This window comes from Triticum urartu, chromosome 2, assembly GCF_003073215.2.
Source record: "Triticum urartu cultivar G1812 chromosome 2, Tu2.1, whole genome shotgun sequence".
NCBI classification, from domain to species: Eukaryota; Viridiplantae; Streptophyta; class Magnoliopsida; order Poales; family Poaceae; genus Triticum; species Triticum urartu.
In genome coordinates this window covers 241,288,741-241,432,919 of record NC_053023.1, presented here as the reverse complement: position 1 = coordinate 241,432,919, position 144,179 = coordinate 241,288,741, and positions in this window count along the sequence as shown.

Below are 144,179 nucleotides of genomic sequence, written 5' to 3'. Positions count from 1 at the left end.
TTAACATTATCACTAGTTTCAGGTTCATTACCAGATTGTGTTTCAGCATCAGAAATAGAAATATCATTTGGATTCTCAGGTGTATCAATAATAGGTTCACTCGAAGCATGCAAAGTCCTATCATTTTTCTTTTTCTTCCTTTTAGAAGGACTAGGTGCATCTATATTATTTCTCTGAGAATATTGCTCAATTTTCTTAGGATGGCCTTCAGGATACAAAGGTTCCTGAGTCATTTTACCACCTATAGTCAGAACTCTAACAACATTATCATTATTCTTACTATTTAGTTCATTGAGCAAATCATTTTGAGCTTTAAGTACTTGTTCTACTTGAGTGGTAACCATAGAAGCATGTTTACTAATAAGTTTAAGTTCACCTTTGACATTAGCCATATAATCACCCAAGTGTTCAAGCATACCAGCACTGCTTTTTAATTCTCTACCAAAATAAGCATTGAAGTCTTCTTGCTTAACCATAAATATATCAAACTCATCTAAGCATGGGCTAGCAAACTTAGTAAATGGGATTTCAGCTTTATCATATCTATAGAGAGAAATTACCTTTACTACCTGTGTCGGGTTATCAAGACAATGTATTTGTTCAATAGGAGATGGATTAAAATTATGCATTTCTTCGACAGGCGGTGAATTAAGACCATGTATTTCTTCAATAGGAGGTAAATTCTTAACATCTTCAGCTTTAATACCCTTTTCTTTCATGGATTTCTTTGCCTCTTGCATATCTTCAGGACTAAGAATTAGAACACCTCTCTTCTTCGGAGTTGGTTTAGGAATAGGCTTAGGAAGTGTCCAATTATTTTCATTAGTCAACATATTATTTAATAGAATTTCAGCTTCATCCGGTGTTCTTTCCCTGAAAACAGAACCAGCACAACTATCCAGGTAATCTCTGGAAGCATCGGTTAGTCCATTATAAAAGATATCAAGTATTTCATTTTTCTTAAGAGGATGATCAGCAAAAGCATTAAGTAATTGGAGAAGCCTCCCCCAAGATTGTGGGAGACTCACTTCTTCAATTTGCACAAAAATATATATATCCCTTAAGGCAGCTTGTTTCTTATGAGCAGGGAAATATTTAGCAGAGAAGTAATAAATCATATCCTGGGGACTACGCACACAACCAGGATCAAGAGAATTAAACCATATCTTACCATCACCCTTTAATGAGAATGGAAATATTTTAAGGATATAAAAGTAGCGAGTTCTATCATCATTAGTGAACATGGTGGCTATATCATTTAATTTAGTAAGATGTGCCACAACAGTTTCAGATTCATAGCCATAAAAAGGATCAGATTCAACCAAAGTAATTATATCAGGATCAACAGAGAATTCGTAATCCTTATCAGTAACATAGATAGGTGAAGTAGCAAAAGTAGGGTCAGGTTTAATTCTAGCATTAAGGGATTGCTGCTTCCATTTAGCTAATAACCTCTTTAGATCATATCTATCATTGCAAGCTAAAATAGCTCTAGCATATTCTTCATCCAGAACATAACCCTCAGGAACAACAGGAAATTCATATTTATTAGGGGGAGAGTCTTCATCATCACTTTCATCAATATTATCAGTTTCAATAATTTCATTCACTCTAACCCTAGCAAGTTGTTCATCAAGAAATTTACCATGTGGCATACTAGTATCAAGCGTAGAAGTAGTTTCATCATAAGTATCATCCATAGCAGAAGTGGCATCATCAATAACATAGCAGAATGAATAGCAGAAGCAGGTTTCGGTGTCGCAAGCTTACTCAAAACAGAAGGTGAATCAAGTCTAGAGCTAGATGGCAGTTCCTTACTTCCCCTCGTAGTTGAGGGATAAATCTTGGTTTTTGGATCTCTCAAGTTCTTCATAATGATAAGCAGATATAAATCCCAAGTGACTCAAAGAATAGAGCTATGCTCCCCGGCAACGGCGCCAGAAAATAGTCTTGATAACCCACAAGTATAGGGGATCACAACAGTTTTCGAGGGTAGAGTATTCAACCCAAATTTATTGATTCGACACAAGGAGAGCCAAAGAATATTATCAAGTATTAGCAGCTGAGTTGTCAATTCAACCACACCTGGAAACTTAATATCTGTAACGAAGTATTTAGTAGCAAAGTAATGTGATAGTAGTGGTAACGATAGCAAAAGGTAACAGTAACAAACGTAGTGTTTTTGGTATTTTGTAGTGATGATAGCAATAGCAATGGAAAAGTAAATAAGCAAAGAACAATATATGGAAAGCTCGTAGGCAATGGATTGGTGCTAGAGAATTATGCCGATGCGGTTCATCATGTAACAGTCATAACCTAGGGTGACACAGAGCTAGCTCCAATTCATCAATGTAATGTAGGCATGTATTCCGAATATAGTCATACGTGCTTTTGGAAAAGAACTTGCATGACATCTTTTGTCCTACCCTCCCGTGGCAGCGGGGTCCTAGCGGAAACTAAGGGATATTAAGGCCTCCTTTTAATAGAGTATCGGACCAAAGCATTAACACATAGTGAATACATGAACTCCTCAAACTACGGTCATCACCGAGAGTGGTCCCGATTATTGTAACTTCGGGGTTGCCGGATCATAACACATAGTAGGTGACTATAGACATGCAAGATAGGATCAAGAACTCTCATATATTGATGAAAACATAATAGGTTCAGATCTGAAATCATGGCACTCGGGCCCTAGTGACAAGCATTAAGGATAGCAAAGTCATAGCAACATCAATCTCAGAACATAGTGGATACTAGGGATCAAACCCTAACAAAACTAACTCGATTACATTATAAATCTCATCCAACCCATCATCGTCCAGCAAGCCTACGATGAAATTACTCACGCACGGCAGTGAGCATCATGAAATTGGTGATGGAGGAAGGTTGATGATGATGATGGCGACGGATTCCCCTCTCCAGAGCCCCGAACGGACTCCAGATCAGCCCTCCCGAACGGTTTTAGGGCTTGGCGGCGGCTCCGTATCATAAAACGTGATGAATCGTTTTTCTCTTTTTTTCTCCGAAAGCAAATATATGGAGTTGGAGTTGAGGTCAGAGGAGCTCCAGGGGGCCCACGAGGTAGGGGGCGCGCCCCCCACCCTCGTGGCTAGGGTGTGGGCCCCCTGGTCTTCATCTTTTGCAAGGATTTTTTATTATTTCCAAAAAGATGTTCCGTGAAGTTTCAGGTCATTCCGAGAACTTTTGTTTCTGCACATAAATAACACCATGGTAATTCTGCTGAAAAGAGCATCAGTCCAGGTTAGTTCCATTCAAATCATGCAAGTTAGAGTCCAAAACAAGGGCAAAAGTGTTTGGAAAACTAGATACGTCGGAGACGTATCAAGGTCCTTCATCGACCCTGCAAAGTGTCTGTCGGACATGAGGAAGACAAAGGGATCCGCGGGCGGCCATTTAGATTATGTACTCCCTCTCCAGCTGGTGGGAAATTTTTGTTCTAAGAATGGATAAATTGTATGTATCTATAACTAAAATAAGTCTAGATACATCCATTTCTAGGACAAGTATTTCCGGACGGAGGAAGTATTAATTATACCAAGATAGCCGGATTGGCACCGCTTAGTTCATGTAAATGTAATGAAATCCATCATGTTTATATGAAGATCCGGATTTTTTATACGAAATCCTTCATGCTTATATGAAATCAGTCCGTGTTTGCACGAATTTCATCTAGTTGGTTAGAGTTGTGAAAATGTATGTCGCTGGCGTTTGATGTCGTCCTCCGCAGAAGGAAACAGTAGGAAATTTGTTGGCTGCCGTTGGAGATGCTCTTATGCTGGAAATAATAGAGTGACATCCAATCCATTTGAGTTAATTGCGTGTATGATTGTCCCTATATAAAAAGTGAATTGCATGTACAGTGTACACGTGACTTGCAGGGTGGCTACAGCTTCGTACAGAAAGTTAAAAAGCAACAAGTCCGTTCTTAATCTTGTATTCTAAGTACTCTGTGGGTTCCACTATCAGTACAGTAGCGAAAGAAGTATATATTAAATAAGTAATATATAATATAAAAATCTAAAGTTAAAGACAGAATTCAAACTCATGTCATCGCGTTGCGAGTATCCGGTGTTGGGGATACATATAACAGGTAGGCCCGTGAAGGGTCGAAATATCATAAAGCATGGGGTCCACACAGCATGTGGGTCCAGATAAATTTCATACATACATACTATCCACTCGGATGACCATCATGTCACTCGGACGGCAACAACCACTCGGATCATAGCACTCCACTCGACCAACTCATTCCACTCAGAGCACCTGATCTCACTCAGATATGCAAAGACCAGCAGTCGACAAGGCACTCGGAGCATCATCTTAGTAGTAGGCTGAGTTATGGCATTAACGCCCCCACTTTGTAACATAGGAGGTGAGGGGGTGGCGCACTCTATATAAGCCACCCCCCACCACTAGATTAGGGGGATTTTTTCTGCTACCTCTCTCTCTTTATCACCATTTAGCTTGAGGCATGGAGATCCGTTCTCCCCTCTTTCTCTCTCTCAAATACACCATGTAATCTCCGGATATACACGAAGATAAAACAAAGCCTCTTCGAAGCACGAGACGTAGGGCTGTTATCTCCACCGTGAGAGGCCCGAACTCGCTAAAACCACCGTGTCACCCATTTGCATCTCGATAGATCATGCTCCATTACCCTATACCTTATTATTGTCGGAATCGTTCCCACGACAGTTGGCGCCCACCGTGGGGCATGGCGTATATCAAGCCATGGTGCAAATGGTTTTTCCATCTATTTTCGGCAGCAGTTCAACGATTGGCTTGCTAGAATTATGGCCATCGCGCCATTAGTACAAACACAAGTATCAGGGAAGTATCCATTTGATTTAGTCTTTCTTTGAATTAATTATCTAACACTGGGTTGGTATTTTTCTCCTGTAGGATCAGACATCACCAAAGCATGATCAATCATTAAACTGAAAAAGAGGAGAGACAATTCATCCTTATTCAGCGCCGTAAGGCTCCTCCGCCCGTTCACTTGCCCAACGACGGCTTCCATGCTGAGGAGGCGCCTGCCTCGCAGGCAGCGCAAGGCTCCTCTGCCCGGTCGACTGCCCGCCGGTGGCCTCCACATCGCGGGGCTTCCCCAGCCGATCACCAGCTTGACAGCGGTGTCCGCGCCGTGCAGGCATAGGCTCGACCGGCGATGCGAGACTCCTCCCTTTCCGCTCCGTAGAGGCACGAACCTGACCGGCAGTGCGAAGCTTCTCCGCCCGGTCAACTGTCCGCCGATGGCCTCCACGCTGCAGGTCTTCCCCAGCCGATCGCCTGCTCGATGACGGTGTCCGCACCGTGGAGGCGTAGGACCGACCGGGGACGGGAGACTCCTCCCTTTTTGTTGGCAGAGATACACGAACCTGCCCGGCAGCGTGGAGGTCCTCCAACCGGTCGCCTGCCCGCTGGCGGCCTCCATGACGCGGGGCTCTCCTCCTGGCTGACTCTGCTTGTAGTGGGAAATAAATCCGTGGGAAAGGGAAACTCCCATTGCATGCAGAATTGTCTTTAATCCTTGCTTAATTAGCACTGATTAATGCCTCTTGCATGCAGGTTCCATCTATGGACTCTGGACATGGGCAACTCCTTCCATGCGTTGGCTTGTCAAGCAATTACATCTAATTACTAGGCATTAATTGCTAATATTGATACGTTTTGGAGCAGGAAGGCATCCCTCTGCTCGGCCCTGATCTGCAGGTCAACGCTAGCTAAATCCTGTCCGCCGGCAAGCCGGATAGACTCGTCCACCTCCAGCGAAGGGAGCAGCACTCGGATGCTCCTCGGCACGTCCACGCCGAACCTCACCAGCACCTCTGAGCCCGGCCCTCCACGTCGGCCTGCCTAGCCAGGTCCACAACGATTGGATCCCAACCTAGCTGCGGTTCACTCGGATGGGTGGGAGCACTCAGATGAGGCGTCCGCTCGGACAGGGCTCACTCGGCCGTAAGGTTGCTGGGTTCACTCAGCCGGTCCTCCATGGCAACGACCATGATCGCTGCATTCGGCCGTGAACACGGCAACAGGTCAGGGCGGCCCTCGGCTACGACAACTGCTTTCTCTGGCTCAACCTTCCCATGGAGGTTCACTCAACCACCACATGTTTCATCATTGGTTGAACACGTCTACATCATCCGGATGCCCCGCGCGTTGCTACTCTACAGGACATGTCTATGTTACTCGGACGCCCTGCTTGTCCGCGGGACGCGTCTACATCACTCGGACACCCCGCACACTCAGTGATGAAGCTATGTATCTAGGGTAGGGTCATGGACCTGTCCTACCTACCCTACCCAAGGACATCTCTAGAAGAAATGACCTTTCAATCGACTTGAAGATGTCCCACTCGACAGACTAGAAGACACTCGACCAAGAAGTGTCACTCGACCGAGACCCAATCACTCGACGGCTAGGAGACCTAAAGTCACTCCGCACGCTAACGGTCGATCATTAAATAGATTTTATGGTCATCATAGCACTTTATTACCAGCGTTACCAGTAACGCCCCGCCTTAATGTACATTGAACCCTTGGTAATGTGGGCTGGCCGGGGTCCTGGCGCACTCTATATAAGCCACCCCCCTCCTCCGAGACAAGGGTTCGCACCTCTGTAACTCATACACACATAATCCAGTCGACCGCCTCCGGGCTCCGAAACGTAGGGCTATTACTTCCTCCGAGAAGGGCCTGAACTCGTAAACCTTGTGTGTTTACAACTTCTCCATAGCTAGGATCTAGCCTCTCCATACGTACCCCCCTACACTACTGTCAGACTTAGAACCACGACAGTTGGCGCCCACCTTGGGGCAAGTGTTTTAGCGCTTGTTGGAGAAGTTGCGACTTTTTTCCGACCCGAATCATCATGGTTTTCGGTGGAGTTTCGGTGGAGAGACACGAGATCCGTCTCGGCGCACTCATGTTCATCGTCGACGACTCTGCTTGGCTCCGGGAGGCTCCGCTCGACGTGGACGCACTCCCTGCTCGCGGGGCAACGCACTTTAGCGCGTGCGTCCGCGGCGTTCTCCTGTGGCAACCGTCGACCCCCTACCAGTCGGCTCCTGTGTCGTCCTCCCTTCCTGTTTCCCGCCGGCGCAAGCGCTCCGGTCGGTCGAGACTTCAGCGGTGGGTGAGGCACGCGGTGGCACGTCAGTCGGCCACCCCTCAAGTCGCGGCGATCGAGCCCGACGAATCCCTCTACAGCATGTTCGATCTGTCGACTGGCTCCGCAGAGATCGCATCCGAGTGTGACAGTAGCGGTTCAGCGGCGGAGGTTCTGATGGCCGATGGACCACCCAGTCCTCCCGGTTTTCCCCGCACCGACGGAGCCACGGGTGGAGGCGACCCGTCGCGTCCCCATGAGGAGTATCTTCCCGAGCCTCTCACGTTGCTGCAGAGAGAAGAACTTCGCCGCCGGAACATGGACGCACTGCACACTCCTATCATTGGAGAAACCCCCGAGGCTCGTGCCTTGGAGGACGCGCGCCTGGCGAACTTAGCCAAGCGCACTCGATTGGAAAACCTCCAGCGAGCACTCGACGAGCGTGCGCGACAACAGGTTCCCGAATCCAGTCAAGTCAGCTCTTCCCGCCCCCGCAGGTATATCGAACTCCAATTCAGAATTTAGCAGCTGCGGCCCGTATAGCGGAGTCGATTCAGCCTTCCCAGTCAGAGGCTGGCAGAGGCTTGCTGTAGATCAGAGCGTTACTCTGGGCAGCAGGAGACCAGAATTCCGCTGTTTCTCAGTCGCGGAACAGGATTCACAGCAGATCCATTGCCGCGGACACGGTCCAGTCGGCTCATAGCCCGAGATCACCCCCGAGGCGTGAGGGACGTGGGGACCGGCGTGACCAGTATGGGAACCATGAGCAGTATGAACACCGAGTCGATCGTGACGGTCGACGTCGAGTGCCCACGCCTCCCCCGAGGAGCGGGTCGTATGTGCCTCGCTAGCAGGATGACAGGCGCCCTCATAGTGGTGAGCGAAGGATTGCAGTCGACCCCAGAGGGCCAGGCATTGACGCGAGATCCATTCTCGTCCAAGGTTTGGTCGACAGGAACATGCCTCACCGAGAAGGTCACGACAAAGATGCACCTACCAGCAGCAGAGTACATGTTTCGGGGCCAGAGTGCTTTAGTAGAGACATTAGGGCCGCTGTGATTCCTCCCAACTTCAGGTTGGCGACTGGAATCAGTAAGTTCACTGGCGAGTCCAAGCCTCATACTTGGCTTGAAGATCACCGAGTGGCCGTCCAGATCGGCGGCGGCAATGATGAAGTGGCCATGAAGCACCTGCCTCTCATGTTGGAGGGCTCGTCTAGAGCGTGGCTGAACCAGTTAGCGCCTAGCAGCATTTACACTTGGGAGGATCTCTGTAACGCCCTCGATGCGGCTATATCTCCCACGTGTCGAAGCACGACTTAGAGGCATAACCGCATTGAAAGCAATGTTGCAAGTGAGGTAATCTTCACACAACCCATGTAATACATAAGGGACAGAGATACATAGTTGGCTTACAATCGCCACTTCACACAATACATGAATAAAGCATTACATCATTCAAATACAATCAAGGCCCGACTACGGAGCCAAAATAAGAGAAGACTACCCCAAATGCTACACAGATCCCCGATCGACCCCAACCGGACTCCACTACTTATCAACTAGAACGAAACAACACAAAGGACAAGATCTTCATTGGGCTCCTCCTTGAGCTTGGTTGTGTCACCTACTCGGTAACATCGACACCTGCAAACTGGTTTTGGAAGTATCCGTGAGTCACGGGGACTCAGCAATCTCACACCCTCGCGATCAAGACTATTTAAGCTTATGGGTAAGGTAAAGGTATGAGGTGGAGCTGCAGCAAGCGACTAGCATATTTGGTGGCTAACATATACGCAAAAGAGAGCGAGAAGAGAAGGCAAAGCACGATCGAGAAACTATGATCAAGAAGTGATCCTAGAGCAACCTACGTCAAGCATAACTCCAACACCGTGTTCACTTCCCGGACTCCGCCAGAAAGAGACCATCACGGTTAAACACGCGGTTGGTGCATTTTAATTAAGGTCAACTTCAGGTTTTCTACAACCGGACATTAACAAATTCCCATCTGCCCATAACCGCGGGCACGGGTTTTGAAAGTTCAATCCCTGCAGGGGTGTCCCAACTTAGCCCATCACAAGCTCTCACGGTCAACGAAGGATATTCCTTCTAGCGGGAAGACCCGATCAGGCTCGGAATCCCAGTTACAAGACATTTCGACAATGGTAAAACAAGACCAGCAAAGCCACATAGATGTGCCGACAAATCCCGATAGGAGCTGCACATATCTCGTTCTCAGGGCGCACCAGATGAGCCAGACGTCGGGTAAGCTAGCCCAGAGTTGCCCCTGGTAGCCTCAGACATTGCTCAGTTGGACCAACACTTAGAGAAGCACTAGCCCGGGGGGGTTAAAATAAGATGACCCTTGAGCCGGCCGACTCAAGGGAAAGAAAAGGCTAGGTGGCAAATGGTAAAACCAATGTTGGGCCTTGCTGGATGAGTTTGATTCAAGGCGAACTGTCAAGGGGTTCCCATTATAACCCAACCGCGTAAGGAATGCAAAATCCGGGAACATAACACCCATATGACGGAAACTAGGGCGGCAAGAGTGGAACAAAACACCAGGCATAAGGCCGAGCCTTCCACCCTTTACCAAGTATATAGATGCATTAATTAGAAAAATATTGTGATATCCCAACAAAATATCCATGTTCCAACATGGGACAAGCTCCAATCTTCACCTGCAACTAACAACGCTATAAGAGGGGCTGAGCAAAGCGGTAACATAGCCAAACAAAGGTTTGCTAGGACAAGGTGGGTTAGAGGCTTGGTTTAACAACATGGGAGGCATGATAAGCAAGTGGTAGGTATCGCAGCATAGGCATAGCAATAGAGCGAGCATTGTGACACTCCCAAAAATTTTAACTGGTTTTCATCAAAAAACTTTGTTGAATTCTTTTTGAGGGCTTTTAAAAATTTCTTTTCCAGAAATCCTTCATCTTAGAAACTTCCTTTTCTTTGGCAAGGATTTTATTTTTTCTTCAAAACTATGGTGTTTGATCTTTTGAAATTTCTTCTCTGTTGGTTTCCCCTCAAATTATTTTGGGAGTTTTAATATTTTTCTTTTGAAAAGAAACTCTATGAAAATTTGGGATTTTCATATCTTGTTAACCACCCATGACTTGGTATTTTTGCCCATGTGATAAAACCCCTCCAAAACCTCCCCTCCTCCTTGAAATCAACCTAAGATCTCTGTCCCAACTCATCCAAGCAAGTTTTGGATTTTATTCTAATTATTTTTCCCCTCAAATCATTTCTGAAAATTATTTGGAGCCTGAGTGATTTTCAAAGCAAGTACCCTTTTGCTTTTGAGTTTTTACCTCAAACCAACTCTCCTGGATAGTTCTTTGAACCCACAACCCAGAACCATATTGATCCACTCCTCCCCTTTTCAAAATTTTCAAAATTCAGTCTCTGCAAGTTTGGACCAGATTTGCCAAATTTGGTGAAATTCATATCTACACTTCTCCAAAAATTCCACCAAAATTCAGGCAGCCTACTGGAGCAATGAGTAGTCACTCCACCAAAAATCAGCTCAAGGAAAAATCCCCAGAGGCCAAAAACATTCTGTCGAACACCTGAGCTGCACTGTTCCTTTGCAAATTCAGTAAATTCAGATTTCAGTGTTGTTTTTCGTCCGTCAGCTTCACTCACGCGTCGACAGTGCGCTTGGCGCGTTGCGCGCGGCCTCTACTCCCTGGCCAGCACCCCCGCACGCGCGCTTGGCATCTTCCCGGTGTCGGTGGCGCCCCTGGCCGCCCGCGCCGGCGTGTCTTGCGGCAACCGAAACCCCCGTTACAGCCGACAGGGGACAAGAACGGCGGCTCAATGCCGTTCCGCGCCGCCCATCGCCCCTCTGCTCTCTGCGTGGCCTCATGCGTGCCAGCGCACGCCCGTGGCACCGCCACCGTGGCCGGCAAGCACGGGACGCGCTCCCTGCCGCCGACAGGCCCATGCCGCCCCGTTCTGTCGAACTCACCCCCAAAGCACCAAACTCCAGCTCGATTAGCACCAAAACGGAACCGTGGACCTCCACGATGACGCACAACGTCCTAATTATCCCGACCAAGCCCTGCGCCGCCGTAATCGTCACCGGAGACCCCCGTTCACGGCCACCGCCTCGGACCGCCTATATAAAGGGCCCCCGAGCTCACCCTAATGCACGCATCATCTCTACACCTCACCAACGCCCCGCCAGGCCACCAGGAGGACCTCGAGGAGGTCTCCTCCCCCAACTCCGGCCGCCCCGATCCGCCTCGGCCTCCACCACGATTCGCTCCGGTGAGGCCGTCTCCGGCGCCCTAACCCCATCAGTTACTCCCTCTAGCTACCAGGAGCCTAACCCCCTCCTCAATTCGATTACTGTAGCTCTCTCTGACGAGCCCCTCGATCACCCGAGCCGCCGTCCGCCGGAGCAAGGCTCGCCGCCGACGTGGTACTCGCCGGCGACCACCACCACCACCAACCGACGCGGGAGGGTGCACTGAACACGGAGGTACCCTCCGATCCCCCTGCCTCGCCGTGGATCGCCGCCGGCGACCACCGCGGCTCTCGGACGCCGACGAGCTTCGTCCCCCCCATTTGAAAGTTTAAACCTGACGAGTGGGACCCCACCGTCAGCCTCTCTGTCATCTCTATGTGAAACGTTTTCTGGTAGCGCCTTCGGGCAAAATGCGTTTTCCCCTCTGGGCTGGCGTAGTCAATACTGGAACGTCTTCTGTTTTTATAAGCTAGCCCCTGGGAACTTTCTGTTTCATTACAGATGAGTCCCTGGACAAAAACCTTTATAACTTTTAAACAGAATAATATTTTTTATTGATTCTTTTTCTGTTCTCTTCAGATTTTTGTCTAGTTTTTTATCATATTTATTTGAAAAAAAATTTGGAATACTTTTTGTGCACCTCGTGGTATTTACGATAGCGCATATATTTTCTTTATACCGTAGAAACCGAAGGAGGTGACGGGACCGCAAACTTCACCGAGCTAGGCTCCGACTACTCTGAACCAGGCAAGCATGTTTGAACTTTTGATATGATGAGTGTCTTGGCATGTTTTGCATTTTAGTTAGTCTCATGGCATGTTGAAGAGCATACCGATGAAGTTATTTCCATGCATTGATGAGGTAAGTGAGTTTGATGATCCATACGTGGATGGATGTGAGTATGAATAGCCATGTGTTGGCATGAGGATGGGTAAGATGGCAGTGTTGTAGCATGCCAGTCTTATGCCAGGCCATATGACTACAGTATCAAACCGTATCAGTCCAGTTCCTCCCATTTCCTTCCCTGTACTACCACATGTTTTCCGCAAGGAATACGGCTTAGTAAGTTGCAAACCGCTTTCCTGGTACACACCAAAAAGGAGAGGCCGGGATGACGGTTCCATGGCCCTGGATTAAAGCCAGTCATCCGGTCAGGGGGCATGGGTGTTTCCGATTGGGACCGAGAGGGGGGCACCCCTTAGAGCGCGCGTATATAAATTTGATCCCATGCTATTCGAGATTGTGATCTCCCCGTCTCAAAAGTTTTTCTTGGACGATGTCTAGGGTGATTCCTAGCATCGAGAGGTAGGATGGGTGTGTACTGGTTAGCTGTGTTTTCTTCCGAAATACCGTAAACGGAACTAGTCCTTCGTGACTACGGAAATCCGTTGGCGGTGGGAAATTTTTGTACAACCTCTGCAGAGTCATATATTCCTTGAATCATCTATTCCATGTCCAAGTTCAACATTATCTTATCCTGACAAGTGCCAGTTTTGATGACAGAAACTCCGGTGAATCGTATGAGTGCTAATTCCGGTTAAATGATTATTCCTATGGATGGACTAACCCGTTTATTTTCATGAATTGAATGTTGATTATGAGTATTATTTACTTGTGAATAAAAGCCCTTTCTGTGATGTCGCTCAGACGTCCGACTGTGGCATTTCTTTAAAGCCCTTTCTGTGATGTCGCTCAGACGTCCGACTGTGGCATTTCTTTTAAAGCCCTTTCTGTGATGTCGCTCAGACGTCCGCTGTGGCATTTCTTTTAAAGCCCTTTATGTGATGTCGCTCAGACGTCCGACTGTGGCATTTCTTTTAAAAGCCCTTTCTGCGATGTCGCTCAGACGTCTGACTGTGGCATCATTTCCTTCTATTTATTTGTTCACCTTTCGAGGCGTCGCTTCAGACACCCGATCGGTTTTTCATTTATGTTTTGTTGGGATTTCAGGCGGACTACCGCCGTTTCCCTTTTTACTTACTTCGTTATGCTAATTTTTGAATATACGTTGGTGAATTAATCATCACGCATTCATGCATGCATTTGTTATATCTTACGTCCGAACTGTCTTGCGAGTACTTTCAAAGTACTCACTGGCTTGTTGATTTGGCCAGATGCTGACGAAGGCGATCTCATGGATGAAGAGTTCGATAGCGAGTCCGACGCCTAGAGGAATCCCAGTCAGTCTCGTGCGACCCTGGATTTGGTCACTGTATTATATCTGCTTCCGCTACCAAATAAATTCATCGAGCCTCACCTCGACGCTCGATGAGATGCCAGTTTTAGAGTCATGTATCCCACTCCCCGCTGTGTTTTTCCACCACCGCCCTATCCTCGAGTCAGTAGTATGCCTCCACACCACTGTGTCATGTCCGCCATTATGTATAATTATTGGCGTGCTTGTAATAATTTGGTTGAGCTGCCGTGGCTCGACCCTGTAATATATTTTATGCTACTGGCTTATTGTATCAAGAATTTGTCTACCGGTAAGGAGAATTTTTCTCATACCGGACTCAAAAGATTGGTTTCTCAATAAATATTTTTATTGGAAAACCGGTCGTGAAAAGCATCTAGCAAGCAAAGATAGAAGTGATTTCGAGGGTATGGTCATCTTGCCTGAAATCCCGCAAGGAAGAAGAACGAGTCCATGAAGGAGACAAACGGGCGTAGTCAAACGGTTCCTCACAAACACGACGTTATCGGAACCAACCCGAAGAAGCAACGCCGGAAAGAAGCAAACAACATAGTAAACAACCACCAGATATACATGGCATGATGCACAACTAAATATGATGCATGTCCAGTTTAAAGATACATGGCATGGCAAAGTGCACAAGCAATCCTACAAATTAAGTGGAGCTCAATATGCAACTCTGTTGCATATTGACGAAACACCACATCAATTATTTAGTTCTCTCTTGTTTAGGTACCCAATAAGATTAAATGTTGTTAGCATGGCAAGAGGTGTCACATGATGAAACTATCTAATCTAGGCAAGTTTAAATGAGGCCGGAACAACAAAACAATAAGTCCGGAAACTCCTCATATGCATATATTAGGTTTGTTATTGTTCTGCCCTAAACATAATTTTAGAGTTGTTAAACATGCTAGGTGAGTGCATCATGTTAAACTAGGCATTTTTCTACCCCATTTACATATAAGGTTTATTAAAATCTGAGTTACGGTTATTTAGTTATGAAATAAATCATTTTAACATGGCAATTAAGCAAAACTTAAACAAACAGCAATTTAAACATTTTTAACATGGATGAAAGTTGCATATTATTAATCTAGATGAAATTCTAAGCAAGTTTCATATTAAGTTTGTTTTAATCCGATGCACGGTTAGTGAGTTATTAAATGCATGAACTAGGGGGACTTTTCTGTAAAACTGGCACTCTCTGGAAAATTGCTAAAATTGCAGATCTGGAAAAAAATCCTTATAGGTCGAAACTTGTTGGCCCAACAGTGGAAGGGTGGTGCTCACGCTGGGGCTTGGCCCGGTTGGTGGAAGAAGCAGGCCGGGTGCTGCTGGGCCTCGAGATCTAGCTGGAGAGGCATGGAAGTAGTTGGGCCACGGCGCGTACGGTGTAGAGGCCCACAAAGAGGAGGCAGGTCCAGGCGACGTGAACTAGGGGGCGTCTTCCTCCGCTCGAACGAAGCAGAGCCGCGCCCCTTAGGCTTGAGCATTGGGCAGGGCTCGCTCTCGAGCAGCGCCAGGAAGTAAACACAACGGCATCACCGGCAGCAGGACTTGGCATGGCGATGGGGGTCCGGCGCATCTAGTGGAGGACGTGGGTGGAGGCCGGCGGAGAGTTGAGGCCATGGTGGCGGCGTCCTAGTATAGAGAGAGGGATGTGAGAGGGAGCAGCAGGGTGAGATGGAGGGTAGGGGCGTCGCGACTTGGTAGGGATCGCCAGATCTCGAAGTGGGAGGGGGGTTCAGTTCAGGGCAGCGATGGATGGATCCAGCTAACGGAGCGAAAATTCCATGCCTTGGGTGCCATGGACGAGCTCCCTGCATCCTTCCTATTAAACCAAGATAGAGAGAGGGCTGGAGAGATTAGGGAGAGCGAGGAATAAAAGAGAGAGGCGAGGAAGAAAGAGAGTGGAACAGCCCAGGTTCATGCTAGTGCTCACTGGCGACGAGGTTCGTTTGCGGCGGCGGGATCGCTAGGTGGAGGAGCGCTTAGGCCGAGGGGTTCGGGATTGCGAGGTCTGGCCAGGATGGACGAACAGGAGGCACGGGACCTCGATCCAGATCGAGGCAGGGAGGAGGATTTGGAGGAGACTGGTTGGTGGATCGGGAGGAGGCTGCGGGATTGGAGGAGGTGGACGAGGGGATCAGGGAGGATCCTGATGTGGATTCGGTGGAGTGTGGCGGCGGCTGAGGGGGGACAAAAGACCTAGATTTTAGGGTTGCTGCCTAGAGATTGGTCTATATATATAGTACTGGATTTAGTTAGGGGCTAATCCGTCCCTCCGGTCGTAATCGAACGCTCAGGAAAAATAGGCTAGGGAGCCCAAATAAGAAAACGGAGACGTTTTGTAGATGTTTGGGGATGATCCCGACACAACGGTGGCGACAGTCCGGTCGGGTTCGGGACAACTTTCGGACGCGCACGAGGGGGGCCACGGTCTGACGAGAGAGATTAGGTTGGGCCTGGCGGTAGGTATTGGACTGTGCGGAAGGCCTCCGACTGAGAAAAGAGAAGAGAGAAGGCCCGGCGACTGTTTCCGGAGACCGAAAACATCCGACGAAAAGACCGGCTATACTGCCGCTATAGTTATCCATTGGGGCATCAAACAGATTCCGAATGCGATGAAACTTGGTAGGAGGTCTACTGACAACAAAACAACACCGCACGCCAACTTTCATCCCATTCTGAGAACATTTTCCGGCCACTTATAAAATAATATTTCGGACGTGCCGCGGGTGCGTGCAAGTGTGTCTGGACTCAGAACAGACAACGGAAGGAACAGGGAGACCGGGACAGATGCATGTTTTGAAAACACGATGATGCAATGCACATGATGACATGATCAAATGCAACACGCATGCAAAAGACATGGCAACGACGGCGAATAACTGGAAGACACCTGGCGCATTGGTCTCGGGGCGTCACAACACTCCACCACTACGAGAGGATCTCTTCCCGAGATCTAGAATTTGACCGGAGAGAAAACAGAAGAGAAAGAGAAGAGGTAAAACTAAGTTGCTTCTTTGACAAACGAATGAAACCAAAGAACCTTGAGAGGTTGAACAAATTGAAACAAAGAATACAACAAAGATGAACGAGGTTGAAAACACTTCGTTAGAAAGGAGGAACATTACGGGAACCTTGTGGGTTGAAAGACATTAGAAAAGGTTACAATGGACAAGAAGTAGATGCAAGCACTCCGATGAAACAAGATGCAAGACTTTATAAGACGAAAAGAACTTGAGCAGACGACACAACACTCCGGTTAAAACAAGACAGAGAAGGCATAATAATGATATAATTTGCAGAGCACTCAAGTAGAAAAGAGAAGAAAGCTTGATAAGATGAAAAGAAATTGAAGGGATGACACAACACTCCGGTTGAATGAATTAGCAAAGGAAAGAACATGATCTTGAAAAAACAAGATGATGGGTCGAGGAGAGCAACATCACAATGCCTCCAGAAGAAAGAAATAGATGATAGATAAATGAAAAAGAAGGAATTGAGAAGAAAATGACAACTTCTGCCACAAATGACCTTGGAAGGCACCCTTCCAAGAAGGTTAAAACAGAGTTGTTGGGAAAGACGACCAACGACAAAACGAATAAGTTTGTAGTGGCATTATGGAAAAACATCTCAAAACTATGAGGTGATATTTTGCCACTAACGGAAACGATATATTGGATTGATATGAACAAGGAGACGAGAAGATTATTTCACCGGGAGGATAAACGAAGAACTTGGGTCATTTATGAGCACCATAATAGCAACAATCCTTAGGGAAAGCTTTAGGTGAAATATAACCCAAGATAACTCCAACGAAGAGGTTGATGGATTTAAAATATCTCATTCTTAACAACATGTGAATCATGAAACATGAACTCAGATTATCAAGACTGACATAATACCACCTCTAGTGATATGGTAGAAAGAATTGCAGTCTGGATTGCAAAATGAAGAATGATTGAGCTCCTCTGAAAATAATATTGATGAACTCCTGGAGAAGGAATTAAATCCCTGGTGAACCATCATGTAGAGCCTCCATGAAGAACTCCGGTAACAAAAGAATGATCAACAAAAAAAGGAGAAGTTGAAAACACAAGGTGAAGACTTGCAATGATTTGGATGAAGTTTTGCGACGAGATAAAGTGGAAACTTGGAACTCCGGAAAACAAAAAAATGAAACAAATGAAACTGAGAATTTTATGAGCCTCCATAATAAGGAATTAATCACTTGGATGAAGCAAGAATAAGAATCATGTTAAGCGTATCCTTCACCAATTTAAATTGATGACAAGCAGCAGATTTGGTATACTACTTATTCTCGTAGAAAGGATTAAGATAGATATAGAGCAAACTTGAGAAGGTCTTCAACAATCCACCGGAAGGATTGAAAGAAACGAATGAAATTATATGATAAACAAAGGAAGAAGAATCTTGGAAGAAGCACCGTAAGAATTGAAAATGAACGAAGAAAAAGATGAATCACCGGTAAGAATTATTAAATGAACGAAGATACTTGAGAGAATTTAGAAACAACTGAAACGAAGAGATCACGCGCTGATTAAAGAATATTGAATGATGCACCAGTGAGATTTGGGGAACGAGAGCTGAAAGCTGAGAATGAACAAGTCTTCTGAAATGATTGGCTCCGGATAATCGAACTGAAAAATACCCTTGAATATCTCCTGATGGGAGAAAAGGATTCTCACAATCGAAAATAATTATGAGAGGATGGCAACAAACTAGCACCATGAATATTGAAGAGCATGGAGCAAGATTAAAGAGAAACCCTTCTTCGGTCTTCAAAATCCGAGAATGACGACGAGAAACACCACCATGGATTATTTAGACACCCCGGAATGAAGAATGCAAAGGTTGAGCCAACGATGAAAAGAATTTGAAAGATCTTGGAGAAAACATTAGACTGATGATAATTCATTCTTACATCAAACTTTAAAAAGAAATTTGAGGATAACTCCGGGAAAATAAGAAAAGTCAGGTAAGATCCTGGGAAAAGACTTGTGGGTTAGGGCCCACTCAAAAGAAACAACGTTGAACAATTTAAGAGAGAAAGCACCGGTAAGATTTAAATGGCTAGAATGAGATAACATCCTCGAAAGAGCTTGAACGAAAGCAGAGTGGAAAACACGAATCATCGAGATATCTTGAGCACTCCGGAAAAATAGAATAAAGAGCGTGGAATGACTGAATATAAGGTGCACCGGCATGAGAAAACATTTCAAAAACGGAAAAGAATATGAACAACACCAAAAGCTTGAATTGGATCCACCGGAGAAGAAAACGAGTGAAGAGTGACAAACTTGAAGCTTCGTTAGAATCTTCATGAGAATCACCGGGTAAGAACATGAAGGAAAAGAATGGAGAGACTTCACATGAATAAAAGGATACTTGATAAAGAAATCTTAGTCCTTGAAGAAAAAGGGTGGGTGGGCGGGAAAAACAAAGGCAACTTGGAGATGGATGAGAAAAACAACATTGAGAAAACTTGAGTTGATCTTGCGGATGTTGATCGGATCCACTTGAAGAGAAAAACGCCGGTTGAAAAGGATTGTCATGACAATCTCAATGATCAATCAGGATTAGTATTCCCATATAAATATGAGAACACCATTTAGAGAAGGTATGGAATCAACATTTGACTTCGAAGCAACTCGAATACCACAACTCAAAACAAAACAAAGGATTGGCTTGCAGAATAAGCCGGAACAAATATATGATAGAGATTTCGCCCGAAGTTTTTGTGGTGAGGCCTACACGGGCTCGATCGTACAGCACCATCATGTACAAGGCAGTGCACATGACATACGAAGCGTCCCTGAGTCGGCATAGCCAAGGACTCTTTAAGACACGACGAGACCACTGTAAAACCAACCGTGGATAGGCGGACCACTAGATGTCAAACCCCAATTTCATATCATACATCTGTCGGAAAGATATCCTAAGAGCTACTTGAATTCCCACTTATAAACTCCCGAAACTTTCCGGTTATGCAATCAGGTGTTGGGGATACAGGGGAAGCATAATATCTCACCCAAAACTAACAAATCCTACATCCAGCTGTATCCATCCTTCAACACATAACCAAGAAACCTTTGGAAATCGTCTACCTCAACCTTTGAAAAGCTTCCGTTATATGAGTTATGGCAATACTCCCGAACTCCCGCCCCAGTACTAGGTGGCATCGAGGTTATCTCACCAACAACTGCATAAAAGAGATTTTCGATGTCGGCGAAACTAAACTCAGGTATTCCAGAACTGCAACGATAAAATTGTGACGACAACACCTCGGAGCTCAACTCCCCGGGACACTGCCACAACCCCTAAATGATAGGAGGCACCAAGAACAATGTTCTCGTCACAAAACCATCAAAACGATTCCAAGATACCTGTGTGATCCTAAATTTTTTTAGTGAAATTTGAGAAGAGAAGAGTCAAAACTCTACGTCAGGATGCCTCACCAGAGCGATGAAGGGACTGAGGAGTAAAAAGAAGTCCTAACTCTCCGATATATATAATTCCTAAATGACTCAACACATTTTTTCTAGACTGAACAACACCAGCTATTCGATCAAGCAGGGGGCTCCTAAGGTCGAGGAAGGCTCTGATACCAACTTGTAACGCCCTCGATGCGGCTATATCTCCCACATGTCGAAGCACGACTTAGAGGCATAATCGCATTGAAAGCAATGTCGCAAGTGAGGTAATCTTCACACAACCCATGTAATACATAAGGGACAGAGATACATAGTTGGCTTACAATCGCCGCTTCACACAATACATGAATAAAGAATTACATCATTCAAATACAATCAAGGCCCGACTACGGAGCCAAAATAAAACAAGACTACCCCAAATGCTACACAAATCCCCGATCGACCCCAACTGGGCTCCACTACTGATCAACTAGAACGAAACAACACAAAGGACAAGATCTTCATCGGGCTCCTCCTTGAGCTTGGTTGTGTCACCTGCTCGATAACATCGACACCTGCAAACTGGTTTTGGAAGTATCCGTGAGTCACGGGGACTCAGCAATCTCACACCCTCGCGATCAAGACTATTTAAGCTTATGGGTAAGGTAAAGGTATGAGGTGGAGCAAGAAGAGAAGGCAAAGTACGATCGAGAAACTATGATCAAGAAGTGATCCTAGAGCAACCTACGTCAAGCATAACTCCAACACCGTGTTCACTTCCCAGACTCCGCCAGAAAGAGACCATCATGGTTAAACACGCGGTTGGTGCATTTTAATTAAGGTCAACTTCAGGTTTTCTACAACCGGACATTAACAAATTCCCATATGCCCATAACCGCGGGCACGACTTTCGAAAGTTCAATCCCGGCAGGGGTGTCCCAACTTAGCCCATCACAAGCTCTCACGGTCAACGAAGGATATTCCTTCTAGTGGGAAGACCCGATCAGGCTCGGAATCCCGGTTACAAGACATTTCGACAATGGTAAAACAAGACCAGCAAAGCCACCCAGATGTGCCGACAAATCCCGATAGGAGCTGCACATATCTCATTCTCAGGGCACACGTCGGGTAAGCCAGCCCAGACGTCGGGTAAGCCAGCCCAGAGTTGCCCCTAGTAGCCTCGGACATCGCTCAGTTGGACCAACACTTAGAGAAGCACTGGCCCGGGGGGGTTAAAATAAGATGACCCTTGAGCCGGCCGACTCAAAGGAAAGAAAAGGCTAAGTGGCAAATGGTAAAACCAATGTTGGGCCTTGCTGGAGGAGTTTTATTCAAGGCGAACTGTCAAGGGTTCCCATTATAACCCAACCGCGTAAGGAACGCAAAATCCGGGAACATAACACCCATATGATGGAAACTAGGGCGGCAAGAGTGGAACAAAACACCAGGCATAAGGCCGAGCCTTCCACCCTTTACCAAGTATATAGATGCATTAAACTAAAAAATATTGTGATATCCCAACAAAATATCCATGTTCCAACATGGGACAAGCTCCAATCTTCACCTGCAACTAACAACGCTATAAGAGGGGCTGAGCAAAGCGGTAACATAGCCAAACAAAGGTTTGCTAGGACAAGGTGGGTTAGAGGCTTGGTTTAACAACATGGGAGGCATGATAAGCAAGTGGTAGGTATCGCAGCATAGGCATAGCAATAGAGCGAGCATCTAGCAAGCAAAGATAGAAGTGATTTCGAGGGTATGGTCATCTTGCCTGAAATCCCGCAAGGAAGAAGAAAGAGTCCATGAAGGAGACAAATGGGTGTAGTCAAACGGTTCCTCACAAACACGACGTTATCGGAACAAACCCAAAGAAGCAACACCGGAAAGAAGCAAACAGCATAGTAAACAACCACCACATAAACATGGCATGATGCACAACTAAATATGATGCATGTCCAGTTTAAAGATACATGGCATGGCAAAGTGGACAAGCAATCCTACAAATTTAGTGGAGCTCAATATGCAACTCCGTTGCATATTGACGAAACAACACATCAATTATTTAGTTCTCTCTCGTTTAGGTACCCAACAAGATTAAATGTTGTTAGCATGGCAAGAGGTGTCACATGATGAAACTATCTAATCTAGGCAAGTTTAAATGAGGCCGGAACAACAAAACAATAAGTCCGGAAACTCCTCATATGCATATATTAGGTTTGTTACTGTTCTGCCCTAAACATAATTTTAGAGTTGTTAGACATGCTAGGTGAGTGCTTCATGTTAAACTAGGCATTTTTCTACCCCATTTACATATAAGGTTTATTAAAATCCGAGTTACGGTTATTTAGTTATGAAATAAATCATTTTAACATGGCAATTAAGAAAACCTTAAACAAACAGCAATTTAAACATTTTTAACATGGATGAAAGTTGCATATTATTAAGCTAGATGAAATTCTAAGCAAGTTTCATATTAAGTTTGTTTTAATCCGATGCACGGTTAGTGAGTTATTAAATGCATGAACTAGGGGGACTTTTCTGTAAAACTGGCACTCTCTGGAAAATTGCTAAAATCGCAGATCTGGAAAAAAAACCTTATATGTCGAAACTGGTTGGCCCAACAGTGGAAGGGTGGTGCTCACGCTGGGGCTTGGCCCGGTTGGTGGAATAAGCAGGTCGGGCGCTGCTGGGCCTCGGGATCTAGCTGGAGAGGCATGGAAGTAGTTGGGCCGCGGCGCGTACGGTGTAGAGGCCCACAAAGAGGAGGCAGGTCCAGGCGACGTGAACCAGGAGGCGTCTTCCTCCGCTCGAACGAAGCAGAGCCGCGCCCCGTAGGCTTGAGCGTTGGGCAGGGCTCGCTCTCAAGCAGCGCCAGGAAGTAAACTCAACGACATCACCGGCAGCAGGACTTGGTGTGGCGATGGGGGTCCAGCGCATCCAGTGGAGGACGTGGGTGGAGGCGGGCGGAGAGTTGAGGCCATGGTGGCGGCGTCCTAGTATAGAGAGAGGGATGTGAGAGGGAGCAGCAGGGTGAGATGGAGGGTAGGGGTGCCGCGAGCTGGTAGGGATCGCCAGATCTCGAAGTGGGAGGGGGGTTCAGTTCAAGGCAGCGGTGGATGGATCCAGCTAACGGAGCGAAAATTCCATTCCTCGGGCGCCATGGACGAGCTCCCTGCATCCTTCCTGTTAAACCAAGACAGAAAGAGGGCTGGAGAGATTAGGGAGAGCGAGGAATAAAAGAGAGAGGGGAGGAAGAAAGAGAGTGGAACAGCCCGGGTTCATGCTGGTGCTCACCGGCGGCGAGGTTCGTTTGCGGCGGCGGGATCGCTAGGTGGAGGAGCGCTTAGGCCGAGGGGTTTAGGATCGCGAGGTACGGCGGGGATGGACGAACAGGAGGCATGGGACCTCGGTCCAGATCGAGGCAGGGAGGAGGATTTGGAGGAGACTGGTTGGTGGATCGGGAGGAGGCTGCGGGATTGGAGGAGGTGGACGACGGGATCAGGGAGGATCCCGATGTGGATTCGGTGGAGTGTGGCGGTGGCTGAGGGGGGACAAAAGACCTAGATTTTAGTGTTGCTGCCTATGGATTGGTCTATATATATAGTACTGGATTTAGTTAGGGGCTAATCCGTCCCTCCGATCGTAATCGGACGCTCGGGAAAAATAGGCTAGGGAGCCCAATAAGAAAACAGAGACGTTTTGTAGATGTTTGGGGATGATCCGGACACAACGGTGGCGACAGTCCGGGTCGGGTTCGGGACAACTTTCGGACGCGCGTGAGGGGGGCCACGGTCTGACGAGAGAGATTAGGTTGGGCCTGGCGGTAGGTAGTGGACTGTGCGGAAGGCCTCCGACTGAGAAAAGAGAAGAGAGAAGGCCCGACGACTGTTTCCAGAGACCTAAAACATCCCACGAAAAGACCGGCTATACTGCCGCTATAGTTATCCGTTGGGGCATCAAACAGATTCCGAATGCGATGAAACTTGGCAGGCGGTCTACTGACAACAAAACAACACCGCACGCCAACTTTCATCCCATTCCGAGAACATTTTCCAGCCACTTATAAAATAATATTTCGGACGTGCCGCGGGCGCGTGCAAGTGTGTCTGGACTCAGAAGAGACAACGGAAGTAACAGGGAGACCAGGACAGATGCAAGTTTTGAAAACACGATGATGCAATGCACATGATGACATGATGAAATGCAACACGCATGCAAAAGACATGGCAACGACGGCGAATAACTGGAAGACACCTGGTGCATCGGTCTCGGGGCGTCACAATCTCTCCCGAGTGTTCGTCACCACATTCGAAGGCACGTGCAAGCGACCGGCAGGGCTGACGGAACTGCGGTCTTGTGTACAGAAGTCAAACAAAACTTTGAGGGATTACATCCAGAGGTGGATCACGTTACATCACTCGGTGGAGAATGTGCCTGACCACCAAGCAGTTTGTGCCTTCAAGGAAGGCATCAAGTACAAAGAACTGAGTTTGAAATTCGGTCAAACCGGAGAGATGTCCCTGAATCGGATGATGGACATTGCCACCAAGTACGCTAATGGTGAAGATGAGGATCGACTCCGGAGTGGCAAGCTGAAGTCAGTCGCCCAAGAAACCGGAGGAAATTCCAATCGGAAACAGAAGCGGAAAGCCGAGCCAGCTGCTCCCGGGGAAGCCTTGGCTGTAACTCAGGGTAAGTTTAAAGGGAAACCTAAAGTGCCTTGGAACCCCAAAAAGGTTAAAGACCAGGACAAAAATGATGTGCTGGACTTGCCATGTCTCGTCCACACGAAGAAAGATGAAGAGAGTAATTTCATTTACCCGAAACATACCACTCGACAGTGTCGACTCTTGATCCAGCAGTTCCAGGGCAAGCAACTCAAAGGTAAGGAAAAGGAGTCGGACAAAGTCGAGGACAAAGAGGACAGTGACGACGGATACCCTCAAGTCAATTCCACCTTGATGATTTTTGCTGATGTTGAGAGCAAAAGTCGACTGAAAGTCATCAACCGAGAGGTGAATATGGTTGCTCCGGCGACACCAAGTTATTTGAAATGGTCCCAGACTGCCATCACGTTCGACCGGTCCGATCACCCAATGCATATTGCCACCCCTGGGAGACAAGCCCTGGTGGTCGACCCAGTGGTTGAAGGCACTCGACTGACCAAAGTCCTGATGGATGGTGGCAGTGGTTTGAACATATTGTATGCTGAGACATTGAAAGGGATGGGCATTCCGATGTACAGACTCAGTGCCAGCAACATGAGTTTCCATGGAGTCATTCCTAGGAAGAAGGCTGAATCACTCGGCCAGATTGCTCTTGATGTGGTTTTCAGTGATTCCAAGAATTACCACAAGGAGAAGTTGACATTTGAAGTTGTAGACTTCCAGAGTGCCTATCACGCTATTTTGGGCAGGCCGGCTTATGCACGCTTCATGGCCCGACCGTGTTATGCGTATCTCAAATTGAAGATGCCTGGTCCCAAAGGTGTGATTAATGTCACGGGCAATCGGAAGAAAGCGGAAGAATGTTTTCAGAAAGGTTCGAAGATCGCCGACGCTCAGATGGCAGTGGTGGAGTTGCAGGAATACGAGAAGACCGCAGACCCGGGTGATTTGTTATGAGCCAAGAAGCCCGCCACGGAGTCAGCTTTTCAGTCGACTGGCGATACAAAGACAGCTCATATCCACCCGAGCAACCCCAGCGCTGCTCCAACTCATATCTCGACAACACTCGACTCCAAATAGGAAGAAGCGCTCATCCAGTTCCTCCGTGAGAACTGGGACATCTTCGCATGGAAGCCCTCTGACATGTCGGGTGTTCCCAGGGAGCTGGCTGAGCACCACCTAAGAGTCGACTCAAAAGTAAAACCTGTCAAGGAACATGTCCGACGGTCCGCCGTCCAGAAGAGAAAGGCCATTGGCGAAGAGGTAGCTCGGCTCTTAGCGGCAGAGTTTATCCGAGAAATCTACCACTCCGAGTGGCTCACCAATGTTGTCATGGTCCCCAAGAAGGACAAGTCACTTCGCATGTGCATTGACTTTAAACATATCAATCAGGCCTGCCCGAAAGATCATTTTCCTCTCCCCCGCACCGACCAGATAGTCGACTCGACTGCGGGATGTGAGCGACTGTCTTTTCTAGACGCCTATTCCGGGTACCATTAGATCCTTCTGTATGGACCTGACGAGATCAAAATAGCTTTTATCACCCCATTCGGGTGCTTCTGTTATGTTACCATGCCATTCGGCCTCAAGAATGCCGGAGCCACATTCATGAGGATGATTCAGAAGTGTCTACTCACCCAAATCAGTCAGAATGTGGAGGCCTACATGGATGATATTGTGGTCAAGTCACGGAAGGGTTCTGACCTGCTGACTGACCTTGCTGAAACCTTTGCCAACCTCAGAAGGTTTGATATCAAGCTTAATCCATCAAAATGCACATTCGGAGTTCCTGGCGGAAAGTTACTCGGTTTTCTCGTTTCTGAACGGGGAATCGATGCCAATCCAGAAAAAGTCGGTACTATACTCCGAATGAAAAGTCCTGTGTGAGTGCACGATGTTCAAAAGCTTACTGGTTGCTTGGCCGCCCTAAGTCGATTCATATCTCGCCTCGGTGAAAAGGCATTGCCTCTTTACCAATTGATGAAGAAGTCTGACAAGTTCGAGTGGACTCCTGAAGCTGAAGGAGCGTTCGCAGAACTCAAAGCTCTGCTCTCCACCCAGCCGGTGCTTGCTGCCCCAATCAGCAAGGAGCCTTTGCTGTTTTACATTGCAGCCACAGGACAAGTCGTCAGTACGGTACTTACACTCGAGCGGGAAGAAGAAGGGAAAACCTTCAAAGTTCAGCGCCCTGTGTATTATATTTCTGAAGTCTTGACCCCGTTGAAGCAAAGATACCCTCATTATCAGAAGCTCGTATATGGGATTTACATGACTACAATGAAAGTTGCCCACTACTTCTCTGATCATTCCATTACAGTCGTCAGCGACGCTCCGTTGTCAGAGATCTTGCATAACAGAGACGCAACTGGTCGAGTGGCAAAATGGGCGATTGAACTTCTTCCTCTAGATATCAATTTTGAAGCAAAGAAAGCTATCAAGTCCCAGGCAATCGCGGATTTCGTCAGCGAGTGGATCGAACAGCAACTGCTGACTCAAGTTCACTCGGAGCATTGGACCATGTTCTTTGACGGTTCCAAGATGCTAAATGGTTCCGGAGCCGGAGTGGTGTTGGTCTCCCCCAGAGGAGATAAACTCAGATATGTTCTCCAAATCCACTTTGATGCCTCTAACAACGAGGCAGAATACGAAGCACTTTTATATGGGGTGCGCATGGCCATTTCACTCGGCGTCCGTCGCCTCATGGTCTATGGCGACTCAAATTTGGTGGTCAATCAAGTGATGAAGGAATGGGATGTTAGAAGTCCAGCCATGACTGGTTATTGCAATGCAGTGAGAAAGCTGGAGACGAAATTCGAGGGGTTAGAGCTTCATCACATACCCCGACTGAAAAATCAAGCAGCTGATGATCTGGCAAAAATAGGTTCCAAAAGAGAAGCCATTCCCAGTGATGTGTTTTTGGAGCACATACACACACCATCGGTTCAGGAGGATCCCTTCACTGAAGAGGCCCCGCAGCCAAAAAGTGCCACGGATCCGACTGAAGTTGAAGTTCCGGCTGTGGTCAACCTGATCATGGAAGTCTTGGTTATCACTCCCGTCTGGACAGAACCGTACATTGCGTACATCCTAAGGAAAGAACTCCCAGAAGACGAAGAAGAGGCTCGACAGATCGTCCGTCGATCCAAGGCCTTTACAGTCATAAAGGGACAGTTATATAGAGAAAGCGCGACTGGGGTCGGCCAGAGGTGTATTACACCAGAAGAAGTTCAGATGATCCTTAACGATATCCACTCGGGGACCTGTGGTCATCATGCGTCCTCTCGGACCATTGTGGCTAAAGCATACCGAGCGGGGTTCTACTGGCCAAGAGCCAATGAGATGGCCAAAGAGATAGTCGACAAATGTGAAGGATGTCAGTATTACTCCAATATACGGCACAAGCCCACGTCAGCCCTGAAAACCATTCCACTCGTCTGGCCTTCCGCTGTTTGGGGGTTGGACATGGTTGGAACATTGAGAACAGGCAGGAGTGGCTTCACTCATGTGCTGGTAGCAGTCGACAAGTTCACCAAATGGATTGAAGCCAAGCCTATCAAGAATCTTGATGCTTGCACCGCTATTAGTTTCATCAAATAGTTGATATTCAGATATGGAGTTCCACACAGCATCATCACCGACAATAGGTCAAACTTCGATTACGACAAATTCAGGGCCTTTTGCGCCTCTCAGGGCACTCGGGTCGACTATGCTTCGGTCGCTCAACCCCAGTCGAATGGGCAAGCAGAAAGGGCAAACGGCCTAATTCTCAAAGGACTGGAACCCCGATTGATGCGCGATCTCAAGCACGCAGCAGGTGCATGGGTCGACGAGCTTCCATCAGTCCTTTGGGGATTGAGGACAACCCCAAATCGATCGACCGGAAGAACCCCATTCTTTCTGGTCTATGGAGCCGAGGCAGTCTTACCGAGCGACCTGCTTCACAACGCTCCCAGAGTTGAGCTCTACTCAGAAGATGAAGCAGAACAAGCCCGGCAAGACGCAGTCGACCTCCTAGAAGAAGAAAGAGAAATGGCCTTGATTCGATCGACCATCTATCAGCAAGACTTGCGTCGATTCCATGCCAGAAACGTGAAGAGTCGAGCCTTCCAAGAAGGAGACTTAGTCCTCCGAGTGGATCAGCAGAAACCACACAGGCTCGCTCCTACTTGGGAAGGCCCCTTTATAGTCACCAGAGTCCTCCACAATGGAGCATACCACCTTTACAATGTCGATCGCCAGATTGACGAGCCACGAGCCTGGAATGCAGAGCTACTCCACCCCTTTTATACTTGAATTCTCACTTAGATGAGATGTAATAAGAAAAACTCCTGTAGTTTATTTATCAAAGACAAGAGCGTTATAATTTTCCAGTGATTATTATTGTTTTTTTTTTGCGTACGAAATCCCCCAGTGGATGGCTTAGCTGCGAATCCGCTTCGCCTAAGTTTGTAAAAACAGTTTCCTACCGAGTGGCGAGCCAGCCTCCCACTCGGGGGCTTAGCTGCAGTCCAGTACTCGCCTAAGTTCTCCCACTTAGAGACTTAGCTGCAGTCCGGCACTCGCCTAAGTTTGAAAAAATCCTACCGAGTGGAGAGAAATCCTCCCACTCGGGGGCTTAGCTGCAGTCCAGTACTCGCCTAAGTTCTCTCACTTAGAGACTTAGCTGCAGTCCGGCACTCGCCTAAGTTTGAAAAAATCCTACCGAGTGGAGAGCAATCCTCCCACTCGGGGGCTTAGCTGCAGTCCAGTACTCGCCTAAGTTCTCTCACTTAGAGACTTAGCTGCAGTCCGGCACTCGCCTAAGTTTGAAAAAATCCTACCGAGTGGAGAGCAATCCTCCCACTCGGGGGCTTAGCTGCAGTCCAGTACTCGCCTAAGTTCTCTCACTTAGAGACTTAGCTGCAGTTCGGCACTCGCCTAAGTTTGAAAAAATCCCACCGAGTGGAGAGCAATCCTCCCACTCGGGGGCTTAGCTGCAGTCCAGTACTCGCCTAAGTTCTCCCACTTAGAGACTTAGCTGCAGTCCGGCACTCTCCTAAGTTTGAAAAAAATCCTACCGAGTGGAGAGCAATCCTCCCACTCGGGGGCTTAGCTGCAGTCCAGTACTTGCCTAAGTTTTCTCACTTAGAGACTTAGCTGCAGTCCGGCACTCGCCTAAGTTTGAAAAAATCCAACTGAGTGGAGAGCAATCCTCCCACTCGGGGGCTTAGCTGCAGTCCAGTACTCGCCTAAGTTCTCTCACTTAGAGACTTAGCTGCAGTCCGGCACTCGCCTAAGTTTGAAAAAATCCTATCGAGTGGAGAGCAATCCTCCCACTCGGGGGCTTAGCTGTAGTCCAGTACTCACCTAAGTTCTCTCACTTAGAGACTTAGCTGCAGTCCGGCACTCGCCTAAGTTTGAAAAAATCCTATCGAGTGGAGAGCAATCCTCCCACTCGGGGGCTTAGCTGTAGTCCAGTACTCACCTAAGTTCTCTCACTTAGAGACATAGCTACAGTCCCGCACTCGCCTAAGTTTGAAAAAATCCTACCGAGTGGAGAGCAATCCTCCCACTCGGGTGCTTAGCTGCAGTCCCGTACTCACCTAAGTTCTCTCACTTAGAGATTTAGCTGTAGTCCGGCACTCGCCTAAGTTTGAAAAAATCCTACCGAGTGGAGAGCAATCCTCCCACTCGGGGGCTTAGCTGCAGTCCAGTACTCGCCTAAGTACGAAACACATCTCAATCCTCAAGGACGACGAGGGGCAGGTCGACTGCCACCTTCTCCTGGGGAGCTTTGCCACAAATACAATGTGCGATTCATCCCGCTCTACAGCAACGAAGTGCGGGTCGACTGCCACCTTCTCCTGGAGAGCTTCACCACAAATACAATGTGCGCTCCGTCCCACTCTGCAGTAACAGGGTGTGGGTCAGCCGCCACCTTCTCCTGGAGAGCTTCGCCACAAATACAAGACATGCGTCGACTGCTTCGCTCTCCTTCGGAGCTGCGCTGCGAATACAAAAGTTGTCTTGAATGAAGAATGGGTTCAATCAGCAGGAGATTCATAAACATATTCAACTGTAAACCAAGTTCAGGAAAATTCTAAAGGTTCCAGATCATAGATCAAAGTACTCGGGCACGCAGCCCGAAAAAGTTTAACGGTTACAAAAACCACACGGCATTCCGAGGAAAATTTAAGGTGGGACATAAGAGTTTGTTCACCCCGCAGGAGGAGGGCTGGCAGGCTCGACGAACTCATCCAGGTCGACGCCGTCGGCTATCCGAGTGGCTGCAGCGATGAAAGTCTCCATGCAGTTTCGGAAGTCATGTTTCTTGGTGTTGGCGACCTTGATTGCTGCCAGTTTATCCTATCGCACCTCCTTGCAGTGGACACGGACCAAAGACAGAGCCACGTCAGCGCCACACCGAGCAGCAGACTTCTTCCACTCCTACACTCGGTCTAGGATTTCATTGAGTCGAGTCATCAGGGACTCAAGATCATTTTGGAGCACGGCCTCTGGCCAAAGTGCCGGGTCAATCCGTGACATGGCGACCTTCAGTCGAGCCAAGTAGTCCACGGCACTGTCGATCCGAGATTCCAGACGGAGCAGATTCATGGCAGTTTCATCTTTCACAGGAGAGTTGATTGGATCCAAACTTGGTTCGATCCGCCCAGTCTCCTCTTCAAAGTTCTGGCAAAACTCTGCATTCACGATCCAAGGATAAGTCAATTTTCATACACTGAGTCGACACAAAAAAATCAGTCGGAACAGAATGTGCACCTTCAAGCTTGATGAACAACTTCTTGGCAAGACTTCTCAGATAGCTCTCCAAATCATCCCTCGTGCGAGCAATGCCTTCCATTTTCTCGCCCTGGTCAAGATTCGCCTTCTTCTAGCGCGAGCTCTCCCTGTTGGAGTCATTCAAAGCGGTCTTCAGCCTGGTGTTCTCTTCTTCCAACTGGCCGACCGAAGCCAGCTTCTGTTCGGCCAGAGCGGTCCGGTCGTCGGCCTCCTTACGGGCAGCAGCCAAATCCTCATCCCTCTTCGCCAGAGCTTCTCTCAGTTTTTCTACAAAGAAGTAACAATTGACTCAGAAATAGCAGAAGAGTACTCGAGCCTAAAATTGACCAGTCGACAAACTCGTCTTACCAGCGCCGCCGTGTCTGACCTTTTGTAGTTCTGTCCTGGCCAGCTCCAAGTCAAGGTTCAGTTGAATCTGCTGCCTCTCCAAGTCAGCAAAGCGAGCTCCAAGATCACAAGATTTCTGAAGTCAAAGGGGAGAAGTTATTTTACAGCGAAAAACAACAAAGGCAATAAATACTAAGACTACGGTCGACTGCCCGCAGTCCACCATAGTCTCGGGGACTACACCCAGTGGGTGCACTTTGCGTGCCCCCACCGGTTCTGATCGCACTCGACCGGCCCGCCGAAGTTGAGTTCAAAAAAAAGGGCAGGCAGGAAGAGAGAAAGTAGAACCTAGACTACAGTCGACTGCCAGCAGTCCATCGTAGTCTCGGGGACTACACCCCGTGGGTGCACTCAGCGTGCCCCCACCGGTTCTGATCCCACTCGACCCGACCGAGTGGAAGAGACAAACTATACATTCGGCAAAATACAAAGACTACAGTCGACTGCCAGCAGTCCACTGTAGTCTTGGGGACTACACCCAGCGGGTGCACTCAGCGTGCCCCCACTAGTCCAAAAATTCAATCGACGCACCCAGTGGGTGTACAGATGCAAAGATCTTCGGAAAGAATCTTCAGGCAGCATATCCTAACAGAACAAGTAGCGACCAACTAACCTGAACGTTGCTCTGGAGAGCCGAGCTGGCATCATAGGCGGCTTGGCTGGCGTCCCGCACCGTCTTCATCTTCTCCATCATAATGCCCGCCTGGCGTATGGCTTCCCTAGCAGCATTCACCTTGTCCTCTATGACATGATGGGTCACAAAAACTGAAGGCGGGTCGACAAGGGCCTAAGCAGTCGACGAAGAAGGCAAGACACTCGACAGTGGCTCAGCGAAGGTAACAGAACCCCGATTGACGTTGCCAGTGTCCTGAACAACTGGTTCCGCCCTCGGTGTTGCCTGTAGCGCCTCGCCTGCAAGAGCTCGCCTGTTCTTCCTCGTCAAAGGCCTCTCGGGCTCTTCTTCGTCATCAGGGAGGTCAATAATGTGGGGAGCTATACAAAGTTCAATTGCCAGAATCACGTCAGCCAATAATGCACGTTGCAGTTGAATCGACCGAATAAAGATAGTATGGCAGAAATCATACCCGGATTACAAGTGACCGCATCCTCCATCACCTCATCATCATCCTTGTAAGCTGAGGTCCCGGAAGTGGCAGCGCTAACAATTCCAAAGTTCGTCCAGTTAAAACAAGAAAACCAAACAGTGCGGAGCGTCGAGTGAATACAAAGAGAGACACTCACGCGGAAGCAACGGGGATATCAATCTTGATCTTCGGCAACGCCTTCCGAGTCTTAGGCTCTTCAACTTTGGGGTGCTTTGATGCCTTCTCCGTCGGGGTTGGCGAAGAGATCCGAGGACGCTTCGAAGACTAACCAACCGGAGCAGTCGCCTTGTCATGGGCACTCGGCCGCTCTTGGTCGAGCTTGGATCGCCTCTCCCTGCGAGGAGGCGACTCGACTTCTTCTCCATCACTTGAGTCGTCGCTTCCTCCATCCCCTTCACCATCGGAAGTCCACTCGCCACTATCGCCGCCACTCGCCTCGCCTTCCAGAACATGCTCTTGCTCCCCATTAGGCATTGAATACATCTCAATAATGGCCTGAAAGAAAGCAGGTAGATCAAAGTCAGTCGACGCGATAAAGGTAGCCACGCGAGTGAATTCAGATTACAAGTAAAACTCAGAATCAGACCTGCTCTGGTGCGTGAGACTTGTCGAATGGAGGGACTCTCCTGGCTCCCCTGGGGTTGTCCTTGTTTCCGGTCATGCCCGACAGACACTTCTCCAGTGTGTCGTCATCGACCTCCTCCGGAAGAATCTGAGTGGAGTCTTCAAGACCCGAATACATCCACACCGGATGGTCTCGAGCTTGAAGGGGCTGGATGCGCCGCTGAAGGAAGACCTCCAAGAGATCCATACCAGTGACCCCGTCACGGATAAGCCGGACCACTCGCTCTACCAGCACCTTCACCTGCGCCTTCTCCTCCGGGAGCACCTTCAAAGGGGCGGGGTTTTCCACTCGGTCCATGGTAAAGGGAGGGAGCCCAGTCGATTGCCCTGGCGTCGACTGGTCTTTACAGTAAAACCAAGTCGACTGCCATCCGTGAACTGAATGGGGAAGAATCATGGCCGGAAAGGAGCTTTTCCCTCTCGTCTGGATGCCAAGACCCCCACACATCTAGATCACTCGGGTCCTCTCGTCACTCGGATTAGCCTTTTTCACTGTCTGGGAGCGACAAGTGAAAATATACTTGAAGAGACCCCAGTGAGGCCGACAACCCAGGAAGTTCTCACACAAAGAAATGAAAGCGGTGAGATAAACGATTGAGTTGGGGGTAAAATGGTGGAGTTGTGCCCCAAAGAAGTTCAGAAACCCTCGGAAGAAGGGGTGAGGGGGAAGAGAAAATCCACGGTCAACGTGGGTGGCAATAAGAACACGCTCACCCTCCCGAGGCTGCGGCTCAGATTCCTTCCCCGGAAGCTGCGCCGAGTCATAGGGGATCAGCCCCTTCGGCTAAGTCGTCGAGGTCTTCTTGGGAGATCCTCGAGTGGATCCAGTCGCCCTGGATCCAGCCCCTCCGCAGGCCAGACCGCGAGGAAGATCCGCCCTGGCTGGTCGCCTTCCCCTTCGACCTCGCCGTCGCCTTCTTGGCCCGCTCCAGAGCCGCTGTCTTCTCCTTCCCCATTGTCGCCGGCGAAACGCGTGCGGTGCGGTGGCGCTAGGGCGAGAGCGAGCGCAGCGGAGGGGCGTGAGGAAGAGAAGAGGTAATGAGGTGCGCTGTTCAAGAGAATCCGGTCCGGCGCTTTATATCAGGCCGCTCCCGAGTGGCTGACGGGTAGGCCTAGGTGGCTTTGTGAAATCCCGCAACGACCGCGCGGGTGATACTTGGCGAAAAAGGTGGCGCGGGGATCGAGGCGGCTCCGCTCTATCTCATCCGATTACTATGGCCTTCCCCGTCCCGCGCGCTTCCCCAAAATTCGAATCCCACGAAATCTATGCGCAGCAAACAACTTGTCAGACCAAAGATCTCCTCCACACCATCACTCGGAGCCTTACAAGTAAAGCAACCCACTCGACGAGGAATTAAGAATGGATCAAGGCGACTGAAAAGGAAATTGCTGTCATCATTCTGGTCCGTTGGTCTGAAACTAAATATGCTCACGGCATGAAAAAAGAGTCGGAGAGGTTCTCAACTCCTTCCCCACTCAAACCTCGATCCATTCGGGGGCTAATGATGAAGCTATGTACCTAGGGTAGGGTCATGGACCTGTCCTACCTACCCTACCCAAGGACATCTCTAGAAGAAATGACCTTTCAATCGACTTGAAGGAGTCCCACTCGACAGACTCGAAGACACTCGACCGAGAAGCATCACTCGACCGAGACCCAATCACTCGACGGCTAGGAGACCTAAAGTCACTCCGCACGCTAACGGTCGGTCATTAAATAGATTTTATGGTCATCATAGCACTTTATTACTAGCGTTACCAGTAACGCCCCGCCTTAATGTACATTGAACCCTTGGTAATGTGGGCTGGCCAGGGTCCTGGCGCACTCTATATAAGCCACCCCCCTCCTCCGAGACAAGGGTTCGCGCCTCTCTAACTCATACACACATAATCCAGTCAACTGCCTCCGGGTTCCGAGACGTAGGGCTATTACTTCCTCCGAGAAGGGCCTGAACTCGTAAACCTTGTGTGTTTACAACTTCTCCATAGCTAGGATCTAGCCTCTCCATACGTACCCCCCTACACTACTGTCAGACTTAGAACCACGACACTCAGCAGGATGCATCTACTTCAGTCGAACGCCCCGCGCTTTGCCACTCCGCGGGACGCGTCTACTTCACTCGGACGCCCCGCACATCGTCACCCCGCGAGATTCGCCTATTTCACTCAGACGCCCCGTCCATCGTCACTACTCCGTGAGACGCGTCTACTTCACTCGGACACCCCGCGCATCGCCACTCCGCGGGACGCGTCTTCTTCACTCGAACGCCCCGCGCCTCGCCACTCCGCGGGACGCGTCTACTTCACTCGGACGCTCCGCGCATCGTCACTCTGCGGGACTCGTCTATTTCACTCGGACGCCCCGTCCATCGTCACTACTCCGCGGGACGCGTCAACTTCACTCGGACGCCCCGCGCATCGCCACTCCGCGAGACGCGTCTATTTCACTCGGACGCCCCACGCCTCGCCACTCCGCGGGATGCGTCTACTTCACTCGAACGCCCCGCGCATCGTCACTCCGCGGGACGCATCAACATCACTCGGACACCCCGTGCATCGTCACTCCGCGGGACGCGTCTACATCACTCGGACGTCCTGCACATCGTCACTCCGCGGGACGCATCTATATCACGCGGATGCCCCGCACCTCGCCACTCTACGGGACGCGTATACCGTGCGTCGCCATCGGTTGGTCACCTCATAACCATTCGGCCGCTCCGTGAGTCACCATCGGTTGGTCACCTCATCAGAACTTGGCTGCCCCGCGCGTCGCTACTCGGTTGGTCACCTCATAACCATTCAGCCGCTCCGTGCGTCGCCATCGGTTGATCACCTCATCACCACTCGGCCGCCCCGCGCGTCGCCATCGGTTGGTCACCTCATCACCACTCGACCGCCCCGCGCGTCGCCACTCGGTTGGTCACCTCATAACCATTCGTCCGCTCCGTGCGTCGCCATCGGTTGGTCACCTCATCACCACTCGGCCATCCCGCGCGTCGCCATCGGTTGGTCAGCTCATCACCACTCGGCCGCCCCGTGCGTCGCCATTGGTTGGTCGCCTCATCAGCACTCGGCCGCTCCGCACGTCGCCACTCGGTTGGTCGCCTCATAAACATTCGGCTGCTCCGTGCGTCACCACTCGGTTGATCACCTCATATCCATTCGGCCGCTCCGTGTGTCGCCATCGGTTGGTTACCTCATCACCACTCGGCTGCCCACGCGTTTCCATCGGTTGGTCACCTCATCACCACTGGGCCGCCCCGCGCGTCGCCACTCAGTTGGTCACCTCATAACCATTCGGCAGCTCCGTGCGTCGCCATCGGTTGGTCACCTCATCACCACTCGGCCGCCCCGCGCGTCGCCATGGGTTGGTCACCTCATTACCACTCGGCCGCCCCGCGCGTCGCCACTCGGTTGGTCACCTCATAACCATTCGGTCGCTCCGTGCATCTGTGACGCCCTGAGACCGATGTGCCAGGTGTCCTCCAGTTATTCGTTGTTGTTGCCTTGTCATTTGCTTGCGGGTTGCATCTTGCCATGTCATCATCCGCATTGCATCTGCATGTTTTCGAAAACTTGCATCCGTCCCGGTCTCCTCGTTCTGTTCGTGGTCCGTTCTGAGCCCAGACACACTTGTAGGCGCCCGCGGCATGTCCAAAATATTATTCTATAAGTGGCAGAAAAATGTTCTCGGAATGGGTTGAAAGTTGGCATGCGGTGTTGTTTTGTTGTAGGTAGGCCGCCTGCCAAGTTTCATCGCATTCGGAGTTCGTTTGATGCCCCAACGGATAACTATAGCAACATTATAGTCGGTCAGAACGTCGGACGTTTTCGGTCTCCGGAAAGAGATGTCGGGCCCTCTCTCTCTCTCTTCTCCCCCTCACAGTCTCGCCACAACCCACCTAGTCCATCCTCCTTCCCCTCTTCGCTTCTGGAGTTGTCCGATGCGACCGCACGGTCCGAAACCCTCTCTGCTCAGTGCATGAAACCCCCTCGTGCGCGCGTCCAAAAAGTTGTCCCGGACCCGACCCGAGCAGTCGCCACCGTTGTGTCCGGATCATCCCCAAACATCTACAAAACGTCACTGTTTCCTTATTTGGACTCCCTAACCCATTCATCTCCGACCGTCCGATTTTGATCGGATGATCCAAAATACTCCTCCTATCTATATTCTGGTATTTATAGAACACCCCTAACCCTAAATCCTAGGACATTTGTCCCCCTAGCCGCCGCCACCCACTCAACATTTTCCCCACCTATCAGCATCTAACCCCTGATCCCCTCCTCTTGATCTCGTTTGGATTGAGGCCACCACCGCCTCCGCCTGAGAGCCACCAGCAGGACCCCGTCAAGCCCCCGCCTCGTCGAGTTCTCCTCGCTGCCCGGATCCTTTCCCCTACCGTCGGACCTCCCTGCAAGCGTCGCCGTCGGCGGCCACAGGCCCATCACCCTGCCTTGCCTCCTTCCCTCGCTCTTCTTCCTTCCTTGCCTCTCTCTCACAACGCACTCCCTCTCTCTCCCATGTCTCTGCAGGAATCGAGCGGCGCTGCTGTCCCGAACCTGTCTGCCGCCATCCCCGTCGGCAGTCCGCCTCGCCCTGCCTTGGAGCAAGCTCCTGCTCGCGTTGACTACCTGCAGCTCATCTCGCCGACCAGCGCCAAGTCGCCCGCGTGAGGCCTCCTCCTCTGCTTCCGTCGCAGCCCAGCTCCGTCGCCTAACCTTGGAATGGCCAGGTCCGTCTGGCCTCCGTCAGCCTCCCCTTACGCCAAGTCCACCACCATCGTCCTGCTTCACGAGGCCCTGTGTTCCCTGCCTCCTCCCCGCCAAGTTCGCTATCGCCGTCCTGTATCTTCTCGGCGAGCGCCTCGCCTCTGCTTCGAGGACGAGCTAGGTGCGCCTCGGGTTGACCCTCTATATGGACCGCACCACTGCTTCCTCTCCATCCTGCTCGTCCGAGACCCCTGCGCCCGTCCCGTCCGCCCTCGACCTTCCCTTGCCCGTCGCCTGCTTCCGTAGGAGTCCATGGCCGCCGCTAGCTCCTGCTTCAAGCACGAGTTCAAGGACGAAGACGCACCTGCTCCCGTTGACCGTGCGCTCTCCCATCGCCTCGCTGGGCCACTGCCTAGATCCACCCTACTTCCCCAGATCCGGCCTGCTGCAGCCTCTTCCCAACTGGGCCTCAGCCCAATGTGAGCCACCCCAGCATTTCCCCTTTTTTTTTACCTGTTGGGCCGGCCTGCCAGTTTTGGCCCGAATAGATTTTTTTAGGCTCTGCGTTTTTCTGTTTATTTCCTGAGACTGCAGTTTTTCAGAAGAGCCCCTAAACTTCATGCATTTAATATCTCCACAACTGTGCATCGGTTTAAAACAATTTATATATGAAAAATGCTTAAAATTGTGTCTAGTTTCATAATATGGCACTTTCACTCATGTTTAAAATGTTTAAACTCCTGTTTGGTTAAATTTGCTCCTATGACATGATCAAATGGTTTATTTCATAACTTAATAACCGTAGCTCGGTTTTAAATAAACTTTATATGCATTTGGGGTAGAAAATTCTAGTTTATCATGGTGACCTTACTTTGCATGTTTAATAACTCTAAAATTATGTTTAGGGCAGAATAGTACCAAACCTAATATATGCATATGAGGTTTTCTAGAATTGTTGTTCGTTGCTTATGGCCTCATTTAGGCTTGACTAGATAGGTAGTTTTACTTTGCTTCACCCTCTTGCCATGTTAATCAACATTTAATATTGTTGGGTACATAAACAAGATCGAACCAAATAAGTCATGTGGTGTTTCGTCAATATGCAACGGAGCTCCACTTAATTTGTAGGATTGTTTGTGCACTTTAAACCGGTCATGCATCATACTTGGTTGTGCATTATGCCATGTCCATGTGTTGTTTGTTTACTATGTTGTGTGCTTCTTTCCGGTGTTACTTCTTTGGGTTGGTTCCGATAACGTCGCGTTTGTGAGGACTCGTTCGACTACGCCCGTTTATCTTCTTCATGGACTCGTTCTTCTTCCTTGCGAGATTTCAGGCAAGATGACCATACCCTCGAAATCACTTCTATCTTTGCTTGCTAGTTGCTCGCTCTTTTGCTATGCCTATGCCGCGATACCAACCACTTGCTTATCATGCCTCCCATATTCTTGAACCAAGCCTCTAACCCACCTTGCCCTAGCAAACCGTTGTTTGGCTATGTTACCGCTTTCCTCAACCCTTCTTATAGCGTTGTTAGTTGCAGGTGAAGATGAAGTTTGTTCCTTGTTGGAACATCGAGATGTTGTTCCTTGTTGGAACATGTTTACTTGTAGGGATATCACAATATCTCTTATTTAATTAATGCATCTATATACTTGGTAAAGGATGGAAGGCTCGGCCTTATGCCTGGTGTTTTGTTCCACTCTTGCCGCCATAGTTTCCGTCATATCGGTGTTATGTTCCCGGATTTTGCGTTCCTTACGCGGTTGGGTTATAATGGGAACCCCTTGACAGTTCGCCTTGAATAAAACACCTCCAGCAAGGCCCAACATTGGTTTTACCATTCGCCACCTAGCCTTTTCTTTCCCTTGGGTTCTGCAGACTCAAGGGTCATCTTTATTTTAAGCCCCCGGGCCAGTGCTCCTCTGAGTGTTGGTCCAACCTGTCAGCTGCCGGTGGCCACCAGGGGCAACTCTGGGCTGGCCTACCGGAACCTTGGACAATCCAGTGTGCCCTGAGAAAGAGATATGTGCAGCTCCTATTAGGATTTGTCGGCACATTTGGGTGGCTATGTTGGTCTTGTTTTACCATTGTCAAAATGTCCTATAACCGGGATTCCGAGTCTGATCGGGTCTTCCCGCTAGAAGGAATATCCTTCGTTGACCGTGAGAGCGTGTGATGGGCTAAGTTGGGACACCCCTGCAGGGATTTGAACTTTCAAAAGTTGTGCCCGCGGTTATGGGCAGATGGGAATTTGTTATTATCCGGTTGTAGAAAACCTAAAGTTGACCTTAACTAAAATACATCAACCGCGTGTGTAACCGTGATGGTCTCTTTCCGGCGGAGTCCGGGAAGTGAACACGGTGTTGGAGTTATGCTTGACGTAGGTTGTTCTAGGATCACTTCTTGATCATAGTTTTATCGAACGTGCTTTGCCTTCTCTTCTCGCTCTCATTTGCGTATGTTAGCCACCAAACATGCTAGTCGCTTGCTGCAGCTCCACCTCGTACCTTTTACCTTACCCATAAGCTTAAATAGTCTTGATCGCGAGGGTGCAAGATTGCCGAGTCCCCGTGACTCACAGATTACTTCCAAAACTAGTTTGCAGGTGCCGATGTTACCGAGCAGGTGACGCAACCAAGCTCAAGGAGGAGCTCGATGAAGATCTTGTCCATTGTGTTGCTTCGTTCTAGTTGATCAGTAGTGGAGCCCAGTTGGTGTCGATCGGGGATCTGTGTAGCATTTGGGGTAGTCTTCTTTTATTTTGGTTCCGTAGTCAGACCTTGATTGCATCTGGTTTATGTAATGCTTTATTCGTGTAATTGTGTGAAGTGGCGATTGTAAGCCAACTATGTATCTTTTTCCCTTATGTATTACATGGGTTGTGTGAAGATTACCTCACTTGCGACATTGCTTTCAATGCGGTTATGCCTCTAAGTCGTGCTTCGACACGTGGGAGATATAGCCGCATTGAGGGCGTTACAAGTTGTTAATCAGAGCCTTCCCCGACCTTAGGAGCCCCTGCTTGATCGAATCGCTGGCGTTATTGAGTCTAGAAATGTTTTGAGTCATTTAGGAATTATATATATAGGAGAGTTAGGACTTCTTTTTATTCCTCAGTCCCTTCGTCGCTCTGGTGTCAGGAGGCACCAAGAACAATGTTCTCGTCACAAATTGATCGGAACGATTCCAAGATACCCGCGTGATCCTAAATTTTTTATAGTGAAATTTGAGAAGAGAAGAGTCAAAACTCTACGTCAGGATGCCTCACCAGAGCGACGAAGGGACTGAGGAATAAAAATAAGTCCTAACTCTCCTATATATAGGGTTGTGGGAGTGTCCCGGGGAGTTGAGCTCCGAGGTGTTGTCGTCACAATTTTATCGTTGCAGTTCTGGAATACCTGAGATTAGTTTCGCCGACATCGAAAATCTCTTTTAACCTTGACGCCACCCAGTACTGGGGCGGGAGTTCGGGAGTATTGCCATAACTCGTATAACGGATGCTTTTCGAAGGTTGAGGTAGATGATTTCCGAAGGTTTCTTGGTTATGTTTGAAGGATGGATACAGCTAGATGTAGGATTTGTTAGTTTTGGGTGAGATATTATGCTTCCCCTGTATCCCCAACACCTGATTGCATAACCGGAAAGTTTTGGGAGTTTATAAGTGGCAAATCAAGTAGCCCTTAGGATATCTATCCGACCGATGTATGATATGAAATTTGGGTTCGACGTCTAGTGGTCCGCCTATTCACGGTTGGTTTTACAGTGGTCTCATTGTGTCTTAAAGAGTCCTTGGCTATACCGACTCGGGGACGCTTCGTATGTCATGTGCACTGCCTTGTACATGATGGTGTTGTACGATCGAGCCCGTGTAGGCCCCACCACGAAAACTTCGGACGAAATCTCTATCATATGTTTGTTCTGTCTTATTCTGCAAGCCAATCCTTTGTTTTTGTTTTGAGTTGTGGTATTCGAGTTGCTTCGAAGTCAAATGTTGATTCCATACCTTTCCAAAATGGTGTTCTCATATTTCTATGTGGATGCTAATCCTTCATGATAATCGAGATTGCCATGTTAATCCTTTTCAACCAGTGTGTCTCTCGTCAAGCGGATCCGTTCTTTTTCAACATCCGCAAGATTCCATCTCAGCTTCCTCAACGGTGTTCGTTTCATCCATCCCAAGTTGTCTTTGTTGTCCCTCCCTCCCACCCTTGTTTCTTCAAGAACTCATATGCTTAATCGAGTATCCTTTTATTCTTGTGAAGTCTCTCCATCCTTTTCCGTCAATGTTCTTATCTGGTGATTCTCATGAAGATACTAACGGAGCCTCAAGTTCATCATTATTTGCTCTTTTTCTTCTCCGGTGGAACCAATTCAAGCTTTTGGTGTTGATCATATCCCTTTTCCCCTCGTTTCTAATGCTTTCTCATGCCGGTGCACCTCGTAATCATCCACTTCTCACTATTCAATTGTTCCGGAGTGCTCATGATATCCCGAAGATTCGTGTTTCCACTCTACATTCGTTCAAGATCTTTCGAGGATGTTACCTCATTCAAGCCATTTAAGTTCAACCGTTGGAATCTCTCTTTTCAAGCAATCGTTCAACGGTGTTTCTTTTGAGTGGGCCCTAACCCACAGGTCTTTTTCCAGGATCTTACCTGACTCTTCTTATTTTCCCGGAGCTATCCAAATTTCTTTTCGAAGTGTGACATAAGAATGAATTTTCATCAGTCAGAGGGTTTCTCCAAGATCTTTCAAATTCTTTTCATCGTTGGCTCAACCTTTACATTCTTCATTCCGGAGTTCCTCAAAAATACATGGTGGTGTTTCTCGTCGTCATTCTCAGAATTGGAAACCGAAGAAGATTTTTCCTATGAATCTTGCTCCTTTCTCTACAAGATTCATGGCTCTAGCTTCGTGCCATCCTCTCATAATTGTTTTCGATTGTGGGAATTCTTTCACCTATCCGGTGTAATTCAAGAGTCTTCTCAGTTTGATTATCTGGAGTCCATCAAATTCAGGTTTATTCATTCTCAGCTTTCAATTATCATTCTCCAATCTTACCGGTGCATCGTTCAAGTGATCTTTAATCAGTTCATGATTTCTTCGTTCTCATGTATCTAGATTGTCTCAAGTATGTTCGTTCATTTGCTTATTCTTACCGGTGATTCATCCTGTTACTTCATTCGCTGTTCAATTCTTACGGTGGTTCGTTCAAGATTTCTCTTCCTTGTTTATCATATCAATTCATTCGTTGTTTCAATTCTACCGGTGGTTCATTGAAGACCTTTCCAAGTTTATGTTATATCTCTCTTAATCTTTTACGAGAATAAGTAATATGTCAAATCCGTTGATTGTCATCAATTTAATTGGTGAAGGATAAGCATAATGTAAGCTCTTATTCTTGTTTCATTGAGTAAATTCAATTCCTTCCAGAGGTTCGTCTAAATCTTTGCAAGTCTTCACCTTGTGTTTTCAACCTCTTTTTCCTTTCGTTTGATCATTCTTTGTTACCGGAGTTATTCATGGAGGCACTACATGATGGTTTATCAAGGATTTATTTCCTTTTCGAAGTTTTCATCGAGATTCTTTTAAGGAGCTCAATTATTCTTCTTCTTGCATTCTGGAGTGCAATTCTTTTTAACTTTTCTTTTGAGATGGTGTTATGTCTTTCTTGACAATTTCCCTTCATGTTTCATGATTCAAAAGTTGTCAGGAATGAGATATTTAAACCCATCAATTTCTTCTTTGGATTTATCTTCGGTTATATTTCACCTAAAGCTTTCCCTAAGGACTGTTGCTATTTATGGTGCTTATAAATGACACAAGTTCTTCATTTATCCTTCCGGTGAAATAAGTTTCTCATCTCCTTGTTGATATCAATCCAATCTATTATTTTTCGTTAGTGGCAGAATTTCACCTCATACCGTTGAGATGTTTTCTATAAGTCCACTACAACATTGTTCTTTTCGTTGTTGGTTTTCCAACAACTCTGTTCAACCCTTCTCCTAAATATGCCTTTTTCAAGCTCTTTTGTAGCAGAAGTTGGCATTGTCTTCTACATTCTTTTGTCTCAATTATCTTTATTCTATTCTTTCTCCTGGAGGTCTATTGATGTTGCTCTTTTCACTCCTCATCTCGGTTTGTCAAGATCATGTTCAATTTCTTCCATTTACAGTCAAAGTGCTTTCCAAATTATATCAGTCTTTTTCCTTCTCTATCTTGTTTAACCGGAGTGTTGTGCCCCTTTGCCCAAATCCTTTTCATCCTATCAAGTCTTGTATCTCTTTTCAACCGGAGTGCTATAAGAAATTGTTCTTCCTTGTTCCTCTTTTCTAATGGGGTGTTTTCAACTTCATTCATCTCCATTGTATTCTTTCTTTCAATTTGTTCAAATTTTCAAGGTTTCTTGGTTTCACTCGTTTGTCAAAAAAGCAACTTAGTTTTACCTCTTCTCTTTCTCTTTCATTTTCCCTCCGGTGCCATTCTAGATCTCAGGACGAGATCCTCTTGTAGTGGTGGAGTGTTGTGACGCCCCGAGACCAATGTGCCAGGTGTCCTCCAGTTATTCGTTGTTGTTGCCTTGTCATTCGCTTGCGCGTTGCATCTTGCCATGTCATCATCCGCATTGCATCTGCATATTTTCGAAAACTTGCATCCGTCCCGGTCTCCTCGTTCCGTCCGTGGTCCGTTCTGAGCACAGACACACTTGCACGCGCCCGCGGCATGTCCGAAATATTATTTTATAAGTGGCCGAAATATGTTCTCGGAATGGGTTGAAAGTTGGCATGCGGTGTTGTTTTGTTGTAGGTAGGCCGCCTGCCAAGTTTCATCGCATTCGGAGTTTGTTTGATGCCCCAACGGATAACTATGTTAACATTATATTCGGTCAGAACGTCGGACGTTTTCGGTCTCCGGAAACAGATGTCGGGCCCTCTCTCTCTCTCTTCTCCCCCTCGTAGTCTCGCCACAACCCACCTAGTCCATCCTCCTTCCTCTCTTCGCTTCCGGAGTTGTCCGATGCGACCGCACAGTCCGAAACCCTCTCTGCTCAGTGCATGAAACCCCCTCGCGCGCGCGTCCGAAAAGTTGTCCCGGACCCGACCCGAGCAGTCGCCACCGTTGTGTCCGGATCATCCCCAAACATCTATGAAACGTCACTATTTCCTTGTTTGGACTCCCTAACCCATTCATCTCCGACCGTCCGATTTTGATCGGATGATCCAAAATACTCCTCCTATCTATATTCTGGTATTTATAGACCACCCCTAACCCTAAATCCTAGGACATTTGTCCCCCTAGCCGCCGCCAACCACTCACCATTTTCCCCTCGGGATCCATCCCCACCTATCAGCATCTAACCCCTGATCCCCTCCTCTCAACCTCGTTTGGATTGAGGCCACCACCGCCTCTGCCCGAGAGCCACCAGCAGGACCCCGGCAAGCCCCCGCCTCGTCGAGTTCTCCTCGCCGCCCGGATCCTTTCCCCTATCGTCGGACCTCCCTCCAAGCGTCGCCGCCGTCGGCCACAGGCCCATCACCCTGCCTTGCCTCCTTCCCTCGCTCTTCTTCCTTCCTTGCCTCTCTCTCACAGCGGGCTCCCTCTCTCTCCCATGTCTCTGCAGGAATCGAGCGGCGCTGCTGTCCCGAACCTGTCTGCCGCCATTCCCGTCGGCAGTCCGCCTCGCCCTGCCTTGGAGCGAGCTCCTGCTCGCATTGACTACCTGCAGCTCGTCTCGACAACCAGCGCCAAGTCACCTGCGCGAGGCCTCCTCCTCTGCTTCCGTCGCAGCCTAGCTCCGTCGCCTGACCTTGGAACGGCCAGGTCCGTCCGGCCTCCGTCAGCCTCGCCGTACGCCAAGTCCACCGCCGTCGTCGTGCTTCACGAGGCCTTGTGTTCCCTGCCTCCTCCCCGCCAAGTTCGTTGTCACCGTCCTGTCTCTTCTCGACAAGCGCCTCGCCTCCGCTTCGAGGACGAGCCAGGCGCGCCCCGGGTTGACCCTCTGTATGGACCGCGCCACTGCTTCCTCTCCATCCTGCTCGTCCGCGACCCCTGCGCCCGTCCCGTCCGCCCTCGACCTTCCCTTGCCCGTCGCCTGCTTCCGTAGGAGTCCAGAGCTGCCGCTAGCTCCTGCTTCGAGCATGAGTTCAAGGACGAAGACGCACCTGCTCCCGTTGACCGTGCGCTCTCCCATCGCCTCGCTGGGCCACTGCATAGATCCACCCTACTTCCCCAGATCCGGCCTGCTGCAGCCTCTTCCCAACTGGGCCTCAGCCCAATGTGAGCCACCCCAGCATTTCCTGTTTTGTTTTTTTACCTGTTGGGCCGGCCTGCCAGTTTTGGCCCGAATAGATTTTTTTAGGCTCTGCGTTTTTCTGTTTATTTCCTGAGACTGCAGTTTTTCAGAAGAGCCCCTAAACTTCATGCATTTAATATCTCCACAACTGTGCATCGGTTTAAAACAATTTATATATGAAAAATGCTTAAAATTGTGTCTAGTTTCATAATATGGCACTTTCACTCATGTTTAAAATGTTTAAACTCCTGTTTGGTTAAATTTGCTCCTATGACATGATCAAATGGTTTATTTCATAACTTAATAACCGTAGCTCGGTTTTAAATAAACTTTATATGCATTTGGGGTAGAAAGTTGCCTAGTTTATCATGGTGACCTTACTTTGCATGTTTAATAACTCTAAAATTATGTTTAGGGCAGAACAGTACCAAACCTAATACATGCATATGAGGTTTTCCGGAATTGTTGTTCGTTGCTTCCGGCCTCATTTAAGCTTGACTAGATAGGTAGTTTTACTTTGCTTCACCCTCTCCATGTTAATCAACATTTAATATTGTTGGGTACATAAACAAGATCGAACTAAATAAGTCACGTGGTGTTTCGTCAATATGCAACGGAGCTCCACTTAATTTGTAGGATTGTTTGTGCACTTTGCCATGCCATGCTTCATTAAACCGGTCATGCATCATACTTGGTTGTGTATCATGCCATGTACATGTGTTGTTTGTTTACTATGTTGTGTGCTTCTTTCCGGTGTTGCTTCTTCGGGTTGGTTCCGATAACGTCGCGTTTGTGAGGACCCGTTCGACTACGCCCGTTTGTCTTCTTCATGGACTCGTTCTTCTTCCTTGCGGGATTTCAGGCAAGATGACCATACCCTCGAAATCACTTCTATCTTTGCTTGCTAGTTGCTCGCTCTTTTGCTATGCTTATGCCGCGATACCTACCACTTGCTTATCATGCCTCCCATATTGTTGAACCAAGCCTCTAACCCACCTTGTCCTAGCAAACCGTTGTTTGGCTATGTTACCGCTTTGCTCAGCCCCTCTTATAGCGTTGTTAGTTGCAGGTGAAGATGAAGCTTGTTCCTTGTTGGAACATCGAGATGTTGTTCCTTGTTGGAACATGTTTACTTGTTGGGATATCACAATATCTCTTATTTAATTAATGCATCTATATACTTGGTAAAGGGTGGAAGGCTCGGCCTTATGCCTGGTGTTTTGTTCCACTCTTGCCGCCCTAGTTTCCATCATATCGGTGTTATGCTCCCGGATTTTACGTTCCTTACGCGGTTGGGTTATAATGGGAACCCCTTGATAGTTCGCCTTGAATAAAACTCCTCCAGCAAGGCCCAACATTGGTTTTACCATTCGCCACCTAGCCTTTTCTTTCCCTTGGGTTCTGCAGACTCAAGGGTCATCTTTATTTTAAACCCCCAGGCCAGTGCTCCTCTGAGTGTTGGTCCAACCTGTCAGCTGCCGGTGGCCACTAGGGGCAACTCTGGGCTGGCCTACCGGAACCTTGGACAATCCGGTGTGCCCTGAGAAAGAGGTATGTGCAGCTCCTATTGGGATTTGTCGGCACATTCGGGTGGCTTTGCTGGTCTTGTTTTACCATTGTCGAAATATCCTGTAACCGGGATTCCGAGTCTGATCGGGTCTTCCTGCTAGAAGGAATATCCTTCATTGACCGTGAGAGCTTGTGATGGGCTAAGTTGGGACACCCCTGCAGGGATTTGAACTTTCGAAAGTTGTGCCCGCGGTTATGGGCAGATGGGAATTTGTTAATATCCGGTTGTAGAAAACCTGAAGTTGACCTTAACTAAAATACATCAACCGCGTGTGTAACCGTGATGGTCTCTTTCCGGCGGAGTCTGGGAAGTGAACACGGTGTTGGAGTTATGCTTGACGTAGGTTGTTCTAGGATCCCGGGTACCGAGCTCGAATTCGCCCTATAGTGAGTCGAACATGCACTGCCGTCGTTTTACACTCATGTGCGAACCCTAGCCACCAAACTTAATCGCTTGCAGCAGCTCCACCTCATACCTTTTACCTTACCCATAAGCTTAAATAGTCTTGATCGCGAGGATGCGAGATTGCTGAGTCCCCGTGACTCACAGATTACTTCCAAAACCAGTTTTTAGGTGCCGATGTTACCGAGCAGGTGACGCAACCAAGCTCAAGGAGGAGCTTGATGAAGATCTTGTCCATTGTGTTGCTTCGTTCTAGTTGATCAGTAGTGGAGCCCAGTTGGGATCGATCGGGGATCTGTGTAGCATTTGGGGTAGTCTTCTTTTATTTTGGTTCCGTAGTCGGACCTTGATTGCATCTGGTTGATGTAATGCTTTATTCATGTAATTGTGTGAAGTGGCGATTGCAATACAACTATGTATCTTTTTCCCTTATGTATTACATGGGTTGTGTGAAGATTACCTCACTTGTGACATTGCTTTGAATGCGGTTATGCCTCTAAGTCGTGCTTCGACACGTGGGAGATGTAGCCGCATCGAGGGCGTTACAGCGTCGCCATCGGTTGGTCACCTCATCACCACTCGGCCGTCCCGCGCGTCGCCATCGGTTGGTCCCCTCATAACCATTCGGCCGCTCTGTGCATCGCCATCGGTTGGTCACCTCATCACCACTTGGCCGTCCCGCGCATCGCCATCGGTTAGTCACCTCATAACCATTCGGCCGCTCCGTGCGTCGCCATCGGTTGGTCACCTCATCACCACTCGGCCGCCCCACGGGTCGCCATTGGTTGGTCACCTCATCACCACTTGGCCGCCCCGCGCGTCGCCACTCGGTTGGTCACCTCATAACCATTCGGCCGCTCCGTGCGTCGCCATCGGTTGGTCACCTCATAACCATTCGGCCGCTCCGTGCGTCATCTCTGGGTTGGTCACCTCATCACCACTCGGCCGCCCCGCGCGTCGCCACTCAGTTGGTCACCTCATCATCGCTCAGCTGCTCCGCACGTCGCCAGTCGGTTGGTCACCTCATCACCACTCGGCAGCCCCGTGCGTCGGCACTCGGTTGGACACATCTACATTAATCGGTCGCCCCTCGCATCGCCATCGGTTGAACACATCTTCACCACTCGGCCACTCGCGCGCCTTCAGACAGCTATGTAATTCTACATGCACTACATTCTATTATTTTCACATTCCCAAGTATCCTGTTATTCACACATCACATTCACTCGGAGGCCATGCCACCAAGTGTACCTCTACGCTTGGCTGCTTATTTTCACCCGAGTCCAACTTCCATTTTTTCGCATACATCATTCACGAACACCATGTGTTCTTCATTTCGAGTTTGCATCAGTCCTCCGGGGCTGCAACTCAGTCAAAACACTACACTTCCGTTTTATTTGAGCCAGTACTTTGACAAGTTTGAATGGATCCTTCGCTCTTTTAGACTCTTGCTGGTTAACTAGCAAGCCCCTTGCACTCCCAGCGGGTGTCTATGGTTGTTATTCACACAAATCATTTCAACAGACATCAAATTTCCTCGAGAAATTATTTCGTTGGCTTGTGCCATTTTTTACACAAGTTATGCGATCACTCGACGACCCTATGAGCCAACTTCATCGCTGCCCGGTCTCGGTCACCGTACCGGTTCTAGCACACCACAACACTGAAATTTTCGCTTTGTTGACTTCAAACACATCCGACCAACCCCTCTGTGGAATCCTCTTCATCGTATAAATGATATAGACCTCGTCAGGCATGAGACAGATAAGTCCCTTTTATAATTAAACTTCACACTTCACTCCTTTGCGAGTTTGCCTCTTTCGAGCATCACTCGGAAGCTTCTCCTCATCTTTACCCGAGTCCGACTCGATGAATTGCAAATCATCCATTCAAAAATATATTTGTCATATTCGGACATATCCGTTGTCGAAGCCTGTAGTACGCTCGGGGGCTACGCCGCACTCGGGGGCTGCATCTCATTTGGAATGACACTCTCCTGAGTATTCGAGTACTTCATCACCAGTCAGATCCTTCACTTCAACAAGTGCATTCGATCCGCCACTTTGACAAGTTTTATAATCACCCAGACGCTCTGCACGCCACCTTCATTCCTACTCAGACTCAGTTGTCATGCTGGTCTTGCTGCGTCGCAACCACACAACACCGACCTCGTCGCTACATTAGCTTCGAAAGCATCTTGCTAACTCATTCGAATACCATTTCAGCCACTTGGTTGGACACCCAATCTTTCACTCGGCTGCCCCGCGTGTCGTCACTTGGCCACGCCGCACGTCGTCACTCGGCCGCCCCGCGCGTCACCACTTGGTTGTGCATGTCTTCACCACTCGATCGCTCCACGCGTCGCCTCTCGGTTGTGCATGCCTTCACCACACGACCGCCCCATGCGTCACCACTCGGTTGTGCACGTGTTCACCACTCGGCCGCTCCGCGCGTCGTCTCTCGGTTGTGCATGCCTTCACCACACGGCCGCCCCACGCGTCACCACTCGATTGTGCACGTCTTCACCACTCGGTCGCCCTGCACGGCGTCACTCTGTTGTACACATCCTTACCCCTTGGGCGCCCCGCGCATTGCCACTCAGTTATCCACGTCTTCATCATTCGACCACCTCGCAAATCATGAATTGGCCGCCCCGCGCGTCGCCACTCGGTTGGGCACGTCTTCACCACTCGGCCGCTCTGCGCGTCGCCACTCGGTTGTGCACTTCTTCACCACTCCGTCACCCCACGCGTCGCCACTCGGTTGTACACATCATCGCCCTTCGGCTGCCTCGCGCGTCACCATCAATTGGACATGTCTTCACCTCTACACCCCCAACACGGGAACAACTAAGTTACTCATATGATCAAACCTCATATCACACTCTGTAGCAAGCTTACCTCTGTCGAGCATCACTCGGGGGCTACGTACAGCCGTTGGCCATGCAGCCCTCAGGGGTTATGCCCATTCGATCAACCCATTGATCACATCAGGAATATCTTTCTGATCATACATGGTTGTTCTGCCGAAAATCTATAAGGGTAGTACTGTCCACTCGGGCGATCGCCCAAATCATTTCTTGAAGTCGTCTTCAGGACTGCAAAAAGGGTGAAAACGACGCTCCTCTACGGATACACATGGCCCTTATCCTAAGCTCCAAGGCATCAGTTTTACAAACTTGGACTCAGAGATGGCATGTCCTGGTGTTCCCCTGGTGAAACTCATAAGTTAGGATCTAGAACTGACTCGTATTGACGTTCCTCCGGGATGAGTTAACCTCTTCCGAGAGATGATCGAAGGTCACCAAGTTGCTCCTTGCGGGCACTTACCCCAGATTAGTCGGGAAACATAGTACCACAATCCATTGAGATTTTGTTCAAACCTTGGTTGTCTGAAAGCATGATGACGGGTACCGAGTATTTTCGTAATCACTCGGGCCAAATTGTGTCTTTCACAAACTCGTTCTGCAAAGTCGCAATTGATTCGGGGGCTAATGTTGGGGATACACATAACAGGTAGGCCCATGAAGGGTCGAAGTATCATAAAGCATGGGGTCCACACAGCATGTGGGTCCAGATAAATTTCATACATACATACATACTATCCACTCGGATGACCATCAAGTCACTCGGACGGCAACAACCACTCGGATCATAGCACTCCACTCGACCAACTCATTCCACTCAGAGCACCTGATCTCACTCAGATATGCAAAGACCAGCAGTCGACAAGGCACTCGGAGCATCATCTTAGTAGTAGGCTGAGTTATGGCATTAACGCCCCCACTTTGTAACATAGGAGGTGAGGGGGTGGCGCACTCTATATAAGCCACCCCCAGCACTAGATTAGGGGGCTTTTTTCTGCTACCTCTCTCTCTTTCTCACCATTTAGCTTGAGGCACGGAGATACGTTCTCCCCTCTTTCTCTCTCTCAAATACAACATGTAATCCCCGGATATACACGAAGATAAAACAAAGCCTCTCCGGAGCACGAGACATAGGGCTGTTATCTCCACAGTGAGATGCCCGAACTCGCTAAAACCACTGTGTCACCCATTTGCATCTCGATAGATCATGCTCCATTACCCTATACCTTATTATTGTCGGAATCGTTCCCACGACATCCGGTGCTAACCAATCCAGCACATTTTTGTTATAGACCATGCTGCTGATATATCTCCATGTCTACTCTTATACTCCATCCGTTCCTAAATGTTTGTCTTTTTCAGATTTAAAATGGACTACCACATACGGATGTGTATGTAGACATATTTTAGAGTGTAGATTCACTAATTTTGCTCCCTAAGTAGTCACTTGTTGAAATCTCAAAAGACAAATATTTAGGAACGGAGGGAGTAGAAAACAGAGTTGGTGATGATGGTGTGCGTGCCATCCTACAATATGGGCCGTCGGATTGATATCTAACGGATAGGAAGAAAACTATGGCAATTTTGCAAAAATATTCGCACACCCCTCTCCACGTTCGCAAATACGGCCTTCCCTCGTTCATCCTTTTCTCTCACAACATAAACTACTCATACAAATGCATCTTGATGTTTCGTGCAACGCACGGGCATCTAGCTAGTTTCTTAAAAAATAGTTGTTGCGATAATTGGGTTGAAGTGATATATTTTATGTCTGCCCCGAATGATTTCGGATTCACTAGTAGTAACAAAGAAAAGGTTGCCTTGTTAATTAACAGAAAACAGGGTGAAAACTATCACATGAGGCCGGTAAAAACGAGGCACACTGGGTTCAGCGTCATCGTCACTACAGCTGTGCGCGCGCGAGAAGTCTACATATCGAGGGGGCTACTGAGCGAGGCACAGAGACACAATATTCGAGAGAGAAACCAATTGACAGATTACGATCATATTGAGTTGTCACCTTTCTGCTGTCATTGTTGGGGTGGGGGAGGGAGAGAAAGACGTATCGAGAGTGTGAGCGGTAGGCATAGAGGCACAACTAGCGAGTGTGTGTGTATGTGTGTGTGTTTGAAAGAGGAGTAGATATATTACTATCAAGATCGAGGTGCCGCCCTACTCCTTCGCTATCGGGTAGTGTGTGTGCGTGTGTGTGTGTGTTTGAGAGAGAAGCCAGTCGATAGATTAGTATCAAGATCAAGGTGTCACCCTACTCCTTCGGTGTTGGGATGTGTGTGGGTGTGGGTGTGTGTGTCGGGGGGAGGGGCTGTGACACTTACATATCCCTACTCTTATAAAAAATAGAGTTGGGGATGATGGTGTTCCTGCCATCCTACAACATAGGCCATCTGATTTATACCCGATGGATAGGAAGGAAACTGTGGCAATTTTGCACAAAAAAACCCACACCCCTCTCCGCATTTGCAAATAAGGCATTCCCTCGTTCATCATTTTCTCCCACAAGATAAACTACTCATACAAATGCATCTTGATGTTCGGTGAAACGCATGGGCATCTTGCTAGTAGGGAGAAGGAGTTTGTGTGACACATATCTAGCTATATCCAGGGATAGGTAGATAGCATTTGTGCGAGGCATACTTAAAACATCACGAAGATAAACAAAATTGTGTGCATGCAAGTGCCGGAAAAATGAAGCGGGAAACAATGTGTGGGAGAGAGAGGGCGAAATCTCAATACAAAAGGTGCTCTGTTGGAATCCCATTGCATGTATTCATATGGTTCCGGAACTAAAGTTAACCTTAGGCATATGTGTGAGAGACCTTATTATACTTTGAGACATTAGTAGTTGTGGGTGGGCGGAATTAAAGGGGTGGGCGTGTTCGACAGAGAGAGCGTGTGTGTTTCTGTGTGAGAGACTTGTAGGACGGGGTAGAAAGACGAATTCTAACCTTGACGGAGGGAGAGAAATACACGAAGTGCGCGTGTGTGATTCCGATGACCACAGTGAAATGAGATATGTATGCGTGTGAGAGAGATTGCACAATCCATTCACATATCACTATCTAGCGATCATGGACATGCATTGCTTGAACATAAATCAATATCTACTTCGTATCGTGGCCAAAGGTACAATATCGATTCAACTCTATAAAGATTGGACACTCAGATATCACATTTTTTCTATTTAAATAAACCTTTTCAGTTGTGCATGCCAAAGTTACAGTCATGTTTTTTCAAACAACCAATGTAGTTATCACGTACATGTACCATTGTTACTCTTGCATTCAAAATCATTAGTCTTGGATGATTTAAGGTTCTATTATGAAGTAATATATGTAATATTCATATATTAATTCAATGGGTATGCAATTTATGAAATGGAGGCTATGTAATCATATGAGGTAACACTTTTAAGTAGCAGACTACAATATCCATTTCTTTTTGTGCGCCTCTACACTAACACGTCAATGCATTATGTTTAAAGTAAATAACCAATTGCACTAAATTATCTATTTACACGAGAAATACATAGGCTGAGCATTTGATCCCTTTTTGTGAACGCGCCACTACAACCGTACGTTTGGCCGAGCCCGTGTCAACGTCCAAATTATCGGCGCATCATCCCGAGTTATTGTCTTTTTTCTGGGTGGACACACCAGTTATTAACTGCTGACACATGCCCCTATACACAGTCTCGCATGACCTGCCCGCTAGCACGGTCCAAAATTACTTGAAACAGGATACGAATGATTCCGCAGGCGGCAAAATCTCCCGCCTCCTTCTAAAATTTCTGCCACCTTAGTCTTTAGCATGCGAAATTCCCCTTTTGTCCTTGGTGCACAAAGACCAATAGTTACAATACCGCCCTCATCTACATAATAGGTCGGGGCTGCTTTGGTAACTTCCGGTTCCCCCCACTACACGACACCCCATTTCCTCTCCCCTCCCGCAAAAATGACTAACTCCACAGCACCAGAGAATCTCACATCACGCCGTCTGTACTTCATCGGCCTTTCTCCCCTCCCCGCTCGAAACCCTAGTCTGCTCATCCAATCGGCGTACCAGAGCCCGTTCGCTGCCAGCGGCGTCCACCTCGTCGTATCTGCTTCTGCGACCGCATCTACCCATCCCACCTCCCCTAGAAACATGTAGACTGCTCATCCACCACTGTACCACAGCCCATTCAGTGTCGGCCTTGTCCACGGCGCCGGATTTGCTTCGGCGGTACTCTCGTCAACCGCAGCGCATCTGCAGCGGCTCATTCGTACTCCCCACCGGAGACGCTTCGTCCACACCCCCCGGAGCCGCCCCACCGACGCCCCCGTCGACGGCCTCTGATCCTCTTCGCCGACACCTTCCTCAAACCTACCGGAGCCGCTTCATCGACAACATCGTCAACCCCATCGGAGTAGCTTCGCCTATACCATTTTCAACTCTACCGGGGCCGCTTTGCCAACTCACAAGTCCACGGCCTCAGATCCGCTTCCTCGCACCCTCATCCAACCTAACAGAGCAGCTTCTGACGCCCCGTCCACGATCGCAGATCCGCATCGTCGACACCATCCTTAACCCAACCACCGAAGCAGCTTCACCTATGCCCTCGTCCACGGCCATAGATCCGCTTCGCGCACACCATAGTCCACCCTACCGGAGCCGCTCCATAAACACCCTACACAACGGTTCTAGATCTCCTTATCGGACCCCGACATCCAGCGCAGCGTCATCACCCTTGACGTTTCTAACCTGATTCCCACCATCTGGCAAGATGCCAAGCACCCGCCACGGCCTAGGTAGTTGTCACCTTTAAACTCGTCCAGCATCACCTGCCCGATGTACTTCAAATATACTAACAGGTCGTTGTTACCTGTTATGCAGCTGGCAAAAACTACAAGGACGATGTTTCTTCTGGATCTAACAGCTTGGCCAACCAAGATCCTGGACCGAGGCATTGCTATGATCTTGTAAGCGTGTCTCTCTCTTGTATTGCTTTGTAACTGCCAGCGTGCTTTGCTAGGATTTTCGACCGATAATACCTTTGTGCAGACAATGATTTCTACTACTGGCTGCTAAATTAGATTTGTAGATGTCATACATGATACTACCTCGCACCTCCGTTCCTAAATATAAGTCTTTCTAGAGATTCCACTATAGGCTACATACGGAGCAAAATGAGTGAATCTACACTCGAAAATGCATCTATATACATCTGTATGTGGTCCATACTGGAATCTCTACATAGACATATATTTAGGAACATAGGCAGTACATTACACAAAATCGTAGGTTGCATGTAGGAATTCCAGTACACTACATTAGGCTCCCTTAGAGTGCCTGCTAGTCCAACACACAGAGTCATGGCTAGTTTATGCTACACGCACAATCATTAATTGGTGGTTTAAATATGCGCAAGGGATATGCAATGTATTATCATGTAGAGATGTCTGAAATTAGCCGTGCGAACTTGCAGATTGGATTACACAATGAAAAAGTACAAGATGTATGTGGCAATTTCATGGAACATCGCAAAAAAAGGAGAGCTAGCAGTGAGCCTATACAGTGTGCTATGGTACGTCACTCCTCCATTGCAGTCATCGTGACATGTTATTTGCATGTCAGTTCTATTGGCCAAGTTTCTTAGGGACAGTTATTACGAGTTATCCTAAGAAAATAAGCACCTGTGAATATAAGCTCCATGTAATAAGCCAACCAGTTCTTTTCACTGCATTTTTAGCTTATCTTTGGTATGATAAGTGAAAAGTCTAGATTGCATTATATTTTTTCATTTTTCTGCCCATATGAAAATTAATTTGACTTGCAAACACCACAAATTGAACCCAGCATAGTAATTAATACGATAGGAAAACAGACGATCACTATTTGCACAAAATGCAAATACAAAGATACCATCTACTTGGCACAATCTACTTTGGTCAATGTTTTCCATAGAGATCCCATTGCCTAATTTAAATGAAAAACGCATGACCCACATTTAAATGAAGAACAATTATTTATTGAAATTTGATGGTCCAAGTGGCTGGTTATTATCATATAGCAGCAACACCTGAAAGCATCATATAGCAGTAGCAACTCATAGCAACTCATCATACAGCAGTAGCAGGAGTGTGCAATTCATCATATAGCATCAGCAGGAGCAGCTCATAGCAATTCATCATACAACAGCAGGAGCAGCTCATAGCAATTCATCATAGCAGGAGCAGCAGTATGCAATTCATCATAGCAACTCATCATACAGCAGTAGCAGCAGTGTGCAATTCATCATATAGCATCAGCAGGAGCAGCTCATAGCCATTGATCATACAACAGCAGGAGCAGCTCATAGCAATTCATCATAGCAGGAGCAGCTCATAGCAATTCACCATATAGCATCAACAGGAGCAGCTCATAGCAATTCATCATACAACAGCAGCAACAGCTTATAGCAACTCATCATATAGCTGCAGCAGCAGCTCATAGCAATTCATCATATAGCTGCAGCAGCAGCTCATAGCAATTCATCATATAGCAGCAGCAGCAGCTCATAGCAACTCATAGCAACTCATCATACAGTAGTAGCAGCAGTGTGCAATTCATCATATAGCATCAGCAGGAGCAGCTCATAGCAATTCATCATACAGTAGGAGTAGCTCATAGCAATTCATCATAGCAGGAGCAGCTCATAGCAATTCACCATATAGCAGTTGTAGCAGCAGTAGCAGGAGCAGCTCATAGCAACTCATTGCAACTCATCATACAGCAGTAGCAGAAGTGTGCAATTCATCATATAGCATCAGCAGGAGCAGCTCATAGCAATTCATCATACAACAGCAGGAGCATCTCATAGCAATTCATCATAGCAGGAGCAGCAGTGTGCAATTCATCATAGCAATTCACCATATAGCAATTCATCATATAGAATTAGCAGGAGCAGCTCATAGCAACTCATAGCAACTCATCATACAGTAGTAGCAGCAGTGTGCAATTCATCATATAACATCAGCAGGAGCAGCTCATAGCAATTCATCATACAACAGCAGGAGCAGCTCATAGCAATTCATCATAGCAGGAGCAGCAGTGTGCAATTCATCATAGCAACTCATCATACAGCAGTAGCAGCAGTGTGCAATTCATCATACAGCATCAGCAGGAGTAGCTCATAGAAATTCATCATACAACAGCAGCAGTAGCTTATAGCAACTCATCATATAGCTGCAGCAGCAGCTCATAGCAATTCATCATATAGCAGCAGCAGCTCATAGCAATTCACCATATAGCATCAGCAGGAGCAGCTCATAGCAATTCATCATACAACAGCAGCAGCAGCTTATAGCAACTCATCATATAGCTGCAGCAGCAGCTCATAGCAATTCATCATATAGCAGCAGCAGCAGCTCATAGCAATTCATCATATAGGAGCAGCAGCTCATAGCAATTCATCATAACGCAGTAGCTGGATCAACTCATAGCAATGCATCATATAGCAGCAGCAGAAGCAGCTCATAGCAATTCATCGTATAGTGGACCAGAATGAAAATTTGGCAAAAAATCAGAGGAGATCCTCACCTTGTTGGATGAGCTCATCCTTCAACAGCACCTCAAGGCCATGGCCTGGGAGGTGTGGAGGGGGAATAAGGTGCCTTCTGCCACAGTCTGGCATCAGCTGTAGTTGTGCAACAACTACCAGAGAAGTGTGTTGGATGAACCACAGTGGAGCAGCTGCTAGAGACCATGAGAATGAGGGGCGGCACCAGAGGGAGGAGCAGCCAGGGAGATCTGCCCCTACCCGCCGGCCACGTAGCCTAGGTGGACAGAGCATCATCGAGGACTAGGCCAGATGGGACCAGTGGCGACGGCTTGCTGGAGGAACCCTAGTGCTGCAAGCAGGGGATCGAGGAAGAGGGAAAGGGGAGAGGAGATACAAGCGGGCAGGGCAATGAACACTTGCATGTTTGTTTTTACTTGAGGGTGAGGTGTGACGCGGGCGTCACCAGTTGCATTTTGAGTGTAATATAGGCAGACAACAGAGTCATTTCACTATTCCCTTCCCTTCAATTTTTAGTGAGGTTCTACCCGAAACACCCCCCCTCTAAAGCGAAATTAGTTAAGCCCAAGCCCATAACTCAAAAATGACTTCTTTACATCTTTTATGGCTTATTTTGACAATAAGCCCTGAAAAGGAGGAATAGAATTGGCCCTTAACTTGCAATTCAATTGTGTGTGCAATGATGAATCAGTCCGGCCTGCTATAGTGTACATTTAGGCATCATCATACATGGCATAACCTAATACATGTGCATTCCATTGTAGAATCTAGAATATGCAATTTTTATGTTAGTTCATACGTTGCACATGATGTTCAAATGCCCCTTAAATCTGGTCAGTCAAGTGATGGTCTTTAAGCCTCCTTCTTTGCTTCTTTTCTTGGTATGTAAGATTTGCTCACACATCTGTTGAATTGCTTGTTTGCATCAGCCAGCCATACTAGGACTGTTTGCTTTGATTACTTGTTGCTCTTGACCTAAAACTCTAACAGAGCTTGTCAACGACTTAAACACTAAGGGCTGCTGTAGTGGGGCCTTTTCTAACTCATAGGTGACATAAAGGTTTGGCTGTACACTAAAGTAGGCTCTCCAAGAGTACCTAGAGATCCAGTTCAAATGTATGCCTAGTTTTTACATAGTGCAGACATAGTAAATGATAATTTCATTGTGTGCTAGTGCAAGAGATGCGGCATGTTTCATTATGTGGTGTTGTTTTGTTATAATCTCATCCTTTTGGATTCACAGACTGGAAAGTATGCATATTTATCTCGCAAGGAGACGAGTAACTAGTTTGTGTCACCTTGCAGAGTGGGTGCACTGAAGATAAGATTGAGGATTTCCAAGTACAAGATGTTAGGAAGGAGCCTTGCAAGAGAAGTAGGAGCTGCGCTGAGCCTCTTCAACCCGTTAAGGTAAGTCACGGTTTCCAACTCAACAGTTCAATTCCTTGTTTGTTTCAGGCATAGTTAATTTGCTCTTTTCAATTTCTTTATTTGTCCTCAGTTAATGAGATGCCCAAAGAATGATGTCTGATGTTGGGTACTTGTATAACTATTAGTTGACATAATTAAAGGCCTTACCATTTAATTACTCTGTCGAAGTGTGCCTAAAGCTTTGAAGTCTATTAACCAACTATTATTGAATGAGGCTTACAATCTAGTTTATACTAGGCTAATGATTGCATAGTTTTGCTTGCTATAGTATGTTTGTATGAAATCCTCCGCTGTTCATCATGCTCCCTAAGACTTTAATTGAGCTACAAAATGGCCAACTGCTTGCTTACTTCTATGCAACGTGCTGTCTAAATTTGTAACTTGTCTGTGTTTTGGATTTGGCCACAACATCATGCTCCTCTAGTGAGCTAAGAGAGATTTTTGTACGCAGGCTGCACAAACTACCTTTTTTATAATTTTTAAAATATCACCTACTTATGCTTCATGACATGTAACATTATTGTTAGTCCTGTTTTGCCATGTACAAAATAGTCTGTCTTCCTCTCTTCACTGTTGTAACTATATTTTTGCCCTAGTCATGTGTACTTACAAAAACATTTCAGGATGAAGTGACATCAACACAAAGATCTGTGAGCAGTGCGGAATGGCCGTTACCAAATGATTATGGATTGGAATTGGAATGTGATGATGTTCTCGAGCATCAACTAGAGGTGGCAAGACAACGTGTACATGATTCTGAACGTACAATCAACAAGTTGAGACTGGACATGCAGGTATTAGATGCAGGAGTCAAAAAAATGAAACAAGACACTGAGGTAATAACGAAGGAATTGGAGATTTTGCAGACTAAAATTTGTGCTATCTAAATCCGGCCAATCCTATTTTCTGAAGAGATTATAGTTCAAATGGTAAGTTATGTTGATGCGCGTCCATGATGTATGAGCTGTATTTGCCCAGTGTATGTAATTTGCTGTTTGTGTATGCTTTATTATCACTGGTGCCGAACCATAATGCCTAGTGGGTATAATCGGCTGTAATTTCTTTATTGTATGGTGTAGGATTATTCTACGTTTCTATGCCTTAGTCTCTTTATTGTATAGTGTATGTTTTTTAGAGGTGATAGTATAGAGTAGGATAATTCTTTAAATATGCTATATCATTCAAACGGGGGCCAACTCGCCCAAACGTTGTAGTGACCATGGCCCTCCACAGGTCGTACGTTCCATGGGCCATCTACGGGACGGAAGATCCCTTGCCTTCTGTGGCCGTCGGATTCGTGGGCCTTCGATGGGCTGTTGGATCCTTGGGCCTTCTATTGGCTGTCGGATCCATGGGCCAGCGGATCCATGGGCCTTCTATGGGCCGTCGGATCAATGGGCCTTCTACGGGCCGTCGGGTCAATGGGCCTTCTATGGGCCGTGAGGAAGTCCTGGATTAGGGGGTGTTCGGGTAGCCGGACTATACCTTCAGCCGGACTCCTGGACTATGAAGATACAAGATTGAAGACTCCGTCCCGTGTCCGAATGGGACTTTCCATGGCGTGGAAGGCAAGCTTGGCGATGCGGATATTCAAGATCTCCTACCATTGTAACCAACTTTATGTAACCCTAACCCTATCCGGTGTCTATATAAACCGGAGGGTTGTAGTCCGTAGGCAATCAACTCCATACACAACAATCATACCATAGGCTAGCTTCTAGGGTTTAGCCTCCTTGATCTCGTGGTAGATCTACTCTTGTACTACCCTTATCATCAATATTAATCAAGCAGGACGTAGGGTTTTACCTCCATCAAGAGGGCCCGAACCTGGGTAAAACATCGTGTTCCCTGCCTCCTGTTACCATCCGGCCTAGATGCACAGTTCGGGACCCCCAACCCGAGATCTGCCGGTTTTGACACCGACATTGGTGCTTTCATTGAGAGTTCCTCTGTGTCGTCGCCTTTAGGACCAATGGCTCCTTTGATCATCAACAACGATACGGTCCAGGGTGAGACTTTTCTCCCTGGACAGATCTTCATCTTCGGCGGCTTCGCTCTGCGGGCCAATTCGCTCGGCCACCTGGAGCAGATCGAAAGCTACGCCCCTGGCCATCAAGTCAGGTTTGGAAGCTTAAACTACATGGCTGACATCCGCGGAGACTTGATCTTCGATGGGTTCGAGCCACAGCCAAGCGCGCGCCGCACTATCTCGAGGGGCATGATCTAGCTCTGCCCCCGGACAGTGTCTTGGAGGCCGCACACATATCGGTTCCGACCCCTAACTCGGTGCCTATTGCGCCAATCGAGGATGAGCGGTTGGACGTCACCTCGGGGGATGCGATCCCAAAAGCGATTGAGCCGAATGCTAGCCCCGCACTCTGCACGACCCGTGACTCTGAGGATCCGGACTCCTCTCCGGACTCCGAACCCCCCGCGCCCCTGCCGATCGAATCTGATTGGGCGCCGATAATGGAGTTCACCGCCGCAGACATCTTTCAGCATTCGCCTTTTGGCGACATCCTGAATTCTGTTAAGTCTCTCTCTTTATCAGGACAGCTTCAGCGAGGCTGGGATACGGACGATAAGGAAATTCAAAGCCCACCCACCACCCACTTTGTAGCCACTGTCGACGATCTAACCGACATGCTTGACTTCAGCTCCGAAGACATCGACGGCATGGATGACGATGTAGGAGACGAACAGGAACCAACACATGTAGGGCGCTGGAAGGCCACCTCGTCATATGACATATATATGGTGGATACTCCAAAAGATGGAGATGGCGATGGAACAGTGGGGGATGACGCCCCCAAGAAACAGCCAAGCGCCGGTGTCAGCGGCGCCGCTCTAAATCCCGCCAAAGCAAAAATGGTTATTCCGGCACGGGAGACAATACTACCCCGGATAGCGCCGAAGAACACCCACCTCAGCAAGATTCGGCACAGGAAGATGGAGAAGCCAGCCCTCATGAGAGAGCGGCAGACCGAGAGGTCGAGGATGATAACCATACGCCTCCCTCCGAAGACGAGGCAAGCCTCGATGATGACGAATTCGTCATACCATCAGACCCCACCGAACAAGAGCGTTTTAAACGCAGGCTTTTAGCCATGGCAAGAAGCCTCAAGAAAAAGTAGAAACAGCTTAAAGCTGCCCAAGATTTGCTAGCTGACAGATGGACTGAAGTCCTTGCGGCCGAATGGTATGAACTCGAACGCCCCTCCAAGAGTTACCCGAAGCGCAGGCCGCTACCCCAATCAGAGGAGGAAGCACCTACATCACCAGCGCATGACATGGCAGTCTGGCCACCTCGCGGCCACGACAGAGAGGCCTCTCGGCCCTCCACCCAAGCCATGCCCCGACGTCGCTCTACTAAGGCATGGGAAAATGTGCCCGACCTGCGAGACATACTGGAGGATAAGGCAAGACAAACAAGATCGATCTATGGATCGCGCGAGCGCCCTACGGCATGTGACAATGATCTTCACTCCGGATACAACAAATCCAGCCGGGCCGAACACAACAGACATAGCTCTTTCGAGCTGCGTCGTGATATAGCCCAGTACAGAGGCGCCGCACACCCGCTATGCTTCACGAATGAAGTAATGGATCATAAAATCCCAGAGGGTTTCAAACCCGTAAACATCGAATCATACGATGGCACAACAGATCCGGTGGTATGGATCGAGGATTATCTCCTCCACATCCACATGGCACGCGGTGATGATCTACATGCCATCAAATACCTCCAGCTCAAACTTAAAGGACCGGCCCGACATTGGCTTAACAGCTTGCCAGCAGACTCAATCGGTTCTTGGGAGGACCTGGAAGCCGCATTCCTCGACAACTTCCAGGGCACTTACGTGCTACCGCCGGATGCCGACGACTTAAGCCACATAATTCAGCAGCCAGAGGAATCGGCCAGACAATTCTGGACACGGTTCCTAACAAACAAAAACCAGATAGTCGACTGTACGGACGCAGAGGCCCTAGCAGCCTTCAAGCATAACATCCGCGACGAGTGCCTTGCCCGGCACCTGGGATAGGAAAAGCCGAAATCCATGGCAACCCTCACGACACTCATGACCCGCTTTTGCGCGGGAGAAGATAGCTGGCTAGCTCGCAGTAACAACTTATCAAAGAACCCTGGTAATTCAGATACCAAGGACAAAAGTGGCAGGACACGTCAGAATAAGCAAAAACGCCGCATTAACAGCGACTGCAATGAAGACAGGGCAGTCAATGCCGGATTCAAAGGCTATAAATCCGGTTAGCGGAAAAAGGCATTCAAAAAGAATACTCAGGGCCCGTCTAGTTTGGACCGAATACTCGATCGCTTGTGCCAGATACATGGCACCCCCGAAAGGCCAGCCAATCACACTAACAGGGATTGTTGGGTGTTCAAGCAGGCAGGCAAGTTAAGGGCCGAAAATAGAGACAAGGGGCTGCACAGCGACGACGAGGAGCCCAAGCCGCCGAACAACAATGGACAGAAGGGCTTTCCCCCACAAGTGCAGACGGTGAACATGATATACGCAACCCACATTCCAAAGCGGGAGCGGAAGCGTGTGCTACGGGACGTATACGCGATAGAGCCAGTCGCCCCAAAGTTCAACCCATGGTCCTCCTTCCTGATCACTTTTGATCGAAGGGACCATCCCACTAGCATCCGTCATGGTGGCTTCGCCGCATTGGTTCTCGACCCAATCATCAACGGATTTCACCTCACAAGAGTCCTCATGGACGGCGGCAGTAGCCTGAACCTGCTTTATCAGGATACAGTGCGGAAAATGGGCATAGATCCCTCAAGGATTAAGCCCACAAGAACGACCTTTAAAGGCATTATACCAGGTGTAGAAGCCAACTGTACAGGCTCAGTAACACTTGACGTGGTCTTCGGATCCCCGGACAATTTCTGAAGCAAAGAGTTAATCTTCGATATAGTCCCGTTTCGCAGTGGCTATCACGCCCTGCTCGGACGAACCACATTCGCAAAGTTCAATGCGGTGCCGCACTATGCATATCTCAAGCTCAAGATGCCAGGCCCTCGAGGAGTAATTACGGCCAACGGAAACACCGAACGCTCCCTCCGTACGGAGGAGCATACGGCGGCTCTCGCAGCGGAGGTACAAAGTAGCCTTCTCAGGCAATTCTCCAGTTCGGCCATTAAAAAGCCAGACACTGCCAAGCGCGCCCGGAGTAACCCAGAGCAGGACCGGCTGGCACACTCTGAGCAAGCGTAGCAATGCGGCCCCAACCCCAGCTTTCGCGACATAGCGAAACCGGTACCTGGCGTACATAACTACGCCCTTGAAATACCATGGGCACAGGGGAAGGGGCACAATAATGGCACGCCCAGAATATGGCTTAAAACGTACTAGGGGCTGCCGGATTCTTTTTTTAATTTTTTCTTACTTTCAGGACTCCATACTTCGGACGACCTGTTCGGCAATTCGACTGCCGCACAAATGATGCAAGATCCAGGGAGGCAGACAAGCCATGCCGCATTATGGAACTCCCAGGTGGTCTTTATTACGAGCGGTATACCTGTTTTAAATACAATTCCACGGCCTGCCCCTGGTCAGGACATACTGAATAGTCCAATATCTTTTGCTTACCGCACTATTTGTATCGTTCGGCTTTGATAAATAGCCTCTCGATAAACAATGCTTAGCTTCTTGTCTATTTTCTGCATTACTCTCTTTTATATATGTTCATTAATGACATGTTGCACCCGTACACTGTGGTACGGCAAGTACGCCAGGGGCTTCAGTACCCTTTAATATGGTGTGAGAAGTCCGTACACTTTCACAAGTGCGGCACCCCGAACTTATAGCACTATATGCATCGGCTCTGAATCATGATTTGGGTCAATAGTTGGGTTTGCCCGGCTCCTATGTTTTGGTGCCTTACGTTCCGCTATATCAGCTAAGGTAGCACTAGGAGAACCACTGCGATTGTGCCCCGGTTGAGCTGGGTTAAGCACCTCAGTGCAGAAAGCTAAAACTGACTGTCATGATGAGGCGAGAGACCGGTCGTTGTTCAAGAGGTTTTTCGAGTCCCTAAAGACTTATGCCGCTTCGAGCGAGGAGCCGGATTTGTCCGACCAAGGCGTGGATAGCGCCCCGAACTCGGTCTTCCGAACTAGGGGCTTCGCCGAAATTTAAAATTATAAAGTTCTATGGCTAAGTGAGAGTGTTCAAGCATTATAGTCCGATTGCCTGGTTCGTTGTGCTGAGCGCCTCCCTTGAAGGACCCAACTATGGGAAAAAGAGCGCTTAGGTTTATCCCGAACACCCCAGCACTAGTGGCATGGGGGCAGAAGCCGACGACTGGCCATCTCTCAATTTTTTGATAAATGGCCGCACAGAAAATAATATTTTAAATTCAACAAGCATTGCTTAAGCGCCTATGAACAAGTTTTCAGCCAAGCATTGTAATAGTTCTCGGGCTTGCGATGCTCCTTCCCCGGCGGCGGCCCGTCCTTCACAAGCTTCTCACCGTCCAGCTTACTCGAGTGCACCTTTGCACAGGCAAGGGCCCGACGGGCACCTTCGATGCAGACAGAGCGCTTGATGACCTCGAGCCTTGGACAGGCCTCCACCAGCCGCTGCACCAGCCCGAAGTAGCTCCCAGGCAGGGCCTCTCCGGGCCACAGCCGAACTATGAAGCCCTTCATGGCCTGTTCGGCCGCCTTGTGGAGCTCGACCCGCTGTTTCAGCTGGTCGCTCAAGGGCACAGGGTGTCTGGCCTCAGCATACTGAGACCAGAACACCTTCTCCGTCGAGCTGCCCACTTCAGCTCGGTAGAATGCGGCGGTGTCGGATATGCTACGGGGAAGATCTGCGAATGCCCCTGGAGAACTCCGGATTCGGGTAAGTAATAAGTAGTTTAATTTTATATTTCTGCTTTGCAAAAACAATGCCTTACCCGCTGCTATCTTCTTCATCTCCTCCAACTCTTGGAGGGCCTTTTGGGCTTCGGCCTTGGCAGACTTGGCAGTCTCAAGGGCCGCCGCGAGCTCGGACGCTTGGGTCTTTGACTCAAGCTCCAAACTCTCATGTTTTTTCATGAGAGCCTCAAGCTCTTGCTGCACCTCGCCGACCTGAGCCCCAAGTTTCTCTCGCTCGGTGCACTCCATGGCCGTTTTCTTTTCGGCCTCGGACAGCGCCTGCTTGAGGGTCGCCACCTCAGTCCTGGCCCCTATAATAAGCAGTGCAATCCTATTATTTTTTGCAATCACGCCTCTCTATAGGCACTTTTTCTGTAAGGTATTTCCTACCTTCTTTTTCCTCGCGCTGCCGGATCCGGCGTTCTTTTGGGATCAAGGTAATACCCATCTAGTATAGGTTCACCTGGTGGATCTACCCTTGGCTTGGATTTCTCCAAGGGTAGGGTTTTTGCAGAAGAGGTCTTCAGATCTACTGGACATACGGTCCACCCTGCCGGGCACAGGAGGTCATTCATCTTAGTGGTTTCATTCAGCCGCCATGCTTTTCGTCTCTCGGAGGATTCTGTGGCCGCGGTTTTGGAGGCAGTAATTGGAGGTTCGGCAATTGATCTTCAGGTTCTTCACATCAAGGATAAGGTTTACTCCTTTCATGTCTCTTGCAAGCAAGTTGTTTTTCTTATTATGGATCTCCGTTCCTATGCATGCGATCTGTTCAAATGCTATTTTCATCCATGGGGAAATGGGGGGCCTAATTGGATTAGAGAGCTCCAGATCTAGAGGAAGGAATGTGACGCCGAATGGATTCTAGTTAGTCCTACTAAGCGTCGTTCATCTTTAGGTCTTTTGGCCATGAATAAGCCTCCGGTTAGATCAGCTCTTAAGACTGCTCCATCTGCTCGTAAAAAGCTTTCTTTTGCCACGTTTGAGCGATACTCTGCTTGCAAGGGATATAGATATCCGGCTACGCAAGAGTGCATTGATTTCATGACAGATGCGGGGTATAATCTTCCTGCACATGAACGTGTAGTCATACATCCATCGCCACCCATGGACTTGTGTTGGACGGTGGCACGTCCACCTATCGTTTTTGGAACAGTTACTCCCTTGCCGGCGTTGAGCCGGCCGGAATCTGCTTCACCGGTAATTGATCCGGTTTTGGAGGACCCTTCCCCTGTGCATGCAGAATTCTCGCTCGACAGTTGCATAGAGGCAGGATTGTCGCCAGTTGAAAACATTTGCCCGGATTTTGGCCCAGAGGCTTTGGAGGCCCGTCGGGATTCTACCTCACCTTCAATACTTTGCCCATCTGCCTCTGGGCCTTCGAGCCCATCTCCTTCTCACCGTCCGGATATCCCCTCATCTCAGGAGGCCGCCAGACAGTTTGATGCCATGGTCGATGACATGGTGGACCGTGTGGTCACCTGTACTATTTGCTCTCAGAAGGGCCACATGTCAACGACTTGTGGAAGGCGAGTAGTCTGCATGGCTTGCTCCCGTCCTGGTCACTCTAGCCAGGCCTGTAATGATTTCGCACGCTCCAATGGATTGGTTTGGAGGCCAATTTCGGTTCAACAAAAAACGAGTTTATTAGAATCTGCTGCTACTCATGGGAACAGAGCCGGAGTTATTGGGATAGACTGTCCAGTCCCATCGCCGCCGCCTCCATTGCATCTTCCCTTACCCCAAACCAACGAAAACCCCCGACAAGCTCCTGGCTCTTCTATGGCGAACTACGAGCTCGACCCACAGTGCTTTGTGCCCCCTGGACATCTCATCATCGATGGCAGCGATCGTCGGCTTCCACGCACCTTCTTCACGCCCGCAACGCGTCTGCCCCGCCGGCATGAGGACTACATGGTTGCAGAGTTGATGCCGGCGCCGGAGGGGCCGTTCGGCCCGGTGCGGAACGAAGTCGTCCAGTTTCTGCAGAATAGAGGTATTATGGTTCGATCTGCTCAGCCGTGGTTTCATGGGATAGGTCTGTTTCAAGTCAAGGATCCGACTGTTAGATATACCCTGGTTCAGCATGCACCTTTTCCTTTGGGCAATGACCGTTTTGTCAGATTTATGAAGCATGATGAGGGAGATAATTTCAAAGGAACACACGGTTTTCGTAAGGGTTGGTTAATGTTCATTGGGATTCCCCTGGATTACCGCACCACTGAATACATCTCGCAGGCTGTAGGCACTTTTGGAAAGTTTATTTCTTGGGACAGTGAAGATCCTTATCTTGTCCGGACTTTGGTTGAAGCTAGTTTCCCATATACGCCTTTGGTTCCAAGGGATGTGGTTTTTGGTGATTATGTAGAGTATGGAGGTGCTCAAGTATCTTGGACGGCCGCTTGCTATGTTCTTGGCGCAGATTTTGCAGACCAGATGCCAAATGACGAAGACCCTATGCCTCTCGATGGAAACCCTCACCCTTTGCCTGGCAATCTGGTGCCTGATAATTTGATGTTTGCCTTACCTCCATACCCAATGCTGGGTTGGAATGATGCACCTGTCACTCCGCCGCCTCCACTGGTCAATAACGAAGCGCCTGCACCTGGTTGGGGCAATGCCCTGTGGGGAGATGAAGCTGACAATGGACAGGCACTGCCACCTGCTGCTCCCGAAAAGGATCAAGTTTCAATAGTAATTGATCAGCCAGAAGGGTCTGTTTCTGTAGAGCAGCAAGAACAAGAAGGTGAAATCCAGCAACAACATGATTTGCCCCTTCACCCTGTCCTTGAGGAGAATCAGCTTGCCATTGTGCCCTACCATCCCCCTATGATTCAGTAGCATCAGATTTTTATTGGCATGGCACGTATTGTGGCAGGACCTCCTCTTCCCCCGGAGATGATTTGGCAAAGGTCTTTCCAAAACCTTATGTTTGATTTCTCTGTCAAGGAAGTGCCAAGATCTATCTTCCCCAAGACGATGGGCACAATCATCTACTTCAAGAGGTCGTGGTCCATTGCCTTTGATGAATCAAGGATGATTAGTTGTTTGACCACTTCACTGCCACTTGTTCCTGCTATCTGAAAACCTACCATGCAGAAGCGCCCTGTGGCCAGAGATTTATTTGAGGCGGTGCCTGCTGTTTTGGAGTCTGTTTCTGAAGAAATTGAGTCTGCTAGTTCTGCTCTTCCAGTATCAGTTCAATCAACACCTTTGTTCTCTGTGGAGCAATCCTCTGCTCGTAAGCGGCGAGACAAGAAGAAGACTCCTATTGTTGATACGTCACTAAGGCGTTGCACTCGGAGAGCGGCAAAGTTAGATGGGTACAAAAACGTGGTCTTTGAGCAACTTTCTCTGCAGCCATCTAAAAAGCGCCCCCGTGCAAAGCCCATGGAGGACAAGGCCCAGCCCACTTCTGCGGATGATACTGAAGACGCTCGGCCCACTGCACCACCTCACACCCCGCTTCATGTTCTCCAAGCTGTGGGGGCGCAGTTGGAGGTTGATCATGCGCTCCTAACGGTGGACAAGCTTATGGCTAATCCACAGGAGAACTCATCTTCATCTTCCAATTAGTTTTTATGTTACTTTATATGCCAAGTCTGATGGTGCTGGTTGTGTCTGTTTTTATTACTGTTGAACTAAGTCCGGGCTGGGAGGTGGCATTCTGGGGTACTGAATTTAGCTTTATTTTGGAGGGTGTGGCATTATGTGCCACACTTTTATTACTTCTATACGCAATGGTTATCCATGAATCGTGTCACAACGCGTAGTTGGAAAGTTTTATGCTGGAATGTTCGTGGTCTGAATTCAGATGCTAGGCAGTGCTCTGTCAGGGAGAAAGTGATAGAGAGTCAGTGCTCAGTGCTTTGTTTGCAGGAAACTAAGTTATCCTCTTGCTCGCGCTCTCTCATGAAAAGCATTTGTCCTCAAGGGTTTCATCAATTTGTTGAGTCTCCCTCTAGCGGAGCATCTGGGGGCCTCTTAACAGCGTGGCGATCTGATATGTTCCGTGGCACCCTTCTCACAGTTAAACCATACGCTATTGTTATGCATTTTACCTCGGTCCATAATAATGAACAATGGTTTCTGGTTAATGTGTATCGTCCATGCCAGGGTGAGTTGTGAGATGAGTTTGTCTCCTGGATTTACAATTTGGACATTGATCCGAATGAGATGTGGATGTTAATGGGGGACTTCAACTTCATCCGTTCCATTGATAATAGAAATCTCCCCGGGGGTGATATTAATGATATGTTCATTTTCAATGAAATAATTGGCCATTTGGGATTGTTAGAACTTCCTCTAAAAGGACGTAAATTCACATGGTCTAACATGCAAGACAGGCCACTCCTGGAACAGTTGGACTGGGTTTTTACTTCTGCAAGTTGGATTAACATATATCCCATGACCCAACTGACCCCTTTGGCAAAGACTGTGTCTGATCATGTTCCTTGTCTGGTGGCCATCAGTACAGCAATTCCCAAAGCACATATCTTTAGGTTTGAAAACTTTTGGATTCATCAGGCAGGCTTTATGGAATGTGTGCAGGAGGTGTGGGCTCGCCCCAGTCATAAGACCCATATTTCGGCAATAATTGTGGACAAACTGAAAGCTTTGAGGTTTGCTCTCAAGAAATGGCAGAAAGGTTTATCACACATCAAAAGGTTGATTGAGAAGTGTAACTGGGTAATTTTTTGGTTGGACAATCTTGAAGATAAGAGATCTTTATCCAGGCCTGAGTTTAATTTCAGGAAAATAATTAAAATGCACCATGAACACCTGCTTCACATGCAATACTTGTACTGGAGGAAAAGATGTACAATTAGGTATATCAAAGTGGGAGAGGAAAACTCCAAATTCTTTCAGGCCATGGCAACTGAAAGATTTAGAAAAAACTCTGTGGCAAGCTTGTTGCTGTCAGATGGAACAGTAACATCTAACCATGAGGAAATGGCCAGAGAATTCCTGACAACCTTCAAAAGCAGAATGGGGACAGTTAAATCAATTTCTTTGGATGTAACCATATTGTCTCTAATACCCAGGGTCCAGGGTTTGGAGGTGCTCACAAATCCTTTTGAATTAAAAGAAATTGAGCAGGTTATCAAGGACTTGCCTATTGATAAGGCCCCTGGACCTGATGGCTTTAACGGGCTCTTTTTAAAAAAGTGTTGGCATATAATTTCTGCTGATTTTATACAGCTGGTTACGGAGTTTCATGCTGGAACAGTGCAATTAGAAAATTTGAATGATGCATTCATTACCCTGGTCCCAAAGAAGCAGACACCTGAGGGTGTGGGAGATTTTCGACCAATCTCTCTAACCTCTGTTGGCCTAAAGTTTCTTACAAAGCTTGCTGCTAACAGATTCCAACTGGAGATCACCAAATGTGTGCATAAAAACCAATATGGTTTCATCAAATCAAGAACAATCTAGGATTGTCTTGCTTTGACATTTGAGTATATCCATCAGTGCAATCAGTCTAAAAGGCCCATCCTTTTGCTTAAGTTGGACTTTGAAAAGGCTTTTGACTCTATCCAGCATGAGGCAATCATAAAGATCTTAATTGCAAAAGGTTTTGATGAAAGGTGGATTGTTTGGATTAAGCAGTTGCTGTCTTCTGGCACTTCTTCTGTACTACTGAATGGAGTCCCTGGTAATCATTTCAAATGCAAATGTGGAGTCAAGCAAGGGGACCCAATTTCTCCCTTACTATTTGTTATTGCAGCTGATCTTTTACAGACTTTAGTGAACAATCTTCTCCAACAAGGTTTAATAAGCAGGCCCCTGCTTACCCATGATCCAGATTTCCCAGTGGTCCAATATGCAGATGACACACTGCTATTCCTAAATGCTGATCTAAGTCAATTGAGGGCTCTGAAATCAGTTTTGCATTCCTTCTCACAGGCAACTGGACTGCAGATCAATTTCCATAAATCCTCCATGTATCCTATCAATGTAGATGAGCAGGATGCTTCTGACCTGGCTGCCTTTTTTGATTGCAAATTAGGCACTATGCCTTTTACATATCTGGGGCTGCCAGTGGGGACCACCAGGCCTAAAATAGTTGACCTCCTTCCTCTTGTGGATTGTATGGAGAGAAGATTGACAGCAAGTTCATGGTTCTTGCCACAAGGGAGCAGACTGCAATTAGTCAATTCTGTGATCTCTTCCTTGCCTATCTTTTTCCTTTGTAGCTTGTCCATTCCTCAGGGTATTTTAAAACAATTGGAAAGAATCCAAAGGCAGTGTTTATGGAGGAAATATGGTCAGGAAAAGGGTCACTCACTGGCGGCTTGGCAACTTGTTTGTAGACCTAAGTCAAAGGGGGGGCTTGGGATTTCAAACCTTGGACTGCAAAATGATGCTCTCTTATTGAAACACCTCAGCAAATTTTATAATAAGATGGATGTGCCATGGGTGCAATTAGTTGGGATTCTTACTACATTGAAAGGATTCCACATGATACTGCTCTCTGTGGCTCCTTTTGGTGGAAAGATGTATGCAAGTTGATGGATAATTTCAGAGCCGTTACGTCGGTTGATGTTCATAGTGGAGATACAGTGCAATTCTGGTCAGACTACTGGCAAATTGGGAACAGTTCGGTTCCTCTGCAAGAGCGATTTCCTAGGCTATTTTCCTTTTGTCTCCACAAAAACCTCTCAGTCAAGGAAGTTTTTCAGGCTAGTTCTTTTCAGGTGCTTTTCTACTTGCCTATGACTGAACAAGCCTTCCAAGAAATGCAACAGCTCTCCTCATTAATGGGGTCTTTCCATTTGGATAATCAATCTAATGACCACTGGGGATGGAGGCATGGCAAGAAATCAGAGTATACAGCAAAAAAGTTTTATGATTTTGTCTATCAGCAAATGGTCTCAAACCCCATCCTGGGATGGATATGGAAAAGTTGCTGCACTATGTCGATCAAGATGTTTGCTTGGCTTGTCATCATGGACAGGATTAACACCAAGGACATGATTCAGAGGAGACATTGGAGAATTAATGAAGGGCCTGAATGTGTTCTTTGTCTGACTGCAGCTCTGGAGGACAGAAATCACCTGTTCTTCCAGTGCAATTTTAGTGCTCGAGTGTGGAACTACCTACAAATTGAATGGAAAAATGGTGACGATATGGTGGAAATCGCTCATCATGCAAGGAAGGATTTCAACAAACCTTTTTTTGGGGAGGTGGTTTTCTTGGCCTGGTGGAATATTTGGAAGATCAGGAATGATAGAACTTTCAGGAACATTCAACCCTCTTTCAGGGCATGGAGGAATAGCTTCATTCATGATATCACTCTGCTCTCCCACCAAATAAAACGGAAATTTAGAGACGCCCTTCTTAAGTGGATTGACTTTCTTCCTCCTTGAGGAGAGTTCCTGTTTGTCTCCTTTGTTTATTTGTAATTTATAGTTTTAGTGCTCCCCTACCCTGTATAGTTTTTCTTCCTCTTTCTTTCTTTTTTTCTTTGTTATTTTTTTCTTTCCTCACCTTGAGGAAACCCTGTATGTGTTTGCTTTACTTTTAATAAAATGCTGTGGGGTGTAAGCCCTGCAGTCTTCATGGTCAAAAAAAAAAACTCATGCTCAAGCTCACCGTGACTTCCTCACGAATCACGTCAACAGATTTACCAAAGCGTGTTGTTTTCCAGAAACTTATGGACATAGTCTAAGCAGCACCACCCAACTGTCCTTGACCGTGGACCAGGGCTATATGTATAGTTTGACACTCTGCAGAGGTTGCACACTTTACCCACAAGATCCGGGAAGCTTCCATGTCATCCACGACCCGTGGTACCTTAAGTACTCGGGGTAAGCACCCGATCACTACCTTTCCCTAGTCGTGACCAACATCAAGTCCACTCGATTGGTAACAGCCCCCGTGCCAAACATTTTCACAATTTAATTTGGTGGAGCCACGCTCCCATACTCATTACATCTCAGATGCATGGGGGTACCAACGGTGTGTCCGGTGCCCTGTGAAAACAGTCATGGGCGCCTATCCAAGCACGACCCCGTCCCAAGAGTGACCACGCCACTAGTAATGCGGGCATCCATGCTAGCACGAACTAGGTAATCAATAATGCCCCGTCCCATAAGGGATAGTGTGGTTGTACATGTTTGGTTGGGATGGTAGACAATCTTAAATATAATCTGTCTCTGTAAACAACACTTTCATCAAGCCTCGGTACACTACCTCTCCAACAAGTAGTGACCTAATTCACCATCATCTCCCAGGGGCATTAGTGGCACCCACTTGGCTATATGCAAGTATGTCATCCACACTTGTTTCTTTCCATGCATAACCCTGACATCTTTTGCGTAGCCAACTACTATAGCATATTTCTACAATCCATCAGCACAAATCTAAACAAGGATAGAGTCATGAACAATGCAAGTATCAACGGGTATGCATCCGAGCCAAGCCCATCAATGTTGCCATTCAAGAACCATCATGCACTCGATGAAACAGTGAAAATGTTCTCATGATATAAAAGGGTTCAACATGGTCAAAGGGCTGCTTGCCTGGTTCATTAGAGTCTTCAAATCTTCTAGTCTTTCTCCAAGTAATTCGTCTACTTCACCAACTAACGTCGGAAACAAACAGAATAAGCAACACAACAAGGCAAAACATAAAAGTGCTCTAAAAATATGAAGTTGACTTTTCTAGGACTTCTCTGGTTATATGAGAAATAACCAGAGTGGTTTCATTGGAATTGGATCTGTGGATTTTTCTGAACATTTCAATATGATGGAATAAATTGATTTAATGGATCTGCAAGTTTCCACAGAATGCCTTTTTATAAAATGAGTAAAAGTACCCATTAAATCAGGCATGATTTTAGAAACATTTAGAAATTGGTTTCACTAGATTTGGATTCCAAATGAATATCCTATGGATTTATAAAGTGGTCTTATGTGGATAAATGTCACATTTAAAGGATCCAGTGAAAACCAAGCACGGTAAAAATATTCACTATGGCTCATTTAATAGATCTTGATTTATGGAGTCACTAAAAATTTGAATCATCAAATTTGGACTTTATTTGAATTCTCTAGAGAGTTTAGAAGCTATCTGGAAAGAAAAAAAATGGGCTTTACCATTATCCAACGCACTAGGCGGAAGATAGCAGTGGGCCGGCCCGGCTGCTCGCCCGCGTGGGCGACAGGGGCGACGTCGAAGGCATATTCGCCGAGGTGCGCCTTCGAGCGAGGGAAGCGAATCCGGCCGAAGTCATCTCCACTTAAAAGGACGGGCCCGCCCGCTGGGTCACTAACGCGCGGGGCCCAGCGAGAACCCATCTTCATCCTCCCGTACGCGCTCCGGCCATGGAGAGGAGCGGCTCCTGCCGGCGATTGCCGGGGCTGCAGAGCACCCCTGGCGATGTTCTGCCCACCGGCGTGACCAGCGCAGAGAGGCGCTTCCAACCACGGGTCACGCGCATGCCGGGGAGGACCTGGTCAAGGAGAGCGTTGTCTGTGGCGGACGTGGCCGACAGCGATGGCGGACACGGCGCTCCGGCCATTGGGAGGAGTAACCGGAGTGCGGGGAAGCTCCGCGGGGGAAGTGGAGATGCAAAGTAACCCATAGGTGGGGAGGAGGGGGCCCGGACGACCATTCGAATACCATTTCAGCCACTTGGTTGGACACCCAATCTTTCACTCGGCTGCCCCGCGCGTCGTCACTTGGGCACGCCGCACGTCGTCCCTCGGCCGCCCCGCGCGTCACCACTCAGTTGTGCACGTCTTCACCACTCGGTCGCTCCGCGCGTCGCCTCTCGGTTATGCATGCCTTCACCACACGACCGCCCCATGCGTCACCACTCCGGTTGTGCACATCTTCACCACTCGGCCGCTCCGCACATCGCCTCTCGGTTGTGCATACCTTCACCACACGGCTGCCCCGCGTGTCACCACTCGGTTGTGCACATCTTCACCACTCGGTCGCCCCGCACGTCGTCACTCTGTTGTACACATCCTTACCCCTTGGCCACCCTGCGCATTGCCACTCAGTTATCCACGTCTTCATCATTCGACCACCTCGCAAATCATGACTCGGCCGCCCCGCGCGTTGCCACTCGGTTGGGCACGTCTTCACCACTCGACCGCTCTGCGCGTCGGCACTCGGTTGTGCACTTCTTCACCACTCCGTCGCCCCACGCGTCGCCACTCGGTTGTACACATCATCAGACTTCGGCTGCCTCGCGCGTCACCATCAATTGGACATGTCTTCACCTCTACACCCTCAACACGGGAACGCCTAAGTTACTCATATGATCAAACCTCATATCACACTCTGTAGCAAGCTTACCTCTGTCGAGCATCACTCGGGGGCTACGTACAGCCGTTGGCCATGCAGCCCTCAGGGGTTATGCCCATTCGATCAACCCATTGATCACATCAGGAATATCTTTCTGATCATACATGCTTGTTCTGCCGAAAATCTATAAGGGTAGTACTGTCCACTCGGGCGATCGCCCAAATCATTTCTTGAAGTCGTCTTCAGGACTGCAAAAAGGGTGAAAACGACGCTCCTCTATGGATACACTTGGCCCTTATCCTAGGCTCCAAGGCATCAGTTTCACAAACTTGGACTCAGAGATGGCATGTCCTGGTGTTCCCCCGGGATAATGAGTGGCATCTCTCTCGAGAGTCAACCCAGACACTAGCCTCGCCACTCGGGTTTCATGGCACGTCCATGTCAGACCACTAGTTTATCTCCTCCGGGAGACATACGAGTGCCACCAAGTTTTTCCTTGTAGTCAACATACCCCGATCAATTGGGAAGCATGTCCACTCGGACAAATACCCCTTTCACACAAAATCTAACGGTCAATATAAGAAGACTTTCAAAGACGAATTAATTCACCGTGCCGAGAGCATGAAGATTCAACTGCTTGACCGAGTTCCGGGCTTAATTTATTCCATGTCGAGTGCATGAAGATCAGTCAGACTGACTCAGCTCTAGGCTAAGCTTACTTACCATGTCAAGTGCCTGAAGATGCATCCGATTGACTCAATTTCAGACTAAAATATATTTACCGTGTCGATTGCGTGGAGCTTTACCAGGAGACTTAAACCCTCTGTCTGACACATCTTGTCTGACAAAGGCTCGGGGACTACACCCAGTGGGTGCACTCAGCGTGCCCCCACTAGAAGAGAACTCAAAAGAAATATTTTTCTCAATGCAAGACCAGCTCCAGATCACTCAAGTACTACTCGACCTCCGAGCCGGAGAGGAACAAGTTCTATCAGTACCAGCTAAGAAGAGAACATAGCAGTCGACGGAGGTCTCGGGGACTACACCCAGTGGGTGCACTCAGCGTGCCCCCACTGGAGTAATCTCCACTCGGTACGGCCTGACCGGTCCGAGTGCCGAACAACAAACAAACATGTTCTAAGGCTCCCATCGGCTACCAAAAAAATGCTATAAGGTGAGTTTAACGCTCCTTCGTGGACCAGTTTTGAGCCTTATTCTAGGACTCATAGCGTGAAACTCATAAGTTAGGATCTAGAACCGACTCGTATTGACGTACCTCCGGGATAAGAATGGCATCTCTCCGAGAGAGCAATCCATGCGTCAATCTTGTTGCCCATATTTAATGACACATCCATACTCTGATCACAAGTTAACCTCTTCCGAGAGATGATCGAATGTCACCAAGTTGCTCCTCGCGGGCACTTACCCCAGATTAGTCGGGAAACATAGTACTAGAATCCATTGAGATTTTGTTCAAACCTTGGTTGTCTGAAAGCACGATGACGGGTACCGAGTATTTTTGTAATCACTCGGGCCAAATTGTGTCTTTCACAAACTCGTTCTGCAAAGTCGCAATTGATTCGGGGGCTAATGTTGGGGATACACATAACAGGTAGGCCCATGAAGGGTCGAAATATCATAAAGCATGGGGTCCACACAGCATGTGGGTCCAGATAAATTTCATACATACATACATACTATCCACTCATATGACCATCAAGTCACTCGGACGGCAACAACCACTCGGTGCATAGCACTCCACTCGACCAACTCATTCCACTCGGAGCACCTGATCTCACTCAGATATGCAAAGACCAGCAGTCGATAAGACACTCGGAGCATCATCTTAGTAGTAGGCTGAGTTATGGCATTAATGCCCCCACTTTGTAACATAGGAGGTGAGGGGGTGGCGCACTCTATATAAGCCACCCCCACCACTAGATTAGGGGGCTTTTTTCTGCTACCTCTCTCTCTTTCTCACCATTTAGCTTGACGCATGGAGATCCGTTCTCCCCTCTTTCTCTCTCTCAAATACACCATGTAATCTCCGGATATACACGAAGATAAAACAAAGCCTCTCCGGAGCACGAGACGTAGGGCTGTTATCTCCACAATGAGAGGCCCGAACTCGCTAAAACCACCGTGTCACCCATTTGCATCTCGATAGATCATGCTCCATTACCCTATACCTTATTATTGTCGGAATCGTTCCCACGACATCTGGTGCTAACCAGTCTAGCACATTTTTGTTGTAGACCATGCTGCTGATATATCTCCATGTCTACTCTTATACTCCATCCGTTCCTAAATATTTGTCTTTTTCAGATTTAAAATGGACTACCACATACGGATGTGTATGTAGACATATTTTAGAGTGTAGATTCACTCATTTTGCTCCATATGTAGTCACTTGTTGAAATCTCTAAAAAGACAAATATTTAGGAACGGAGGGAGTAGAAAACAGAGTTGGTGATGATGGTGTGCGTGCCATCCTACAATATGGGCCGTCAGATTTATATCTAACGGATAGGAAGAAAACTATGGCAATTTTGCAAAAATATTCGCACACCCCTCTCCACGTTCGCAAATACGGCCTTCCCTCGTTCATCCTTTTCTCTCACAACATAAACTACTCATACAAATGCATCTTGATGTTTCGTGCAACGCACAGGCATCTAGCTAGTTTCTTTGTTGCGATAATTGGGTTGAAGTGATATATTTTATGTCCTCCCTGAATGATTTCGGATTCACTAGTAGTAACAAAAAAAAGGTTGCCTTGTTAATTAACAGAAAACAGGGTGAAAACTATCACATAAGGCCGGTAAAAACGAGGCACACTGGGTTCAGCGTCATCGTCACTACAGCTGTGCGCGCGCGAGAAGTCTACATATCGAGGGGGCTACTGAGAGAGGCACAGAGACACAATATTCGAGAGAGAAACCAATTGAAAGATTACGATCAGATTGAGTTGTCACCCTTCTGCTATCATTGTTGGGGTGGGGGAGGGAGAGAAAGACGTATCGAGAGTGTGAGCGGTAGGCACAGAGGCACAACTAGCGAGTGTGTGTGTATGTGTGTGTGTTTGAAAGAGGAGTAGATAGATTACTATCAAGATCGAGGTGCCTCCCTACTCCTTCGGTGTCGGGTAGTGTGTGTGCGTGTGTGTGTATGTGTTTGAGAGAGAAGCCAGTCGATAGATTAGTATCAAGATCAAGGTGTCACCCTACTCCTTCGGTGTTGGGATGTGTGTGGGTGTGGGTGTGTGTGTCGGGGGGAGGGGCAGTGAAACTTACATATCCCTACTCTCATAAAAAATAGAGTTGGTGATGATGGTGTTCCTGCCATCCTGCAACATAGGCCATCTGATTTATACCCGATGGATAGGAAGGAAACTGTGGCAATTTTGCACAAAAAAACCCACACCCCTCTCCGCATTTGCAAATAAGGCATTCCCTCGTTCATCCTTTTCTCCCACAAGATAAACTACTCATACAAATGCATCTTGATGTTCGGTGAAACGCATGGGCATCTTGCTAGTAGGGAGAAGGAGTTTGTGTGACACATATCTAGCTATATCCAGGGATAAGTAGATAGCATTTGTGCGAGGCATACTTAAAACATCACGAAGATAAACAAAATTGTGTGCATGCAAGTGCCGGAAAAAATTAAGCGGGAAAACAATGTGTGCGAGAGAGAGAGGGCGAAATCTCAAAACAAAAGGTGCTCTGTTGGAATCCCATTGTATGTATTCATATGGTTCCGGAACTAAAGTTAACCTTGGGCCTATGTGTGAGAGACATTATTATACTTTGAGACATTAGTGGTTGTGGGTGGGCGGAATTAAAGGGGTGGGCGTGTTCGACAGAGAGAGCGTGTGTGTTTCTGTGTGAGAGACTTGTAGGACGGGGTAGAAAGACGAATTCTAACCTTGACGGAGGGAGAGAAATACACGAAGTGCGCGTGTGTGATTCCGATGACCACAGGGAAATGAGATATGTATGCGTGTGAGAGAGATTGCACAATCCATTCACATATCACTATCTAGCGATCGTGGACGTGCATTGCTTGAACATAAATCAATATCTACTTCGTATCATGGCCAAAGGTACAATATCGATTCAACTCTATAATGATTGGACACTCAGATATCACATTTTTCTATTTAAATAAACCTTTTCAGTTGTGCATGCCAAAGTTACAGTCGTGTTTCTTCAAACAACCAATGTAGTTATCATGTACATGTACCATTGTTACTCTTGCATTCAAAATCATTAGTCTTGGATGATTTAAGGTTCTATTATGAAGTAATATATGTTAATATTCATATATTAATTCAATGGGTATGCAATTTATGAAATGGAGGCTATGTAATCATATGAGGTAACACTTTTAAGTAGCAGACTACAATATCCATTTCTTTTTGTGCGCCTCTACACTAACACGTCAATGCATTATGTTTAAAGTAAATAACCAATTGCACTAAATTATCTATTTACACGAGAAATACATAGGCTGAGCATTTGATCCCTTTTTGTGAACGCGCCACTACAACCGTACGTTTGGCCGAGCCCGTGTCAACGTCCAAATTATCGGCGCATCATCCCGAGTTATTGTCTTTTTTCTGGGTGGACACACCAGTTATTAACTGCTGACGCATGCCCCTATACACAGTCTCGCATGACCTGCCCGCTAGCACGGTCCAAAATTACTTGAAACAGGATACGAATGATTCCGCAGGCGGCAAAATCTCCCGCCTCCTTCTAAAATTTCTGCCACCTTAGTCTTTAGCATGCGAAATTCCCCTTTTGTCCTTGGTGCACGAAGACCAACAGTTACAATACCGCCCTCATCTACATAATAGGTCGGGGCTGCTTTGGTAACTTCCGATTCCCCCCACTACACGACACCCCCATTTCCTCTCCCCCTCCCGCAAAAACGACTAACTCCACAGCACCAGAGCATCTCACATCACGCCGTCTGTACTTCATCGGCCTTTCTCCCCTCCCCGCTCGAAACCCTAGTCTGCTCATCCACCGGCGTACCAGAGCCCATTCGCTGCTAGCGACGTCCACCTCATCGTATCTGCTTCTGCGACCGCATCTACCCCTCCCACCTCCCCTAGAAACAAGTAGACTGCTCATCCACCACTGTACCACAGCCCATTCAGTGTCAGCCTTGTCCATGGCGCCGGATTTGCTTCGGCGGTACTCTCGTCAACCGCAGAGCATCTGCAGCGGCTCATTCATACTCCCCACCGGAGACGCTTCGTCCAACCCCCCCCCCCCCCCCCCCCCCCCCCCCCCCCCCGAGCCGCCCCACCGACGCCCCCGTCGACGGCCTCTGATCCTCTTCGCCGACACCTTCCTCAACCCTACCGGAGCCGCTTCATTGACAACATCGTCAACCCCATCGGAGTAGCTTCGCCTATACCATTTTCAACTCTACCGGGGCCGCTTTGCCAACTCACAAGTCCACGGCCTTAGATCCGCTTCCTCGCACCCTCATCCAACCCAACAGAGCAGCTTTTGACACCCCGTCCACGACCACAGATCTGCATCGTCGACACCATCCTTAACCCATCCACCGGAGCAGCTTCACCTACGCCCTCGTCCACGGCCACAGATCCACTTTGCCCACACCGTAGTCCACCCTACCGGAGCCGCTCCACAAACACCCTACACAATGGTTCTAGATCTCCTTACCGGACCCCGACATCCAGCGCAGCGTCATCACCCTTGACGTTTCTAACCTGATTCCCACCGTCTGGCAAGATGCCAAGCACCCGCCACGGCCTAGGTAGTTGTCACCTTTAAACTCGTCCAGCATCACCTGCCCGATGTACTTCAAATATACTAACAGGTCGTTGTTACCTGTTAGGCAGCTGGCAAAAACTACAAGGACGATGTTTCTTCTGGATCTAACAGCTTGGCCAACCAAGATCCTGGACCGAGGCATTTCTATGATCTTGTAAGCGTGTCTCTCTCTCTTATATTGCTTTGTAACTGCCAGCGTGCTTTGCTAGGATTTTCGACCGATAATACCTTTGTGCAGACAATGATTTCTACTACTGGCTGCTAAATTAGATTTGTATATGTCATACATGATACTACCTCGCACCTCCGTTCCTAAATATAAGTCTTTCTAGAGATTCCACTATAGGCTACATACGGAGCAAAATGAGTGAATCTACACTCGAAAGTGCATCTATATACATCTATATGTGGTCCATAATGGAATCTCTACATAGACATATATTTAGGAACAGAGGCAGTACATTACACAAAATCGTAGGTGGCATGTAGGAATTCCAGTACACTACATTAGGCTCCCTTAGAGTGCCTGCTAGTCCAACACACAGAGTCATGGCTAGTTTATGCTACGCACACAATCATTAATTGGTGGTTTAAATATGCGCAAGGGATATGCAATGTATTATCATGTAGAGATGTCTGAAATTAGCCGTGCCAATTTGCAGATTGGATTACACAATGAAAAAGTACAAGATGTATGTGGCAATTTCATGGAACATCGCAAAAAAAGGAGAGCTAGCAGTGAGCCTATACAGTGTGCTATGGTACGTCACTCCTCCATTACAATCATCGTGACATGTTATTTGCATGTCAGTTCTATTGGCCAAGTTTCTTAGGGACAGTTATTACGAGTTATCCTAAGAAAATAAGCACCTGTGAATATAAGCTCCATGTAATAAGCCAACCAGTTCTTTTCACTGCATTTTCAGCTTATCTTTGGTATGATAAGTGAAAAGTCTAGATTGCATTATATTTTTTCATTTTTCTGCCCATATGAAAATTAATTTGACTTGCAAACATCACAAAATGAACCCACTATAGTAATTAATACGATAGGAAAATAGACCATCACTATTTGCACAAAATGCAAATACAAAGATACCATCTACTTGGCACAATCTACTTTGGTCAATGTTTTCCATAGAGATCCCATTGCCTAATTTAAACGAAAAATGCATGACCCACATTTAAATGAAGAACAATTATTTATAGAAATTTGATGGTCCAAGTGGTTGGTTATTATCATAGAGCAGCAACACCTGAAAGCATCATATAGCAGCAGCAACTCATAGCAACTCATCATACAGCAGTAGCAGCAGTGTCCAATTCATCATATAGCATCAGCAGGAGCAGCTCATAGTAATTCATCATACAACAGCAGGAGCAGCTCATAGAAATTCATCATAGCAGGAGCAGCAGTGTGCAATTCATCATAGCAACTCATCATACAGCAGTAGCAGCAGTGTGCAATTCATCATATAGCATCAGCAGGAGCAGCTCATAGCAATTCATCATACAACAGCAGAAGCAGCTCATAGCAATTCATCATAGCAAGAGCAGCTCATAGCAATTCATCATAGCAGGAGCAGCTCATAGCAATTCACCATATAGCATCAACAGGAGCAGCTCATAGCAATTCATCATACAACAGCAGCAGCAGCTTATAGCAACTCATCATATAGCTGCAGCTGCAGCTCATAGCAATTCATCATATAGCAGCAGCAGCAGCTCATAGCAATTCATCATATAGCAGCAACAGCAGCTCATAGCAACTCATAGCAACTCATCATACAGCAGTAGCAGCACTGTGCAATTCATCATATAGCATCAGCAGGAGTAGCTCATAGCAATTCATCATACAGCAGGAGTAGCTCATAGCAATTCATCATAGCAGGAGCAGCTCATAGCAATTCACCATATAGCAGTTGTAGCAGTAGTAGCAGGAGCAGCTCATAGCAACTCATAGCAACTCATCATAGAGCAGTAGCAGCAGTGTGCAATTCATCATATAGCATCAGCAGGAGCAGCTCATAGCAATTCATCATACAACAGCAGGAGCAGCTCATAGCAATTCATCATAGCAGGAGCAGTAGTGTGCAATTCATCATAGCAATTCACCATCTAGCAATTCATCATATAGAAGTAGCAGGAGCAGCTCATAGCAACTCATAGCAACTCATCATACAGCAGTAGCAGAAGTGTGCAATTCATCATATTGCATCAGTAGGAGCAGCTCATAGCAATTCATCATACAACAGCAGGAGCAGCTCATAGCAATTCATCATAGCAACTCATCATACAGCAGTAGTAGCAGTGTGCAATTCATCATACAGCATCAGCAGGAGCAGCTCATAGCAATTCATCATAAAACAGCAACAGCAGCTTATAGCAACTCATCATATAGCTGCAGCAGCAGCTCATAGCAATTCATCATATAGCAGCAGCAGCTCATAGCAATTCATCATAGCAATTCACCATATAGCATCAGCAGGAGCAGCTCATAGCAATTCATCATACAACAACAGCAGCTTATAGCAACTCATCATATAGCTACAGCAGCAGCTCATAGCAATTCATCATATAGCAGCAGCAGCTCATAGCAATTCATCATATAGAAGCAGCAGCTCATAGCAATTCATCATATTGCAGTAGCAGGATCAACTCATAGCAGTGCATCATATAGCAGCAGTAGAAGCAGCTCATAGCAATTCATCGTATAGTGGATCAGAATGAAAATTTGGCAAAATATCAGAGGAGATCTTCACCTTGTTGGAAGAGCTCATCCTTCAACAGCACCTCAAGGCCATGGCATGGGAGGTGTGGAGGGGGAATAAGGTGCCTTCTGCCGCAGTCTGGCATCAGCTGTAGTTGTGCAGCAACTGCCAGAGAAGTGTGTTGGATGAACCACAGTGGAGCAGCTGCTGGAGACCATGAGAATGAGGGGCGGCACCAGAGGGAGGAGCAGCCATGGAGATTTGCCCTTACCCGCCGGCCATGTAGCCTAGGTGGACAGAGCATCATCGAGGACTAGGCCAGATGGGACCAGTGGAGACGGCTTGCTGGAGGAACCCTAGTGCTGCAGGCAGGGGATCGAGGAAGAGGGAAAGGGGAGAGGAGATGCAAGCGGGTAGGGCAATGAACACTTGCATGTTTGTTTTTACTTGAGGGTGAGGTGTGACGCGGGCGTCACCAGTTGCATTTTGAGTGTAATATAGGCAGACAACAGAGTCATTTCACTATTCCCTTCCCTTCAATTTTTAGTGAGGTTCTACCCGAAACACCCCCCTCTAAAGCGAAATTAGTTAAGCCCAAGCCCATAACTCAAAAATGACTTCTTTACATCTTTTGTGGCTTATTTTGACAATAAGCCCTGAAAAGGAGGAATAGAATTGGCCCTTAACCTGCAATTCAATTGTGTGTGCAATGATGAATCAGTCCTTCCTGCTATAGTGTACATTTAGGCATCATCATACATGGCATAACCTAATACATGTGCATTCCATTGTACATTCTGGAATATGCAATTTTTATGTTAGTTCATACGTTGCACATGATGTTCAAATGCCCCTTAAATCTGGTCAGTCAAGTGATGGTCTTTAAGCCTCCTTCTTTGCTTCTTTTCTTGATATATAAGATTTGCTCACACTTCTGTTCAATTGCTTGTTTGCATCAGCCAGCCATACTAGGACTGTTTGCTTTGATTACTTGTTGTTCTTGACCTAAAACTCTAACAGAGCTTGTCAACGATTTAAACACTAAGGGCTGCTGTAGTGGGGCCTTTTCTAACTCATAGGTGACATAAAGGTTTGGATGTACACTAAAGTAGACTCTCCAAGAGTACCTAGAGATCCAGTTCAAATGTATGCCTAGTTTTTACATAGTGCAGACATAGTAAATGATCATTTCATTGTGTGCTAGTGCAAGAGATGCGGCATGTTTCATTATGTGGTGTTGTTTTGTTATAATCTCATCCTTTTGGATTCACAGACTGGAAAGTATGCATATTTATCTCGCAAGGAGACGAGTAACTAGTTTGTGTCACCTTGCAGAGGGGGTGCACTGAAGATAAGATTGAGGATTTCCAAGTACAAGATGTTAGGAAGGATCCTTGCAAGAGAAGTAGGAGCTGCGCTGAGCCTCTTCAACCTGTTAAGGTAAGTCACGGTATCCAACTCAACAGTTCAATTCCTTGTTTGTTTCAGGCATAGTTAATTTGCTCTTTTCAATTGCTTTATTTGTCCTCAGTTAATGAGATGCCCAAAGAATGATGCCTGATGTTGGGTACTTGTATAACTATTAGTTGACATAATTAAAGGCCTTACCATTTAATTACTCTGTCGAAGTGTGCCTAAAGCTTTGAAGTCTATTAACCAACTATTATTGAATGAGGCTCACAATCTTGTTTATACTAGGCTAATGATTGCATAGTTTTGCTTGCTATAGTATGTTTGTATGAAATCCTCCGTTGCTCATTATGCTCCCTAAGACTTTAATTGAGCTACAGAATGGCCAACTACTTGCTTACTTCTATGCAACGTGCTGTCTAAATTTGTAACTTGTCTGTGTTTTGGATTTGGCCACAACATCATGCTCCTCTGGTGAGCTAAGAGAGATTTCTGTATGCAGGCTGCACAGACTACCTTTTTTATAATTTTTAAAATATCACCTACTTATGCTTCATGACATGTAACATTATTGTTAGTCCTGTTTTGCCATGTACAAAATAGTCTGTCTTCCTCTCTTCACTGTTGTAACTATATTTTTGCCCTAGTCATGTGTACTTACAAAAACATTTCAGGATGAAGTGACATCAACACAAAGATCTGTGAGCAGTGCGGAATGGCCGTTACCAAATGATTATGGATTGGAATTGGAATGTGATGATGTTCTCGAGCATCAACTAGAGGTGGCAAGACAACGTGTACATGATTCTGAACGTACAATCAACAAGTTGAGACTGGACATGCAGGTATTAGATGCAGGAGTCAAAAAATGAAACAAGACACTTAGGTAACAACGAAGGAATTGGAGATTTTGCAGACTAAAATTTGAGCCTGGACAACTTCTCTCCTGTTGAAGTGATGGGGTGAAGGTGGCTCCTCGTAGCTGGCATTGACTTGGTCTTCTCTTGTCTTCTTAGTCATGACGATCTCTTTTGCCTTATGAGTCGTCGAGCGTACCAGGTAGGCAATCCTTTATGTAATGACACTAACAAGGCATAGTAGAGGTCCAATCTGTCAGACACATTGTTGCCAGTATCGTCACCGAGAGCGGTGGATGTCGAGAACCGTTTTTCTTGCTCACTATAGTGAGGCAGACCAAATGGCGAGGTTCTCATCCACTAGTGGTTGCCGATACAACAACGTAGTGACAGGGTTACTCTATTAGCGATGTATATCATGATCTTACATATCCTAAGCCCTGATAATCGTAGGCCAAGGTTGCATCATCCTGGGGTAGTTTCAAAGGTGTCACCATCCTCTGGGTCTTCATGTCCTCATTCCTCGAGGATGTATCATCTGTTGGTATCATCTTATTCTGGTGTCGCCAATATTGTGTTCAGAAGATGTGGGTGAGTGCCTGGCAATGCGTCTTCCTCTTGGATTATCCATGGGGATTACAAGGAATCCTGTGGTCAGGGGCTTGAGGGTGCTAGCGACCATTTGCAAAAGTTTTGAAGGGGAAGAGGTCGAGGAGAATATACCTTAGTTTTCGAAAACTTTAGAAGGGGAAGAGAAGTATAGATAGTTTCATTGCAAATTAGTAATAGTTTTGAAAATAGTCCTACCCTTACTAACGACCATGCTAACTAAGGCTTCCTACAATGAGGATGGCTCTGATACCAGCTCTGTTGGGATCCCGACTCATAAGTCATGATCACCGAATGCACGTGTATAGTGATCCCAGAGATCAATGCTCACTGAACACACAGAAGCTGAATAACATGATTATTACATCCATAAATATCGTCTTACACAAATTATGACCATTATGGTCAAGTCTTGACTATAACTTCGTAGAGGAAATCTTCGTCGATAACTTGGACCCATGCCATCTGCCTTAACCCTACATGCATTCTGACTGGGAAGCATCCTAGCTCGCATGTTCGTCACCGGAGTATTCTTCATCATATCATGTTCTTTCATGCCTGGCCAATAAAATAACCAGTGGCAAGCCAATGAGTACTTTGAATGTACTCGCAAGCAACCCAAGAGTGATAACAGAAAAATTATGCAAGGCTCTACTGCTAATTTGTTATTTTTGCGGAAAGCTAGTTGTTCTCATGCAAGTATGATCATCATTTATCAAGGACATGAATGTGTATGGAACAAGTACCAGGAGGTTAAAAACATCAACATCCAGAAAGAGTTATGAACAACTCATGCTCAAGCTCACTGTGACTTCCTCACGAATCACGTCAACAGATTTACCAAAGCGTGTTGTTTACAGAAACTTATGGACATAGTCTAAGAAGCACCACCCAACTGTCCTTGACCATGGACCAGGGCTATATGTATAGTTTGACACTCTGCAGAGGTTGCACACTTTACCCACAAGATCCGGGAAGCTTCCGTGTCATCCACGACCCGTGGTACCTTAAGTACTCGGGGTAAGCACCCGATCACTACCTTTCCCTAGTCGTGACCAACATCAAGTCCACTCGATTGGTAACAGCCCCCGTGCCAAACATTTTCACAATTTAATTTGGTGGAGCCACGCTCACATACTCATCACATCTCAGATGCATGGGCGTACCAACGGTGTGGCCGGTGCCCTGTGAAAACAGTCATGGGCGCCTATCCAAGCACGACCCCGTCCCAAGAGTGACCATGTCACTAGTAATGAGGGCATCCATGCTAGCACGAACTAGGTAATCAATAATGCCCCGTCCCATAAGGGATAGTGTGGTTGTACATGTTTGGTTGGGATGGTAGACAATCTTAAATATAATCCGTCTCTGTAAACAACACTTTCATCAAGCCTCGGTACACTACCTCTCCAACAAGTAGTGACCTAATTCACCATCATCTCCCAGGGGCATTAGTGCCACCCACTTGGCTATATGCAAGTATGTCATCCACACTTGTTTCTTTCCATGCATAACCCTAACACCTTTTGCGTAGCCAACTACTATAGCATATTTCTACAATCCATCAGCACAACTCTAAACAAGGATAGAGTCATGAACAATGCAAGTATCAACGGGTATGCATCAGAGCCAAGCCCATCAATGTTGCCATTCAAGAACCATCATGCACTCGATGAAACAGTGAAAATGTTCTCATGATATAAAAGTGTTCAACATGGTCAAAGGGCTGCTTGCCTGGTTCATTAGAGTCTTCAAATCTTCTAGTCTTTCTCCAAGTAATTCGTCTACTTCACCAACTAACGTCGGAAACAAACAGAATAAGCAACACAACAAGGCAAAACATAAAAGTGCTCTAAAAATATGAAGTTGACTTTTCTAGGACTTCTCTGGTTATATGAGAAATAACCAGAGTGGTTTCATTGGAATTGGATCTGTGGATTTTTCTGAACATTTCAATATGATGGAATAAATTGATTTAATGGATCTGCAAGTTTCCACAGAATGCCTTTTTATAAAATGAGTAAAAGTACCCATTAAATCAGGCATGATTTTAGAAACATTTAGAAATTGGTTTCACTAGATTTGGATTCCAAATGAATATCCTATGGATTTCTGAAGTGGACTTATGTGGATAAATGTCATATTTAAAGGATCCAGTGAAAACCAAGCACGGTAAAAATATTCACTATGGCTCATTTAATTGATCTTGATTTATGGAGTCACTAAAAATTTGAATCATCAAATTTGGACTTCATTTGAATTCTCTAGAGAGTTTAGAAGCTATCTGGAAAGAAAAAATGGGCTTTACCGTTATCCAACGCACTGGGCGGAAGATAGCAGTGGGCCGGCCCGACTGCTCGGCCGCGTGGGCGACAGGGGCGACGTCGAAGGCATATTCACCGCGGTGCGCCTTCGAGCGAGGGAAGCGAATCCGGCCGAAGCCGTCTCCACTTAAAAGGACGGGCCCGCCCGCTGGGTCACTGACGCGCGGGGCCCAGCGACAACCCATCTTCATCCTCCCGTACGCGCTCCGGCCGTGGAGAGGAGCGGCTCCTGCCGGCGATTGCCGGGGCTGCAGAGCATCCCTAGCGATGTTCTGCCCACCTGCGTGACCAGCGCAGAGAGGCGCTTCCAACCACGGGTCACGCGCATGCCGGGGAGGACCTGGTCAAGGAGAGTGTTGTCCGTGGCAGACGTGGCCGACAGTGATGGCGGACACAGCGCTCCGGCCATTGGGAGGAGTAACCAGAGTGCGGGGAAGCTCCGCGGGGGAAGTGGAGATGCAAAGTAACCCATAGGTGGGGAGGAGGGGGGCCGAACGACAAGAATTTAGGCGGTGGTCGGTGGCTCGGCTCCGGCCACGGACGAGGTTGGAGGGCACGGGAGGAGGTTCGGATTCGTCTAGGGGGTGCACGGGAGAGAGAGAGGGAGCAAATGGAGCGGAGAGGAGGGCCTGGGACGGCCTTCAGTAGCCAACCTGTGGCTCACCGTGGACGGGACCATAGCCGCGGACTAGGCGATGCTAGGGGCTGAACTGGTACCCTAGGCCATGTCCTAGGCATTCGTGGGCATGGACCAGGTCAGGAGGAAGGAAAGGGGGAGCAGGGCGTGCTCCAGGAGGGTTCCGAGCTCGTGCGCCCATTGGCCGAGCCGGGCAGCGTCGGGCACGGGGCAGCAGGGGGTGAGAGAGAGGGGGAGAGGTGGGGACCCGCACGGCTATCGTGTTGCGGACGTCGAGGGCCTCGACTGGCGCGAGGGGGAGGCTCGAGGTGGTCGGGGGACGCGGCGTCAACGGTCGGGAGCGCGATGATGTGATCTAGAGCGCGTCTTTGGCCGGTGTCCGCGGCTTTTCACGCACACCAGCGCGTCCACTTGTGTCTGGCAGCTGCAGGGGGAATAAACAAGAGGGAGGGAGGCTTTGGATGCTCTGGGACTTGCCAGGAGTGGGAGAGAGATGAGAAAGGGAGGGGAAAGTGGTTGTCCAGAGAATAAAAATGGGTCTCTTCCCCCCTTAATCATTGCTCCTTGGGCAGCAAAGCATGTAAGAGTTAGAGGAGGACCAGATGAGGCTGTGGGAAGAGTTTCAGCCCATGGAGATTAGTGGAAGGGGTTGAAACATGCATTTGGAGATTCTGCCAGTAGGTGTTTGATGGTGGTTTGGGCTATCTAAGTTGCTCAATTTGCTTTGAAACTTAACAGGAGTGAGAGGCGTTACAAATTAGTAGTGCCCACCAATTTTGAGGTCAAATGGAGAAAGTGGCCAATGCAACTTCTATAAACCCTAGAAATGGGCAGAAACAGTTTTGGCTGGATTTTGTCATGCTATCTTGTTCTCCTTGATGCACCACTTGGTGTAGTGTCATCATTTGGGAATTTGAGCATGTCCAAAAAACTTGAGATCAAAAGGAGACACTTGGCAATTTAGAGTTGCTCAAATTTGGTGTTGGGTAGAAATGGTTTTGAGGCACTTTGATCAAGTTATACTATTATCCAACTTGTGTCACTTGGCCTAGGTGAATTATTAGACCATCTGAGCGTGCGTACAAATTTTGAGATGATTTGTACATGTTTTGTAGTGCAAAGTTGTTCAAACTTGGAAAAGGATAGAAATGGTTTTGAGGGGGTTTGATGATGTTTTCTTGATCTTCAAGGCATGAGGCTTTGCAAGATCATCAAATATGTCATATGTGAAATGCTAGAATTTTCTTGGAATTAATGAATAAAATTTCCTTTGTAAATATTTCAAAATCTTGAAATATCTAGAAAGGGGTTTTGAGGGTTTGACCAATAATTGCAACATGACCATGTGTTGAAACTCTTATATATGGAAAATATATGTCCACTGAGCTTCCCCTGATTTTTCTAAAACATTTTTGGAGCTTTAAAATAATTTTAACCTATTAAATACCATTTATTGCCTTAAGAAAAAGCCTTTAAATAAAATATGAAAATAACTTTTAAAATTATATTTTTGTGGTTTCTGGGTGTCCTATGTCTAATAGGAGTCAAATATAATTTTTTAAAGATTTTTCACACCCTTCATTAAGTACTTGTACTTCAAGTCTCAAGTGAGGGGGTTTTGGAAAAGCTAATTTAGAAAATACTTTTTGGCCAAAATATTTTTGCAAGAAATTATTTTTATGTCTTGCACACATGGCATGAGCATTGAGCAAGGTTTTGGATCAAGGAGAAGGAGTATAAGAGTTGGAGGATTTATTTGATTTTTAGAGCACTTGCAACCAACACACAAAAATCAAATCCAGCAAAGACCTAAACACTGAGAAGTTTTTGTCAAACCACATTTTATCATGATTTATTAGCTTAAGTTTTGTGGCATGAAAATCAGGGTGTGACACAGTTACATTGTGATGTTTGATAGGACACAAGGTATTCCTCCGGTATCCGGGAGTTGCATAATCTCAAAGTCGAAGGAATATGTATTTGACATGAAGAAACCAATAGCAATAAAACTGAACGATCAACATGCTAAGCTAACGGATGGGTCTTGTCCATCACATCATTCTCCTAATGATATGATCTTGTTCATCAAATGATAACAAATGCCTATGGTCAGGAAAGTTAACCATCTTTGATTAACGAGCTAGTCTAGTAGAGGCTTACTAGCGACACTGTGTTTTGTCTATGTACCCACACATGTATCAAGTTTTCGGTTAATACAATTCTAGCATGAATAATAAATATTTATCATGATATATGGAAAATAAATAACAACTACATTATTGCCTCTAGGGCATATTTCCTTCAGTCTCCCACTTACACGAGAGTGAATAATCTAGTTCACATCGCCATGTGATTTAACACCAATAGTTCACATCTTTATGTGATTGACACCCATAGTTCACATCGCCATGTGACCAACACCCAAAGGGTTTACTAGAGTCAATAATCTAGTTCACATCGCTATGTGATTAACACCCAAAGAGTACTAAGGTGTGATCATGTTTTGCTTTGTGAGAGAAGTTTGGTCAACAGGTCTGCTACATTCAGAACCGTATGTATTTCGCAAATTTCTATGTCTACAATACTCTGCGTGGAGCTACTCTAGCTAATTTCTCCCACTTTCAATATGTATCCAGATTGAGACACTGAGTCATCTTGATTAGATTCAAAGCTTGCATCGACGTAACCCCTTACGACAAACTCTTTGTTACCTCCATAACCGAGAAACATTTCCTTTTTCCTCTTAGGTAACTAAGGATAATTTTGCCCGCTGTCCAATGAACTACTCCTAGATCACTATTGTACCCTGAGGGAGTCCTGGATTAGGGGGTGTTCGGGTAGCCGGACTATACCTTCAGCCGGACTCCTGGACTATGAAGATACAAGATTGAAGACTTCGTCCCGTGTCCGGATAGGACTTTCCTTGGCATGGAAGGCAAGCTTGGCGATGCGGATATTCATTATCTCCTACCATTGTAACCGACTCTGTGTAACCCTAACCCTATCCGGTGTCTATATAAACCGGAGGGTTGTAGTCCGTAGGCAATCAACTCCATACACAACAATCATACCATAGGCTAGCTTCTAGGGTTTAGCCTCCTTGATCTCATGGTAGATCTACTCTTGTACTACCCATATCATCAATATTAATCAAGCAGGAGTAGGGTATTACCTCCATCGAGAGGGCCCGAACCTGGGTAAAACAAAGTGTTCCCAGCCTCCTGTTACCATCCGGCCTAGACGCATAGTTCGGGACCCCCTACCCGAGATCCGCCGGTTTTGACACCGACATTGGTGCTTTCATTGAGAGTTCCGCTGTGTGATCGACTAGAGGATCGATGGCTCGCCTGCAGATCAACTGCGACTTCGGCGTCTTCGTCACCAGTTCGACTGGTCACCTTGGTTCGACCAAGAATTGCGCCCCGTGTTCGGATCCCCATGTTCGGACGAGGGCCTTCATCAAACATCAACTCCAATCTCTATCAAGATCATGGAGGAATTATCTATGGAGCTCGGGGGCTCAACGTCAACATTGCCCTCAAGCGACCGTGCTGTTTTTCTGGACAGCAAACTCGTATCTGCCGCCACCACCTCCTTGAGTATCGCTTTGACGATCGCTTTGGTGGAATTGTGCGGAATTGAGTCTACAACAACCCTGGAAAATTTCGTCGAGTTCCGATGGAGGAATCTCTGGCAATCCACGATATACCGGAGCCCGGTCAAATCTGGACGGGAATTTGGATGAGTTTAGGGCGTGGTGTCCAGCTTCTAGCTCGGACGTCCTTTGGAAGATCCAACCGTTGATAGTCTGCAGAATTCACATATCTACCACCTCTGAAAATTTCAGCTCGATCCGACCGTCCAAACTCCAGGAACCTTCCGATTAGTGCATCACTTTTCGGATCTGTTTTCTGCGCGAAAACGAATCCGACCCGAGTTCATCTTTTTTATGAACAGGATTTCAGACATCCCTTTTGAAGGAAGTTTTGTATGGGGTATTGTGTTTTGTTCCCGAACACATCCCACTAACTTTAAGATCTTTTGAACATGATCTTCAACATCATGCTGGTGTCAAACCAGTCCGGCAATATTGCTCCACGGCTGCCGACCTGCGCTAGACACATCGTCACTTTGTTGAGCCGAGCTCAACTTCTTCGGATCATCATCTCGGCAAGCCGAACAAGAGTCCGGCATCGCGAAGGATAAATCATCACCAACATCGCCGCCCCACGGATTACACGGAGCGGGCATACCGGCATCACAGCACGGTCGCTTCATCAAGCCGGCATCGACCACGTCACGACCTGCATCGGCAGGGCCGCACTATTGCTTCTTCAAGCTGGTGTCCATCACGCCGACCTACTTCAACTCATCGGCTGACATCGAGGCTTCGCCATCTCTTCATCAACCTACTCCGGTAATGGGTGTGCGGATCGAGTCCCAATTTTGGGAATCACCTTCCTTCGGATTGCTACAACAAATAAACCAGGTCCTATTAATCCTAGTATTTTTTGCTTGTTTGGGTTCAATTTTTTCAAAGGAATTATTACTCTGGTTTGTCCATCATATGTACATAGGTCTATTAAATGGTGGCCGCATTAACTACGGTCGCATGGTGGTCCGGTCAGTCTCCGTACATAGTTCGGCGAATGCCGCATCCGGAACTCGGACCGACGTGTGAATTCAGGCTTTGCCACGCCTTTACTGCATCACGCCGACGCCCTGCATCGACATTGACTTCGGCGCCAGGCCATATTTCTTCTATTACTCACTTTGCAGAAATTATTTATTTTGTAACATTTTTTTTAATTATCATTATTACTATAATCTCCGGTTTGCACTATTTTTTGTGCACATGAAAATGATCCGGGGACTTCGGCATCACTCTGCCGGTCTGCATTGACCGCGCTATGTCACCACTTTGGAGTGCCGAGCTCTTTGCTCCGCCACCTCGGGACCGGCTTGGGGGATGGCACCTTGTCCCGCATCAAGCTCGGACCGCGTCATCAATACCGAACACATTAACCAGCTAAGTTGCCTTCATGCTCAAAGTTTTAAATTTTTAACTTGTGTTCGGTTCGACCAAGCATTATACTTGTTTGGAAAAAAGTTTCTTGTAAAAAATTTTCGTTGTCCAAACTTTGTTTGTGACACACAAATTCAAGGACCCAATTCACTTGGGGGCTTCCTTTATGAAGCTTTTCCTCTTGCATGTGACTATACTTGTACGGCTTCGTTCCTTGTTCGTGTATTATGCCACAATATGCACCATATTGACTTAAGCGATTTGCAAGCTAGGTTGCCTCGCTCCTGTGTTTACCCCTACGTTCCCGATTGTTTGGCTAGGGAGTAAAGGGAGCACCTCTGTGATTGTCACGATCGGGTCACCCGTGCCGGACCCCAGACTGGGTGAAGCCGAAAGCTAGTGCTCTTATAGTTATTCAATGATGGCCGGCACACAACGGAACTCATGAGTACAAAAAATCTATTGCACAAGTCTCATAATAACAATGAGCACCGAAGAAAGGTATCGGTGGGGGTACTATTTTCTTCGAAGATGCTTCTTACTCTTCGCAGTAATATAGCATAAGTTCCCTGAGCGCGCTTTGTCTGTTACAGCCTTATGGCCTGGTTGCCTGGTTATTCGAAACACCGTAGATATTCTTGACCGATGGAGTACATAACACTTTTCGGTCCTTAACCGAAGAGGGAGAAGCCGACGGTCGGTTAAGACGCGTTTAAAGTTCGGTTGAACATAGATATGATATAAGTACTTCGGTACATGAAATCATTCTTTCACCCAAGTCACTTGGGGGCTCTTAAATTTATATGAGCTATTTTATAGTAAATCTGTTTTCTTCTTGGTCGTTGCAAAGCCTTTTTCTATCGCTCCTTTTTCTACGTGAGTGTGTGGTCAATAGCCAGCCGTAGGCTGACCCGTTTGAAGTATTGAGATCAGATGTGTAATGTTAAAGCACGACAGAAGCACTCTTTTTTTTCTAAGACCAATTTTCGGATTGGCACCAAACACTTGATATTGTTCGGACGTCATGTTTTTACTGACGTTTCTTGGTTTTCCAAGCTTTTTGGCACTTTTAAACTATTTGTGCTTTTCTAGCATTAGTCTCGCAGTGCAACGCCGGACACCTTTAGGGATTCGGCAAAAACATTCTCTGATATTGCTATATATGCATCGGTTTCGAATTGTGTCTTCAGTCAATAGTTGGGTTGCCCGGCTCCTGCACTTGCTTCCTACGTTCCATTTTGTTCGGCTAGGCGTGCCAAGGGAGAACCATTGCGATTGTGCTTCCAGCTCACATGGTTAAGCACCTCAGTGGAGAAAGCCGAAAACTGACTGTCACAATAAGCGTAAACTGCTCAGCAATCCGATGACTATGTTAAATGACGGGCCATTCATAACATTGGCCGAAGTGTTTACGGCTTGACCTCGACTGTCGCCGAACACTACCGGGGGCTATTAACTGGCCTCCCAAACTAAATCCTCGATATTTTGCTCTTACATTCGAGCTGAGGTTTCATGATCATGCTTAGCATGACAACCCAAAGAAAGGAACCGATAGCTGGACTATTTTCCTTGGAATACATTTCTTCTGTTAAACAGTAATATAACATATCTCTCTGCGTACCTTTGTTTATAAAACCATGTGGCCAGATTGCCTTGTTTGTCGTAAATCTTTGCCCTCATAAAGGCTTTATAAAGTAGGACAAACACTCCTCGGCTACTGGCCAAGGAGGTGGAAGCCGATGGTCGGTCAACAAAGTTTTGTACAATGCGGATCCGAGCATTAATGACGTAAAGTACTTGGATACATAGAGTCATTACACATAATTTGTGATTTTACTATGGATATTGATCCTTAATTCGGCCACCCGTGCCCGCATTAAGGCTCGGGGGCTACTGGGCTTCGGGCTTATTATTTACAAATATTAAAGGGGCACATCGATCCCCTGATCTGGTGTTGCCACCCAACCAGTGTCTCGGGGGCTACTGCATTGCTTGTCCAATGCAGAAAATTTTATGTGCAATATAGTTTCCAAGGAGATTTTGATCCTCAGGTTGGTCGGCCGCACCCAACCTGAGTCTCGAGGACCGAGCACGCCGCTTTTAGTATCCCGAAGTATTCTGCCGAGCTTGGACTTGATCCTCAGGCCAATTTTGCAAATCAACCTGAGTCTCAGCAGCTACTGGAATCAGCGGTCTTACGTCATCCTTCGGGTGCATCTCGGGTTTTAGACCGATGCACACCTTGAGGGCTACTGGCTATATATCTCGGCAGATAATAAATTGCGCCAATAAAAAATATTCACAAAAATCGGCCCACATTCGGGGTGGTGCACCACCTCGGAAGCAGTCTGGCATAAAGCTCGGGCGCTAGTGGCTGGCTCCATAGAGGGCATTTCCGGCATTAAGCTCGGCTAAACTCCTTCAACTTTTTTGAACCAAGGTGATATGACACCTCGGATACAGTCCGGCGTTGGAGCTCAGATACATAGTCCAGCGTTGGAGCTCGGATACATTCCGGCGTTGGAGCTGGGAAGTGCGGACTTGGGCGCTGGAGCTCGAGTGCGCGGAAAATGGATAGGCAAAGGAGGAAGAAGGCGTAGGTGAAAGGGTGGATTCTTATCCCCTTATATGGGCGGACACAACTACGTGTCCCCACCAGCCTGGTAAAACTTGCTTATCTCCAAGCGCCATGGTAAATGGCGCGGTTAGGGTTACCCACGTCCGTATTGACGAGAATCCTGTAAAAAGGGTACACGATCTCTGCGTTGACAAGACGTGCCAAAGGAAACCGCCTCGCAAAACATGCTGAGGTGGAAAAATAAAAATGATTCGAGTAAAGGACTTGGCCGTAGTGTGATAGCGCACTGCGGAATACGTCAGCAGATTTGATTTGTGTCAATATTATTCTCTCTATGGCAATATGTGGAAACTTATTTTGCAGAACCGGACACTACTCTTGGTGTTTACAATCTTCTACGAAAGACTTGGAGGAGGAACCCGCCTTGCAATGCCGAAGACAATTTGCGCGTCGGACTTGTCGTCATTGAAGCCTGGTTCAGGGGCTACTAAGGGAGTCCTGGATTAGGGGGTGTTCGGGTAGCCGGACTATACCTTCAGCCGGACTCCTGGACTATGAAGATACAAGATTGAAGACTTCGTCCCGTGTCCGGATGGGACTTTCCATGGCGTGGAAGGCAAGCCTGGCGATGCGGATATTCATGATCTCCTACCATTGTAACCGACTCTGTGTAACCCTAACCCTATCCGGTGTCTATATAAACTGGAGGGTTGTAGTCCGTAGGCAATCAACTCCATACACAACAATCATACCATAGGCTAGCTTCTAGGGTTTAGCCTCCTTGATCTCGTGGTAGATCTACTCTTGTACTACCCATATCATCAATATTAATCAAGCAGGAGTAGGGTATTACCTCCATCGAGAGGGCCCGAACCTGGGTAAAACAAAGTGTCCCCAGCCTCCTGTTACCATCCGGCCTAGACGCACAGTTCGGGACCCCCTACCCGAGATCCGCCGGTTTTGACACCGACATACCCCCTTGCCAAACGCATGGTAAGGTACACAATATGTCAGGTACACAGCATGCCATACTTTATAGAACCTATGGCTGAGGCATAGGGAATGACTTTCATTCTCTCTCTATCTTCTATCGTGGTCGGGCTTTGAGTCTTACTCAACTTCACACCTTGCAACACATGCAAGAACCCTTTCTTTGACGGATCCATTTTGTATTTCTTCAAAATCTTGTCAAGGTATGTGTTTTGTGAAAGTTCTGTTAAGCATCTTGATCTATGCCTATTGATCTTGATGCCCAACATATAAGTAGCTTCACCGAGGTATTTCATTGAAAAACTATTATTCAAGTATCCTTTTATGCTATCTAGAAATTCTATATAATTTCCAATCAACAATATGTCATCCACATATAATATTAGAAATGCTACAGAGCTCCCACTCAGTTTCTTGTAAATACAGGCTTCTCCAAAACTCTGTATAAAACCATATGCTTTGATCACACTATCAAAGCGTATATTCCAACTCCGAGATGGTTGCACCAGTCCATAAATGGATCGCCAGAGCTTGCACACTCTGTTAGCTCCTTTAGGATCGACAAAACCTTCTGGTTGCAACATATACAACTCTTCTTTGAGAAATCCATTAAGGAATGTAGTTTTGATGTCCATTTGCCAGATTCCATAATCATAAAATGCGGCAATTGCTAACATGATTCAGACAGACATAAGCATCGCTACAGGTGAGAAAGTCTCATCGTAGTCAACTCGCTGAACTTGCGGAAAACCTTTTGCAAAAAGTCGAGCTTTGTAGATAGTAACATTACCATCAGCGTCAGTGTAACACCCTCGATGCAGCTATATCTCCCACGTGTCGAAGCACGACTTAGAGGCATAACCGCATTGAAAGCAATGTCGCAAGTGAGGTAATCTTCACACAACCCATGTGATACATAAGGGAAAGAGATACATAGTTGGCTTACAATCGCCACTTCACACAATACAAGAATAAGGCATTACATCATCCAAATACAATCAAGGTCCGACTACGGAACCAAAATAAAAGAAGAACCCAAATGCGACACGGTCTACGATCGACCCCAACTGGGCTCCACTACTGATCAACTAGAACGAAACAACACAAAGGACAAGATCTTCATCGAGCTCCTCCTTGAGCTTGGTTTCATCATCTGCACTGACTCATCGGCACCTGCAAGCTGGTTTTGGAAGTATCTGTGAGTCACGGGGACTCAGCAATCTCACACCCTCGCGATCAAGACTATTTAAGCTTAGGGGTAAGGTAAAGGTATGAGGTGGATCTGCAGCAAGGGACTAGCATATATGGTGGCTAACATACGCAAATGGGTGCGAGAAGAGAAGGCAAAGCACGATCGAGAAACTATGATCAAGAAGTGATCCTAGAACAACCTACGTCAAGCATAACTCCAACACCGTGTTCACTTCCCGGACTCCGCCGGAAAGAGACCATCACGGTTACACACGCGGTTGATGTATTTTAATTAAGGTCAACTTCAGGTTTTCTACAACCGGACGTTAACAAATTCCCATCTGCCCATAACCGCGGGCACGGCTTTCGAAAGTTCAAAACCCTTCAGGGGTGTCCCAACTTAGCCCATGACAAGCTCTCATGGTCAACGAAGGATATTCCTTCTAGCGGGAAGGTCCGATCAGAGTCGGAATCCTGGTTACAAGACATTTCGACAAGGTAAAGCTAAACCAGCAACACCGTCCGAATGTGCCGACAAATCCCAATAGGAGCTGCACATATCTATTTCTCAGGGCACACTCAGATTGTCCTAGGTACGGGTAGGCCAACCCAGAGTTGCCCCTGGTGGCCACCGGCAGCTGACAGGTGGACCAACACTCAGATGAGCACTGGCCCGGGGGGGTTAAAATAATGATGACCCTTGAGTCTGCAGAACCCAAGGGAAAGAAAAGGCTAGGTGGCAAATGTTAAAACCAATGTTGGGCATTGCTGGAGGAGTTTTACTCAAGGCGAACTATCAAGGGGTTCCCATAATAGCCCAACCGCGTAAGGAACTTAAAATCCGGGAACATAACACCGATATGACGGAAACTAGGGCGGAAAGAGTGGAACAAAACACCAGGCATAAGGCCGAGCCTTCCACCCTTTACCAAGTATATAGATGCATTAATGAAATAAGAGATTTGCAAGGAACAAACTTCAATCTTCACCTAGAACTAACAACGCTATAAGAGGGGCTGAGCAAAGCGGTAACATAGCCAATCAACGGTTTGCTAGGATAAGGTGGGTTAGAGGCTTGGTTCAACAATATAGGAGGCATGATAAGCAAGTGGTAGGTATCGCAGCATAGGCATAGCAAAAGAGAGAGCATCTAGCAAGCAAAGATAGAAGTGATTTCGAGGGTATGATCATCTTGCCTGAGATCCGCAAGGAAGAAGAACGAGTCCATGAAGAAGACAAACGGACGTGGACGAATGGGTCCTCACAAACGCGAAGTTATCAGAACCAACCTGAAGAAGCAAACACTGGAAAGAAGCACACAACATAGTAAACAACCAACACAAGAACATGGTATGATATGCGGGATGCGGTATGTGATGCATACGCATGATTTGCAAGGGAATGAATGAACCTGGCCTCAACTTGGAAATCCAAGTGTGCCACTGGAAAGGTGAGGTGATTTCGATTGAAATCGATATAAAGAACACCGGAATCGGAGACACGGTTTGGAAATGGCAAGCAAAACAAATATGGCACCGGTCTGCGATAAACAGCAAGTAGCCATCTAAATGCAACAAGACAAACATGCTACAACACTCAAACATGGCAACAAAATACATGGCAGGGATCCATTCATGATGCTTAACAAAAGACGAACACTGAGCTACGGCCAAATCATCCATTAACAGGTTCAAACAAGCATGGCAAAAATGCAAACGGTAAACAGATTTCAGACTTATTGAAATTAACACAAGCCTGGAATTTTAGATCAGGTAGCACACTTTGGAGCATGAAATCTATAAGCTACAGGAACTTAACATGGCAAAGCAAGGCATGGCATGGAGATACTCAAAGAGCTTAACAAAAGTCCCTTAGTGACCCTGAGCCACAAGGGATCAGAAAATACAATTGCAAGCATGTGAACATGGCAAAAACATAATCAGATCACAGACTTAGTGAAAAACTGGAGCATGCAAAACAGATATCAGGTAGGCATGTTTACGATCTCGATGCACTCACTACAGAGCAAGGCATGATAATATAAGCATACACCCATCAAGAATACACATTATATAAGCTAGAAATGGCAAGAACAATAACATAGCACGCATGGATCAACAACAATATCCTCGGCAAAATTGCTAACAAGTAGACAATCTTCCCAGATTCACGAAATAGCAAAAGTAGAGCTCGATTGACGCAAGCTAGGGTGCTCCATAAATGAAAACAAATACATGTATGGATAGAGCACTACAAGATTAACAAAACATCCTTACTGATCATCCTCAAAAGAGGCACGGATCACTAGGAAACAACATGAACATATGGCATAATGATAAGAACTGCTCAAGGACTTAGTGGAATTGCTAAGTCCCTGAAATCAGCATTAACAAATGCACCACTTTGCAAGCTTGTGCTAGTCACCACACACATCACAAAAATACATGGATAGCACCTCTGGAAAGATGGCAAAGCATATAACAAAACTCATGTAGAGCTCAGGGGCATATCATGCACATAATAATCATGGTAAAAATGACAAATAGCTAATTGGAGCAGCAGATCTGGCAACTATCTCAACTAGCACTCTTCCAACAGCATTTCGGGAATCAAGATGAGCTCAAATGAAAATGATGCAATGAGATTAAATGATGTGCTCTCTGAGGCGAACATTTTGGTATGCTACACGCATGAATCGGAGCTATGGATGCAAAGTTACGATGCGATGAACATGGGCATATGAATTTGGGAATTTCAGGGACTTGGTAGAATTTATACCTCCGCGAAAAGTCAACGCGGGACGGAGGGATCCGGGACGGAGCGTATCGGGACGCTGGGCGTGTTTGGTTCGGGACCGGGTGGATCTCGTCCCACCCGGCCGGATCTGGGACGGGGCGGCGGCCGGAGATGGCGGAGCTCGGCTCCGGCGACGGGGATGACCGGAACCGCGGCGGGCATCACCGGATCTGGGACCGGACGCCACTCGCGCTCCTCCCTTGGGCGGATCGAGGCAGAAGCGCCCCTGGATGGCGGCTGGGAAGCGAAGGGGCGACGGGGGCGGACTCCGGCGAGCATCGGCGGTGACCGGGGCCAGGTCCGGCGCGGCACTGCGGCGGCGTTCCGGCGACGGTCGGTGACGGCGCGAAGCACCCGAGGCGGCGGGGACGAAGGTGAGGCGCGGCGGGCGACTCGGTCGGGCGTGCGGGGCGCTCGGGCCCGGGACGGCTTGGGCGGGCCTCCCGCGGGCCTCGGCGGGCCTCGGTGGCGCCGGTGGGGAGAGAGGGAGGCAGTGACAAGTGGCGGCGTCTGGGTGGTTGGAGGCGGCGAGGGTGCTGATGTGGCACGCTCCCATTGGACGGGGCGATGTGTCCGGCGGCGGATGGACGCGTCCGCCGACGAGACGGACATGTCCGGCGACGCTAAGGGAGGAGTTTTAGGGTTTCGGGGAAAAGATCCGAAAACGAGAAGGAAGGGGTCTATTTATAGAGGTAGAGGGAGTTAGGAGAGTCCAAATGAGGTGCGGTTTTCGGCCACGCGATCGTGATTGAACGAACGACATGGTGGAAGGGGTTTAGGTGGGTTTTGGGCCAAAATGGAAGGGTGTTGGGCTGCAACACACACGAGGCCTTTTCGGTCCCTCGGTTAACCGTTGGAGCATCAAACGAAGTCCAAATGGTACGAAACTTGACTGGCGGTCTACAGGTGGTAAACCAAGGCCGCTTGGCAAGTCTTGGTCCAATCCGGAAATGTTTAACCCTCACACACGAAAAAAAGGTAGAAAGGACCACCGGAGGAGATCGGACCGCCGGAATGCAAAATGGACAACGGGGAAAATGCTCGGATGCATGAGACAAACATGTATGCAAATGAAATGCACATGATGACATGATATGCAATGAATGACACGCAAGAAATGACAAGGAAACAACAGCGAATAACTGGAGGACACCTGGCACAACGATCTCGGGGCGTTACAACACTCCACCACTACGAGAGGATCTCGTCCCGAGATGTAGAATGGCACCGGAGGGACAACAGAAAAGAAAGAGGAGAGGTAAAACTAAGTTGCTCCTTTCACAAACGAGTGAAACCAAAGAACCTTGCGAGGTTGAACAAATTGAAAGAAAGAATACAACGAAGATGAACAAATTTGAAAACACTCCGTTAGAAAGAAGAACAAGGAACAACAACAAACTGCCTCCGGAACTAATGAATGAATGAAACAAGGGGTAAGAAAGATCTCAGACAGCACTCCGGTTGAGAAGAGATGAAAGGCTTGATAAGGCGAAAAGAGCTTGAGCAAAAGGGACACAACACTTCGGTTAAAAGAATAAGCACGAACAGAACATGGTCCTGACAATCCGAGATGATGGGTTGAGGAGAGCAACATCATAATGCCTCCGGAACGGAAGAATAGAAGATAGATAATTGAAATAGGAGAATTGAGAAAAAAATGCCAACTTGTGCCACAAAAGAGCTTGAAAAGGCATCTTTAGGAGAAGGGTCGAACGGAGTTGTTGGAACACGAACAACGAAAAGAATAATCTTGATATGGTCTTATGGCATACATCTCAAATTATGAGGTGACAACCTGCCACTCACGGGAAGAAGAATTGGATTGATATGAACAAGGAGACGAGAAACTATTCACCGGAAGGACAAATGAAGAACTTGGGTCAATTATAAGCACCATAATAGCAACAATCCTTAGGGAAAACTTTAGGTGAAATATAACCCAAGATAACTCCAACGAAGAGGTTGATGGATTTAAAATACCCCATTCTCGATAACTTGTGAAACATGAAACAAGAACTCAAATTATCGAGAATGACATAATGCCATCTCCAATAATATGGTAGAAAGAATTGCACACCTGATTGCAAGATGAAGAAACTTAAGCTCCTTAGAAAAGAATCTTGAAGAACGCTTCAAGAAGGAAATAAATCCTTGATGAACCATCATGTATAGCCTCCATGAAGAAACTCCGGTACACAAAAAGAATAACGAAAATAAAGAGAAATTGGAAACACAAGGTGAAACCTTGTAATGGTTTAGATAGATCCTCGTGGTGATATAATTGAAAGAGCTTGGAACTCCCGGAAGGAAGGATGAGCACTTGAACCCAAGAATTTAATCATCGTGAACAAACTCCGGAAGAAAAGATTGACATAAGGATGAAACAAGAATAAGAATTACATTATGCTTATCCTTCACCAATTTAATTGCTGACAAGCAACAGATTTGCCATACTACTTATCCTCGTAGAAAGATTAAGAGAGATATAGCGCAAATTTAATGGACCACCGGTAGGATTGAAACAACGGATGAATTGATATGATGGAGAAGGAAGAGAACTCTTAAACGAACCACCGTAAGGATTGAAAAAGAACGAATAAAGGATAACGAAACACCGGGAAGAATTAGCAAATGAATGAAGATGCTTGAGAGAATTTATATATGAGAGAACGAAGAGATCATGCACTAATTAGAGGATATTTGATCGATCCACCAGTAAAATTAGGAGGATGAGAGCTGAAAGCTAGGATGAATAATCCCGAAATGATGGCCTTCGGAGAACCAAACTGAAAATACTCTGAATTACTCTGGATGGGTGAAAAGAATTCTCACAATCCAAAAACAACTAAGAGAGGATGGCAACAAGCTAGAATCACGAATCTTGAAGAGAGGAGCAAGATTAAAGAGAAACTCTTCTTCGGTCTTCAAAATCCGAGAATGATGATGAGAAACACCACCGAGAATTATTTAGACACTCAGGAATGAAGAAAAGAGGTTGAGCCAACGATGAAAAGAATTTGAAAGATCTTGGAGAAATACATATGACTGATGATGAATCATTCTTATTTCAAACTTGGAAAAGAATAACAGAATAACTCCGGAAAGATTAGACGAGTCAGGTAAGATCCTGGGAAAAGACCTATGGGTTAGGGCCCACTCAAAAGAAACACCATTGAAAAGATTTAAAAGAGAGATTGCACCGGTTGAATTAAATGACATGAATGAGATAACAATCTTGAAAGAGCTTGAAAGGATCTTGAATGACAAAACGAGCCTTTTGAGAAAACATGAGCATGCCGGAACAAATTAATAGCGAGAAGTGAATGATTAAGAATTGGACCGGCATGAGAAAGCATTGAAATGAGGAAAAGGTATGATCAACACCAAAAGCTTGAATAGAATCCACCGGAGAAGAAAGAATGAATAAAGAAGAACGAGTAGAGCATCTTCATGAGAAACATCGGGTAAAAAATGAAGGAAAAAGAATGGAGAGACTTCCATCAATAAAATGGATACTTGAATAAGAAATCTGGGTCCTCGAAGAAAACAAGGGAGGGAGGGCGGGAAAAACAAAGGCAACTTGGGATGGATGAAACGAACACCGTTGAGAAGGCTGAGATTGCATCTTGCAAATGTTGAAAAAGAACGGATCCGCTTGAAGAGAAAAACGCCGGTGAAAAGGATTGATAAGACAATCTCGATTATCAAGAAGGATTAGTATTCGCATAGGAATATGAGAACACCACTTGGAAAAGATATGGAATCAACACTTGACATTGAAGCAACTCGAATACCACAACTCAAAACAAAACAAAGGATTGGCTTGCAAAATAAGCCGGAACAAACATATGATAGAGATTTCATCCGAAGTTTTCATGGTGGGGCCTACACGGGCTCGATCGTACAGCACCATCATGTACAAGGCAGTGCACATGACATACGAAGCGTCCCCGAGTCGGCATAGCCCAGGACTCTTTAAGACACAACGAGACCACTGTAAAACCAACCGTGAATAGGCGGACCAATAGACGTCGAACCCCAATTTCATATCATACATCTGACGGAAAGATATCCTACAAGCTACTTGAATTCCCACTTATAAACTCCCGAAATTTCCCAGTTATGCAATCAGGTGTTGGGGATACAGGGGAAGCATAATATCTCACCCAAAATTAGCAAATCCTACATCCAGCTGTATCCATCCTCCAACACATAACCAAGAAACCTTCGGAAATCATCTACCTCAACCTTCGAAAAGCATCCGTTATACGAGTTATGGCAATACTCCCGAACTCCCGCCCCAGTACTAGGTGGCGTCGAGGTTATCTCACCAACAACTGCAAAAAAGAGATTTTCGATGTCGGCGAAACTAATCTCAGGTATTCCAGAACTGCAATGATAAAATTGTGACGACAACACCTCGGAGCTCAACTCCCTCGGACACTGCCACAACCCCTAAATGACAGGAGGCACCAAGAACAATGTTCTCGTCACAAAACCATCGGAACCATTCCAGGATACCCGTGTGATCCTAAATTCTTTTTAGAGAAATTTGAGAAGAGAAGAGTCAAAACTCTACGTCAGGATGCCTTACCAGAGAGATGAAGGGACTGGGGAGTAAAAAGAATTCCTAATCTCTCCGACATATAATTCTTAAATGACTCAAAACATTTTTGCTAGACTCAACAACGGCTGCTAAAAAAACAATCAAGCAGTGGGGCTCCTAAGGTCGGGGAAGGCTCTGATTACCAACTTGTAACGCCCTCGATGCGGCTATATCTCCCACGTGTCGAAGCACGACTTAGAGGCATAACCGCATTGAAAGCAATGTCGCAAGTGAGGTAATCTTCACACAACCCATGTAATACATAAGGGAAAGAGATACATAGTTGGCTTACAATCGCCACTTCACACAATACAAGAATAAGGCATTACATCATCCAAATACAATCAAGGTCCGACTACGGAACCAAAATAAAAGAAGAACCCCAAATGCGACACGGTCCCCGATCGACCCCAACTGGGCTCCACTACTGATCAACTAGAACGAAACAACATAAAGGACAAGATCTTCATCGAGCTCCTCCTTGAGCTTGGTTTCATCATCTGCACTGACTCATCGGCACCTGCAAGCTGGTTTTGGAAGTATCTGTGAGTCACGGGGACTGAGCAATCTCACACCCTCGCGATCAAGACTATTTAAGCTTAGGGGTAAGGTAAAGGTATGAGGTGGAGCTGCAGCAAGCGACTAGCATATATGGTGGCTAACATACGCAAATGAGAGCGAGAAGAGAAGGCAAAGCACGATCGAGAAACTATGATCAAGAAGTGATCCTAGAACAACCTACGTCAAGCGTAACTCTAACACCGTGTTCACTTCCCGGACTCCGCTGGAAAGAGACCATCACGGTTACACACGCGGTTGATGTATTTTAATTAAGGTCAACTTCAGGTTTTCTACAACCGGACGTTAACAAATTCCCATCTGCCCATAACTGTGGGAACGGCTTTCGAAAGTTCAAAACCCTGCAGGGGTGTCCCAACTTATCCCATGACAAGCTCTCACGGTCAACGAAGGATATTCCTTCTAGCGGGAAGGTCCGATCAGACTCGGAATCCCTGTTACAAGACATTTCGACAAGGTAAAGCTAAACCAACAACACTGCCCGAATGTGCCAACAAATCCCGATAGGAGCTGCACATATCTCTTTCTCAGGGCACACTCAGATTGTCCTAGGTACGGGTAGGCCAACCCAGAGTTGCCCCTGGTGGCCACCGGTAGCTGACAGGTGGACCAACACTCAGAGGAGCACTGGCCCAGGGTGGTTAAAATAACGATGACCCTTGAGTCTGCAGAACCCAAGGGAAAGAAAAGGCTAGGTGGCAAATGTTAAAACCAATGTTGGGCATTGCTGGAGGAGTTTTACTCAAGGCGAACTATCAAGGGGTTCCCATAATAGCCCAACCGCGTAAGGAACTTAAAATCCAGGAACATAACACCGATATGACGGAAACTAGGGCGGAAAGAGTGGAACAAAACACCAGGCATAAGGCCGAGCCTTCCACCCTTTACCAAGTATACAGATGCATTAATTAAATAAGAGATATTGTGATATCCCAACAGGTAAACATGTTCCAACAAGGAACAACATCTCCATGTTCCAACAAGGAACAAACTTCAATCTTCACCTACAACTAACAACACTATAAGAGGGGCTGAGCAAAGCGGTAACATAGCCAATCAACGGTTTGCTAGGACAAGGTGGGTTAGAGGCTTGGTTCAACAATATAGGAGGCATGATAAGCAAGTGGTAGGTATCGCAGCATAGGCATAGCAAAAGAGCGAGCATCTAGCAAGCAAAGATAGAAGTGATTTCGAGGGTATGATCATCTTGCCTGAGATCCGCAAGGAAGAAGAACGAGTCCATGAAGAAGACAAACGGACGTGGACGAACGGGTCCTCACAAACGCGAAGTTATCAAAACCAACCCGAAGAAGCAAACACTGGAAAGAAGCACACAACATAGTAAACAACCAACACAAGAACATGGTATGATATGCGGGATGACGTATGCGATGCATACGCATGATTTGCAAGGGAATGAATGAACCTGGCCTCAACTTGGAAATCCAAGTGTGCCACTGGAAAGGTGAGGTGATTTCGATTGAAATCGATATAAAGAACACCAGAATCGGAGACACGGTTTGGAAATGGCAAGCAAAACAAATATGGCACCGGTCTGCGATAAACAGCAAGTAGCCATCTAAATGCAACAAGACAAACATGCTACAGCACTCAAACATGGCAACAAAATACATGGCAGGGATCCATTCATGATGCTTAACAAAAGACGAACACTAAGCTACGGCCAAATCATCCATTAACAGGTTCAAACAAGCATGGCAAAAATGCAAACGGTAAACAGATTTCAGACTTAGTGAAATTAACACAAGCCTGGAATTTCAGATCAGGTAGCACACTTTGGAGCATGAAATCTATAAGCTATAGGAACTTAACATGGCAAAGAAAGGCATGGCATGGAGCTACTCAAAGAGCTTAACAAAAGTCCCTTAGTGACCTTGAGCCACAAGGGATCAGAAAATACAATTGCAAGCATGTGAACATGGCAAAAACATAATCAGATCACAGACTTAGTGAAAAACTGGAGCATGCAAAACAGATATCAGGTAGGCATGTTTACGATCTCGATGCACTCACTACAGAGCAAGGCATGATAATCTAAGCATACACCCATCAATAATACACATTATATAAGCTAGAAATGGCAAGAACAATAACATAGCACACATGGATCAACAACAATATCCTCGGCAAAATTGCTAACAAGTAGACAATCTTCCCAGATTCACGAAATAGCAAAAGTAGAGCTCGATTGACTCAAGCTAGGGTGCTCGATAAATGCAAACAAAGACATGGATGGATAGAGCACTACAATATTAACAAAACATCCTTAACGATCATCCTCAAAAGAGGCACGGATCACTAGGAAACAACATGAACATATGGCATAATGATAAGAACTGCTCAAGGACTTAGTGGAATTGCTAAGTCCCTGAAATCAGCATTAACAAATGCACCACTTTGCAAGCTTGTGCTAGTCACCACACACATCACAAAAATACATGGATAGCACCTCTGGAAAGATGGCAAAGCATATAACAAAACTCATGTAGAGCTCAGGGGCATATCATGCACATAATAATCATGGCAAAAATGACAAATAGCTAATTGGAGCAGCAGATCTGGCAACTATCTCAACTAGCACTCTTCCAACAGCATTTCGGGAATCAAGATGAGCTCAAATGAAAATGATGCAATGAGATGAAATGATGTGCTCTCTGAGGCGAACATTTTGGAATGCTACACGCATGAATCGGAGCTATGGATGCAAAGTTACGATGCGATGAACATGGGCATATGAATTTGGGAATTTCAGGGACTTGGTAGAATTTATACCTCCGCGAAAAGTCAACGCGGGACGGAGGGATCCGGGACGGAGCGGATCGGGACGCGGGGCGTGTTTGGTTTAGGACCGGGTGGATCTCGTCCCACCCGGCCGGATTTGGGACGGGGCGGCGGCCGGAGATGGCTGAGCACGGCTCCGGCGACGGGGATGGCCGGAACCGCGGCGGGCATCACCGGATCTGGGACCGGACGGCACTCGCGCTCCTCCCTTGGACGGATCGAGGCAGAAGCGCCCCTGGACAGCGGCTGGGAAGCGAAGGGGCGACGGGGGCGGACTCCGGCGAGCATCGGCGGTGACCGGGGCCAGGTCCGGCGCGGCACTGCGGCGGCGTTCCGGCGACGGTCGGTGGCGGCGCGAAGCACCCGAGGCGGCGGGGACGAAGGAGAGGCGCGGCGGGCGACTCGGTCGGGGGTGCGGGGCGCTCGGGCCCGGGACGGCTTGGGCGGGCCTCCCGCGGGCCGCGGCGGGCCTCGGCGGCGCCGGTGGGGAGAGAGGGAGGCAGTGACAAGTGGCGGCGTCTGGGTGGTTGGAGGCGGCGAGGGTGCTGATGTGGCACGCTCCCATTGGACGGGGTGATGTGGCCGGCGGCGGATGGACGAGTCTGCCGACGAGACGAACATGTCCGGCGGCGCTGAGGGAGGAGTTTTAGGGTTTCGGGGAAAAGATCCAAAAACGAGAATGAAGGGGTCTATTTATAGAGGTAGGGGGAGCTAGGAGAGTCCAAATGAGGTGCGGTTTTCGGCCACGCGATCGTGATCGAACGACCGAGATGATGGGAAGGGGTTTAGGTGGGTTTTGGGCCAAAATGGAAGGGTGTTGGGCTGCAACACACACGAGGCCTTTTCGGTCCCTCGGTTAACGTTGGAGTATCAAACGAAGTCCAAATGGCACGAAACTTGACAGGCGGTCTACCGGTAGTAAACCAAGGCCGCTTGGCAAGTCTCGGTCCAATCCGGAAACGTTTAATCCCCACACACGAAAGAAAGGTAGAAATGACCACCAGAGGAGATAGGAGCGCCGGAATGCAAAACGGACAACGGGGAAAATGCTCGGATGCATGAAATGAACACGTATGCAAATGAAATGTACATGATGACATGATATGCAATGCATGACACGCAAGCAATGACAAGGAAACAACAGCGAATAACTGGAGGACACTTGGCACATCGGTCTCGGGGCGTTACAACACTCCACCACTACGAGAGGATCTCGTCCCGAGATCTAGAATGGCACCGGAGGAACAACGGAAGAGAAAAGAGGAGAGGTAAAACTAAGTTGCTTCTTGACAAAAGAGTGAAACCAAAGAACCTTGCGAGGTTGAACAAATGAAAGAAAGAATACAACGAAGATGAACAAAGTTGAAAACACTCCATTAGAAAAAAGAACAAGGAACAACAACAAACTGCCTCCGGAACTAATGAATGAATGAAACAAGGGGTAAGAAAGATCTCAGATAGCACTCCGGTTGAGAAGAGATGAAAGGCTTGATAAGGCGAAGCACCCGAGGCGGCGGGGACGAAGGAGAGGCGCGACGGGTGACTCGGTCGGGGGTGCGGGGCGCTCGGGCCCGGGACGGCTCGGGCGGGCCTCCCACGGGCCGTGGCGGGCCTCGGCGGTGCCGGTGGGGAGAGAGGGAGGCAGTCACAAGTGGCGGTGTCTGGGTGGTTGGAGGCAGAGAGGGTGATGATGTGCCACGCTCCCATTGGACGGGGCGATGTGTCCGGCGGCGGATGGACGCGTCCGCCGACGAGACGGACATGTCCGGCGACGCTGAGGGAGGAGTTTTAGGGTTTCGGGGAAAAGATCCGAAAACGAGAAGGAAGGGGTCTATTTATAGAGGTAGAGGGAGTTAGGAGAGTCCAAATGAGGTGCGCTTTTCGGCCACGCGATCGTGATCGAACGACCGAGATGATGGAAGGGGTTTAGGTGGGTTTTGGGCCAAAATGGAAGGGTGTTGGGCTGCAACACACACGAGGCCTTTTCGGTCCCTCGGTTAACCGTTGGAGCATCAAACGAAGTCCAAATGGTACGAAACTTCACAGGCGGTCTACCGGTGGTAAACCAAGGCCGCTTGGCAAGTCTCGGTCCAATCCGGAAATGTTTAACCCCCACACACGAAAGAAAGGTAGAAAGGACCACCGGAGGAGATCGGAGCACCGGAATGCAAAACGGACAACGGGGAAATGCTCGGATGCATGAGACGAACATGTATGCAAATGAAATGCACATGATGACATGATATGCAATGCATGACACGCAAGAAATGACAAGGCAACAACAGCAAATACCTGGAGGACACCTGGCACAACGGTCTCGGGGCGTTACAACACTCCACCACTACGAGAGGATCTCGTCCCTAGATCTAGAATGGCACCGGAGGGACAACGGAAAAGAAAGAGGAGACGTAAAACTAAGTTGCTCCTTTGGTAAACGAGTGAAACCAAAGAACCTTGCGAGGTTGAACAAATTGAAAGAAAGAATACAACGAAGATGCAAAAAGTTGAAAACACTCCATTAGAAAAAAGAGAAAAGGAACAACAACAAACTGCCTCCGGAACTAATGAATGAATGAAACAAGGGGTAAGAAAGATATCAAACAGCACTCCGGTTGAGAAGAGATGAAAGGCTTGATAAGGCGAAAAGAGCTTGAGCAAAAGGGACACAACACTCCGGTTAAAAGAATAAGCACAAACAGAACATGGTCCTGACAATCCGAGATGATGGGTTGAGGAGAGCAACATCATAATGCCTCCGGAACGGAAGAATAGAAGATAGATAATTGAAATAGGAGAATTGAGAAAAAAATGCCAACTTGTGCCACAAAAGATCTTGAAAAGGCATCTTTAGGTGAAGGGTCAAACGGAGTTGTTGGAACACCAACAACGAAAAGAGTAATCTTGATATGGTCTTGTGGCATACATCTCAAATTATGAGGTGACAACCTGCCACTCACGGGAAGAAGAATTGGATTGATATGAACAAGGAGACGAGAAACTATTCACCGGAAGGACAAATTAAGAACTTGGGTCAATTATAAGCACCATAATAGCAACAATCCTTAGGGAAAACTTTAGGTGAAATATAACCCAAGATAACTCGAACGAAGAGGTTGATGGATTTAAAATACCCCATTCTCGATAACTTGTGAAACATGAAACAAGAACTCAAATTATCGAGAATGACATAATACCATCTCCAATAATATGGTAGAAAGAATTGCACACCTGATTGCAAGATGAAGAAACTTAAGCTCCTTAGAAAAGAATCTTGAAGAACGCTTCGAGAAGGAAATAAATCCTTGATGAACCATCATGTGTAGCCTCCATGAAGAAACTCTGGTACACAAAAAGAATAACGAAAATAAAGATAAATAGAAACACAAGGTGAAACCTTGTAATTATTTAGATAGATCCTCGTGGTGATATAATTGAAAGAGCTTGGAACTCCGGGAAGGAAGGATGAGCACTTGAACCCAAGAATTTAATCATCGTGAACAAACTCCGGAAGAAAAGATTGACATAAGGATGAAACAAGAATAAGAATTACATTATGCTTATCCTTCACCAATTTAATTGCTGACAAGCAACGGATTTGGCATACTACTTATCCTCGTAGAAAGATTAAGAGAGATATAGCGCAAATTTAATGGACCACCAGTAGGATTGAAACAACGGATGAATTGATATGATGAAGAAGGAAGAGAACTCTTAAACGAACCACCATAAGGATTGAAAAAGAACGAATAAAGGATAACGAAAAACCGGGAAGAATTAGCAAATGAATGAAGATGCTTGAGAGAATTTATATATGAGAGAATGAAGAGATCATGCACTGATTAGAGGATATTTGATCGATGCACCGGTAAAATTAGGAGGACGAGAGCTGAAAGCTAGGATGAATAATCCCGAAATGATGGCCTTTGGAGAATCAAACTGAAAATACTCTGAATTACTCTGGATGGGTGAAAAGAATTCTCACAATCCAAAAACAACTAAGAGAGGATGGAACAAGCTAGAATCATGAATCTTGAAGAGAGGAGCAAGATTAAAGAGAAACTCTTCTTCAGTCTTCAAAATCTGAGAATGACGATGAGAAACACCACCGAGAATTATTTAGACACTCAGGAATGAAGAAAAGAGGAGAGGTTGAGCCAACGATGAAAAGAATTTGAAAGATCTTGGAGAAATACATATGACTGATGATGAATCATTCTTACGTCAAACTTGGAAAAGAATAACAGAATAACTCCGGAAAGATTAGACGAGTCGGGTAAGATCCTGGGAAAAGACCTGTGGGTTAGGGCCCACTCAAAAGAAACACCGTTGAAAAGATTTAAAAGAGAGATTGCACCGGTTGAATTAAATGACATGAATGAGATAACAATCTCGAAAGAGCTTGAAAGGATCTTGAATGACAAAACGAGCCTTTTGATAAAACTTGAGCACGCCGGAACAAATGAATAGCGAGAAGTGAATGATTAAGAATTGCACCGGCATGAGAAAGCATTGAAATGAGGAAAAGGTATGATCAACACCAAAAGCTTGAATAGAATCCACCGGAGAAGAAAGAATGAATAAAGAAGAACGAGTAGAGCATCTTCATGAGAAACATCGGGTAAAAAATGAAGGAAAAAGAATGGAGAGACTTCCATCAATAAAATGGGTACTTGAATAAGAAATCTGGGTCCTCGAAGAAAACAAGGGAGGGAGGGCGGGAAAAACAAAGGCAACTTGGGATGGATGAAACGAACACCGTTGAGAAGGCTGAGATTGCATCTTGCAAATGTTGAAAAAGAACGGATCCGCTTGAAGAGAAAAACGCCGGTGAAAAGGATTGATAAGACAATCTCGATTATCAAGAAGGATTAGTATTCGCATAGGAATATGAGAACACCACTTGGAAAAGATATGGAATCAACACTTGACATTGAAGCAACTCGAATACCACAACTCAAAACAAAACAAAGGATTGGCTTGCAGAATAAGCCAGAACAAACATATGCTAGAGATTTCATCCGAAGTTTTCGTGGTGGGGCCTACACGGGCTCGATCGTACAACACCATCATGTACAAGGCAGTGCACATGACATACGAAGCGTCCCCGAGTCGGCATAGCCCAGGACTCTTTAAGACACAACGAGACCACTGTAAAACCAACCGTGAATAGGCGGACCACTAGACGTCGAACCCCAATTTCATATCATACATCTGACGGAAAGATATCCTACGAGCTACTTGAATTCCCACTTATAAACTCCCGAAATTTCCCAGTTATGCAATCAGGTGTTGGGGATACAGGGGAAGCATAATATCTCACCCAAAACTAGCAAATCCTACATCCAGCTGTATCCATCCTCCAAAACATAACCAAGAAACCTTCGGAAATCATCTACCTCAACCTTCGAAAAGCATCCGTTATACGAGTTATGGCAATACTCCCGAACTCCCGCCCCAATACTAGGTGGCGTCGAGGTTATCTCACCAACAACTCCAAAAAAGAGATTTTTGATGTCGGCGAAACTAATCTCAGGTATTCCAGAACTGCAACGATAAAATTGTGACGACAACACCTCGGAGCTCAACTCCCCGGGACACTGCCACAACCCCTAAATGACAGGAGGCACCAAGAATAATGTTCTCGTCACAAAACCATCGGAACGATTCCAGGATACCCGTGTGATCCTAAATTTTTTTTAGAGAAATTTGAGAAGAGAAGAGTCAAAACTCTACGTCAGGATGCCTTACCAGAGCGATGAAGGGACTGGGGAGTAAAAAGAATTCCTAATCTCTCCGATATATAATTCCTAAATGACTCAAAACATTTTTTCTAGATTCAACAACGGCCGCTAAGAAAACGATCAAGCAGTGGGGCTCCTAAGGTCGGGGAAGGCTCTGATTACCAACTTGTAACGCCCTCGATGCGGCTATATCTCCCATGTGTCGAAGCACGACTTAGAGGCATAACCGCATTGAAAGCAATGTCGCAAGTGAGGTAATCTTCACACAACCCATGTAATACATAAGGGAAAGAGATACATAGTTGGCTTACAATCGCCACTTCACACAATACAAGAATAAGGCATTACATCATCCAAATACAATCAAGGTCCGACTACGGAACCAAAATAAAAGAAGAACCCCAAATGCGACACGGTCCCCGATCGACCCCAACTGGGCTCCACTACTAATCAACTAGAACGAAACAACACAAAGGACAAGATCTTCATCGAGCTCCTCCTTGAGCTTGGTGTCGTCATCTGCACTGACTCATCGGCACTTGCAAGCTGGTTTTGGAAGTATCTGTGAGTCACGGGGACTCAGCAATCTCACACCCTCGCGATCAAGACTATTTAAGCTTAGGGGTAAGGTAAACGTATGAGGTGGAGCTGCAACAAGCGACTAGCATATATGGTGGCTAACATACGCAAATGAGAGTGAGAAGAGAAGGCAAAGCACGATCGAGAAACTATGATCAAGAAGTGATCCTAGAACAACCTACGTCAAGCATAACTCCAACACCGTGTTCACTTCCCGGACTCCGCCGGAAAGAGACCATCACGGTTACACACGCGGTTGATGTATTTTAATTAAGGTCAACTTCAGGTTTTCTACAACCGGACGTTAACAAATTCCCATCTGCCCATAACCACGGGCACGGCTTTCGAAAGTTCAAAACCCTGCAGGGGTGTCCCAACTTAGCCCATGACAAGCTCTCATGGTCAGTGAAGGATATTCCTTCTAGCGGGAAGGTCCGATCAGACTCGGAATCCCGGTAACAAGACATTTCGACAAGGTAAAGCTAAACCAGCAACACCGCCTGAATGTGCCGACAAATCCCAATAGGAGCTGCACATATCTATTTCTCAGGGCACACTCAGATTGTCCTAGGTACGGGTAGGCCAACCCAGAGTTGCCCCTGGTGGCCACCGGCAGCTGACAGGTGGACCAACACTCAGAGGAGCACTGATGACCCTTGAGTCTGCAGAACCCAAGGGAAAGAAAAGGCTAGGTGGCAAATGGTAAAACCAATGTTGGGCATTGCTGGAGGAGTTTTACTCAAGGCGAACTATCAAGGAGTCCCCATAATAGCCCAACCACGTAAGGAACGCAAAATCTGGGAACATAACACTGATATGACGGAAACTAGGGCGGCAAGAGTGGAACAAAACACCAGGCACTTTGGAGCCTTCCACCCTTTACCAAGTATATAGATGCATTAATTAAATAAGAGATATTGTGATATCCCAAATAAGAGATTTGCAAGGAACAAACTTCAATCTTCACCTGCAACTAACAACGCTATAAGAGGGGCTGAGCAAAGCGGTAACATAGCCAATCAACGGTTTGCTAGGACAAGGTGGGTTAGAGGCTTGGTTCAAAAATATAGGAGGCATGATAAGAAAGTGGTAGGTATCGCAGCATAGGCATAGCAAAAGAGAGAGCATCTAGCAAGCAAAGATAGAAGGGATTTCGAGGGTATGATCATCTTGCCTGAGATCCGCAAGGAAGAAGAACGAGTCCATGAAGAAGACAAACGGACGTGGACGAATAGGTCCTCACAAATGCGAAGTTATCAGAACCAATCCGAAGAAGCAAACACCGGAAAGAAGTACACAACATAGTAAACAACCAACACAAGAACATGGTATGATATGCGGGATGCGGTATGCGATGCATATGCATGATTTGGAAGGGAATGAATGAACCTAGCCTCAACATGGAAATCCATGTGTTCCACTTGAAAGGTGAGGTGATTTTGATTGAAATTGATATAAAGAACACTGGAATCGGAGACACGGTTTGGAAATGGCAAGCAAAACAAATATGGCACCGGTCTGCGATAAACAACAAGTAGCCATCTAAATGCAACAAGACAAACATGCTACAACACTCAAACATGGCAACAAAATACATGGTAGGGATCCATTCATGATGCTTAACAAAAGATGAACACTGAGCTACGGCCAAATCTTCCATTAACAGGTTCAAACAAGCATGGCAAAAATGCAAACGGTAAACAGATTTCAGATTAGTGAAATTAACACAAGCCTGGAATTTCAGATCAGGTAGCACACTTTGGAGCATGAAAACTATAAGGTACAGGAACTTAACATGGCAAAGCAAGGCATGGCATGGAGCTACTCAAAGAGCTTAACAAAAGTCCATTAGTGACCTTGAGCCAAAAGGGATCAGAAAATACAATTCCAAGCATGTGAACATGGCAAAAACATAATCAGATCACTGACTTAGTGAAAAACTGGAGCATGCAAAACAGATATCAGGTAGGCATGTTTACGAGCTCGATGCACTCACTACAGAGCAAGGCATGACAATCTAAGCATACACCCATCAAGAATACACATTATACAAGCTAGAAATGGCAAGAACAATAACATAGCACGCATGGATCAACAACAACATCCTCATCAAAATTGCTAACAAGTAGAAAATCTGCCCAGATTCACGAAATAGCAAAAGTAGAGCTCGATTGACTCAAGCTAGGGTGCTCGATAAATGCAAACAAAGACATGGATGGATAGAGCACTACAATATTAACAAAACATCCTTAACGATCATCCTCAAAAGAGGCACGGATCACTAGGAAACAACATGAACATATGGCATAATGATAAGAACTGCTCAAGGACTTAGTGGAATTGCTAAGTCCCTGAAATCAACATTAACAAATGCACCACTTTGCAATCTTGTGCTAGTCACCACACACATCACAAAAATACATGGATGGCACCTCTGGAAAGATGGCAAAGGATTTTACAAAACTCATGTAGAGCTCAGGGGCATATCATGCACACAATAATCATGGCAAAAATGACAAATAGCTAATTGGAGCACCAGATCTGGCAACTATCTCAACTAGCACTCTTCTAACAGCATCTGGGTGGTTGGAGGCGGCGAGGGTGCTGATGTGGCACGCTCCAATTGGACAGGGCGATGTGGCCGGCGGTGGATGGACGCGTCCGCCGACGAGACGGAAATGTCTGACGGCGCTGAGGGAGGAGTTTTAGGGTTTCGGGGAAAAGATCCGAAAACGAGAATGAAGGGGTCTATTTATAGAGGTAGTGGGAGCTAGGAGAGTCCAAATGAGGTGTGTTTTTCGGGCACGCGATCGTGATCGAATGACCGAGATGATGGAAGGGGTTTAGGTGGGTTTTGGGCGAAAATGGAAGGGTGTTGGGCTGCAACACACACGAGGCCTTTCCGGTCCCTCGGTTAACCGTTGGAGCATCAAACGAAGTCCAAATGGTACGAAACTTGACAGGCGGTCTACCGGTGGTAAACCAAGGCCGCTTGGCAAGTCTCGGTCCAATCCGGAAATGTTTAACCCCCACACATGAAAGAAAGGTAGAAAGGACCACCGGAGGAGATCGGAGCGCCGGAATGCAAAACGGACAACAGGGAAAATGCTCGGATGCATGAGACGAACATGTATGTATATGAAATGCACATGATGACATGATATGCAATGCATGACACGCAAGCAATGACAAGGCAACAACAGCGAATAACTGGAGGACACCTGGCACAACGGTCTCAGGGCATTACAGTCAGTCTTCTTCTTGAAGATCCATTTATTCTCTTTGGCTTGCCGATCATCGGGCAAGTCAACCAAAGTCCATACTTTGTTCTCATACATGGATCCTATCTCTGATTTCATGGCCTCAAGACATTTCGCGGAATCTGGGCTTATCATCGCTTCCTCATAGTTTGTAGGTTTGTCATGGGCTAGTAACATGACGTCCAGAACATGATTACCGTACCACTCTGGTGCGAAACATGCTCTAGTTGACCTACGAGGTTTGGTAGTAACTTGATCTGAAGTTTCATGATCATTATCATTAGCTTCTTCTCTAATTGGTGTAGGCATCACCGAAACTGATTTCTGTGATGAGCTACTTTCCAATTCGAGAGAAGGTACAATTACCACATCAAGTTCCACTTTCCTCCCACTCACTTCTTTCGAGAGAAACTCCTCTATCCATTCTTAGCAACAAAGATCTTTCCTGCGGATCTGTGATAGAAGGTGTACCCAACAGTTTCTTTTGGCTATCCTATGAAGACGCATTTCTCCGATTTGGGTTCGAGCTTATCAGGATGAAGCTTTTTCACATAAGCATCGCAACCCCAAACTTTAAGAAACGACAACTTAGGTTTCTTGCCAAACCACAGTTCATACGGTGTCGTCTCAATGGATTTAGACGATGCCCTATTTAAAGAGAATGCAGCTGTCTCTAATGCATAACCCCAAAACGATAGTGGTAAATCGGTAAGAGACATCATAGATTGCACAATATCTAATAAAGTACGGTTACGACGTTCGGACACACCATTACGCTGTGGTGTTCTAGGTGGCGTGAGTTGTGAAACTATTCCACATTGTTTTAAATGAAGGACAAACTCGTAACTCAAATATTCGCCTCCGCGATCAGATCATAGAAACTTTATTTTCCTGTTATGATGATTCTCCACTTCACTCTGAAATTCTTTGAACTTTTCAAATGTTTCAGACTTGTGTTTCATCAAGATATACCCGTATCTGCCCAAATCATCTGTGAAGGTCAGAAAATAACGATACCCGCCACGAGCCTCAACACTCATCGGACCGCATACATCGGGATGTATTATTTCGAATAAGTCAGTGGCTCGCTCCATTGTTCTAGAGAATGGAGTCTTAGTCATCTTGCCCATGAGGCATGGTTCGCAAGCATCAAATGATTCATAATCAAGTGATTCCAAAAGTCCATCCACATGGAGTTTCTTCATGCGCTTTACACCAATATGACCTAAACGGCAGAGCCACAAATATGTTGCACTATCATTATTGACTTTGCATCTTTTGGCATCAATATTATGAATATATGTATTACTATGATCGAGATTCAATAAACCATTTACATTGGGTGTATGATCATACAAGGTTTATTCATGTAAATATAACAACAATTATTCTCTGAATTCAATGAATAACCGTATCGCAATAAACATGATCCAATCATATTCATGCTCAACGCAAACACCAAATGACATTTATTTAGGTCCAACACTAATCCCGAAGGTTGAGGGAGTGTGCCATGGTGGTCTTATCAACCATGGAATCACTTCCAACACACATCATCTCCTCACCCTTAACTAGTCTCTCTTCATTCTGTAACTCCTGTTTCGAGTTACTAATCTTAGCAACTGAACCGGTATCAAATACCCTGGGGTTACTATCAACACTAGTAAAATACACATCAATAACATGTATATCAAATATACTTTTGTTCACTTTGCCATCCTTCTTATCCGCCAAGTATTTGGGGTAGTTCCGTTTCCAGTGACCATTCCCTTTGTAGTAGAAGCACTCAGTTTCAGGCTTAGGTCTAGCTTTGGGCTTCTTTCACGAGAGTGGCAACTTGCTTGTCATTCTTCTTGAAGTTCCCTTTGTTTTCCTTTGCCTTTTTTCTTGAAACTAGTGGTCTTTCCAACCATCAACACTTGATCCTTTTTCTTGATTTATACCTTCGCCAATTTCAGCATCACGAAGAGCTTGGGAATCATTTTCGTCATCCCTTGCATATTATAGTTTATCATGAAGTTCTAGTAGCTTGGTGATAGTGACTAGAGAACTCTGTCAATTGCTACCTCTTGAGCATGCATTGGTTTTCCCTTGAAGAGGAAAGGGTGATGCAGCAAAGTAGCGTAAGTATTTCCCTAATTTTTTGAGAACCAAGGTATCAATCCTGTAGGATACTATACTCAAGTCCCTCGTACCTGCACAAACAAATAAGAACCTAGCAACCAATGTGATAAAGGGGTTGTCAATCCCTTCATGGCCGCTTGCAAAAGTGAGATCTGGTAAACATAATAAGATAAATATTTTTGGTATCTTTGTTGTATAGATTAGAAAATAAAGATTGCAAAATAAAAGGCGACAGAAATAGCAAGTAGATTGGAAAATAATATGATTGAAGATAGACCCGGGGGCCATAGGTTTCACTAGTGGCTTCTCTAAAGATAGCAAATTCTATGGTGGGTGAACAAATTACTGTCGAGCAATTGATAGAAAAGCGCATAGTTATGAAAATATCTAGGCATGATCATGTATATAGGCATCACGTCCGCGACAAGTAGACCGAAACGATTCTGCATCTACTACTATTATTCCACACATGGACTGCTATCCAGAATGCATCTAGAGTATTAAGTTCATAAGAAGAGAGTAACGCATTAGGCAAGATGACATGATGTAGAGGGATAAACTCAAGAAATATGATATAAACCCCATCTTTTTATTCTCGATGGAAACAATACAATACGTTCCTTGCTGCCCCTGCTGTCACTGGGAATGGACATCACAAGATTGAACCCAAAGCTAAGCACTTCTCCCATTGCAACAAAGATCAATCTAGTAGGCCAAACCAAACTGAAAATTCAAAGACACTTGCAAACATATTAAATCATGCATAAAAGAATTCAGAGAAGAATCAAATATTGTTCATAGATAATCTTGATCATAAACCCACAATTCATCAGATCTTGACAAACGCACCGCAAAAAGAATTACATCAAATAGATCTCCAAGAGAATCAAGGAGAACTTTGTATTGATATCCAAAGAGAGAGAAGAAGCCATCTAGCTAATAACTATGGACCCGAAGGTCTGTGGTAAACTACTCACACATCATCGGAGAGGCTATGGTGTTGATGTAGAAGCCCTCTAAGGGAGTCCTGGATTAGGGGTGTCCGGATAGCCGGACTATACCTTCGGCCGGACTCCTGGACTATGAAGATACAAGATTGAAGACTTCGTCCCGTGTCCGGAAGGGACTTTCCTTGGCGTGGAAGGCAAGCTTGGCGATACGGATATGTAGATCTCCTACCATTGTAACCGACTCTGTGTAACCCTAGCCCTCTCCGGTGTCTATATAAACCAGAGGGTTTTAGTCTGTAGGACAGAACAACAATCATACCATAGGCTAGCTTCTAGGGTTTAGCCTCTCTGATCTCGTGGTAGATCTACTCTTGTACTACCCATATCATCAATATTAATCAAGAAGGACGTAGGGTTTTACCTCCATCAAGAGGGCCCGAACCTGGGTAAAACATCGTGTCCGCTGCGTCCTGTTACCATCCGGCCTAGACACACAGTTCGGGACCCCCTACCCGAGATCCACCGGTTTGACATCGACATTGGTGCTTTCATTGAGAGTACCTCTCTGTCGTCACTTTTAGGCCCAATGGCTCCTCCGATCATCAACGACGATGTGATCCAGGGTGAGACTTTTCTCCCCGGACAGATCTTCGTATTTGGCGGCTTTGCACTGCGGGCCAATTCGCTTGGCCATCTGGAGCAGATCGAAAGCTACGCCCCTGGCCGTCAGGTCAGATTTGGAAGTTTAAACTACACAGCGGACCTCCGCGGAGACTTGATCTTTGACGGATTCAAGCCGCAGCCGAGCGTGCTGCACTGTCACGATGGGCATGATCTAGCTCTGCCGCCGAACAGTGCCCTGGAGGCCGCACCCGCATCAGCTCCGACCCTTAATTCGGAGCCAACTGCGCCAATCGAGGATGGGTGGTTGGACACCGCCTCGGGGGCTGCAATCTCTACGGCAATCGAGTCGAACACTAGCCCTATTCTCTGCAAAGCCCGTGACTCCAAGGAGCCGAACTCCTCTCCAGACTCCGAGCCCTCTGCGCCCCTACTGATCGAACCCGATTGGGCGCCGATCATGGAGTTCACCGCCGTGGACATATTTCAGCACTCGCCCTTCGGCGATATTCTGAATTCACTAAAGTCTCTCTCTTTATCAGGAGAGCCCTGTCCGGACTATGGTCAGCAAGGTTGGGATACGGACGATAAGGAAATTCAAAGCCCACCCACCACCCACTTCGTAGCCACTGTCGATGATTTAACCGACATGCTCGACTTCGACTCCGAAGACATCGACGGTATGGACGCCGATGCAGGAGATGATCAAGAACCAGCGCCTATAGGGCACTGGAAAGCCACCTCGTCGTATGATATATACATGGTGGACACCCCAAAAGAAGGCAATGGCGATGGAACAGCGAAGGATGGCCCCTCCAAGAAGCAGCCTAAGCGCCGGCGTCAGCGGCGCCGCTCTAAATCCCGCCAAAGAAAAAATGGTGATTCCGGCACAGGAGATAATAACACCCCGGACAGTGCCGAAGACAACCACCTCTGGCAAGATTCAACACAGGAGGATAGAGAAGCCAGCCCTCATGAGAGAGCGGCAGACAGAGAGGTCGAGGACGATAATTATATTCCTCCCTCCGAACACGAGGCAAGACTCGACGATGACAAATTTGTCGTGCCCGAGGATCCCGTCGAACAAGAGCGTTTCAAACGCAGGCTTATGGCCATGGCGAGGAGCCTCAAGAAAAAACAGCAACAGCTTAGAGCTGATCAAGATTTGCTAGCCGATAGATGGACTGAGTTCCTTGCGGCCAAAGAGTATGAACTCGAACGCCCCTCCAAGAGCTACCCAAAGCGCAGGCTGCTATCCCGATTAGAGGAGGAAGCACCTAAACCTACATCACCAGCGCATGATGCGGCCGACCGGCCACCCCGTGGCCGCGACAGAGAGGCCTCTTGGCCCTCCACTCAAGCCGCACCCCGGAGCCGCTCAAAAAATACCAAGGCACGGGAAAATGCGCCAGACCTGCGAGATATATTGGAGGACAAGGCAAGGTAAACAAGATCGATCTACGGATCGCGTGGGCGCCCCACGGCATGAGACGGTAATCGTCACTCCGGATATAGTCAATCCGGCCGGGCCGGACACAGTAGACAAAGCTCGCTTGAGCTGCGTCGTGATATAGCCCAATACGGAGGCGCCGCACACCCACTATGCTTCACAGATGAAGTAATGGATCATCAAATCCCGGAGGGTTTCAAACCCGTGAACATCGAATCATATGATGGCACAATAGATCCTGCGGTATGGATCGAGGACTATCTCCTTCATATCCACATGGCCCGCGGTGATGACCTACACGCCATCAAATACCTCCCACTCAAGCTTAAAGGACCAGCTCGACATTGGCTTAACAGCTTGTCAGCAGAATCAATTGGTTGTTGGGAGGACCTGGAAGCCGCATTCCTCGACAATTTCCAGGGCACTTATGTGCCACCACCAGACACTGATGACCTTAGCCACATAATTCAGCAGCCAGAAGAATCGTCCAGACAATTCTGGACACCGTTCCTAACCAAGAAAAATCAAATCGTCGACTGTTCGGACGCAGAGGCCCTAGCAGCCTTCAAGCATAACATCCGCGACGAGTGGCTTGCACGGCACCTAGGACAGGAAAAGCCGAAATCTATGGCAGCCCTCACGACACTTATGACCCGCTTTTGCGCAGGAGAAGACAACTGGCTAGCTCGCAGCAATAACATGACCAAGAGCCCTGGTAATTAGGATACCAAGGACAACAGTGGCAGGTCGCGTCGCAACAAGCAAAAAAGCCGCATTAACGGCGATAATGCTGAGGATATGACAGTTAATGCCGGATTCAGAGGCTCTAAACCCGGTCAGCGGAAAAAGCCATTCAAAAGAAATACTCCGGGCCCGTCCAGTTTGGACCGAATACTCGACCGCGCATGCCAGATACATGGCACCCCCGAAAAACCAGCCAATCACACCAACAGGGATTGTTGGGTGTTCAAGTAGGAAGGCAAGCTAAAGCCGAAAGCAGAGACAAGGGGCTGCATAGCGATGACGAGGAGGAGCCCCGGCCGCCGAACAACAGTGGACAGAAAGGTTTTCCCCCACAAGTGCGGACGGTCAACATGATATACGCAACCCACGTTCCCAAGAGGGAGCGGAAGCGTGTGCTCAGGGACATATACGCAATGGAGCCAGTCGCCCCAAAGTTCAACCTATGGTCTTCCTGCCCGATCACTTTTGATCGAAGGGACCACCCCACTAGCATCCGTCATGGCGGATTCGCCGCATTGGTTCTAGACCCAATTATTGACGGATTTCACCTCACTAGAGTCCTTATGGACGGCGGCAGCAGCCTGAACCTGCTTTACCAGGATACAGTGCGGAAAATGGGCATCGATCCCTCGAGGATTAAACCCACTAAAATGACCTTTAAAGGCGACATACTAGGTGTAGAGGCCAACTGTACAGGCTCAGTTACACTTGAAGTGGTCTTCGGATCTCCGGATAATTTCCGAAGCGAGGAGTTAATCTTCGACATAGTCCCGTTCCGCATTTGCCAAGTTCAATGCGGTGCCGCACTACGCATACCTCAAGATCAAGATGCCAGGCCCTCGAGGAGTCATCACGGTCAATGGAAACACCGAACGCTCTCTCCGAACGGAGGAGCATACGGCGGCTATTGCAGCGGAAGTACAAAGCAGCCTCTCAAGGCAATTCTCCAGTCCGGCCATTAAACGTCTGGACACCGTCAAGCGCGCCCGGAGTAACCTACAACAAGACCGCCCGGTACGTTCCGAGCAAGCATAGCAATGCGGCCCCAGCCCCAGCCCTCGTGAACTTGCGAAACCAGTGTTGCGCGTACATAACTACACTCTGGAAATACCATGGGCACAAGGGGAGGGGCACCATCACGGCACGCCCGAATCGCGGCTTAAACCACACTAGGGTCTACCGATTTCTTAATTTTCTCTTATTTTTAGGACTCCATTCTTCGGAAGGCTTGTCCGGCAGTACAATTGCCGCTCAAACGATACACCCAGGCAAGCAGAAAGCTACCCGCACTATGGAACTCTAAGGTGGTCTCTATAACAAGCAGTATACCTATTTCACATACCATTCTCTCCCCTGGAAAGGACACGTTAAATAGTCCCATTTTTTGCTTATCGCACTATTTGTATCGTTCTGCTTTGATCGCAGCCTTTTTTTTAAATAAACAATGCATAGCTTCCATCTATTATTGCATAACTCTTTTTTACGAATATATGTTCGTTAATGACATGTTGCACCCGTACACTTTGGTACGCCCAATACGCCAGGGGCTTACATACCCCATAATATGGTGTGAGAAGTCTGAACACTTTCACAAGTGCGGCACCCCGAACTTATAGCATTATATGCATCGGCTCCGAATCATGTCTTGGGTCAATAGTTGGGTTTGCCCAGCTCCTATGTTTTGGTACCTTACGTTCCGTTATATCGGCTAAGGTAGCACTAGGAGAACTACTGCGATTGTGCCCCAGTTGAGCTGGGCTAAACACCTCAGTAGAGAAAGCTAAAACTGACTGTCATGATGAGGCGAGAGATGGTCGCTGTTCAAGAGGTTTTCGAGTCCCTAAAGACTTATGCCGCTTAGAGCGAGGAGTCGGCTTTGTCCGGCCTAGGCGTGGATAGCGCCCCAAACTCGGTCTTCCGAACACTAGGGGCTTCGCCGAAATTTAAAACTATAGAATTCTATGGCTAAGTGAGAGTGTTCAAGCATTATAGTCCGATTGCCTTGTTCATTGTGTTGAGCGCCTCCCTCAAAGGACCCAGGAATGGGAAAAGAGCGCTCATGTTTATCCCAAACACCCCAGCACTCGTGCCATGGGGGCAGAAGCCGATGACTCGCCATCTCTCAAATTTGATAAACGGCCGCACAGAAGGTAATATTTTAAATTCAAAAAGCATTGCTTAGAGCACATGAACAAGTGATCAGCGCACAAGACAAAACGAGCGAGTTTACTAAAAAATTACATCCATGGAACATTCATCCGCCACAAGGCGGGCACCCTTCAGAACACCCTCATAATACTCCCTCCGATCCTTTTTACTCTGCACATTGGTTTTGCCGAAAGTCAAACTTTGCTAAGTTTGATCAAATTTATATTAAAAATTATTAGCATCTATACTATCTAATAAATATAATATGAAAATATATTCCAAGATGAATCTAAAGATATTGGTATTGTTATGTGAATGTTTATAATTTCTTATATAAACTTGGTCAAAGTTGAATGAGATTGACTTCGGACAAACCTAATATGCAGAGTAAAAAGGACCGGAGGGAGTACATCTCGGTCTTGCGATGCTCCTTGACCGGCGGTGGCCCGTCCTTCACAAGCTTCTCAGCATCCAGCTTGCCACAGTGCACCTTCGCACAGGCAAGCGCCCTACGGGCACCCTCGATGCATACGGAGCGCTTGATGACTTAGAGCCTTGGACAGGCCTCCACCAGCCGCCTCACCAGCCCAAAGTAGCTCCCAGGCATGGCCTCTCCAGGCCACAGCCGGACTATGAGGCCCTTCATGGCCTGTTCGGCCACCTTATGGATCTTCACCAGCTGTTTCAGCTGGTCGCTTAAGGGCACCGGGTGTTCGGCCTCAGCATACTGAGACCAGAACACCTTCTCCGTCGAGCTTCCCTCCTCGGCTCGGTAGAAGGCGGCGGCATCCGACACGCTACGGGGCTAGTCTGCGAATGCTCCTGGAGAGCTCCGGATTCGGGTAAGTAACAAGTAATTCACTTTTATGTGCTTGCTTTGCTTAAAGAATGCCTTACCCACCGCTATCTTTTTATTGCCTCAACCTCCTAAAGGGCCTTCTGGGCTTCGGCTTTGGCAGACTTGGCATCTTCAATGGCCGCCGCGAGCTCAGACTCTCGCGTCTTCGAGTCAAACTCCAAACTCCCATGTTTTTTCATGAGAGCCTGGAGCTCTTGCGCACCTCGCCAACATGCGTCTCATGCTTCTCCTGCTTGGTGCGCTCCGTGGCCGCTCTCTTCTTGGCCTCAGACAGCGCTTGCTTAAGGGTCGCCACCTCAGTTGTGGCCCCTGCAATAGCCGCGTTAATCTTGTCACTTTTTGCAATTGCACCTTTCCCATATTTCGATAAAGTATTTCTTACCTTCCTTCTCCTCGAGCTGCTGCTTGGCTAGGCCGAGCTCTTTCTCGGACCGCTCGAGGTTCTGCTTCAGCGTGCCCACCTCCGCTGTTAGTGCGGCGGATGCTAGCAGCGAAGCCTGCATACGCATATTGACTTACTTTTGGTAGACTCCTGCGAATGTTATTAGATCCTCTATTCGGCTTTTCTTGCCGAACGCCAAACAGAGCATCAGGGGCTACTGTCTATGCGGTAATATTTTTACATATTCCTTACTTACCTCAAAGCCTGTTAGAAGGCTGGCACAGGCTTCAGTCAGTCCGCTCATGGCGGACTAAACCTTCTGGATCACCACACTCATAATAGTGCGGTGCTCCTCGTCGATGGAGGCGCCGTTAAGCACCTCCAGCAAATTGTCCGGTGCCTCTGGTTGGACGGAGGTCACTGGCTCGATAGGCTTGCTCCTCTTGGAAGGAGGCTTCCTACCGGATTCCGGAACAGTTGAAGGTTCCGGCGCGGTGTCCGGCTCAAAGCCGGACTTAGAGCCCTTGGGGGTTCTATCCCCTTCACGCCTGGAGTCCGGGAGGTCGCCTTGCGGCGCCTCCAGGACCACCTCCTCCTGGCTTGGAACCTGTTGGGACGCCACCTTGGCATCGTCCGTAGGGTGGGGGGAGGTAGCCGCCGGAAGCAAATTCACATCCGACGAATCCAGGGAGCCGCTCGACGACTCGTCGAGCCCTGCTTTGGGCGGACTACATAGACATGTTCGACGTAAGGAAAAGCTGTGCAATGGGGGAATACTATGAATCACTCTGGTATCCGGATACTTACGATCTCGCCAGGGCCTTGGCCCTGTGCGGCCACTCCTCTTCGCCATCGTGGGCATTGGCAGAGTAGTCCGGAGGAGGGTTCTTCCCCCTCTTGGACCCTTCGGCCTCCCCAGTTGGGGCGACCTTCCTTTTCTTCCCTCCCACCGCTAGAGGGGGAGAGGTCTCTTCTTCCTCCTCCTCATCTTCATGGGAGGAGTGCGCCTTGGAGTCGTCGGATGATGAATCCGACACCTCCTGGCGCCAGGCACTCTTTCGAGTCCCCGTGGCCTTCTTCTTGGCCTTCTTCTCCGGCACCACATAGGGTGCCGGAACCAGCAGCTTCGCCAAGCGAGCGTCCGCTGGGCTTTCGGGCAAAGGAGCCGGACAGTTGATCGATCCGGATGTCTCCTGCCAATCCTGTCAAAGGTAAGGGAGCTTAGATCCCGCATGGAGTCAAACTATGAAAAACTAATACCCTGTAAAAGGTAAAAACATCTTACCGCACGAGCGTGACGCTGCGTGCTGAATCCGCGATCCTCCGTAGCGGATGCGGGGTCCTCGGCGCCCTTGAAAAGCACCTTCCAGGCATCTTCGTACGTCGTGTCGAAGAGCCTGCTCACAGTTCGGTGCCGCGCCGGGTCGAACTCCCACAGGTTGAAAGCCCGTTGTTGACACGGGAGGATTTGGCGGATGAGCATAACCTGGACTACGTCGACAAGTTTGAGCTTCTTGTCCACCAGGGTTTGGACGCATGTTTGGATTCCGGCCAGCTCTCCTTTTTTACCCCACGACAGGCCCGTCTCTTTCCAGGAGGTGAGCCGCGTAGGGGTTCCAAATCGGAACTCGGGGGCTGCGACCCATTCAGGGTCGCGCGGCTCGGTGATGTAAAACCACCCCGATTGCCACCCCTTTAGGGACTCCACGAAGGAGCCCTCGAGCCATAGGATGTTGGGCATCTTGCCCACCATGGCGCCTCCGCACTCCGCCTCGGTGCCGCGCACCACCTTCGGCTTGACATTGAAAGTCTTGAGCCGTAGGCCGAAATGGGGGCGGATGCGGAAGAAAGCCTCGCACACGACGATAAACGCCGAGATGTTGAGGACAAAGTTCGGGGCCACATCGTGGAAATCCAGGCCATAGTAGAACATGAGCCCCCGGACAAATGGGTGGAGAGGGAAGCCCAGTCCGCGGAGGAAATGGGGGAGGAACACCACCCTCTCATGGGGCCTAGGGGTGGGGATGAGCTGCCCCTATTCGGGACGCCGGTGCGCAATGTCGTTAGACAAGTATCCGGCCTTCCTCAGTTTTTTGACATGTCCCTCCGTGACGGAGGAGACCATCCACTTGCCTCCCACTCCGGACATGGCTGGAGAAGGTTGAGGTGGGGTGTGCGGACTTGGGCGCTGGAGCTCGAGTGCGCGGAAATGGATAGGCAAAGGAGGAAGAAGGCGTGGATGAAAAGGTGGATCTGTATCCCCTTATATGGGTGGACGCGACTATGCGTCCCCACCAGCCTGGTAAAACTCGCTTATCTCCCAAGCATCGTAATCAATGGCGCGGTTGGGTTACCCACGCCCGTCTTGATGAGAATCCTAGAATAAGGGGACACGATCTCTGCTTTGACAAGACGTGCCAAGGAAACCGCCTCGCTAAACGCGCTGAGGTGGAACAGTAAAACGATTTGAATAAAGACTTGGCCGTGGTGTGATGTCACGCTATGGAATACGTCAGCAGATTAGATTTTTGTAAATATTATTCTCTCTATGGCAATATGTGGAAACTTATTTTGCAGAGCTGGACACTACCTTTGTGTTCAAAATCTTCTATGAAGTACTTGGAGGAGGAACCCGCCTTGCAATGCCGAAGACAATCTGCGCGCCGGACTCGTCGTCATTGAAGCCTGGTTCAGGGGCTACTGAGGGAGTCCTGGATTAGGGGCTGTCCGGATAGCCGGATTATACCTTCGGCCGGACTCCTGGACTATGAAGATACAAGATTGAAGACTTCGTCCCGTGTTCGAAAGGGACTTTCCTTGGCGTGGAAGGCAAGCTTGGCGATACGGATATGTAGATCTCCTACCATTGTAACCAACTCTGTGTAACCCTAGCCCTCTCCGGTGTCTATATAAACCGGAGGGTTTTAGTTCGTAGGACAGAACAACAATCATACCATAGGCTAGCTTCTAGGGTTTAGCCTCTCTGATCTCGTGGTAGATCTACTCTTGTACTACCCATATCATCAATATTAATCAAGCAGGACGTAGGGTTTTACCTCCATCAAGAGGGCCCGAACCTGGGTAAAACATCGTGTCCCCTGCCTCCTGTTACCATCCGGCCTAGACGCATAGTTCGGGACCCCTACCCGAGATCCACCGGTTTTGACACCGACACCCTCCGTGATCGATTCCCCCTCCGGTGGAGCGCCGAAAAAGGCCCCACGATGGGATCTCACGGGTATAGAAGGTTGCGGTAGTGGAAATAGGGTTTCGTGGTGCTCTTCGATGTTTTAAGGGTGTATATATAGGCGAAAGAAGTAGGTCGGTGGAGCCGCGAGGAGCCCACGAGGGTGGGGGCACGCCTACCCCCCTAGGCGCGCCCTCCTACCTCGTGGCCGCCTCGTTAGTTCCTTGACGTCCAGTCCAAGTCTCCTGGATTGTGTTTGTTCCAAAAATAACTCTCCCGAAGGTTTCATTCAGTTTGAATTCCTTTTGGTATTCCTTTTCTGCGGAACATTGAAATAGGCAAAAAAACAGCAATTTGCACTGGGCCTTTGGTTAGTAGGTTAGTCCCAAAAATAATATAAAAGTGCATAACAAAGCCCATTAAACATCCCAAACAGATAATATAATAGCATGGAACAATCAAAAATTATAGATACATCGGAGACGTATCAAGCATCCCCAAGCTTAATTCCTGCTCGTCCTCGAGTAGGTAAATGATAGAAATAGAATTTTTGATGTGGAATGCTATCTAGCATAATTCTCAATTCAATTTTCTTTATTGTGGCATGAATGTTCAGATCTGAAAGGTTCAAGAAAAAAGTTTAATATTGACATAAAAATAATAATACTTCAAGCATACTAACAAAGCAATCATGTCTTCTCAAAATAACATGGCCAAAGAGAGTTATGCCTACAAAATCATATAGTCTGGCTATGCTCTATCTTCATCACACAAAGTATTTAATCATGCACAACCCTGATGACAAGCCAAGCAATTGTTTCATACTTTTGATGTTCTCAAACTTTTTCAATCTTCACGCAATACATGAGCGTGAGCCATGGACATAGCACTACATGTGGAATAGAATGGTGGTTGTGGAGAAGACAAAAAAAGAAGAAGATAGTCTCACATCAACTAGGCGTATCAACGGGCTGTAGAGATGCCCATCAATAGATATCAATGTGAGTGAGTAGGGATTTCCATGCAACGGATGCACTAGAGCTATAAGTGTATGAAAGCTCAACAAAAAAACTAAGTGGGTGTGCATCCAACTCACTTCCTCACGAAGACCTAGGGCATTTTGAGGAAGCCCATCATTGGAATATACAAGCCAAGTTCTATAATGTAAAATTCCCACTAGCATATGAAAGTGACAATATATAAGACTCTCTATCATGGAGATTATAGTGCTACTTTGAAGCATAAGTGTGGTAAAAGGATAGTAACATTGTCCCTTCTCTCTTTTTCTCTCATTTCTTTTTTCTCTTTTTTTATTTGGGCCTTTTCCTTCTTTTTTTATCGCCTCTTTTTTTATTTTCTCTTTTTTTTCTTTTCGTCCCGAGTCTCATCCCGACTTGTGGGTGAATCATAATCTCCATCATCCTTTCCTCACTTGGGACAATGCTCTAATAATTATGATCATCACACTTTTATTCACTTACAACTCAAAAATTACAACTCGATACTAGAACAAAATATGAATCTATGTGAATGCCTCCGGCGGTGTACCGCGATGTGCAATGAATCAAGAGTGACAGGTATGAAAGAATTATAAAGGTGGCTTTGCCACAAATACGATGTCAACTACATGATCATGCAAAGCAATATGACAATGATATAACGTGTCATAACAAACGGAATGGGGGTAAGTTGCATGGTAATATATCTCAGAATGGCTATGGAAATGCCATAATAGGTAGGTATGGTGGCTGTTTTGTGGAAGGTATATGGTGGGTGTATGATACCGGCGAATGGTGCGCGGTATTAGAGATGCTAGCAATGGTGGAAGGGTGAGAGCGCGTATAATCCATGGACTCAACATTATTCATAAAGAACTCAGATACTTATTGCAAAAATCTATTAGTTATCGAAACGAAGTACAACGCACATGCTCCTAGGGAGGTAGATTGGTAGGAAAAGTCCATTGCTCATCCCCGACTACCACTCATAAGGAAGACAATCAATAAATAAATGATGCTCCAACTTCCTTACATAGCGGTTCACCATACGTGCATGCTACGGGAATCACAAACTTTAGAACAAGTATTTCTCAAATTCACAACTAATCAAGTAGCATGACTGTAATATCACCATCTTCATATCTCAAAACAATCATAAAGAATCAAACTTCTCATAGCATTCGATGCACTTTATATGATAGTTTTTATTATACCCAACTTGGATGTTAATCACATTAGGACTAATTTTATAGCCAAAGCAAATTACCATTCTGTTCTATAAGACTCTCAAAATAATATAACTGAAGCATGAGAGATCAATAATTTCTATAAAATAAAACCACCACCGTGCTCTTAAAAAGATATAAGTGAAGCACTAGAGCAAAATTATCTAGCTCAAAAGATATAAGTGAAGCACATAGAGTATTCTAATAAATTCCGATTCATTTGTGTCTATCCAAAAGGTGGGTACAGCAAGGATGATTGTGGTAAACTAATAAGAAAAGACTCAAATCATACAAGACGCTCCAAGCAAAACACATATCATGTGGTGAATAGAAACATAGCCTCAAGTAAAGTTACTGATGGACGAAGACGAAAGAGGGGATGACTTCCGGGGCATCCCCAAGATTAGGCTTTTGGTTGTCCTTGAGTTTTACCTTGGGGTTCCATGCGCATCCCCAATATTAGGCTCTTTCCACTCCTTATTCCAAAATCCATCAAATCTTTACCCAAAAAATGAAAACTTCACAACACAAAACTCAATAGAAAATCTCATGAGCTCCGTTAGTATAAGAAAACAAACCACCACTTCAAGGTACTATAATGAACTCATTCTTCATTTATATTGGTGTTAAACCTACTGTATTCCAACTTCTCTATGGTTCATGCCCCCAGATAATAGCCATAGATTCATCAAAATAAGCAAACAACACACGAAAAATAGAATCTGTCAAAAACAGAACAGTCTGTAGTAATCTGTAGGTTTCTAATACTTATGTAACACCAAAAATTAGGAAATAAATTGGTGGACGTGAGGAATTTGTATATTAATAATCTTCAAAAAGAATCAGCCTAATTGCACTCTCCAGTAAAAGATGGCAGCTAATCTCGTGAGCACTAAAGTTTCTGTTTTTACAGCAAGATCGCAAAGACTTCCCCCAAGTCTTCCCAAAGGTTCTACTTGGCACAAACACTAATTAAAAACATAAAACCACATCTAAACAGAAGATGGATGAATTATTTATTACTAAACAGGAACAAAAAGCAAGAAACAAAAATAAAATTGGGTTGCCTTCCAACAAGCGCTATCGTTTAACGCCCCTAGCTAGGCATAAAAACAAGAATAGATCTAGGTATTTTCGTCGTTGGTATGCAATCCATAAGTGGATCTCATAATAGATTCATAAGGTAATTTAATTTTCTTTCTAGGAAAGTGTTCCATGCCCTTCCTTAGTGGAAATTGAAATCTAATATTTCCATCTTTCATATCAATAATTGCACCAATTGTTCTAAGGAAAGGTCTACCAAGAATAAGGGCATGTACAATGGTTGATAAGCTAGTCTTATCTTAAGTTTTGCATGTAATTTAGAGATAACAAAAAATAGAGCCTACAATGGGTCATCTCTTAGACTTATCTTCAATAACTAGCAATTCCTAAAAACATGGTGAGACATATTGTGCTAAGAGATCATCTCTTGTCTTCTTTTAAATAAGAGAAGACAAGCCTTTTATTATGAGTTCTCTCTCCTCCACCTCATCATTGATCCTACGTGGCACTACTAAGATAGCACCATTGTACATGCCCTAATAGGACAAGTAGGATTGCAATCTATATCAAGCACAATGAAATCTACAGGCACATAATTCCTATTTGCAACAATAAGAACATCATTAATACTTCCCATAGGTTTCTTAATGGTGGAATCCGCAAGATGCAAATTTAAAGAACAATCATCAAATTCACGGAAACCTAACACATCACACAAAGTTTTTGGAATCATGGAAACACTAGCACCCAAATCACATAAAGCATAGCATTCATGATCTCCAATTTTAATTTTAATAGTAGGTTCCCACTCATCATAAAGTTTTCTAGGGATAGAAACTTCTAATTCAAGCTTTTCTTCATAGGATTGCATTAAGGCATCAACGATATGTTTGGTAAAAGCTTTATTTTGATCATAAGCATGAGGATAATTTAGCACAGATTGCAACAAGGAAATACAATATATCAAAGAGAAATTATCATAATTAAATTCCTTTAAATCCAAAATAGTGGGTTCACTGCATGTAAAGTTTTGACCTCTTCAATCCCACTTTTACCAATTTTTGCATCAAGACCTAAAAACTCTGAATCATTGGGATGGCTTTTAACTAAATTTGACTCATCTCCAGTCCCATCATTATCAAGATTCATATTGCAAAACAAAGATTTAATAGGAGACACATCGATCAATTTTAGATCTTCATCCTTATTATCGTGAACATGCTTTTATAAAGCAATCTTTTTTGGCACGCATCCTAGCAGTTCTTTCTTTGCACTTGTCAATGGAAATTCTCATAGATTTGAGAGACTCATTGATATCATGCTTAGGTGGAATAGATCTAAGTTTCAAAGAATCAACACCAAGAGAAATTCTATCCATGTTCCTAGCCAGCTCATCAATCTTAGGCAATTTTTCTTCAAGCAAAGCATTGAAATTCTTTTGCGAAATCATAAATTCTTTAACACTAGTCTCAAAATCATAGGGCATCTTATTAAAATTTCCATAAAAGTTGTTGTAGGAATTACCATAATTATTAGAGGAATTACTAGGAAACGGCTTAGGATTAAAGTTTCCTCTATACGCGTGTCACCAAAATTGTTCCTACCGACAAAATTCACATCCATAGATTCATTATTATTCTCAATCAAAGTAGACAAAGGCATATCATTAGGATCAGAAGAAACACTCTAATTAGCAAACAATTTCATAAGTTCATCCATCTTTCCACTTAAAACATTAATCTCTTCTATTGCATGAACCTTTTTACTAGTAGATCTTTTGGTGTGCCATTGATAATAATTAACCATGATATTATCTAGGAGTTTATTAGCTTCTCCTAAAGTGATTTCCATAAAAGTGCCTCCCGCGGCCGAATCTAAAAGATTTCTAGAAGCAAAATTCAATCCAGCATAAAAAAATTGTATGATCATCCATATATTTAATCCATGAGTAGATTAATTACGTATCATTAATTTCATCCTCTCCCAAGCTTGTGCAACATGCTCGTGATCAAGGTGCTTAAAATTCATAATATCATTTCTAAGAGAGGTGATCTTAGCAGGAGGAAAATACTTAGAGATAAAAGCATATTTGCACTTATTCCATGAATCAATACTATTTTCAGGCAAAGATGAAAACCAAGTTTTAGCACGATATCTAAGAGAAAATGGAAATAGCTTCAATTTAACAATATCATTATCCACATCTTTCTTCTTTTGCATATCACACAAATCAACAAAGTTGTTTAGATGTGTAGCGGCATCTTCACTAGGAAGGCCAGAGAATGTACCTTTCATGACAAGATTCAGCAAAGCGGCATTAGTTTCACAAGATTCGGCATTGGTAATAGGAGCAATCAGAGTGCTAAGAAAATCATTGTTGTTGGTATTGGAAAAATCACACAATTTAGTATTTTCTTGAGCCATCATGACAAACAATCCAACACACAAGCACACAAGAAGCAAGAAAAAGAGGCGAATGAAAAAAGGGCAAATAAAACGGCAAAGGTGAAGTGGGGGAGAGGAAAACGAGAGGCAAATGGCAAATAATGTAATGCGAGGGATAAGATTTTGTGATGGGTACTTGGTATGTCTTGAATTGTGCATAGAACTCCCCGACAATGGCTCTAGAAATCCTTCTTGCTACCTCTTGAGCATGCGTTGGTTTTCCGTTGAAGAGGAAAGGGTGATGCAGCAAAGTAGCATAAGTATTTCCCTCAGTTTTTGAGAACCAAGGTATTAATCCAGTAGGGGACTACATGCAAGTCCCTCGTACCTGCACAAACAAATAAGAACCTTGCAACCAACGCGATAAAGGGGTTGTCAATCCCTTCACGGCCACTTGCAAAAGTGAGATCTGATAAAGATAATAAGATAAATATTTTTGGTATTTTTGTTGTATAGATTGGAAAATAAAGATTGCAAAATAAAAGGCGGCAGAAATAGCAAGTAGATAGGAAAATAATATGATGGAAGATAGACCCGGGGGGCATAGGTTTCACTAGTGGCTTCTCTAAAGATAGAAAAATCTATGGTGGGTGAACAAATTAATGTCGAGCAATTGATAAAAAAGTGCATAGTTATGAGAATATCTAGGCATGATCATGTATATAGGCATCACGTCCGCGACAAGTAGACCGAAACGCTTCTGCATCTACTACTATTACTCCACACATCGACAACTATCTAGCATGCATCTAGAGTATTAAGTTCATAAGAAGAGAGTAATGCATTAGGCAAGATGATATGATGTAGAGGGATAAACTCAAGCAATATGATATAAACCCCATCTTTTTATCCTCGATGGTAACAATACAATACGTGCCTTGCTGCCCTTGCTGTCACAAGGAAAGGACATCACAAGATTGAACCTAAAGCTAAGCACTTCTCCCATTGCAAGAAAGATCAATCTAGTAGGCCAAACCAAACTGAAAATTCGAAGAGACTTGCAAACATATTAAATCATGCATAAAAGAATTCAGAGAAAGAATCAAATATTGATCATGATAATCTTGATCATAAACCCACAATTCATCGAATCTCGACAAACACACCGCAAAAAGAATTACATCGAATAGATCTCCAAGAGAATCGAGGAGAACTTTGTATTGAGATCCAAAGAGAGAGAAGAAGCTATCTAGCTAATAACTATGGACCCAAAGGTCTCTGGTAAACTACTCACACATCATTGGAGAGGCTATGGTGTTGATGTAGAAGACCTTCGTGATTGATTCCCCCTCCGGCAGAGCGCCGAAAAAGGCCCCAAGATGGGATCTCATGGGTACAGAAGGTTGCGGCTGTGGAAATATGGTTTCATGGTGTTCTCCGCTGTTTTCAGGGTATATGAGTAGATATATAGGCGAAAGAAGTAGGTGAGTGGAGCCATGAGGGGCCCACGAGGGTGCGAGGCACGAATACTCCCCCTGGGCGCGCCCTCCTACCTCGTGGCTGCCTCGTTGCTTCCTTGACGTTCACTCCAAGTCTCCTGGATTGCGTTTGTTCCAAAAATAACACTTCCAAAGGTTTCATTCCGTTTGGTATTCCTTTTTTGTGAAACACTAAAATAGGCAAAAAAACATCAATTTGCACTGGGCCTTTGGTTAGTAGGTCAGTCCCAAAAATAATATAAAAGTGCATAACAAAGCCCATTAAACATCCCAAACAGATAATATAATAGCATGGAACAATAAAAAATTATAGATACGTTGGAGATGTATCATCAATCACTATCTTATCTGGAAGATTAACTCCCACTTGATTGAAGCGATTGTACTACCTAGACATTCTGAGTATATGCTCACTGGCTGAGCCATTCTCCTCCATCTTGTTGGAAAAGTACTTGTCAGAGGTCTCAAACCTCTCGACCATGGCATGAGTCTGAAATACCAATTTCAATTCTTGGAACATCTTATATGCTCTGTGGCGTTCAAGTTGTTTTCAATATCCCAGTTCTAAGTCGTAAATCATGGTGCACTAAACTATCAAGTAGTCATCATACCGAGCTTTTCAAACATTCATAACGTCTGCATCTGCTCCTGTAATAGGTCTGTCACCTAGCGGTGCATCAAGGACATAATTCTTCTGTGCAGCAACGAGGATAATCCGCAGATCTCGGACCTAGTTCGCATCATTGCTAGTATCAACTTTCAACTTAGTTTTCTCTAGCCACATATCAAAAACATAGGGAGCTACAACGCGAGCTATTGATCTACAACATAGATATGCAAAAACTATCAGGACTAAGTTCATGATAAACTAAGTTCAATTAATCATATTACTTAAGAACTCCCACTTAGATAGACATCCCTCGAGTCATCTAAGTGATCACGTGATCCATATTAACTAAACCATGTCCGATCATCACGTGAGATGGAGTAGTCTTCAATGGTGAACATCTCTATGTTGATCACATCTACTATATGATTCACATTCGACATTTTGGTCTCTAGTGTCCCGAGGCCATGTCTGTACATGCTAGGCAAATCAAGTTTAACCCGAGTATTCCGCATGTGCAAAAATGTCTTGCACCCGTTGTATGTGAAGGTAGAGCTTATCACACCCGATCATCATGTGGTGTCTCAGCACGACAAACTGTCACAGTGGTGCATACTCAAGGAGAACACTTAAACCTTGAAATTTTAGTAAGGGGTCATCTTATAATGCTACCATCATACTAAGCAAAATAAGATTCATAAAAGATAAAAATCACATGCAATCAAAACATATGACATGATAATGTCGGATTCAGGGCTCCGTAGATGAAAGTGCAACTATCCCTGGGTGGTTTTGGTAATTATTAACAACATATAACTCATTGAACTAATACTATTTGAAGATGATCATTTCAAAAATTTCAATGATTGGCATGGCATGGATTAAGAATGTGTACCCCTCAAAATGCTAAGGACACATATTGGCTCAAGGTCAAGACTCTACTTTTTCATTTTAGTGATCCAAGATCACATTGAGTCCATATGAAAAGCCAATACTATTAAAAGGGCATGAGGTGTTGCTTAATGGCTTGCTTGGTCAAAATGCTTAGTGATATACTCCAAAAACCCTCAACCACTTTATCATATCCACATATGTCCCAAACCAAAAGTCAAACTCGGCCCCACCGAAATGTTCTATCCGGCGCCACTGAGTTCACTTGACATAGCCACTGCCAGAAACCATAGTCATATCAGTCTCACTGATAGGGATCTCGGTCTCGCTGAGATGGGATTGCAACCTCTCTGTTTCCCTTCGTAATGTTTCGATTCAACCGAGATGAGCGATCGGTCCCACCGAGTTCGCAATGCAAACTCTCTGTTTCCCTTTCATAACGTTTTGGTCTCACCAAAATGAGCGATACGGTCCCACCGAGTTTGCCTGACCAACTCTCTGGTTAGCCTATTACCAAAATCAGTCCCACCGAGTTTGTGTAATCGGACTCATCGAGATTACTTTATGCCCTAACCCTAATAGAATCGGTTCCACCGAGTTGACATGTCGGTCCCACCGAAATGCCTAACGGTCACATTATGAACTGAATCGGTCTGACCAAATTTTCTGATTTGGTCCCACCGAGTTTGGTAAATTGTGTGTAACGGTTAGATTTTGTGTGGAGGCTATTTATACCCCTCCACCCTTCCTTCATTAGTAAGGAGAGCCATCAGAATGTGCCTACACTTCAACATTCATTTTCTGAGAGAGAACCACCTACTCATGTGTTGAGACCAAGATATTCCATTCCAACCATATGAATCTTGATCTCTAGCCTTCCCCAAGTTGCTTACCACTCAAATCATCTTTCCACCAAATACAAATCAGTGAGAGGGAGTTGAGTGTTTGGGAGACTATCATGTGAAGCACAAGAGCAAG